Consider the following 107,960-nt stretch of genomic DNA (forward strand, 5'->3'; position numbering starts at 1 on the left):
TATGAGTAACTCGCTCATCTTCGGCACCATTTAGTCTAAGACCTGTTTCACTTGGAAGATCAATTGAAGCAGCGCAGCTCATGGAAGAACGTTTAGCTACACGTTCTTGCGGCGCCAAAGGGGACAGCTACTACAGGAAACCTCAGGCTGAACGGCCACATTAGTCAGTACCGAGCCGAAGCATCATTGGTTCGTCACTGCCGCATGACGATCCGCGATGTTCGGAAATCACGTTGAGGTGGGAACCTTCTCGAGCGGATTTCACTGGAAAGAGAAGCATGTACGTACTGCGCTTATTTATGTTGTAATCTAAATCTGGAAAGTCTCTTACCTCCGGGATATCCTTGTTTTCCAACGGACTTTACATAGTCCCTTTTCGGGTGTATTGGGTGACAACTAGAAGATACAAGGGTTCTTCTAGGATGTAAGCTGCAACAATATTCGCTTTCCTACGACGTCACTGGAACTGCCCATAGCCGGCAACCTCCGAATTAACAGGTCATTGGAAATAAGAAATTGACACCTGTCGCTGGAACGACGCGCATGGTTGCCATACCCCGTTCCTTTTGGGAGTTTTCCGCAACAGTAGCCGACCTGTTGTTTCCCCAATGGTTATCGACGCGCCTTTTGGCGCAAAAGGATCAGTATGCCCCTCACCCTTCATATGTCCGGTTTTGAGGGCTGGTACACTCGGATACAAGACGAATCGGCGGGACTCTCCATCATCTTAATTTTTTTGCTCTCTTGGAGACTCGACGCCATCAGCACTCCTGGGAAGCACTATTTCCATTTCTCAGTAACACCTGTTGGTGACTCGTCTACTATCGAGCCGGTCGAGTTCCACTTATTCCCTGATGACCTTCAACATATCGTGGACTCCCTGCCCGATTCAGAGACAGGTTTGCAACCATATACTTTGAACATACCTAATATCGGAAGCTTCACCGTGGAGCCAAAGACCCAACGTTATAATCTCACAGTCCCATGTGGAGAAAGCTCTTCCGAGCACTGGAAAAGTGTCCATAGACATAACCGATCGTGTTCCATTATCGCAAGAGCACCCTCTACTGAGTACTCCGCACAGCATGGCCCTTTTCAAGATTGGAAACTTTACTTCCATTGCATTGGGCAATTTTCTCAACCGGATCGAAGGCAAATTACGACGTGAAGCATATCGGCGCCGATGGGGCGGGATCAGAAGTCTTTGGAGGCACCGGGGTGGCACATATGGAAAAGAACTGGGGCGCATCGTTTCCAACTGGCTGGACATGGTATGTCGCTGCGCTATGCTTCGCCCGCTTCTCCAATTCGAGCTTTTTTTTGTTGTAGGTGTCAGGCATTTGGCGCATCTTCGCACGATCCCGCTCAGACACTCGGTGACCATCGAGACAATGCGACGAGAGATTGTGTTGCCATTGCGGGTGGTGTCCTCGCTTTGGGTCAAAAGGCATATCTCATCCATTACAAGGATTCAGGTGACGCTCGGCGCGATGAACGTTCGATCCATCCAAGTTATTCAGCGAAAGACCATGAAAGTACTGAAAAGTCTGATCCTAATGACAAGCAGCATATCAACTGGACCTTCCGCCCACTATGGACTCTGATTCTAGCACTTCCATATCCCGTTGGTATCCCACGATTCAAGATATCGCGGAAGAATCCAGTGGAAAAAAATCCCTCATTGTCCAATACCTTGACTCCTCTGCTGGCCGTGGATCAACCACCGTCAGCACATTGACGTTTAATTTCTCCATCCTCGGCCTCCCTGCACTATTACTCACGATCCCTTATGCCGTCATCCAGTTTTCTCCATTTGGATCCATGCATGAAACGTTCACATACGACGAACGCTCGGATTTGGACGATTGCAGCTTATCGCCACGACCCTTAACAGACGGATCCTAATCGATGCACAGTCAGAGTCGCGACCTACCACTCTCACTTCACAAGTACAGCCGAGATGGCTTGCGCTGCATTGCCCAATGCCTGGTGGGCATGCCATGCATGCGTACGAGACATTCACAGCGAGGGCAACGATAAGAGCCTACAGGCGCCAGTGGAGATTTGGCTGGCCACGATGGGTCGAAATCAGGAACGTCGAGTTTGAACACGTGGCATTGGAGTTTGGAGGATTGTATGCTGCGATAGCATGATCAGTGCCTCAATAAATCAAAGACGCCAATATGAGACGAGCTTATTATAACTTGCGGGAAAATTGTGCCCTTCCAGTTGCATATATTGGACCCTGGCTGCTCACCTTCTATAACTTTATTCTAAATCATGCAGATGTGTTATTCTGTATGCGGGGATCGGATGGAGTATATGGCTAATGGCCACCCCAGGCTGATGCTGGTACGTTGAGGATCCTGATGTGTCTGGTTCCGAACACAATAACCAGTTGGATAAAACGTTGCTCTTTCCTGGCATGCATGATTCTGGGATGAAGTCATCGAGAACTGCTACCGTGGGTGGAGGGTTTAAGGATACCTATCCCATTTCTTTGTGCAACGGACTTGGGATTAATCCGAATGCGGCACAAATTCTGCTGGCCACAGGTTTCAGCATGATCAAGCCGGGGTGGAACGAGGCACTCTTCGAGCCTCATAAGTTCATGGGCCAAGTTGGGATGGGTTTGCCCATACATTGGCTTTATTTAACGCGATGCAAAAAAATCGTTCACTTTTGTCCCGATATCTTGTAGCACTAAACGCTCGCACACCCGCATATCTATCATTTATACTACGTTGGTTCTTTGTCACATTATGGATGAACACCGGGTGAAACGGTGGAAATTGGCAAAAGAAATGCCGATTTTTTTAATACGTTCAAAGTGATCCGTTTCGGCCAAGCCTTTTAGCGGTGCAGGTTGGCTCAAATGAACAGATAGATATATACCTTCATTCTTCTGATGCGGAGTGAAAAGCGAATCAAGGAACTATGAAAAGCGCAAAAGCAAAAAGTCTGTGGTCATAAACGCTGGCGAGCATTCATGTTGTCCGACCCGGGACTAAACGACAGTGCAAGGAAGGAATGGTCATAGATCCGTTGAAGTCTCCGAGCCCGTATATATACACACTGCACCATAGGGAAAGGGAACCTCGTCTGAGGGAAGTCCAGAAAGATGGAAGGGCGGCCTAGCGAAACTTCGCCATTCCCCCTCTGATAGTGGATAGAACGCGGAAGGTAAATAAGAAGATATTGCAATTGACCACAAACATCCTAAAGGACTTGACTAAGATCAACAACAATTGGAGCTGTCTGTCGGCCTTGCAAGAGAATTCGAGTCCCATCTTTGCTGGACCGAGGGCTGTACAGACGGGTAGGATCAGATGGCACTTTATCACCATACGAAGCGCCTAGACGTTCGGCACCAGAAAAGAAAACTGGGTAATATTCCTTGGGAATAAGGAATTCAAATTTGCCATCGAAGTACAGTGGTAGGCCAGTGGGGTGCAGAGTAGTTCCGAACAGTGGGGTTCTGCCTGCAGCAGACGAATGGATGCCAAATCTCTGCCGCCAGTCCTGCCGCTCGTCCTCCTTTTGCAAGAGAACATAAAATGGGCACTTGATCCAGGATTCGTCCAAGTTATGCCCTGCGTGTGTTTTGGAATGATGTATATCTGCTACTTCACCTTCTGTCAAGGAAAGGGTAGGCTGAGTGAATACAGGATCAGGGATGCGATAAGAGCGGGCGAGGGGAACAGCAGGATTCATGATCCAAAACTTGATATCTGTCACACAATAACTCGCAATGAGCTCACCCGAACCCGTCGACCAGGTGAAAGCGCTGAGGCCATCGAAAGCGCCGATATAATGTGCTCCTGGAGAAAACCCAAGCGTGCGACGGTGAGGAGTAGCGAGCACAAGGTCATCTGGGTCATCTGGGCCATCTGGGTCAGATTTGATGGATGCAGAGGACAAAAGAGAAGACCCGGAGGCTAAGATAGGAGGATTGGATGTTGGAGTGAAACTATTGGAAGTAGGGGGTGCAAGGTGCTGCATGTGCGGGTCACCCGACATTGATATGAGAGTCATGCTGTCGTACCAAGAGCTATCAGTGTTCCGTGGAACCCGTATGATAAATAACCCATTATCTGATACTCGAGTTACAGCAGGAAGAGGATTGTTGGGAAGAGTACCGATATTAACGGGTGCCATATCGTGGCCAAGGATGGTGACATTCCCCTTATTGTCCTCGGCGGCAACTTGGTGGCTGCCATGGACAAATTCGATCCAGATTGGATGGTTGGGTGGATCAAGCTCGAATCGGGAAATTGTGCACTGATGGTCGATATCGGCAAGCTCGATGACACCGCTACCAAAACCAAGAGCTACATGGTGACCATCAAGGGAGAGCGCCGCGCATGTCACGATACCGTTACGAACATCACAGTCGTTGAATTGGGCATCATAATCATACCGACCACCAGCCTTCTTTGGCAAATTAGGTAGCTTCGCCTCCATGACCATTCGAGCACCGAGTAAATCCTCACTCAATGGGATTCTGTGCCCAGAAAACTCGCCGGAAATGGTGAAGATCCGGACAGGATCGGAGAGGTGGCCATACAGTTTATGAAAAGGTGATGAGGATGGGGCGAAAGGAAGGGTTGATCGATGGAGGTGCCATGGTTTCAAGGAAGCCACACCCACATGCTCCACAAGTTGCTTTTCTCGAGCTTCTCTCAAAAGTTTGAATGAATCGCAATTCTGTTAAAAAATGACATCACATTAAAATGACCACGACACAACGATTTTATTTACCTCGAATTCACCAAATCCATCAGGGAATCCCCTGTCGGATCTATCAGTTGATGCCAGGTGGATAAATGTAACCAAGTTTCGTGTGAGGAATGTATTAAACTCGTTCTGCAAATTGGACCCTTGTGCAAAGAGTTGTGAGGGGTCTAAGTGTTCTAATAAGTATTCACGAGCATATCGGAAATGATGAGCATATCGGAGGCGAAAAGGTCTGTGATTTTCTCTCGGAGGAAGAGTTCTCCATTTTCCCATATCTCCTAAAGGGAGAACAGTGGGCAACCCAAACACGTCTCGCTCACAACTATTATTGAAAAATCGGAGGAGTGGCAGTCCGATGAAATACTTGTTCGCATTCCTGATAAAGAATACTTCGTCATTTTCATCACCAATCGGATCCCCCGTTATAAACTCTTTCATCGTTGCATGATAGAATTTGACACTCTGGATATCCTCTGAGGGACTGTCTGGAGAACCTTCTGGAGGACTTTCCGAAGAACGTTCCAAGCCACTCTTTGAAGAAAGATCAACAATTGAGCGAATTGGATCCAATATGGCTAGGACCTCTTCCTCGGCAATTCCTGACAGCTGTGATATAAAAAACACACTTAGTGGCTCGAATGCCGCGTTGATTGTCGCAACCACTTGGCGGTACTTCTGGGCTGTATGTGTACGGACTCCAGATGAACCGACCATATAGGCACGGCGAAGTACACGCAGGTACTCCATGTTGACATCAACAGGGGCATCGATTAGATCACGAAAGTATTTGAACTCGGATCGGAGGGTTGCACCACGACAGGTTTGAAAGGAGACATCCCGGACTCGGATTGAGGCAATAATCGGCAATCCACGACACGCTGAGACAAATGCATCCAATTCTTCTTTTGATGGTTTCCAGGAAGAGTTATCGATGCAATCCCGAAGGCCTTCCTCCACCATGCGGTGGATAGTGTGGGACTTCTCTTCCTCAGTGACGATGTCCACATCTGCACATGGTATGGAAAGACCCCGAGCCCGAGCTCCTTCCCATGCCGACACAACGGATGACTCTGGCCGACAGCTGACCAACACGGCAAATGCGGCTGGCAGCTTATCAAGGATAAGTACTAGCTTCATCAAGGACTTGAGTTCCTCCTGAGCCCCACACTCGTCCAGTCCATCCAAGATGACGACGGGACGCTCCCCATGCAAAGATAAGAGTTTGTGTATGAGATCGACAATCAGAGATCCCATCTGCTCCTCCAGAGTGGAACCTCGGAGGTCCTTCCGTGCCGAGGACCGTCGAAGTTGACTGACAAGAAGACCTTCGTACTCGGCATTAAACAAGGCAAGCTGTCGTGCAAGAGTAGAGGGAAAGTGTTCAATCGAAGCAAGTCCTTCTCCCTTCCGATTTTTGTCCCAGAAGAAGGACGCCGCCAAGCGACCCTGTTTGTTAAGAGCCTCGGCAACACTCATCGATATAGCAGTCTTTCCAGTGCCTGGGGAGCCACAAAGCCAGACAAATCGGTGTTCCCGTTTCTCCAAATGATTGAGAATCGATTCCTGAATTCGGACACGGGTGTTTTCCACGCATTTCGACTTGCTTTTCACCGCAAAGTATTCTGCCTCTGCCTTGTAGAGTTTCGAGAGTTCGCCTAAAATATCATTAAATTCCAAGCAGTGAAATTGGGGGACAACAACGCACGGTCCACCGATGATTGAATTGTGTGGAGGAGATTCAGAGTTGTTGCAGTGGTCTATGGAGTAAACTCAGGCAAGTCATCGGGCAGTCTGAACACCAACAAAACGAACCGTAAAGCGGGAGACAGCATCACAGATACAGGACTTCACAGCGCTTATTTCCTGGGTTATCTCAGTCGCTAAAATTACCCTCTTGGCAAGCTTTTGACGTTTGAGTGCCTCGATTTGCTTTAATTGTTGTTCTAGGGCTCTGTGACCGAGGGTTAAGATTTGGGCGATGAATTGAATGCACATACAAGTTAAATCGATGAATCAGGTCACTTATTTCGAGAGGAACTTGGCCAGTCCACAACTGGAGAGGCCTAAAGATTGTTTCCTGGGCGTTTCGAACTTCATCGTCTAATCCCTTGAGATTCTCGTCATTGTTGTCGATCGTCTGCATGAAAACATGGAGGTTATTTCGTTAGATCGCAAAACCGCAACAACACCTGCGAACCTCGTAAACTTGGAGCCATGTTAGAAGTATACTTGGTATCTGATCGAGGTTTGGAATAGGGACGAACTTAAGGGCAGAGGCGGCAGTTTGGAGGACGAGCCTTGTGGCGGCGATGATTGTTTTCTTTCCGTCACCAGCAGGGACGGTCGGGGATGGCAGATCGGGCGCCGAGGGGTCAGATTGTCTGGGATCGGAGGGGTTCGGTTGGTCGATATGAGTGGGATCGGGGCTGGGACTTCTGCTCAACAGTTTAGCTATAGTGTGCCGAACAGACCACCGCTGCTTCCGGCCTCGAGAATTACCGCCAGTAGTAGTAAGATGCTCAAGACGGGGTCTATCAGATCCGCCGCAATCTGTGCTAGTTATTGCATCGCTTTCAGTTGGAGAAGTAGTGATCTGAAGGCTGGGAACAGAGGTCGAGGGTCGCGAAGGGCCACCGGGAGGCGCAGGAGAGGGTCCTCTGTTAGAAAACTTAACTCGATCAAACATCGTGTATCAGCAATCGCAGAGGGTGTTGTGGGCAGAGAGGAGAGTTGAGCCGAACACGACATATAAGGCAGTACTGTGCTAACCACTGCCAAATCAAGACAACCTATATTCAAGTACCCTTCTGTCGGCGATGGATTATAAACCAAAAGTATTAGGGCCGATAACAGATCGCAAAAAACCCACTTGTGTTTACTACGCCCCCTTGAGTATTTTGCAAGCGATTTTTGACATGGTCTTCGTTGTTGATAGTTATTTGGTTCGGACCACCAAACGCAGCCCCGTCCTGCCACAGCGAACTATCCTATATTCGAATTGATCGCACACACGAACATCAGAGTCTCGTCTGGTATCCACCTTGTCACCCCTCTCGGTTGTTTGCCTCCAGCAATATGCTTCAGACCGGTTACTTCTATTCCAATGCTCTGAGTCATACCAGAACAGCTCTAGATGACTTCCTAGTCCCTCGCATAGGGATCCAAGCTATCAATGGTAGACTTAAGTCTGAATGGATGTCTTTGTGTGACGCCGACACAAGCCTTGACGAAATTTCAGCAGCAATTACTTACCAGGCACCCACTATTTGTCGGCCAGTAATAGCACTGATGTGCAAAATATTTCAATCTTGCGCTTTAAGACTTTATTGCTGTTGGGCTTCTATCTGTAGTGTCCGCTTTTAACTTTAATTGGCGACCTCGCACCTATCCAAGTAGCGGAGGTATCCTATTTCGCTGTCGTTCTAAAACATGGAATACCTAGTCTTCCCGCAGAGATTTATACTTGAAATTTTCTGAGCGGAACCAGCAGGCCGTTCATCGTTGTCATCCCGTTTATTTGACCCTCTGTAAGGCCAAATGCCTTTCACCTTGCCGGCGACGTTCGATGCTCGGAATAGATTCAGACAGTAATAGAAAGTGTCAAACTCTCTCTCCCCCACCAGGATGGAAGCAGAGAGCGGGTTGGGGGAAAGAAGAGGTGACAAATCACCTTTTGAGCGTTGCGGGGACGCTTCCCAGTCGGTGGCTCTGAGGGAAGAAGCGGGAGAGCTAGTACTGACGGACCGTTTAGCGTGTTAAAGAGTAACAACCCGATGGAGCTATGTTGGCGGGTCACGCGGAGACGGTAGAATTCCATGAGCAGATCAGAAGAAACAGAGGGAGTCGATGAAGTACAATTTCTAGGGAGGGGGAGGGACTGACAAGAAGTCCATTTGGTGCGCTCGTGTGATTGCCGTCTGAGTATAGAGTCTGAGATCGAGATACTCTGTACGGATGGGACTTCGAAGTATTAACATCTTCCATTACTTAGTATCGTAGGAGCAATGTTTATCAATGGGCCATCGGTGGATGTTGGATGGGAGGACGCTTGGCTCAACTGATCCATGCAAGAAAATCTTGATGTGGATATATGATCCTTGTTCGGGGTGGTGGCGCTTCGCCGTTTGACTTCCAGAACTTAGAGGATGTTGTTCCCCCTTCACCTGCCGTTCACAACTAACTCGTCATTATTAATATTATAAAATGTCAAGTGCAATGATGTACAAATCGGAGGACAATGTATAACGCAGTGACAGAAAAACGCTCGAGCTAGGCGACTAATCAGTGGAGAAGAAGGAATCACAATGACCGCGACCCATCCTAAACGATTTGCTAATTTCGACGACAATTGGAGTCGTCATCCGATCTTGGAGCAGAAGTCGAGTCGCCCCCTTGCTCGACCAAAGGTGCTAGTGATTCGTGATTTGTAGCGGTCTTCGTGCGTGCTTGGTGGGAGGCCGTAAATTGGGATGCATCTGAGTCACGCATATATCCGGTTCAGAAAGGTGCATGTCTGCTGGATCACCAGGGAGGATTGGGTCGAGGGGATGCAGGAGCAGGGATGAGATATGAGCAAGTGGTGGGGATCTGTGAGATTCATGGATCGGAAACTGACATTCGTAACGCTGTAAGGCGCAATGAACTCGCCCGACTCGGTCGACTGAGTGAAAGCGCTGACTCCATCGAAAGTGCCAAAATACCATACTCCGGAAGGAAATCCAATGCGCACGACGACGAGGAATGGCTAGCAAAGGATTTGGGTGGAAGGATGGAGTGGAAGGGTCAGAAGGAGAGGGGAGGGGCTGAACGTGCGGGTCGTCGGTATAGGCGTCATGTTGCCGACATGTTGTCGTACCAAGGCCTCTGACATCAATGTAGGGGCCGTTGGGGAGAATATCAAGACTCATGGGGACGATACCATGGCTAAGGGTGACGACGACCGCGGACATCCTAGACGACTTTACTAATATCGACGACGATTGGAGCCGTCATCCGGCCTTGGAGTTCCATCCGTGCTGGATGGAAGGCGGTAAGAGAAACGGCGCTCGATTACCATACGAAGGCGCTCTCAGACGGTTGTCGCCACGCACCCTAAGATCACCGCGGCAGAGAATTCTATTCTGCAGTTGGACCATATTAGTAGCTCCTCACTCGTTTCCGGTGCACAATAGCGGGATTCTTCCGGCAACAGGTGAATAGACGCCAAGGTCTTCATGCATGCTTGACCTAGGACCCGTCTACTCTGCGTCCACTAATCCGGAATGATGCATGTCTTTCGCATGTCCTTGAGTGAGTCGGGTGGACACGGGATCAGGAATATATGAGATGTGGGCAAGGGGGTGGACTGTGGGATTCATAATCCAAGAACTGAATTTCGTAACACCATGACGCGCAACCAACTCTGTGAACCGCAAACGTGCGGCGATGAGGGTTGGACAACAAAGTATTTGAGCAGAAGGATGGAATAGAAGCGAGGGAAGGAGGGGAAGCGAGGGAGCTGAACGTGCGGGTCGTTTGAAGCCGATGTAAGCGTTATGTTGTCATACCAAAGCTTGCGTGGACCTCGTCCGACAAATGATCCATTATCCGACACTAAAGTATCAATATACGTAGGGAAGGGGCCATTAATATCGAGATTTACGGGGGTTCTACCATGGATAAGGACTGACGTTTTCCTCGTTATCCTCGGTAACGAGAGTTGCCCCCATGGGAAAATTCAATGGGGCAGGGTAGTTGTGTGCATCGAGCTGGAATCGGGAAATGGTGGGCTGACTCTGGTCGACGTCGATGAGCTCAATGATACCGTTACCAAAAATCGAGGGCTACATAGCGACCATCAATGGGGGAGAAGTGCCGCACATGTCACAACACCATTGCGAACATTGAGATCATTGAATTGGGCTTCGTAATTGGTCGCGTCACCGCCCCACCTGTCAACCTTCTTTGGCAACTTTGCTTCCATGACCGGTCAGACATTGAGTAAATTCTCACTCAACGGGATTCGCGTGTCCAGAATAATCGCCAGAAATGGCGAAGACCCGGACAGGATCAGAGAGATGACCCTACAGTTCGTAAAAAGCTGATGAGGATGGGGTGAAAGCAAACAACGGTTTGGTAGTTGAAGATGACTGTTCCGAAATTGGAATTATGCGCGATTCTTCTTTTGAGCTTCTCTTGGAGCTCGAATGAATTGCAATTCTATAAGAAAATGACATCAGCGTTAAAGCACTTATGCGCGATATCACCCACATGATGTAAATGAACGTTCGTCTCCTAAAATGGGAGTAGCGGGCATCCCAAATACATCTGCAGTCCCATTTGAAAAAGAATAGTACTCCGTCGTTTTCACAACCAATTGGATTCCCCGTTATGAATCCCTTCACCGCTGTGTGTGATAGGATGTGACGCACTTCGTGCTCACCGAAGAATTTCCTGGGGTTGAACGATCCGAGTGGCGATAGGACCTAATTGGTTCCCATGTTGCTAGGACCTAACTCCTCAGTTGTTCCTACGTTATTTCTTGTATAGCAATCCCTGCGCGCCGAAGCCATGGTTCTCACCGCAGCTTTCACACCCGGTGGAACTTCCTCCTGGACGTCCACTGTTCCTCCAACTCCTTTACTACCTTTATGGACCGCGTCTTCACGCCAATCCTCATTTGCGCCACCTCAGCTAGTACCCAAACCACTCTCCACCTCCGCATATACCAGGTGACACGAAGTCGCCAGTCCCCCAGCGGTCCAGTGGTGCAGATCTGATTGTTCTTGTGTGAGTCCCGAGCCAAGTGTCTCCACACTGAGCGCGAGGAGGCCTACGCAAAAGGACACGAGGTGTTCGAATTGGTGGTGGGGACGTCCCGCTTCCATGGCAGTGACGTAGAGGAGATCACGAGTCAGAGAGGAAAAGCATATTGTTTATAACGCCTTCGACGGATTTGAGATTTAAATAGCAGTTTAAGGGTCTTTTATGAAGGGTTGTAAACAACGGAAGGCTTACACACATGTCCAGAAGTCGCTTTTGGGACTTGACAGAGAGGAGGCAACCTTTCAGCAGATATTCGTACTGAAATTGGAAGGCGCCTCAATAAATCAGAGATGCCCACAGTGGGAAGTAACCCCGGCAGATGGTGTAGGGTTGCCCCGGTACCAGCCCTGCTAGGTAGCCCCATTACCATTTGACGGGGCCAACCATCAGATTTCGAGTGCCGGGACCTCCTATCAGATATGCGTAGTCTGACGGGGCCATCCTGACGGGGTACCCCGGAAATACTGACAGGGTGCCCTGGAAGTTATTGATAGGTAACCCCGCCTGTTTTAATAGTAAATCATAACTAATCAGGGCTAACAACTGCTGGTAGTGGGCAACGGCCACAAAGGGCCCATGTGAAATTTGCCGCATGCGCGCGACGCGTGACCCGCGTTCTCGTACATACAAAGGAAGAGCAGGAAAATTACTAGAACTGATGACAGCCACAACTGAAAGCGCTAACAACTAAAACAGCAAACAGAAGCTAATGTACAGAGGTGAAATACAATGAAGAGAAAGTGAACTACAATGAAGAGAAAGAGTAACAGACGATGTGAAAAAATTCGACAAGAAGAGATGGAGGAGGAAGAGATGGAGGAGTATCGGGGAGGAGGAGGGAGACAAGAAAATATAAGCTAGGGGCTGGAGCAGATGGGAATGTAGTCGAGAATCGCGGTATTGGCAGCAGCAAATCCGGGATAGAGTAATATGCAGGTGGCAGCAGCGGCAGCGGGTCAAAAGCGTGAGCCCGGAAAGGCAAGCGGCAAATTGGATCTCACTCACCAGGGGAGCGCGAGATACCAGGCGATAGGGAGAGGGGAAAAGGGATCCGTCAGGGCCCCTTTATAGGCACGACCTAGGTAGTATGAAACCTAAGGTAGTATGGAACCTCTCCTCAACAGCGAAAATTCAGTACGTACCTCCACTGAATGGTCCGCTTCGCGCATCTGCGCCGAAAACATTCAGCGTACGACTGAGGCAGCGTGATTTGACCCATTCAGGCTAAGTTGCGCGATAAATCATGGGAAAACCGCGATCGGTGAGAGAAGGCATGTGAATGCCAAAGCGGTCGCGACTGGGCGCAGTCAGGTTTCCCAGCCAGTGGCAAACAAGGGCGGAAACCTGAGGTCAGCTGGGGGCAGACTGCTAACCCGTGATTAGTCTCGTGAAATGAAGACATTAAACAACAACTAATCAGGGCTAACAACTGCTGGTAGTGGGCAACGGCCACAAAGGGCCCATGTGAAATTTGCCGCATGCGCGCGACGCGTGACCCGTGTCCTTTCAATCCAACGATGGTGGAGGTGAGGGCGGATGGTGGTGGAGGAGATGATGATGAAGCGCGTGCGTGAAAATCGAGTGAAGGCAGGTGGCCAGTTGATCAGAAGGCAGTGCCATCGAAGGCTGATACTCCCGTGAGAGTACCTTGGATTAAGATTGGGTTTTGCCGCACATAGATCAAGAAAGCATCCGAAGACCAGCGCCCGATGGCTTGGATGCGGGTCAATGGAGTTCCGGCCAGTGCCAACGCAGTGGCCCCACCCGATCGCAGCGAATGGCCACTAACATTGTCGTTAGGAAAGATCGATTGAAGGCGCAATATGAACCAAGAACGTGTTGGCACTGTTCCTTTGCTCGTCAGCCAAAGCTCAGGTAGGTGAGGAAACCGCTGATCGCGCGAAACCAAATACTTAGCGAACACCACTAACGGGTCCAATCGATTTCTACGGCTTTCCAACACGATCTGAGACCCTTCAAACAGACGATCCGCTTTGTGCATTGGTAACGTGAATGAGATGTGCGGGCGCGGGAGTTTGTTAAAATGAACACTGCGACGGGAAATGGTTTTTCGAAAATTGCGCAGCATGGAGGAATCGGGATCCACCAATTCTCCTAACCTCATCAAGCAATGCCAGCCCGTGAACACCATCGTGAGGAACAATATGTCGTCATGAGAAGGAGGGGTGGGCAAGCTACTTTGGATGCTAATGAGGTCCTCTTCTGTGAGGGCCCTCTTCCGTCTGGTGGGTGTATTGTGCAGTTTCATGCATCCGTTGAGGCAACGCGCGATAAAAGGAGAGTTTCTGATTGTTCGAACCTCAGGCCAGGAACCTTCCAACTCTGCACAAATGCCTGAAAGGTAAGACTTTACCGATGAAGGCTGGATATAATGGCACATATAGACAATGAAGAAACTCAGCGTGTTTTCAGTGGGCTTTATCGGAAATTCGTGGGTGTCGCAAAAAACGACATAAGACATGAAAGCAGAAGAGTAAGCCTTGCGAGTACTCCGTTCAAGGGAGGCACCTAAAGCACGAGCGCGCTCTCCCATCAGACGCTCCATCGACCATCTCTCACGGACAGGATGTGTGGTCGAGGAGCTCCCCTGGGAATTCATACCTTGACTGCCCCCGACATGTCCAGCGGAGGCGTGAAGTGTTTAATTAAGAGTCCAGGCATATGCGAACGTGCGATGGCGAAGGCCCGTCGTGAAAGTGCATCGGCAATGACGTTTTTCTTTCCGTCAATATGGAAGACGCGCAAGTCGATCTTTGACTCCAAGCGAATTTTGACCGCTGTCATAATGATCGGGTTGTACACTTCCAAGGCACGCAAAGTGTTGAAAATTGCGAAAGATGTGGTAGAATCAGTGTGAATTGCCAGGCGTTTTGGAGGGGGGTTAAGGGAGGCCGCCCATTCTAGAGCAGCAAGCACAGTGACCGCTTCGTTGAAGAAGATGTTGAATGTTCGCTCTTGATCAACAATGGGATCAGCAATATAGGCAGTTTTGTGGGCAGGGGAAAAGAAAGCCAAACCCATTGCCGAAGCGTCCCCCAAATCTGGAAGTCCGCATCTTCAGCGCCCCACTCCTCAGTGTCCAACATTCGGACCCCTCCAGAGATTCCACCTGATCTGCAAACCAAAGTAAGTCGTTCCTTGCGAGCTTGTTAATATAAATCAGTGCGCTCATAAATTTCCTGCCCGCGACCTTGTTATATGAGGAGTTCAGCGCTGGTTTGAGGAGTGGGAAAACATTGAGGGCCCAGTTCGCATATCCAAGGATTCGCAGCCAAGATCGGAGGGATTGTTGCCGCGGGGTAGGAGGATTGTTGACAAAGTCGCGAATTGCTGTCACCAGACTTGCCTTTGCGTCTCTTGGCATCCGAATGGTCATTGCTGGTAGATCAACTTCAAAACCAATGATTTCCAAGACTTCGCCATACTGTTGCTTATGGTCCTCATGAGGAACTCCGATGATGTCCAAAAGTCGGAGGAACTCGGCCTGAGGTGTAGGTATACTCCGGCTGTAAGGCGCGTAAAAAGTGAGCGAAGAGGAGAAACTGGCAGAGAAGGCATTGTCGACGTAGTGCAATAAATTCGTGATTCCTCTATCGTGAATTCCGATCCAGCAGACCAGGCCAAAGAACAAGCACCACAAACGTCCAGATGCGCGATTCCCGAACACGGCACACCTGTCCACATGATACTGTCCATCAATCAGTGTGGCCTGACGCACCTGCCAACGCGGGTGCATTGGAAGCCGTCGATAAGCCTGAGAAGCATCAGATTTCCACACATAGGAAGGTCTTTTACCACCATTGATTGCCATCTGTGCCCGGATGTTTGTTGCTAAATCTGTGAGGTTGTCAAGCTTAACGAAACCCCCCTCTGCTGGGATGAGAGAATTGAGGGACTTCGATCCTGCGCTATGGTCGTTCACTAATCGGAGCTTTGAAGATCCTTTCTTCGGGACGGTAAAGACTGGCTGTGCTGTCATTCCTGGTAAGAGAGAAGCGCCGAAAGACTCGGAGTACCGCCCCAATAGCATCTCAGCATCACGTTGTCGGCGAAGAAAATCGACTGATTCATCATCCAGGCTTGGTAAACCTGAAGGACGTGCAACGATACCCCAGGTTGCAACTTGGGATCGTCGGTATCTGCAAACGGCCAGAAACCATGGCGTAACCCATGGCACATCGAATCCACAAGTGCGCGGTTTGGATGATTCCTTAACAAGCTCTCGAAGGGGTCAGCATTTATTGGCGTGACAATTTTAAACAAGTGTGGGTGCTTAGCAATTGTCTGAGTAATATCCTTGTATTTGTAATCACTGTCAGGCACGCGTGGGATTGGGAGAGCGCTCTCGGTGTAAGTTGCTGATGGCGTACGTCCACAGTCATTGCGCCCAAAAATAAAGCGCATGTGTCGAGGTCGCCTACCCGCATGTTCCAGTAGTGGTTCGGTTTCTTCAGGCAGTCGTCTTTTGAGCCGAGTCTTTTGTACATTGGAAGCGTGGGTGATTCCCGTTGCAGTCCTGGCAGACGTGCCTGAATTTGCATGGGTTGAAAGAGCACCCCTTTTTTGTGTTGAATTCTCCACAGATAGGGATTGTACCCAGGCTTCTGCCTTGTTTACCTTTTCCCTTTCCTGGAGCAGAGTGTGCATTGTGTGCTGATCCTCCGCTGTTGAGATGTTTGAAAGCGATGTCACCAAAGAGGTGGATATCGGCGAAGCAGAGCTGGTGTCGTTCTTGGACAAACTTGCGGACAGCGGAGTCGTATCTGATGACGCCAAGGGTGTTGTTGCAGACATTAAACTTGTCCAGCATGTGTGCATAGTAGATGTCGAGTTCGTCCCATCGGTGTGGGTAGGCGTAGAGAAGTGCACACTTATATTTCTGGTAACCCAAAATCCATTCGCCTTCCGTCTGAATTTTCGCTTTCCCCTTGGAATGTCCTCTGTTAAGCGTGAGCTCGGCCCCACTTCCAAGGTCGATAGCCTCGTGATACTGGGGAGCGACGGCGTTGTGGTCTTCGACAATGGTGTTGAGGTCAATGTGTCTATCGCATACGAGGTCACGCCATTGGCTGTAGGGGAAGGGTGGTGAGCGTCCTCGTGCAAGGAGGCTCCGGACGGTGGCCTTAGCATCGAGGCTGTAGATATTGCGTAGCTGCAGGGTTTTCTGTGGGGTGGTGAGCAAGGAGTTAGTGTCCCAAGGTCTGTTACCTCCTGGGAGGTCCCAGTTCCAGGCAAAGCGGGGGTCGTGGTCGTCATCAACCTCTCGAAGCCGCTTCGCCCCTCCTCGTGCATCATCCCCGTCATCATCTCGCTGCCGCCGACCCCGTGAGACTGCATGGGTTCCCCCAGAAAGATCGGCTGTATCAACAACTCGGTCGAGGGGGCGATCGATTGGATTTGGCTGAGAGCTAACGGGTCCCCGATCAGGGAGTGCATGGCTCCAGGTTCCACGGACGATTGCCTCTTCTCTAGATTCAGCCATCTGGTCGAAACGGGCAACATACCGGTCGAAGAGTTCATTAGTTTGCTCTCGGGTAAGTTCTGTGGCGCCATCGAGGAGACGGCAGAGTCCTCGGCAGGCATCATACAAACTGATGGATCGATTGGAGTAGCCTGAGACAAGGTTGTCGAGTTGATCGAGAAGGAGGCCGTTGCCAGGTGCGGATGTAACCTGTTCAAGGTCGATCCCTCCAAAGACCGAGTCTCTAGTGGCTGCAGTTGTATCATGGGCCTCGGCTGAGACATGCTGCGAGTCTCGAGTATCTGCGGCGGCGTTTTGTGCGTCGGTTGAGACATGCTGCGACATACCAGTGATCACAAGATGTTCGAAGAGTACAGACAAGAAAATATAAGCTAGGGGCTGGAGCAGATGGGAATGTAGTCGAGAATCGCGGTATTGGCAGCAGCAAATCCGGGATAGAGTAATATGCAGGTGGCAGCAGCGGCAGCGGGTCAAAAGCGTGAGCCCGGAAAGGCAAGTGGCAAATTGGATCTCACTCACCAGGGGAGCGCGAGATACCAGGCGATAGGGAGAGGGGAAAAGGGATCCGTCAGGGCCCCTTTATAGGCACGACCTAGGTAGTATGAAACCTAAGGTAGTATGGAACCTCTCCTCAACAGCGAAAATTCAGTACGTACCTCCACTGAATGGTCCGCTTCGCGCATCTGCGCCGAAAACATTCAGCGTACGACTGAGGCAGCGTGATTTGACCTGTTCAGGCTAAGTTGCGCGATAAATCATGGGAAAACCGCGATCGGTGAGAGAAGGCATGTGAATGCCAAAGCGGTCGCGACTGGGTGCAGTCAGGTTTCCCAGCCAGTGGCAAACAAGGGCGGAAACCTGAGGTCAGCTGGGGGCAGACTGCTAACCCGTGATTAGTCTCGTGAAATGAAGACATTAAACAACAATATATTCATTTGGTATATAGCAATACACACATACACTGGCGCTTGTCATCGCGAGTGTCGGAGAAAATAATACCCCAAGGCTATACTGAGGGTGCAGAGAAAACCTCGCGCTAAACCTCGCGCTTGAACACACCTTTGCAGGGATAACCCCTCGGGGTCTGTGGGGCCGGCGTAGGTCCCAAGAGCATGTCGGTTTCGAAGATAGGATGACAATAATCAGTGGGGTAAATATGGCAGGTAGATCGCAAAGTAAATGATGAGGTGAATGGTGGGGTGAACGGTGGGGAACACATAGTTTGCTCATCTGTGAAACCCGACCCGCGGGGTTCCAGCACTCTTTGTACCTCACCAACGGGAGTTCGCCTTTTAGCCGCGGAGGAAGCTATTGTCTTCCAATTCCGGTCACTTTTGGGAAGTTTGATTGTTTCCTGGAGTAGAAAGTTAGCAAGGAAATGGGAAGGGGAGGAAAGTTAAGAGCGTAGTAGTAGGCACACTTTGTGGTTAGGCACCAGTGCAGGCTCTGCAACAGCACATTGGGCAATGCCATGATAACACATCTGGTCTGCGTCCTTCCATGTCGGTTGGCCCAAAATCTTGGCATCAATGAGTGAAGAACACGTCAAAATGCGTGGGAACGCGTCCAATTGTACAAGCCTGACTATTGGAATGGAAGCGTGCACGGTGCAACAGAGCATGGGCCCACAGTGTCGGACTCAAGAATTGAAGAGATGAATAGCAGACACAGATATGGCTCCCACCGAAGGGTGCAATGCAGGCTTGATCGCTGTCAGAGTCCGCGCGTCAGTTCGCGCGTAAGAATCTCCCTGGGAAACTAGTCGTTGTAAAAGCTGGGGGGCCAACCCAGCTGGCGATAAGGCCTTATATACATGAGTTCCGCAACTCACAAGAGCGCGGCTACATTGGGAACACATGGTAGCCGATAGAGAAGCGACATGAAATAGGAGAATAGATCATGCGGATAAGGGGGCGATAACGGGTGAGGGATGACGCGATAGCGGAAATAGCGCATTGAATACAGCCTGCGTTCTAACTACGGCAAATCACACGCAGATATCGGCTTACGGGTACTCAACCTATCCGGATAGGGGTCCGGGCCGGCCGGATAACCGTCCGTGCCCTGACAATCGCCAAGATCGGATGAGCTGATTGCGCAAGATCGCTCAACCTGGATTGGCAATAGTAAGCATTGAAGCACGTATTAGGATGCAGAAAACAGAGGGCCAGCCAAGAAAAACATGGCTGCGCATATTACGGATATCCAGCATTGATTGGATGAGTGTGGGGGGAACACAGAGATAAGAGAGATGACAGGTGAGACGAAGTTCCAAAAGTAAATGGCAACTCCTGAACCGACAAGGATGAGGAAAGGAACCCAAAACCGACATTAGCGCCCCGCGCTTCCACTCTTCCCAATGGTCTCCTTGCTCCCAACAATCACATGCCTACGGTAGCCCTGGTACTCCACTCGACTGAGCAGCATTTCGAAGAAAATGATAAGTATTTTAATGTGATGGTAAAACCCAGTACAATCTGACGGGGAACTTCCCACACCTGGACGGACTTGAAAAGGGAGGACATGGAACTCAGCGATGATGAGAATGAGGGATTGGAATCCTCTAAGTTAATGTGCGAAATTGTCTTTTGGTATCAATATGTAAGTCAGAATCCAGATGCTAGGTAGCCCCGGTACTACACACGACTGAGCATTTCCAAAAAGCTGATAGGGACTCCCGGCATTTTCGATTAGGTGATGGTACAACCCAGTACAATCTGATGGGGGGACTTCCCACAGTGTGCCACTATGGGATGAGCTTTATTTAGAGGCGATAGAATGGTATATGAGCGGAATCAGAAGTCTTCAACTCATCCTCGTTTGGGTAAGAGGAAAGCGGATTCGAGGGCTTGTGCGAATTTGGTCGAAGTCAAGTGTCAGTCGCGGACCTGGCGATCCGGTCATTGTTGACCACGATGTTTCTGAATTGAGATGACTGTAACAAGTCGCGCGCGGTCTCGGCAACATCTCGACACCCATCATCCACGACGGTTGATCGCTTGATTATAGGCCACATCTCCGTCGAGTTTGTGCTTGGTGCATCTTTTACATTAATGTGTCAGCCACACACTCGGCATTCCAGCACAAATTTAGGACGACGAAATTTATCTTAAAAGCGCTTGTTCCGAGGCCACAAGAGCCCCGCGCGCGCGCACTTTTCCGATTGCTAGCCAACAGCTAGCTCTGTGACAGGAACCAAATATAGAAGCACTGTGGTTATCAATCTTTCCCAACGGGCGTGGCCCTCGTCCGTGGGTTGGTTGATTATGTCCGTCCAAGAGAAAGGCATCGTTACTATTAAATATGGCAGTACGATAGACAGTCGATTGGCCATTCTCTAGATCCCGGACGTTGCAATGTTCTTGGCAATTTCTGGCAGCAGCGAAAACGGGCTCAAAAGTAGTGCATCCACATTTGGTGTGCAGTACCCAAGGCGAATCAGCCTTCAAGCGGGGCGAGAGGGCGTGGTCTCCTCTTACATCCCGCGGTCACGAGCCAGGGCGGTTCCTTCAACTCATGAGGTTAGTGATCTGCCAGAAGGGAATTGGGCATCGGGCAAGAACAGTCTCAGCGATGCGCGTGAGATTGTGCCTGCATGTTAGGCAGGTGAAAGTTGTGTTTAGGATGGTGGGTATATCCCCAGCATTACCCGCTGTGTAGGGTAACGACGACCCATCCGTGGTCAACACACTTGCAGGCGCGCTAGCTTCATTGGGTACCAATGATGTAAACAGTCCCGTTGGGAGCAACCGAAATACCGAGGGCGGTTAAAACGATATTGTCGCAGTAAAATGCAACTCCTAGAGCAATGTACTCAAAGCCGATTGGATGTGTCGGTCGAACGGTTGGAACCACAAAAGTTGAGGTGACATAATCGTGGCTAGTCTACAAGTGCAAGCGCACGGTCGAACGGTCAGAACTGAGCTGCGCATAGATGCGTACTCAAGCAAAATGCTTACATCGTCGAGAACTGCACCAACAAATGCAAGTCCAATGCTGTTATCATTCCTACGATCGAAGCCAGGCTTGGCTAGACGTTTGACCACCCAAGGGAAGTTGTGCAGGGCAGAACACGATGACGCACAGCCAACTCTGTAAGTCGGGAGAAAACCCAAACGTGCGGTGGCTAACAAAGGATTGAGCGGAAGGATGTAAGCGATGGAAGCGATGGAAGCGAGGGAGCAGAACCTGCGGGTCGTTTGAAGCCGATGTAAGCGTTGACGTTATGTTGTCACACCAAAGCTTGCGTGGAACCCGTCCGACAAATGATCCATTGTCCGACTGCACTAAAGTATCAATATACGTAGGGAAGGGGCGATTGATACCGAGATTTACGGGGGTGCTACCATGGCTAAGGACTGGCATTTTCCTCGTTATCCTCAGTAACGACAGTTGCTACCATGCATGGGAAAATTCAATGGGGCAGGGTAGTTGGGTGGATCGAGCTGGAATCGGGAAATGGTGCGTTGGTCGATGTCGATGAGCTCGATGATACCGTTACCAAAACCGAGGGCTACATAACGACCATAGGGGGAGAAGTGCCACTGTATGATGTCACAACACATTGAATTGGGCTTCGTAATTGGCCGCGTCACCATCCCATCTGTCAATCTTCTTTGGCAACTTTGCTTCCATGACCGTTCGGGCATTGAGTAAATTCTCACTCAACGGGATTTGCGTGTCCAGAATAATCACCAGAAATGGCGAGTACTCGGACAGGATCAGAGAGATGACCGTACAGTTCGTAAAAAGCTGATGAGGATGGGGTGAAAGCAAACAACGGTTTGGTAGTTGAAGATGACTGTTCCTAAATTGGAATTATGCGCGATTCATCTTGAGCTTCTCTCGGAGCTCGAATTAATTGCAATTCTATCAGAAAATGACATCAGCATCGTCTTATGCTGGATATCACCCACATGATGTTCATCTCCTAAAATGGGAGTAGCGGGCATCCCAAATTCTGGCTCATTATTGTTGACAACTCGATAGAACGGCAGTCCGAGGAAGTCGTTTTCACAACCAGTTGGATACCCTCAGCATTATGAATCCCTTCACCGCTGTGTGTGATAGAATGTGACGCACCTCGCGTTACTGTCCTCGAGTCTTTATAACCTTCGCTCAAGCGCTGATGCGGTATTTGCGGCAGCTGCTGCAAAGATCGTAGGGCGGCGTATAGCCAATTCACGAATTAGGTACTAACGGAGTGATTACTCGGAAATCAAGTATATCAGCGAACCCAGATATCTATCATATGTTTCCAAAGCCCTTTCCAGTCGGGCTTCCCAGTAGATTGTCCCTAGCGACGAGTTCTAGATTACCGCACCCACTTCGCAGTAACTGCGCACTCCGTGCTGCATAAACACAATTCGCGCAGCGCTTGCACTGGTTTACGTAACTAGTCGACCAGAGCAGTCGATCGGGGGAGGTAGGAGTCGAGATAACGTCAGTTCGGGCCCAGCCTGGCGGCAGTGACGCATAAACAGTCTTTTTAGTACCAAGATGGTATATCCACTGCACGACCAAAGGCAGTCAGTCAGACGATGGACTAGGCCAGTCGGAGTCGGAGCTACCTACCAAGGGTGTGAGCTAGTTTGTTCAAATTTGTGAAGCGAAGAATTGAACAGCAACAAGCCCACTGAAATTGTGGATCCTACAGAGGGTAGAGCCCAATACTAAAGGCGCAGGAAATAGAGCCTAGGAATGACCTGCTTGTCTTCGGCGCCTTTTATATAGTCTAACATCTTTGTTTCGCTGTTTCACTGAGGCGATCGGTTGGGAGCAAGCACAAGAACGTTTAGTTACGCGTTCTCACGGCGCTAAAGGGGCCAGCTACTACAGGAAACCCCCTGAATGGCCACATTAGTGGATCCCGTCGATGAGCCGAAGCGGTTGTGTCTTTCATCATTGGTTCGCCACTGGCATTTCACTCGCGCCATGTTCAATCGTGGCACGTACTGCATGACAATGCGCGATGTTTGGAGACCACATTGAGGCAGCTCCTTGAGACATCGGGCACTTAGCTAAGGCATTGGTATATGGCAAGAAGTTAGGGAACCTCCTCGAGTCCTTGACATGTTGGAAACCAAGCCCAAGAGCCATGTATATACGGTTGTTTGTGTCGTAGTCTAAATTTGAGAAGTCTCTTACGGATATTCAACGGATTCTACATAGCCAAGTGCCCCTCCTGGATGTACTGGGTGACAAGTAAAAGATACAAGGGTTCTTCTAGGATGTGAGCCGTGCCCATAGCTGGCAACCTCCGAATGAATTGGCAGGTGGTTGCACAATGGAAATAGGAAATTGACACCTGTCGCTGAACGACTCGCATGGTTGTCGTACCCCGTTCCTTTTGAGAGCTTTCCGCAACAGCAGCCGACCTATTGTTTCCGCGATGGTTATCGACGCGCCTTTTGGCGCAAAAGGATCAGTATGTCCCTCACCCTTCGTATGTCGGTTTCGAGGGCTGGTATACTAGGATACAAGACGAATCGGCGGGACTCTCCATCATCCTGATTTTTTGCTCTCTTGGAGACTCGACGCCATCAGGTACTCCTCGGAAGCACTATTTCCATTTCTCAGTAACGCCTATTGGTGACTCGTCTACTATCGAGCCGGTCGAGTTCCACTTATTCCCTGATGACCTTCAACATATCGTGGACTCCCTGCCCGATCCAGAGACAGGTTTGCAATCATATACTTTGAACATACCTAATATTGGAAGCTTCACTGTGGAGCCAAAGACCCAACGTTATAATCTCACCGTCCCATGTGGAGAAAGCTCTTCCGAGCACTGGAAAGTGTCCATAAACATAACGGATCGTGTTCCATTATCGCAGGAGCACCCTCTACTGAGTACTCCGCACAGCATGACCCTTTCAAGACTGGAAACTTTACTTCCATTGCATTGGGCAATTTTCTCAACCGGATCAAAGGCAGATTACGACGTGAAGCATATCGGCACCGATGGGGTGGCACATATGGAAAAGAACTGGGGCGCATTGTTTCCAACTGGCTGGACATGGCACGTCGCTACGTTGTGCTTCACCACCCTCTTCTCAATTCGAGCTTTTTTTTGTGTTGTAGGTGTCAGGCATTTGGCGCATCCTCGCACGATCCCACGCAGACATTCGGTGACCATCGAGACAATGCGACGAGAGATTGTGTTGCCATTGCGGGTGGTGTCCTCGCTTTGGGTCAAAAGGCATATCTCATCCATTACAAGGATTCAGGCGACGCCTGGCGCCCTCGTTATGAACGTTCGATACATCCAAGTTATTCAGCGAAAGATCATGAAAGTACTGAAAATTCTGGTCCTAATGACAAGCAGCATATCAACTGGACCTTCCGCCCACTATGGACTCTGATTCTAGCACTCCCGTATCCCGTTGGTATCCCACGATTCAAGATATCGCGGAAGGATCCAATGGCAAAAAAGCCCTCATTGTTCAATACTTTTGACTCCTCTGCTGGCCGTGGGTCAACATTGACGTTTAATTTCTCCGTCTTCGGCCTCCCTGCGTTATCCCTCATGATCCTTTATGCCGTCATCCAGTTCTCCCCGTTTGGATCCATGCATGAAACGTTCACATACGATGAACGCTCAGGATTCGGACGATTGCAGCTTAGCGCCGCAACCCTTAACAGACGGATCCTAATCGATGCACAGTCAGAGTCGCGACCTGCCACTCTCAATTCACAAGTACAGCCTAGGTGGCTTGCGCTGCATTGCCCGATGCCTGGTGGGCATGCCACACGTGAGTACGAGTCATTCACAGCAAGGGCAACGATAAGAGCCTACAGGCGCCAGTGGAGATTTGGCTGGCCACGATGGGTCGAAATCAGGAACGTCGAGTTTGAACACGCGGCATTGGAGTTTGGAGGATTGTATGCTGCGATAGCATGATCAGCGCCTCAATAAATCAAAGACGCCAATATGAGACGAGTTTATTATGACTTGCGGAAAACTGTGCCCTTCCAGTTGCATATATTGGACCCTGGCTGCTCACCTTCTATAACTTTATTCTAAATTGTGCAGATGTGTTATTCCGTATGCGGGGGTCGGATGGAGTATATGGCTCAATGGCCACCCCAGGTTGATGCTGATACATCGAGATCACAATAAACAGTTGGATAAAACGTTGCTCTTTCCTGGCGTGCATGATTCTGGGATGAAGTCATCGAGAACTGCTACCGTGGGTGGAGGGTTTAAGGATACTTATCTGCGCACTGGTCTTGGGATTAATCTGGATGCGACACAAATTCTGCAGCTTTCGCTGGCCACAGGTTTCAGCGCGATCAAGCCGAGGTGGAATGAGGTACTCTTCGAGCCTCATAAGTCCATGGGCTAAGTAAGGATGGGGTTGCCCATACATTGGCTTTATTTACGCGATGTAAAAAAATCGTCCACTTTTGTCCTTATATCTTGTAGCACTAAACGCTCATACACCCGCATATCTAGCATTTATACAACGTTGGTTCTTTGTCACATTATGGATGAACGCCGGGCAAAACGGTGGAAATTGGCAAAAGAAATACCGATTTTTTTAATACGTTCAAAGTGATCCGTTTCGGCCAAGCCTTTTAGCGGTGCAGGTTGGCTCAAATGGACAGATAGATAGATACCTTCATTCTTCTGATGCAGAGTGAAAGTGAATTAAGGAACTATGGAAAGCGCGAAATCAAAAAGTCTATGATTGCAAACGCTGATGAGCATTCATGTTGTCCAACCCGGGACTAAACGACAGTGCAAGGAAGGAATGGTCATAGATCCGTTGAAGTCTCCAAGCCCGTATTTATACACACTGCACCATAGGGAAAGGGAACCTCGTCCGAGGGAAGTCCAGAAAGATGGAAGGGCGACCTAGCGAAACTTCGCAATTCCCCCTCTGATAGTGGACAGAACACGGAAGGTAAATAGGAAGATATTGCAATTGACCACAAATATCCTAAAGGACCTGACTAAGATCAACGACAATTGGAGCTGTCTGTCGGCCTTGGGAGAGAATTCGAGTCCCATCTTTGCTGGACCGAGGGCTGTACAGATAGGTAGGATCAGATGGCACTCGTTCACCATACCAAACGCCTGAACCTTCGGCACCAGAAAAGACAACTGGGCAATACTCCTTGGGAATAATGAATTCTAATTTGCCATCGAAGAACACTGGTAGCCCAGCGGGGCCAACAGTTCCGAAAAGCGGGGTTCTTCCGGCAGCGGATGAATGGACTTCAAACCTCCTATCCCCACGTTGCAAGACAACATAAAATGGGCACTTGATCCAGGATTCGTCCAAGTTATGCCCTGCGTGTGTTTTGGGATGATGTATATCTGCTGCTTCACCTTCTGTCAAGGAAAGGGTAGGCTGAGTGGATACAGGATCAGGGATGCGATAAGAGCGGGCGAGGGGAACAGCAGGATTCATGATCCAAAATTCGAAATCTGTCACACGATAACTCGCAATGAGCTCACCCGAACCTGTCGACCAGGTGAAAGCACTGAGGCCATCGAAAGCGCCGATATAATGTGCTCCCGGAGAAAACCCAAGCGTGCGACGGTGAGGAATCACTGGGGATGCAGAGGACCTAGTAGAAGACTTGGAGGCTAAGATAGGAGGGTTGGAAGTTGGAGTGAAATTATTGGAAGAAGGAGGTGCAAGGTGCTGCATGTGCAGGTCACCCGAAATGGATATGAGAGTCATGCTGTCGTACCAAGATCTATCAGTGTTCTGTGGAACCCGTATGATAAATAATCCATTATCTGATACTCGAGTTACAGCAGGAAGAGGATTGTTGGGAAGAGTACCAATATTAACAGGGGCCATATCGTGGCTAAGGATGGTGACGTTCCCCTCATTGTCCTCGACAGCAACTCGGTGGCTGCCATGGACAAATTCGATCCAGACTGGATGGTTGGATCGATCGAGCTGGAATCGGGAAATCGTGCACTGATGGTCAATATTGGCAAGCTCGATGACACCGCTACCAAAACCAAGAGCTACATGGTGACCATCAAGGGAGAGCGCCGCACATGTCACGATACCGTTACGAACATCACGGTCATTGAATTGGGCATCATAATCAATCTCAACATCCTCACTGTCCTTTGGCAAATTAGGTAGCTTCGCCTCCATGACCATTCGAGCATTGAGTAGATCCTCACTCAATGGGATTCTGTGCCCGGAAAACTCGCCGGAAATGGTGAAGATCCGGACGGGATCAGAGAGGTGGCCATACAGTTTGTACAAGGGTGATGAGGATGGGGTGAAAGGAAGGGTTACTCGATAGAGGTGCCATGGTGCCAGGGAAGTCACATTCATATACTTCACAAATTGCTTTTCTCGAGCTTCTCTTAAAAGTTTGAATGAATCGTGTTAGAACTTGCGGATTCGGACGACTCCGGAGTGGAATCGGAGACTTAGCATGGAAGGACCTTGGCCTCAGCGACTCAGGTGGAGCGCTGTGCCATTGCTGGTTGTCCTGGGGGTCCCTAATTTCGGATCTAGCAGAGGGAAAGTCTCTTGGGGGAATTCATGTCGATTTTGGACTGAAACCAAGACGAGTATGTACAAGCGCCGATATATATAATGGAAGGGCAAAAGCACAAAGAGAACAAAGGGTGACCGAATCGGAACGAAGACGTCTGAACGGGAACAAAGGGTAGAGGGAGCGGAGCGGTGACGAAGGTCATAGGGCAAGACCTGTGATACGTCCGAAAGGAGGTAGAGAGGGCGAGGCCCAGAGGGGCAGGAGGATGAGGGGAAGTGGGGATGATGACTAACTGGCTAGAATAGAAAGAAGCAGTAGTCCAAATAGGGATGAAGGGAAAACGCGAGAAATACATTACAGGCGGCGAGAGCGCCGAAGGCGGTCTGCGAAGCTCGGGGGTTGCAGAGCTTACGGAGGTTACGGAGGCGGGGTTGGAAGTCCGAGGAATATTGGCAATGGTGTTTACGTAGTATGAGGTCACCAATGCAATGGACTAAGGCCGAGGTGGAGTCAAAGTCCGAGGTAGGGACTATGACGGAGGCTCGGAGTAAGGTACGAGCGGTGTCCGAGTGCGAAGTACGGAACAACGGTAGAAGGTCGTAACTTGGCGGAAGGGTGGCGGAGGAGTAACGGAGGGAGGAGAGAGTGGCGGAAAGGAGAGTAGTCAGGTCCGAAGGTGAGTATCGGAGCGGATGGGGGAAGCGTAGGAGGATAACGGGAGGGTGGAGGTGTTGTGAAGGGGGAGCAGAGTAGTAGGAGGGTGGTGAGAGGTAAGGAGGAGGTGTGTTGCCAGGACCGAGGGTGAGTATCGGAACGGCAGCGGTAGGTTATAACTCCGGAGGTGAAGAGGGTGGAGGTCCGGAAGTCGGGTCGGGGTCGGGTATGCACGGATATGACAAATCGCAATTCTGTTAAAAATGACATCATATTGAAATAATCGCGACACAACAATTTTAGTTACCTTGAATTCATCAAATCCATCAGGGAATCTCTTGTAATGTTCATTGAGCGGCGCCAGGTGGATAAATGTAACCAAGTTTTGTGTGAGGAATGTATTAAACTCGTTCTGCAAATTGGACCCTTGTGCAAAGAGTTGTGAGGGGTCTAAGTGGTCTAATAAGTAATGACGAGCATATCGGAGATGATGAGCATATCGGTAGCGAAAAGGGAAGTTGCTTTCTCTATTAGGAAGATTGCTCCATTTCCCCTCTTCTCCTAAAGGGAGAACAGTGGGCAACCCAAACACATCCTGCTCGCAACTATTATTGAAAAATCGGAGGAGTGGCAGTCCGAAGAAATACTTATTTGCATCCCTGATAAAGAATACTTTGTCATTTTCATCACCAATCGGATCCCCCGTTATAAACTCTTTCATCGTTGCATGATAGAATTTGACACTCTGGATTTCCTCTGAGGGACTGTCTGGAGGACTTTCCGAAGAACGTTCCAAGCCACTCTTTGAAGAAAGATCAACAATTGAGCGAATTGGATCCAATATGGCTAGGACCTCTTCCTCGGCAATTCCTGACAGCTGCGATATAAAAAACACACTTAGTGACTCGAATGCCGCGTTGATTGTCGCAACCACTTGGCGGTACTTCTTGGCTGTATGTGCACGGACTCCAGATGAACCGACTATATAGGCACGGCGAAGTACACGCAGGTACTCCTTATTGATGTCTTCAGGGGCATCGATCAAATCACGAAAGTATTCGAACTCGGATCGAAGGGTTGCACCACGACAGGTTTGAAAGGAGACATCCCGGACTCGGATTGAGGCGATAATCGGCAATCCACGACATGCTGAGACAAACGCATCCACTTCTTCTTTTGATGGTTTCCAGGAAGAGTCATCGATGCAATCCCGAAGGCCTTCCTCCACCATGCGGTGAATAGTGTGGAACTTCTCTTTCTCCGCGACAATGTCCACGTCTTCACAAGGTATGACAAGACCTTGAGCTCGAGCTCTAACCCAAGCCGACACAACGGATGACTCTGGCCGACAGCTGACCAACACAGCAAATGCGGCAGGCAGCTCATCAAGGATAAGTACTAGCTTCATTAAGGACTTAAGTTCCTCCTGAGCCCCACACTCGTCCAGTCCATCCAAGATGATGACGGGACGCTCCCCACGCAAAGATGGGAGTTTGTGTATGAGATCGACAATCAGAGATCCCATCTGCTCCTCCAGTCGGAGGTCCTTCAGTGCCGGGGACTGTCGAAGTTGACTGACAAGAAGACCTTCATACTCAGCGTTAAACAAGGCAAGCTGACGTGCGAGAGTAGAGGGAAAGTGTTCAATCGAAGCAAGTCCTTCTCCCTGACGATTTTTGTCCCAGAAGAAAGATGCTGCCAAGCGACCCTGCTTGTTAAGAGCCGAGGCAACACTCATTGATATAGCGGTCTTTCCGGTGCCCGGAGGGCCACGAAGCCAGACAAACCGGTGCTTCCGGTTCTCCAAATGATCGAGTATTGATTCCTGGATCTGGACACGCGTACTTTCCAGGCAATCCGACTTGCTTTTCACGGCAGAATACCCCGCATTTGCTTTGTGGAGTTTTGAGAGTTCATCTGAAATGTTCATTAAATTCCAAACGGTGAAATCAATGGAGAACAACAAACAGTCCACCGATAACCGAATTGTGTGGAGGAGATTTAGAGTTGTCGCAGCAGTCTATGGAGAACCCACCAGTCAATCTTCTAATGGCCTGAATGTAGACGAGACGAACCGAAAAGCGGGAGATAGCATCACGGATGCACGACTGTACGGCGCTTATTTCCTGGGTTATCTCAGTCGCTAAAATTACCCTCTTGGCAAGCTTTTGACGTTTGAGTGCCTCGATTTGCTTTAATTGTTGTTTTAGAGCTCTGTGACCGAGGGTTAAGATTTGGGCGAGAGAACGATGAATTGAATGCACATACAAGTTAAATCGTTCAATCAGATCACTTATTTCGAGAGGAACTTGGCCAGTCCACAACTGGAGAGGCCTAAAGATCGTTTCGTGAGCCTTTCGAACCTCATCGTCCAATCCCTTGAGATTTTCGTCATTGTTGTCAATCGTCTGCATGAAGACATGGAGGTTATTTCATTAGATCGCAAAATCGCAACAACACCTGCGAACCTCGTAAACTTGGAGCCATGCCAGGAGTATACTTGGTATCTGATCGAGGTTTGGGATAGGGACGAACTTAAGGGCAGAGGCGGCGGTTTGAAGGATGAGCTTTGTGGCGGCGATGATTGTTTTCTTTCCGTCACCAGCAGGGACAGCCGAAGATGACGGCGTCCGATCTATCGAAAATGGGGTATCTAAGTCCACACCTGTGCGTTTTGGGGGTGTCTCAATGTTGCCATGGATGATGTGCTCGTGGGGCATCATGTGAGGGATATCAATGGCCCCCGAAGGGAGAACGGGAGATGACGATCGATTAGAGGGTGGTGGGTCGGGCGTAGAGGGGGAAGATTGTCTGTGATCGGAGGGCTTCGATTGGTCGATATGATTGGGATCGGGACTGGGACTTCCGCTCAACAGCTTAGCTAGAGTGTGCCGAACAAACCACCGCTTCCGGCCTCGAGAACTACCGCCAGATGCAGTAAGAGGCTTAAGACGGGATCTATCAGATCCACCGCAATCTGTGCTAGTCGTTGCATCGCTTTCAGTGGGAGAAGTAGTGATCTGAAGGCTGGGAACAGAGGTCGAGGGTTGCGAAGGGCCACCGGGAGGTGCAGGAGAATGTCCTCTGTTAGAAAACTTAAATCGATCAAACATCGTGTATCAGCAATCGCAGAGGGTGTTGTGGGCAGAGAGGAGAGTTGAACCGCACACGACATATAAGGCAGTACTGTCCTCACCACTGCCAAATCAGGATAACAAATATTCAAGTACCCTTCTGTCAGCGATGGAATGTTAACTACGCTACCTAGGGCCGATAACGAAATCCAAAAAACCCACTTGTGTTTACTACGCTCCCTTGAGTATTTTGTAAGCGATTTTTTGACATAGTCTCCTTCGTTGATAGTTATTTGGTTCGGACCAAGCAAACTATCCGATACACGAATATTCAAACTGATTGCAAACTGATTGCACACAAACATCAGAGTCTAGCTCGTCCACCTTGTCACCCCCCGGTGATTCCCTCTCCACTGCCATCTAGCAATACGCTTCAGCCCGGTTGCTTCGATTCCAATGTTCTGAGTCATACCAGAACAGCTCCAGATGACTTCCCTGCTCCTCGTATAGGGATAGATAGGGATCCAAGCCATTGATGGTGGGCTGAGTCTGACTGGATGGCTTTGTGTAATGCCGACACAAACTTAGATGAAAATTTAGCAGCAATCACTTGCCAGGCGAGGTATCCACTATTTGTCGGCCAGTAATAGCACTGATGCGCAAAATATTTCAATCTTGCGCTTTAAGACTTTATTGCTGCTGGGATTCTATCTGTAGTATCCGCTTCTAACTTTAATTGGCGACCTCGCACCTATCCAAGTAGCGGAGGTATTCTGTTTCGCTGTCGTTCTAAAACATGAATTTACCTAGTCCTCCCCCACATATCAAGTGCTACTATCCTTGAGGATCGATGGGTGGGTGGAAGATGTTAATATTTGGAGTGATGACGAAGTTCCATCCGTACAGAGTATCTCGATCTCAGGCTCTATACAGACGGCAATCACACGAGCGCACCACAATAGACTTTTTGTTAGTCCCTCCCCCTCCCCTCCCCAGAAATTGTACTTCATCGATTCCCTCTGTTTTCTTCTGCTCATGTCACTCCGCCGTCTCCGCGTTAACGCGTCAATATAGCTCCATCAGGTTGTTACTTTAAAACGGTCCGTCCATCCTTTCCCATCACTAGCTCTCCCGCTTCTTCCCTCAGAGCCACCGACTGGAAAGCGTCCCCGCAATGCTCAACAGGTGATTTTTCTCCTCTTCTTTTCCGCCAACCCACTCTGTGCTTCCAATCTGGTGGGGGAGAGAGAGTTTGACACTTTCTATTACTGTTTGAATTTATCCAGAGCATCGAACATCGCCGGCAAGGTTGAAAGGCATTTGACCTTACAGAGGGTCAAATAATCGGGATGACAGCGATGAATCTGCTGGTTCCGCTCAGAAAATTTCGGGTATAAGTCTTCATGCCAAACGAAAGATAATCTGTTCGGAATGCGTGCCCGCAAGCACCCTCAGTCCTCAAAAGTGACAATTATCTCTGCCAGTATCGTAGGAGCAATGTTTATTAATGGGGGCCATAGGTGGATGTCGGATGGGGATTCCATGAGTTGCTGGGAGGACGCCTGGCTCATCTGATCCATGCAAGAAAATCTTGATGTAGATATATGATCCTTGTTCGGGGTGGTGGCGCTTCGCCGTTTGACTTCAGAGCAAGAGGATGTTGTTCCCCCTTCACCTGTCGTTCACAACTAACTGGTTATTATAAAATGTCAAGCGCAAATGATGTACAAATCGGAGGACAATGTATAACGCAGTGACAGAAAAACGCTCGAGCTAGGCGACTAATCAGTGGAGAAGAAGGAATCGCAATGACCGTGACCCATCCTAAACGACTTGCTAATTTCGACGACAATTGGAGTCGTCATCCAATCTTGGAGCAGAAGTCGAGTCGCCCCCTTGCTCGACCAAAGGTGCTAGTGATTCGTGATGTGTAGCGGTCTTCGTGCGTGCTTGGTGGGAGGCCGTAAATTGGGACGCATCTGAGTCACGCATATATCCGGTTCGGAGAGGTGTATGTCTACGGGATCACCAGGGAGGATTGGGTCGAGGGGATACAGGAGCAGGGATGAGATATGAGCAAGTGGTAGGGACCTGTGAGATTCATAAATCAAGAACTGACATTCGTAACGCTGTAAGGGGCAATGAACTCGCCCGACTCGGTCGACTAAGTGAAAGCGCTGACTCCATCGAAATACCATACTCCGGAAGGAAACCCAGGCGCGCGACGACGAGGAATGGCTAGCAAAGGATTCGGGTGGAAGGATGGAGTGGAAGGGTCGGAAGGAGAGGGGGGTCGTCGGAATAGGCGTCACGTTGCCGGCATGTTGTCATACCAAGGCCTCTGACAATGTCCCAGCACGAGTGGGCCGTTGGGGGGAGTACCAAGACTCACGGGGAGGATACCATGGCTAAGGGTGACGACGACTGCGGACATCCTAGACGACTTTACTAATATCGACGACAATTGGAGCCGTCATCCGGCCTTGGAGTTCCATCCTTGCTGGATGGAAGCGGTAAGAGATTCGTAGCATCAAACGGCGCTTCATTACCATACCAAGCTCTCAGACGGTTGTTGTCACGCACCCTAAGATCACCGCGGAAGAGAATTCTGTTCTGCAGTTGGACCATATTAGTAGCTCACTCACGTTTCCGGTGCACAATAGCGGGATTCTTCCGGCAACAGGGAATAGACGCCAAGATCTTCATGCATGCCCAACCCGTCTACTTTACATCCACTAATTCGGAATGATGCGCGTGTCCTTCAGTGAGTCGGGTGGACACGGGACCAGGAATATATGAGATGTGAGCAAGGGGTTGGACTGTGGGATTCATAATCCAAGAACTGAATTTCGTAACACGATGACGCGCAATCAACTCTGTAAACCAGGAGAAAACCTAGATGTGCGGCGATGAGGGCTGGGTAACAAAGGATTTGAGCGGAAGGATGGAAGGGAAGCGAGGTGTGGGTCGTTTGAAGCCGATGTACGCGTTATGTTGTCACACCAAGGCTTGAACTCGTCCGACAAATGATCCATTATCCGACACTAAAGTACCAGTATACGTAGGGAAGGGGCCATTAATACCGAGATTTGCGGGGGTCCTACCATGGCTATGGACTGGCATTCTCCTCGTTTTCTTCGGTAACGACAGTTGCTGCCATGGATCGAGCTGGAATCGGGAAATAGTGCGTTGGTTGATGCCGGTGAGGTCGATGATACCGTCACCAAAACCGAGGGCTACATGACGACCATCGGGGGAGAAGCGCCGCACATGAATGATGTCACAACACTGTTGCGATGATTGAATTGGGCTTCGTAATTGGTCGCGTCACCATCCCATCTGTCAACCTTCTTTGGCAACTTTGCTTCCATGACCGTTCGGGCATTGAGTAAATTCTCACTCAACGAGATTTGCGTGTCCAGAACAATCGCCAGAAATGGCGAAGACCCGGACAGGATCAGAGATGATCGTACAGTTCGTAAAAAGGTGACGAGGATGGGGTGAAAGCAAACAACAGTTCGGTAGTTGAAGATGACTGTTCCGAAATTGGAATTATGCGCGATTCTTCTTTTGAGCTTCTCTCGGAGCTCGAATGAATCGCAATTCTATCAGAAAATGACATCAGCATCGTTAAAGGACTTATGTGTGATATCACCCACATGATGTAAATGAACGAAATTCCCGTTCATCTCCTAAAATGGGAGTAGCAGGCATCCCAAATACATCTGGCTCATTATTGTTGAGAACCCGAAGGAGCGGCAGTCCGAGGAAGTCGTTTTCGCAACCAGTTGGATACCCTGAACGTTATCAATCCCTTCACCGCTGTGTGTGATAGAATGTGACACACTTCGCGTCACTGTCCTCGAGGCTTTATAACCTTCGCTCAAGCGCTGATGGAGTGCTTGCGGCAGCTATTGCAAAGATCATAGGGCAGCGTATAGCCAATTCACGAATTAGGTACTAACGGAGTGATTACCCAGCAATCAAGTATATCAGCGAACCCAGATATCTATCACATGTTTCTAATGGTGCTCGCAAATTCGAACTCATCATGAATCCAATCTATGCCTTGCCTAATACACACCATGAGCGGCGCCAAAGCCCTTTCCAGTCGGGTTTCCAAGTGGATCGTCCCTAGCGACGAGTTGTCGATTTCAGATTACCGCACCCACTAAGCTTCGCAGTGACTGCGCGCTTCATGCTGCGTAAACACAATTCGCGGGGCGCTTGCACTGGTTTACGTAACTAGTTGACCAAAGCAGTGGATCGGGGGAGGTAGGAGTCGAGATAGCATCAGTTCGGGAGGTGTCAAACCCCCGGCCCCAAACCTGGCGGCAGTGACGTGTAAACAGCCTTTTGTCCAGAATTTTGGTACCAAGATGGTATATTCACTGCACGACCAAAGGCAGTCGGTCAGACAATGGACTAGGCCAGTCGGAGTCGGAGCTACCTACCAACGGTGTGAGCCAGTTTGTTCAAATTTATGAAGCGAAGAATTGGACAGCAACGAGCCCACTGAAATTGTGGATCCTAGGAAGGGTAGAGCCCAATACTAAAGGCGCAGGAAATAGAGCCTAGGAATGACCCGCTTGTCTTCGGCGCCTTTTAGTCTAACATCTCTGTTTCGCTGTTTCACTTGAGTGATTGGTTGGAGCAAGCGCAAGCCCATGAAAGAACGTTTAGCCAAGCGTTCTTGTGACGCTAAAGGGGCCAGCTACTACAGGAAACCCCCCTGAATGGCCACATTAGTGGATCCCGTTGATGAGCCGAAGCAGTTGTGTCTCTCATCATTGGTTCGCCACTGGCATTTCACTCGCGCCACGATCAATCGTGGTACATACCGCATGACGACCCGCGATGTTCGGAAATCACATTGAGGCAGCTCCTTGAGACATCGGGCACTTAGCTAAAGCATTAGTATATGGCGAGAAGTTAGGGAACCTCCTCGAGCCCTTGACATGTTGGACAAGAGCCATGTATGTACGGTTGTTTGTGTCGTAGTCTAAATCTGAGAAGTCTCTATATATATCCAACGGATTTTACACAGCCAAGTGCCCCTCCTCGGATATACTGAAGAAGATACAAGGGTTCTTCTAGGATGTAAGCCGTGCCCATAGCTGGCAACCTCCGAATGAATTGGCAGGTGGTTGCGCAATGGAAATAGGAAATTGACACCTGTCGCTGAACGACTTACATGGTTGCCGTACCCCGTTCCTTTTGAGAGCTTTCCGCAACAGCAGCCGACCTATTGTTTCCGCGATGGTTATCGATGCGCCTTTTGGCGCAAAAGGATCAGTATGCCCCTCACCCTTCGTATGTCGGTTTCGAGGGCTGGTATACTCGGATACAAGACGAATCAGCGGGACTCTCCATCATTCTGATTTTTTGCTCTCTTGGAGACTCGACGCCATCAGGTACTCCTCGGAAGCACTATTTCCATTTCTCAGTAATGTCTATTGGTGACTCGTCTACTATCGAGCCGGCCGAGTTCCACTTGTTTCCTGATGAGCTTCAACATATCGTGGACTCCCCGCCCGATCCAGAGACAGGTTTGCAACCATATACTTTGAACATACCTCATTGGAAGCTTCGCCGTGGAGCCAAAGACCCAACGGTGTAATCTCACCGTCCCCTGTAGAGAAAGCTCTTCCGAGCACTGGAAAGTGTCCATAGACATAACCGATCGTGTTCCATTATCGCAGGAGCACCCTCTACTGAGTACTCCGCACAGCATGGCCCTTTCAAGATTGGAAACTTTACTTCCATTGCATTGGGCAATTTTCTCAACCGGATCGAAGGCAAATTACGACGTGAAGCATATCGGCGCCGATGGGGTGGGATTGGAAGTCTTTGGAGGCACTGGGGTGGCACATATGAAAAAGAACTGGGGCGCATCATTTCCAACTGGCTGGACATGGCACGTCGCTACACTGCACTTCACCCACTTCTCAATTCGAGCTTTTTTTTATGTTGTAGGTGTCAAGCATTTGGCGCATCTTCGCACGACCCCGCGCAGACATTCGGTGACCATCGAGACAATGCGACGAGAGATTGTGCTGCCATTGCGGGCGGTGTTCTCGCTTTGGGTCAAAAGGCATATCTCATCCATTACAAGGATTCAGGCAACGCCTGGCGCCCTCGTCGCGAACGTTCGATACATCCAAGGTATCCAGCGAAAGATCATGAAAGTACTGAACATTCTGATCCTAATGACAAGCAACGTATCAACTGGACCTCCCGCCCATTATGGACTCTGATTCTAGCACTCCCATATCCCGCTGGTATCCCACGATTCAAGGTATCGCGGAAGAATCCATTGAAAAAGCCCTTATCATCTAATACCTTTAACTCCTCTGCTGGCCGTGGGCCAACCGCCGTCAGCACATTGACGTTTAATTTTTCCATCCTCGGCCTCCCTGCACTGTCCCTCATGATCCCTTATGCCGTCATCCAGTTTTCCCCATTTGGATCCATGCATGAAACGTTCACATACGATGAACGCTCAGGATTCGGACGATTGCAGCTTACCGCCGCGACCCTTAACAGACGGATCCTAATCGATGTACGGTCAGAGTCGCCGCCTGCCACTCTCAATTCACAAGTACAGCCGAGATGGCTTGCACTCCATTGCCCGATGCCTGGTGGGCATGCCACACGTGCGTACGAGTCATTCACAGCAAGGGCAACGATAAGAGCCTACAGGCGCCAGTGGAGATCTGGCTGGCCACGATGGGTCGAAATCAGGAACGTCGAGTTTGAACACGCGGCATTGGAGTTTGGAGGATTGTATGCTGCGATAGCATGATCAGCGCCTCAATAAATCAAAGACGCCAATATGAGACGAGTTTATTATAACTTGCAGGAAAACTGTGCCCTTCCAGTTGCATATATTGGACCCTGGCTGCTCACCTTCTATAACTTTATTCCAAACTGTGCAGATGTGTTATTCTGTACGTAGGGCTTGCGGGGATCGGGTGGAGTATATGGATCAATGGCCACCCCAGGCTGATGCTGGTACGTCGAGGAACCTGATGTGTTTGGTTCCGAACACAATAACCAGTTGGATAAAATGTTGCTCTTTTCTGGCGTGCATGATTCTGGGATGAAGTCATCGAGAACTGCTACCGTGGGTGGAGGGTTTAAGGATACCTATCCCATTCCTTTGCGCACTGGTCTTGGGATTAACGACACAAATTCTGCAGCTTTCGCTGCCACACGTTTCGGTGCGATCAAGCCAGGGTGGAACGAGGCAATCCTCATAAGTTCATGGGAAGTTGGGATGGGGTTGCCCATACGTTGACTTTATTTAACGCGATGCAAAAAAATCGTTCACCTTTGTCCCGATTAGTATCTTGTAGCACTAAACGCTCGCACACCCGCATATCTATCATTTATACAACATTGGTTCTTTGTCACATTATGGATGAACGCCGGGTGAAACGGTGGAAATTGGCAAAAGAAATACCGATTTTTTTGATACGTTCAAAGTGATCCGTTTCGGCCAAGCCTTTTAGCGGTGCAGGTTGGCTTAAATGGACAGATAGATATATATACCTTCATTCTTCTGATGCGGAGTGAAAGTGAATCAAGGAAGTATGGAAAGCGCAAAATTAAAAAGTCTGTGGTCGCAAACGCTGATGAGCATTCATGTTGTCCAGCCTGGGGGTAAACAACAGTGCAAGGAAGGGATGGTCATAGATCCGTTGAAGTCTCCAAGCCCGTATTTATACACACTGCACCATAGGGAAAAGGAACCTCGTCCGAGGGAAGTCCAGAAAGATGGAAGGGCGGCCTAGCGAAGCTTCGCGATTCCCCCTCTGATAGTGGATAGAACGCGCAAGGTAAATAAGAATATATTGCAATCGATCACAAACATCCTAAAGGACCTGACTAAGATCAACGACAATTGGAGCTGTCTGTTGGCCTTGCAAGAGAATTCGAGTCCCATCTTTGCTGGACCGAGGGCTGTACAGATAGGTAGGATCAGATGGCACTTGATCACCATACCAAGCGCCTAGACCTCCGGCACCAGAAAAGACAACTAGGCGATACTCGGGAATAGAGAATTCAAGTTCGCCATCGAAGTACACTTCTACCCCATCCTCGCCGATACCAATTCCGAAAAGTGGGGTTCTTCCGGCTGCGGATGAATGGATTCCATACACCACCCGTATGTAAATGGTGTTCTCCTTGGTCAAGATAACATAAAATGGGCACTTGATCCAGGATTCGTCCAAGTTATGCCCTGCGTGTGTTTCAGAATGATGTACATCTGCTGCTTCACCTTCTGTCAAGGAAAGGGTAGGCTGAGTGGATACAGGATCAGGAATGCGATAAGAGTGGGCGAGGGGAACAGCAGGATTCATGATCCAAAGCTCGAAATCTGTCACATGATAACTCGCAATGAGCTCACCCGAACCTGTCGACCAGGTGAAAGCACTGAGGCCATCAAAAGCGCCGAGATAATGTGCTCCCGGAGAAAACCCAAGCGTGCGACGGTGAGGGATCACTGGGGATGCAGAGGGCCTAGTAGGAGGGTTGGAAGTTGGAGTGAAACTATTGGAAGTAGGGGGTGCAAGGTGCTGCATGTGCGGGTCACCTGAAATGGATATGAGGGTCATGCTGTCGTACCAAGAACTATCAGCGTTCCGTGGAACCCGTACGATAAATAATCCATTATCTGATACTCGAGTTACAGCAGGAAGAGGATTGTTGGGAAGAGTACCGATATTAATGGAAGTCATATCGTGGCTAAGGATGGTGACGTTCCCCTGATTGTCCTCAGCAGCAACTCGGTGGCTGCCATGGACAAATTCGATCCAGACTGGATGGTTGGGTGGATCAAGCTGGAATCGGGAAATTGTGTGCTGATGGTCGATATCAGCGAGTTCGATGACACCGCTACCAAAACCAAGAGCTACATGGTGACCATCAAGGGAGAGCGCCGCGCATGTCACAATACCATTACGAAAATCAGGGTCGTTGAATTGGGCGTCATAATCAGCCACAATACCCTTACCATATACCTTCTTTGGCAAATTAGGTAGCTTCGCCTCCATGACCATTCGAGCATTGAGTAAATCCTCACTCAATGGGATTTTGTGCCCAGAAAACTCGCCGGAAATGGTGAAGATCCGGATGGGATCGGAGAGGTGGCCATACAGTTTGTGAAAAGGTGATGAGGATGGGGTGAAAGGAAGGGTTACTCAATAGAGGTTCCATGGTTCCAAGACAAGATACACCATAGATTGCATTTCACGTGCTTCGTTCAAAAGTTTGAATGAATCGCAATTCTGTTAAAAATGACATCATATTAAAATAATCACAACGCATTAATTTTATTTACCTTGAATCCATCAAATCCATCAGGGAATCCCTTCCCAAGTTCATCAAGGTGCATAAATGTAACCAAGTTTCGTGTGAGGAATGTATTAAACTCGTTCTGCAAATTGGACCCTTGTGCAAAGAGTTGTGAGGGGTCCAAGTGTTCTAATAAGTATTCACGAGTATATCGGAGATGATGAGGGAGGTGACGTTTCCTCTTCCGAAAATCGCCCCATTTCTGTTTATCTCCTAAAGGGAGAACAGTGGGCAACTCAAACACATTCCGTTCACAACTATTATTGAAAAATTGGAGGAGTGGTAGTCCGATGAAATACTTATTCGCATCTCTGATAAAGAATACTTTGTCATTTTCATTACCAATCGGATCCCCCGTTATGAACTCTTTCATCGTTGCATGATAGAATTTGACACTCTGGATTTCCTCTGAGGAACTTTCTGGAGGACTTTCTGCAAGACTTTCCGAAGAAGGTTCCAAGCCAATCTTTGAAGAAAGATCAACAATTGAGCTAATTGGATCCAATATGGCTAGGACCTCTTCCTCGGCAATTCCTGACAGCTGCGATATAAAAAACACACTTAGTGGCTCGAATGCCGCATTGATTATGGCAACCACTTGGCGGTACTTCTTGGCTGTATGTTTACGGACTCCAGATGAACCGACTATGTAGGCACGGCGAAGTACACGCAGGTACTCCTTGTTGATGTCTTCAGGGGCATCGATCAAATCACGAAAGTATTCGAACTCGGATCGAAGGGTTGCACCACGACAGGTTTGAAAGGAGACATCCCGGACTCGGATTGAGGCGATAATCGGCAATCCACGACATGCTGAGACAAACGCATCCACTTCTTCTTTTGATGGTTTCCAGGAAGAGTTGTCGATGCAATCCCGAAGGCCTTCCTCCACCATGCGGTGGATAGTGTGGAAGTTCTCTTCCTCAGCGACAATGTCCATGTCTTCACAGGGTATGACAAGACCCTGAGCTCGAGCTCTAACCCAAGCCGACACAACAGATGACTCTGGCCGACAGCTGACCAACACGGCAAATGCGGCAGGCAGCTCATCAAGGATAAGTACTAGCTTCATTAAAGACCTAAGTTCCTCCTGAGCTCCACACTCGTCCAGTCCATCCAAGATGATGACAGGACGCTCCCCACGCAAAGATAAGAGTTTGTGTATGAGATCGACAATCAGAGATCCCATCTGCTCCTCCAGTCGGAGGTCCTTCAGTGCCGGGGACTGTCGAAGTTGACTGACAAGAAGACCTTCGTACTCGGCATTAAACAAGGCAAGCTGGCGTGCAAGAGTAGAGGGAAAGTGTTCAATCGAAGCAAGTCCTTCTCCCTGACGATTCTTGTCCCAGAAGAAAGATGCTGCCAAGCGACCCTGCTTGTTAAGAGCCGAGGCAACACTCATCGATATAGCAGTCTTTCCCGTACCTGGAGAGCCACGAAGCCAGACAAATCGGTGCTTCCGGTTCTCCAAATGATCGAGTATCGATTTCTGGATCTGGACACGCGTACTTTTCAGGCACTCCGACTTGCTTTTCACGGCAAGATATCCCGCATTTGCTTTGTGGAGTTTTGAGAGTTCATCTGAAATGTTCATTAAATTCCAAACGGTGAAATCAATGGAGAACAACAAACAGTCCACCGATAACCGAATTGTGTGAAGGAGATTTAGAGTTGTCGCAGCAGTCTATGGAGAACCCACCAGTCAATCTTCTAATGGCCTGAATGTAGACGAGACGAACCGAAAAGCGGGAGATAGCATCACGAATGCACGACTGTACGGCGCTTATTTCCTGGGTTATCTCAGTCACTAAAATTACCCTCTTGGAAAGCTTTTGATGTTTGAGTGCCTCTATTTGCTTTAATTGTTGTTTTAGGGCTCTGTGACCGAGGGTTAAGATTTGGGCGAGAGAACAATGAAGTGAATGCACATACAGTTAAATCGTTGAATCAGATCACTTATTTCGAGAGGAACTTGGCCAGTCCACAACTGGAGAGGCCTAAAGATCGTTTCATGAGCCTTTCGAACCTCATCGTCCAATCCCTTGAGATTTTCGTCATTGTTGTCAATCGTCTGCATGAAGACATGGAGGTTATTTCATTAGATCGCAAAATCGCAACAACACCTGCGAACCTCGTAAACTTGGAGCCATGCCAGGAGTATACTTGGTATCTGATCGAGGTTTGGGATAGGGACGAACTTAAGGGCAGAGGCGGCGGTTTGAAGAATGAGCTTTGTGGCGGCGATGATTGTTTTCTTTCCGTCACCAGCAGGGACAGCCGAAGATGACGGCGTCCGATCTATCGAGGATGGGGCATCTAAGTCCACACCTGTGCGTTTTGGGGGTGTCTCAATGTTGCCATGGATGATGTGCTCGTGGGGCATCATGTGAGGGATATCAATGGCCCCCGAAGGGAGAACGGGAGATGACGATCGATTAGAGGGTGGTGGGTCGGGCGTAGAGGGGGAAGATTGTCTGTGATCGGAGGGCTTCGATTGGTCGATATGATTGGGATCGGGACTGGGACTTCTGCTCAACAGCTTAGCTAGAGTGTGCCGAACAAACCACCGCTTCCGGCCTCGAGAACTACCGCCAGTTGTAGTAAGAGGCTTAAGACGGGGTCTATCAGATCCACTGCGATCTGTGCTAGTTGTTGCAACGCTTTCAGTGGGAGGAGTAGTGATCTGAAGGCTGGGAACAGAGGTCGAGGGTCGCGAAGAGCCACCGGGAGGCGCAGGAGAGTGTCCTCTGTTAGAAAACTTAAGTCGATCAAACATCGTGTATCAGCAATCGCAGAGGGCGTTGTGGGCAGAGAGGAGAGAGTTGAACCGCCCTCAACCACACATCGACATATAAGGCAGTACTGTCCTAACCACTGCCAATGCAGGACAACAAATATTGAAATACCCTTCTGTCGGCGATGGAATGTTAACTACGCTACCTGGGGCCGATAGCGAAAACCAAAAAAACCACTTGTGTTTACTACGTTCCCTACTACGTTCCCTTGTAAGTAATTTTTTAACATTGTCGCTGTCGTTGATAGTTATTTGGTTCGGACCACACGCAGCCTTGTGTTGCCTGCCACAGCGAACTGTCCTATACGCGAATATTAAACTGATTGCACACACAAACATCAGGGTCTCGTCTGTTGTCCACCTTGTCAGTTGTTCCCTCTCCGCTGCCATCTAGCAATATGCTTCAGCCCGGTTGCTTCGATTCCAATGCTCTGAGTCATCCCCAAACAGCACTAGATGACTTCCCAGCTCCTCGTATAGGGATCCAAGCCATTGATGGTGGGCTGTGTCTGACTGGATGGCTTTGTGTTAATGGCGACACAAACCTAGACGAAATTTCAGCAGCAATTACTTACCAGGCGAGGCATCCACTATTTTTGTCGGCCCACTGACCAGTAATAGAACTGATGCAAAAAATATCAATATTCCAATCTTGCGCTATTACTGTTGGATTCCTTTCTGCGGTGTCCGCTTCCCTCAACTCTAATTGGTGGCCTCGCACCTCCGGGTATCCAAGTAGCGGAGGTATCCTATTTCGCTGTCGTTCTAACACATGAATTTACCTAGTCTTCCCCACATATCAAGTGCTACTATCCTTGAGAATGGGTGTTAATACTTGGAGTGATGACGAAGTCCCATCCGTACAGAGTATCTCAATCAGGCTCTATACTCTCAGACGGCAATCATTTCTTCTGCTCATGTCACTCCACCATCCGCGTGATGCGCCAACATAGCTCCACCGGGTTGTTACTCTTCAACACGCTAAGCGATCCGTCCATCCCTTCACGTCAGTACTAGCTCTCCCGCTTCTTCCCTCAGAGCCACCGACTGGAAAGCGTCGCCCCAATGCTCGAAAGGTGATTTGTCTCCTCTTCTTTCGCCAACCGGCTCTGCTTCCAACCTGGTGGGGGAGAGAGGTTTGACACTTTCTATTACTGTCTGAATCTATCCAGAGCATCGAACATCGCCGGCAAGGTTGAGAGGCATTTGGCCTTACAGAGGGTCAAGTAAAGGGGATGGGAATGCGGCTCCTCGGACTCGCAAGCACCCTCAGTGACAATATCTCTGCCAGTATCGTAGGAGCAATGGGCCGTAGGTGGATGTCGGATGGGGATTCCATGAGTGCAGCAACCAATGCCGGAAGTATGCTTGGCTCAACTAATCCAGGCAAGTGGATATATGATCCTTGTTCGGGGGTGGTGGCGCTTCGCCATTCGACTTCAGAGCAAGAGGATGTTGTTTCCCCCTTCACCTGCCATTCACAACTAACTCGTTATCATTAATATTATAAAATGTCAAGCGCAATGATGTACAAATCAGAGGACAATGTATAACGCAGTGACAGAAAAACGCTCGAACTAGGCGACTAACAAGTGGAGAAGAAAGAATCGCAATGACCCCCGACCCATCCTGAACAACTTGCTAATTTCGACGCCAATTGGAGTCGTCGTCCGGGAGCAGAAGTCGAGTCGCATCCTTGCTCGACCGGAGGTGATAAAGATTCGTGATTCATAGCATCAAACAGCACTCGATCACCACATGAGGCTCCTAGATGATTGACGCAACCCGGTACCGCATGGAGACAATGGATTCTGTTCTGCCGTCAAACCATGTTTCCTATCCAGAGCAATAGGGTTCTCCCTGCAACAGACGAATTAACGCCGAGGTCTTCGTGCATGCTTGGTGGGAAGCCGTAAATCGGGATGCATCTGAGTCACGCATCCGGTTCAGAAAGGTGCATGTCTGCTGGATCACCAGGGAGGATTGGGTCGAGGGGATACAGGAGCAGGGATGAGATATGAGCAAGTGGTGGGGATCTGTGAGATTCATGGATCGGAAACTGACATTCGTAACGCTGTAAGGCGCAACGAACTCGCCCGACTCGGTCGACTGAGTGAAAGCGCTGACTCCATCGAAAGTACCAAAATACCATGCTCCGGAAGGGAACCCAATGCGCGCGACAACGAGGAATGGCTAGCAAAGGATTTGGGTGGAAGGATGGAGTGGAAGGGTCAGAAGGAGAGGGAAAACGTGCGGGTCGTCGCCATGTTGCCGACCTGTTGTCGTACCAAGGCCTCTGTGTCAGGGACTCGTCCGGGGTCGAGGGGTCCGGGTATAGCGTCCGGGACCGAGAGCCTGGCGGGGGCGGATCGGGCGTGCGTACTGACAGGCCCGATGTGGGACAGTGGTCCCTGGCCACTTAGACTGAAGTGGAAGGTTGGTATTATCATTAAAGGAGAGATATTGTACTGCTTACCTGAAGTGGAAGGTTGAGAAGAAGGCTACTTCTTCGGTTCCCACTTCAGGTTCGTTTATATACATGCGGCTTGGATCACATGATGGGTGCCACGTCACCCTCGCACACAGCCGTAACCACCCGGGTGTCTCCGTGGGAGATCCCGAGGGTATCCGGTGCAGGCGCGCGTGCTGGGCACAGCGGGAGGTCGCCCGAGGTGCCCGGGCCGGGTACATGGTGGGCGCGCTGCAGATGGGTCAATTGTACAATGATACAGAGAAAGTCGTCCATGTGGAATAAAGGGAGAATAAAGAAGGAGTAAGATAAGGAGGAACTGAGGAGGGGAGGATGAGGGGAGAAGAAGGAAAAGGGGGAGGAGGTAAGGAAGGGTGGGCCAGCGGGTACCGGGCCAGGTTGGGCCGGGTGGAGCCGGGTCAGGCGGGTGTGCCCTGACATCACCCCCCCTTAAGCCGCTTCGCCTTGAAGCGGCCAGGTGGTTCTCCCTTTCTCTCCCTGGGGCTTGGGGGTGCGTCCTGTGAAATTCTTCGATTCGGTCGGGGGCGTGGGTTAGGTGGTCCCGCTGGAGCCATTGGTTTTCAGAGTTCGGCCAGCCAGTGAACTTTACCAGATACCAGAGTTTCCGGCGTAGCCACTTAGAGTTCAGTATCTTCTCGACCTCATACTCTTCCTCTCCTTCTACCAGTTCCGGGCCTGGGCATGGGTCAGCAGGTCTCTCTGCGATACCGTCCAGGAGGTGTGGCCTGACGTTCGTCACGGACACAACTGGGTGGATTCCCTTCTGTCGGGCGGTGAGCTGGAGCTTAACGGCGGCCGGGGAGATGACTTGAGTGATCTTAAAGGGGCCAAGCCACTTGTGGTCCAGTTTCTTAGTCGGACGGTCGGTTGTGTAGTTGTAGGCATTGAGCCAGACTTGGTCACCCTCTCGATACTTAGGGGCCGGGTCACGGTCCCGGTCGTAATATCGTGCCATCTCGTCCGCTGCGTGCTCTAGGGCTGCCTTTGCCTCCTCTTGCATTTTCATCATCCTTGACGAGAATGCATCGGCGGCTTCCACCTCGGATGTGCGCGTGGGTTCTGTCCCCATCCTGGGGTGTTGGCCGGTGTCGAGTTCGAAGGGGGTTCGGTGAGTGGAGGAGTGAACGCGGTTGTTGTAGGAGAATTCTGCTAGCGGGAGCCAATCTGCCCAGTCGTCTTGGCGGTGGTTGACGAACACCCGGAGGTAGGCCTCGATCTCTTGGTTGACCCGTTCCGTCTGTCCATCCGTCTGAGGGTGGTAGGGCATTGAAGGGGTCAGCTTGACACCTAGGAGGTCTGCGAGCTCCTTCGAGAAGCGGGAGACAAAGGCGCTCCCTCTATCGCTGAGGATCTCTTCCGGGAGCCCATGGTGTCTCCAGACATGCTCTAAGAAGAGTCGTGCGATACCCTCTGAGTCCACAGTCGTCACGGTGGGGACCGCGTGGATGCGTTTGGACAGCCGGTCCACTACAACCAGGATGGCATTATATCCTCTGGACTCTGGGAGCTCCCCTATCATGTCCACTGAGATGACCTGCCAACGATGGGTGGGGATCTTATTTGGGGTAAGTTTCCCAACCTTTCGTGAGGGGAAGGGTTTGACGCGATTGCAGGTGTCGCATCTGCGTACATATCGCCCGACATACTCAGCCATCCGGGGCCACCAGTAGTCATGGGAGACGAGTTCCAGGGTTTTCCATCGCCCTGGGTGCCCCGTCGCCCGTGAGTCGTGGTGTAGCTGTACCAGATCATGGCGGAGCTGGGGATCTTTTGGGACATACACCCTTCCCCGGTATAGGATCAGGTCACCCTGCTTCTCCCATTCATCCGACCTTAACGTCCCTTCACCCAGTTCTCGCATGGCCTTCACTACCTTCTCGTCATGATCCCTTGCCTCACGTATCCTGTTGTAGTACATCTACCTCTTGTTTGATTTCCTTTTTTCTTTTCCTTTTATGTGTCACATGACTGCAGAGATGAACTCTATCTGTTTCTACTCTTGTATAAACATTACAGTTCATCTCAGGCAAGTCTCTCCTGTACTTATCTGTTTCTACTCTTGTATAAACATTACAGTTCATCTCAGAGGTGCCATAACCTGAGTTACAACAGGTTATGAGCCCAGAATACTGAAGGGGCTTTCGCAAATTTTGTTTTGAGGTCAAGTTTTCATCCAGCACTTCATATCTTCTTCCCCTGGTTGAAAACACACTCTATAACTGCTCTAAACAACCCCTGGAACCCCCTCTCAGCTGATATCTGCTATTGCGCCTCGAGATCTGCTTCAATCGACGCGAAACTTTTGCCACGTCGTCACTTCTTGTCGAACTCGACGCTCTCCGATTTTCGCGCCGATCGAATCACGGACTCCGCTGATATTTAACGAACGATTCTATCATCTTGCAACTGCTCTAGCTCCTCTGTTCTTCGACGGATCGCTCTGAAATTGATATTCGACGTACTTCGTATATTAATCTCGCGTTCCTCGCATTTTCGCGCCGATCGAATCACTCGTTCACCCGAAAAACGACCTTTAAAAATCGTACAGTTTTTGAAAGGGCTATAGCATCTCAGAAACTGTGCCAATCGCCTCGAAAGTGACATACGATATACTTCGTTTGCGGATCTACTATCCCTCCAACTTTCGTGCCGATCGCGCCATTCCTTTATCTGGAATAAGGCAAACATATTTGAGCACAAAATTGACTCTATCGCCTCAACGTGCCATTGAATCTCTTCGAAACTTTGCGACTACGTAGCTCTCTTGACGCTCCATCATTCCTCCGAGTTTCATGTCAATCGCATCACTGGCTCCCACTTTATCACTACATTTTTCCATGTTGTCCCAACACCCAGCACCCTTCCTCATCACACTACTGGCTGCAGGGATGGCTTGCCATTCTGTATGCAACATACTTTCTATGTTGCTCTCATTCCTATCCCACTTGCATGCCAAATTCACCACTTTCTTCTGTGACCATCAACACACTGGTTATACCTTTGAGGAATTTGCTGGCAATACTACTGCTAGGACACTCTCCACTGCTGCCTGCCCAGGTCCAGATGTTTGGATTGCAGACACTGGTGCTACATCCCATATGACTCCAAATCGCCACTGGTTCTTGGAGTACAACCCTTGCAAGATCCCAGTTCGTCTTGCTGACAACAATGTGATCTATGCTGCTGGTGTGGGATCAATTGTGTTTACTCCAATGAAAAATGGACAGCCCCTACGTCAACTTGTGATCACCAATGTCCTCCATGTCCCCCTCCTTGCCAACAACCTTCTCTCTGTCCTTGCTCTTACTCGTAAGAAGGACTTTGAAGTGCACATCAAGAAATCAACTATGACCTTCACCTTGAACTCCCAGTTGATCTTTCAAGCATTGGTTGGTGATGACAACTGTGCTTTGTTGGATGGATCTACAGTTGTTCAAGCCTCTGCTCTCAAGGTCTCTTCTTCACTGTCCCCTGAACTCTGGCATCGTCGTTTTTGCCACATTGGACAAGATCGTTGGAAGCAGTTGATTTCTGGAAAACTTGTGAGGGATCTTCTTGTTCATAATTCACCTCCCTCCACTCCTTTCCCCCAACTCTGTGAACCTTGCTTAGCTGGCAAACAACATCGCTCCTCATTTCCTCATGCTGCCTCTAATCGGAGAAGTCAACCACTGGAACTTGTGCACTCAGACCTTCATGGTCCAGTCTCAGTCCAGACTCCACAGGGGTGCAGGTATTGGATAAGCTTTGTTGATGACTATTCTCGATATAGAATTGTCTACTTGCTGCACAAGAAGTCAGATGCATTTCTGGCTTTCAAGGAGTTCAAGGCCTTTGCTGAGAAACAGACTGGTTTCCCACTTAAGGCACTCAGGGATGACAAAGGGGGGGAGTACATGAGCAAGGAGATGGATGATTTTCTTAAAACCCATGGAATTGCAAGGGAGCATACCACCACAGCCACCCCTCAGCAGAATGGAGTTGCTGAAAGGTCTAATCGAATATTTGATGAGGGGATCACTTCTTTGTTGAATGAGGCTCACCTTCCTGGTTCTTTCTGGGGAGATGCATTGGGAGCCTTCATCCATGTCCTGAATCGTTCTCCATCTTCAGCTGTCAAGGGGGTAACACCATATGAGGCCTGGTTTAAACACAAGCCCTCAGTCTCACATCTTCGTGTCTTTGGCTGCCAAGCTTATGCCCATGTGCAGAAAAACAAACGTAAAAGCTTTGAATCCAAGACCCAGAGATGCATCTTCATTGGTTACCCCTCAGACTTTAAAGGCTGGAAACTCTATGATCCATCCACTCAGAAAACTCTTATTTCAAGGGATGTGATCTTTGATGAACAGACAATGCCTGGAACCAAATCCACCCTTTCTGATACCTCCTATCACCCTCTACCCTTGAACCAAGTGCCAGAGTCAGGGGGAGACAAGTCAACTGCCAATCACTTCACTCCCTTCCTTGATGACATTTCCAACACATTGACTTCTGCCACTGATTCAAATCCACTGCCTTACCATCCTCCTTATCCCTCTCCTTCTCCCACTCCCACTCCCAATCCTTCATCTCCATCACCTCCTCCTCCTGGTGCTCCATCTTCCTCATCTGGCCCTACCAATCTTCGCAGGACTACTCGCTCCAATGCTGGCAAGCCACCTGGTGAGTGGTGGAAGGTTAAGCTTCCTCCACCTGCCAGCAAATGGGAAGCCAGAGAGCCTACACCTGATGTTGAATCCCACTCTGAATCTGAGGATCTCAATGAGGAATCAGAGGATGAACTTGCAATGTCAGTTGGCTTGGCCAAGTACCAGTCCAAGGTGTTGTCAATGGAAGCAATGGTAGAATGGGCTTTTAGGACTTCTCCAGCTGAGCCTAGGTCAATGAAGGAGGCTCAGAAAAGAGATGATTGGGACTTATGGTATGAGGCTGCCCTGAAGGAGTACACTCAAATGTTGTCACACAACACTTGGGAGTTGGTTCCCCTGCCAAAGGGAAGGAAACCTGTTGGGTCTAAGTGGGTCTTCAAGATCAAGGAGAATGCAGATGGTTCTATTGAGAGGTATAAGGCTAGGATTGTTGCCCAAGGATTCTCCCAAAAACCCCATCTTGATTACACTGAAACATTTGCCCCAGTCACCAAATTTGCTTCCCTCAGAACCATCCTTGCCATTGCTGCCATAGAAGACTTGGAACTCCACCACATGGATGTGTCTTCAGCCTTTCTCAATGGTGACCTCCAAGAAGACATCTATATGGTCCAGCCTGAAGGATTTGTGGAGCCAGGCAAGGAACACATGGTATGCCACTTGAAGAAGTCACTCTATGGTCTCAAGCAAAGTCCTAGGCAATGGTACCAGAAGTTGCATGAAACTTTCTTGGATTTGGGATTCAAAAGATGTCCAAGTGATAATTCTATCTGGGTTTGGGCCAAGGATAAGGTCAAGGTTATCATTCCTGTCTATGTTGATGATCTCACACTTGCATGCAATAACTTGGATGCTCTCACTGAGCTCAAGTCCAAATTGCAATCCAAGTTTGAAATGAGAGATCTGGGGGAGCTCAAGTACATTCTAGGCCTTGAAGTTCATAGGAATCGCCCTAGCTGCAAGATCTGGCTCTCCCAACACAAACATACCCTTGACATCCTCCATCGCTTCCATCATGAACACTCTAGGCCAGTTTCTACCCCTCTTGACCCTTCCATTTCCCTTTCCAAAGTTGAATCCATGTCCCAAGAGGAGAAGGAGTATATGGCTGGTGTACCATACTTGAGTGCTGTTGGAAGCCTCATGTATTTGGCTATTGGGACAAGGCCTGACATTGCTTATGCAGTTGGGCTGCTAAGTCGCTTCAACTCTTGTCCAGCCAAGGTCCACTGGAAGGCCATCCAAAGGGTATTCCAATATCTCAAAGGTAGTTCAGATTTCTGCCTTGAGTTTGGTCCATCCACTGTAGGGGGAGTCAGCCTCTCAGTGTTTTCTGACTCTGACTATGCTGGTGACACTGAGAAAGCAAGATCCACATCTGGCTATGCCTCCTTTATTGGGGCTTCTTGTGTCAACTGGTCAAGTCGTCGTCAGGATGTTGTGGCTAAGTCCACCACAGAGGCAGAGTTAATTGCTGCCAACTCTGGAGCCTCTGATGGGACTTGGTTGACTCACCTACTGGAGGAACTTGGATTCCCTCAAGCCTCACCATTCCCCCTTCAAATTGACAACCAATCATCCATCAAGGTGGCTAAGAATCCAGAGCATCATGGGAAGATGAAGCATCTGGACACAAAATATTATTGGATCAGAGACCAGGTGGATTTGGGGAAGTTGAGGATAGAATGGGTACCATCCAGCAGTAATTGTGCTGATATCCTGACCAAGGCTCTCAGTAAAGATCTCCATCAAGACCAATGCCAATTACTAGGGCTTAGAAGACAAGAGCTAGGTTGAGGGGGAGTGTTGTAGTACATCTACCTCTTGTTTGATTTCCTTTTTTCTTTTCCTTTTATGTGTCACATGACTGCAGAGATGAACTCTATCTGTTTCTACTCTTGTATAAACATTACAGTTCATCTCAGAGGTGCCATAACCTGAGTTACAACATATCCTTCCCAGAATACCTGCCTCTTCACCTTCTACCGAAACTGCCTCTGTCGCACGGGCTTCGAACCAGGCAGGTTGGAGAAGAGTTAGCCCCTCGTTGTCGTCTCTCCCCTTTGGGTGGTCGGCACGACGGGAGAGTGCGTCCAGCTTCCCCATGAGCTTCCCAGGACGGTGGACGAGGGTGAAGTGGAAGCGGGAGAGGAAGAGGGTCCATCTGGCTTGGCGTCGATTCAGCCTTTGGGCCGTCTGGAAATAGCTCAGGTTGCGGTGATCGGTGTAGATCTCAACCCTCTCTTCAACGCCTTCTAGGAAGTGCCGCCACTCTTCAAGGGCTCTGTCAGGGCACACCCGCCTGACCCGGTTCCACCCGGGCCCACCTGGGCCCACCTCACCCGCTCACCCGCTTCCCGCTACCCATCCTTCCTCCCTCTTCCCTCTTTTCTCTTCCTCCTTTATTTCACTCTCCCTTTCTGTTTATTCTTTCTATTTACACGGACCACCTTCCCTTGTATCATTGTACTGTTGACCCGTCCGGCTCGGACACCCCGGGCGACCTCCCGCTACGCCCAGCATGCGCGGACGCCCTCGGGATCCCCCGCGGGATACCCGGATGGCTGTGGCCCTCTCCGCAGATGATGTGGCACCTGTCACGTGACCCAAGCCGCATGTACATAAATGTACCTGAAGTGGGAACTGAAGAAGTAACCTTCTTCTCACGTTTTCCACTTCAGGTAAGTAGTGTAGTTCCTCCTTTTAATAACAATTCACGTTTTCCACTTCAGTCTAAGTGGCCAGGGACTATAGTCCCAGATCGGGCCCGTCAGTACGCGCGCCCGCTTCGTCCCCCGAGAGGGTCCCTCTGCTGGGCGCTACAGCCGGGCCCCCTCCACCCCGGACGCGTCCCTGACAGCAGAAGAAGGTTTCAACCTCGTCTCCCCCGCCTCCCCTATCTCCCCTGCCTCCCCAGCCATGGTGTCAGAAGAGCAGTATGAGGAGCTGCTAGCTCGCTTCCAAGAGCTCCAAGCCATTGTGGAGAACCAGGCCCGCAACCATCCCCCACCCCCACCTGCTCCAGCACCCGCTCCCGCGCCAGCCCCTGCACCCGCTCCCGTGCCCAGACCCAAACCACCCAAGGTCGCCCCCCCCACTCCCTTCTCAGGAGCCAGCGAGGACCTGGACCGCTTCAAGGCCGAGTGCGGGATTTACTTCCACGTTCGCGCGGCTGAATTCCCCACCGCCCTCTCCCAAATTCTTTTCGTGCTGTCCTACATGAAAGGAGGACCTGCAGGGGCATGGGCAACGCAACGCACGATCACGTTGCTGACGGCCGGATCCCCCTCCCTCACCATGGACGAGTTCAACACCGAACTCGACGCCATGTTCCAGGACCCGAACCGGGAGGCCACGGCCAGACAGAAGCTGGCAGCCATCCGACAGGGGAGCGACTCTGTGGACAAGGTCATCCAAGAGTTCGAGATACTGGGGCCCGCCTCGAGGCTGGGCGATGTGGGACTGGTTGACCGCTTCGAGCAGGCCATTAACTCCCGCCTCCGGGAGAGCATATACCGGCTCCGCCCCATGCCCACTACTTGGGCAGAGTGGAAACGCGAGGCCACCCTCCTAGACAACCAGTGGCGACGCTTCCAAGCCACCCAACCACGTGCGTTTCCACCTAAACCCCCGCTCCCGTTAACCCGACCCCTGCCGACCGTGACCCCACCTCACGCACGACCCACACCCACGCCCCCTCGACTCGCACCCGCTCCTCCACCTCCTACCCCAGCAGCCCGCCCCACAACGGGAGCGGGCCCACAGCCAATGGATCTCGACCGCTCGAGAACTGACCAGAGGCGGTGCTACAACTGTAACACCCTGGGGCACATCCAGCGAGACTGCCCACACCCCAAGGTCTGCCGGGCACGACGCCTCCACCCTGAAGACCTTCGGGTGCTGATGGAAGGGCTGAAAAGGCAGTTGACTGAAGGACCAGAGGCAGAGGAAGCAGAGCCGGAAACAGAGACTCAGGGGGATTTTCAGGAAGGCGACCGGTGAGGGATGCGTCCCGGCCGCCCGTAGAGGATAGCTCGTGTAAATACCGCAGTGTGCGTAAGGCAGCGCCAATGCCAAAACTTCACCGAGTTATCGCAAAGAAAAAGAGGAAAACCGCATCCTCAACCCGTGAGAGTAGAAGGACCACAGAGGGAATGCCCGAAGTGGCAGTATCCCCGCCTGCTATCTACGTTCTTTCCAAGCAATCCCCCCGGTCCCTTAACCTCACGGTCAAACTGACCACCCTAACCTCACTCGCGTCAGTGTCTGTATCGGCCCTCCTGGACTCAGGAGCCACCGGGAACTTCGTGAGCCCCGAGTTCGTCCGGAAGCACAAGCTTGAGACAACCCCACTCCCGCAACCTATCCCCGTCTGTAACGTCGACGGGACCCCGAACGAGAATGGAGCCATAACTGAGGAGCTGGAAGCCCTCCTGACGTTCGGGCGGCACACAGAGCGAGCCCGCTTCGCGGTCGCAAACCTCGGGCGGCAATCCCTCATCATTGGTCACTCGTGGCTGCTACACCACAACCCAGAGGTGGACTGGGCACGGCAGAAGGTCGTCATGTCTCGCTGCCCGTCCTCCTGCAGACAGCCACAAGCACGAGAGGACCAAGACCCTGCCCTAGAGCCGGGGGATGGGATCTACGCTGCAATCATCCCCCCAGGCTGGGGACACGACCTAAGAGCCACCACGACCCCCTCTCAGTGGATGGCCCAGGAGGCCCGCGACCCGGGCGCAGAACCCGCATCGTTTGAGACGCTAGTGCCAGAGCACTACCAAGACTTCCGGGACGTGTTCTCGAAGGAAGCTTTCAACCAGCTTCCCCCCGGAAGCCCTGGGACCACGCCATAGACCTGGCACCAGACGCCAAGCTGCCCAGGGGAAAGACCTTCCCCCTCTCGCGGCCGGAACAGAAAGAGCTGGACGAGTTCCTGCACGAGAACTTGCAGAACGGGCGCATACGACCGTCCAAGTCCCCAATGGGGGCACCAGTCTTCTTTGTCAAAAAGAAAGACGGGTCACTACGCCTAGTACAGGACTACCGGAAGCTGAACGAGATTACCGTAAAGAACTCGTACCCACTCCCGCTGATCTCAGACGTCCTCGCCCGCCTCCGGAGCGCTAAGTACTTCTCCGCCCTGGACCTACGCTGGGGGTTCAACAACGTCCGGATCAAGGATGGAGACGAGTGGAAGGCAGCGTTCGCAACCAACCGAGGGTTGTTCGAGCCCATGGTAATGTTCTTCGGGCTGTGTAACTCCCCCGCGACCTTCCAAACGATGATGAACGATATCCTCAGGGACTTCATCGACCGGGAGGTCGTCATTTGCTACATGGACGATATCCTCATCTTCACGGCTACCCTAGAGGAGCACCGGAAGGTCGTCCGAGAGGTCCTGGAAACGCTACGGAAGAGGAGGCTATTCCTGAAGCCGGAGAAGTGCAAATTCGAGCGGACCTGGATCGAGTACCTCGGCCTCGTCATCTCGGAGGGTAGCGTTGCGATGGACCCTGTAAAGGTCCGTGGAGTCCTTGACTGGCCCACCCCAACCAAGGTGAAGGAGGTGCAGTCCTTCCTGGGGTTCGTAAATTTCTACCGCCGGTTCATCAAGGACTTCTCTGAAAAGGCACGCCCGCTCCACAAGCTGACCCGGAAGACCCAGGCTTGGAACTGGGGCACGGACGAAGACAATGCCTTCCACGCCCTTAAGGAAGCTGTCACCACTGCCCCAGTCCTCTCCTTCCCCACTGACTCGGGCCGTTTCAGGCTCGAGTGTGACGCCTCCAACTTCGCAACCGGTGCGGTCCTCTCCCAGCTCCAACCCGATGGGGAGTTCCACCCGGTGGCGTTCATGTCCAAGAGCTTCACGGATGTGGAGCGTAACTACGAGGTGTACGACAAGGAGATGCTCGCGATCGTCCAGGCTCTCGAAGAGTGGCGACACTTCCTAGAAGGTGCAGAGGAGAAAGTCGAGGTCTATACCGACCACCGTAACCTGGGGTACTTCCGGATGGCCCAGAGGCTGAATCGACGCCAGGCTAGGTGGTCCCTCTTCCTCTCTCGCTTCCACTTTACCCTTGTCCACCGTCCCGGGAAGCTCATGGGAAAACTGGACGCACTCTCCCGTCGTGCTGACCACCCGAAAGGGAAGGACGACAACGAAGGGCTAACCCTCCTCCAACCAGCCTGGTTTGAGGCTCGTGCAACAGAGGGAATCTCGGTAGAAGGAGAGGAGGTAGGAATTCTAGAGCGGATACGCAAAGCAAAGGACCACGACGAGAAGGTGGTAAAGGCAATGCGAGAGCTGGGAGAAGGGACGCTAAGGTCGGACGAATGGGAGAGGCAGGGTGAACTAGTTCTGTACCGGGGGAGGGTGTACGTCCCTAAAGACCCCCAACTCCGCCATGATCTTGTGCGGCTACACCACGATGCGCAGGCGATGGGACACCCAGGGCGATGGAAAACCCTGGAACTTGTCTCCCGCGACTACTGGTGGCCCCGGATGGCAGAGTATGTCGGGCGGTACGTACGCGGGTGCGACACCTGCAACCACGTCAAATCTTTCCCCTCACGAAAAGTTGGGAAGCTCACCCCAAACAAGGTCCCCACCCGCCGCTGGCAAGTGATCTCAGTAGATATGGTGGGAGAGCTCCCAGAGTCCAAAGGCTATAATGCCATCTTGGTGGTAGTAGACCGCCTGTCCAAGCGTATCCACGCGGTCCCCACCGTGACGACCGTAGACTCGGAGGGTATCGCACGGCTCTTTCTAGAGCACGTCTGGAGGCACCACGGGCTCCCAGAGGAGATCCTCAGCGACAGAGGGAGCGCCTTCGTCTCCCGCTTCTCGAAAGAGCTCGCGGACCTTCTAGGCGTCAAACTGACCCCTTCGACGCCCTACCACCCCCAGACGGACGGACAGACTGAGCGGGTCAACCAAGAGATCGAAGCTTATCTCCGGGTGTTCGTCAACCACCGACAAGACGACTGGGCCGATTGGCTTCCGCTGGCGGAATTCTCCTACAACAACCGCATCCACTCATCCACCCACCGAACCCCTTTCGAACTTGACACCGGCCAACACCCCAGGATGGGGACAGAGCCCACACGCACGTCCGAGGTGGAGGCTGCTGACGCATTCTCATCGAGAATGATGAAAATGCAAGAGGAGGCGAAGGCCGCACTGGAACACGCAGCGGACGAGATGGCCCGTTACTACGACCGAGACCGCGAAACAGCCCCAAAGTACCAAGAAGGCGACCGAGTCTGGCTCAGCGCGCAAAACTACATGACTGACCGCCCAACCAAAAAGTTGGACCACAAATGGCTCGGCCCCTTCAAAATCGTCAAAGTCGTCTCCCCTGCTGCCGTCAAACTCCAACTCACCGCACGCCAGAAAGGAATCCACCCGGTTGTATCCGTAACGAACGTCAGACCACACCGCCCGGACGATATCCCAGAACGACCCACTGACCCCCGCCCAGGTCCGGAACTTGTAGACGGAGAAGAAGAGTACGAGGTAGAGAAGGTATTGGACTCTAAGTGGCTACGCCGGAAACTCTGGTATCTGGTAAAGTTCATTGGTTGGCCAAGCTCAGAGAACCAATGGCTCCAACGGGACCACTTAGCCCATGCCCCTGACCGGATCGAGGAATTCCACAGGACGCACCCCCAAGCCCCAGGGAGAGAAAGAGAGAACCATCTGGCCGCTTCGAGGTGAAGCGGCTTAAGGAGGGGGTGATGTCAGGGCACACCCGCCTGACCCGGTTCCACCCGGGCCCACCTGGGCCCACCTCACCCGCTCACCCGCTTCCCGCTACCCATCCTTCCTCCCTCTTCCCCTTTCCTCCCTCTTCCCTCTTTTCTCTTCCTCCTTTATTTCACTCTCCCTTTCTGTTTATTCTTTCTATTTACACGGACCACCTTCCCTTGTATCATTGTACTGTTGACCCGTCCGGCTCGGACACCCCGGGCGACCTCCCGCTACGCCCAGCATGCGTGGAGGCCCTCGGGATCCCCCGCGGGGATACCCGGATGGCTGTGGCCCTCTCCGCAGATGACGTGGCACCCGTCACGTGACCCAAGCCGCATGTACATAAATGTACCTGAAGTGGGAACTGAAGAAGTAACCTTCTTCTCACGTTTTCCACTTCAGGTAAGTAGTGTAGTTCCTCCTTTTAATAACAATTCACGTTTTCCACTTCAGTCTAAGTGGCCAGGGACTATAGTCCCAGATCGGGCCCGTCAGTACGCGCGCCCGCTTCGTCCCCCGAGAGGGTCCCTCTGCCGGGCGCTACAGCCGGGCCCCCTCCACCCTGGACGCGTCCCTGACAGGCTCGGACGATCGCCAGCATTTCCTTGTCGTACACTTCGTAGTTGCGTTCTACGTCCGTGAAGCTTTTGGACATGAACGCTACCGGGTGGAACTCCCCATCTGTCAGGGCACACCCGCCTGACCCGGGTCCACCCGGACCCACCCGGCCACACCACACCCGCTCCCCGCTGTCCAACCCTCTCCCTCCTCCTTCCTCTGTCTCTCCTCCCCTTTTCCTTTTCTCTCTTTCTTCCCCTTTTCTTTATCTCATTCCTCTCATCTTCCTTTTCTTGTTTATTTCCTTCTATCTACACGGACCACCTTCCTCTGTATCAATGTACTATTGACCCGTCCGGCCCACACACCCTGGATGGCTCCCCGCTGTGCCCAACACGCGCGCATGCAGCGGACGCTCTCGGGATCCCCCACGGGGATACCCGGATGCCTGCGGCTGCCTCCGAGGGTGACGTGGCACTCGTCATGTGACTCAAGCTGCATGTACATAAATGTACCTGAAGTGGGAACCGAAGAAGTAACCTTCTTCTCACATTCTCCACTTCAGTCTAAGTGGCCAGGGACTGCTGTCCCTCCCCGGACCCGCCAGCACGCGCGCCCAGTTTGCACCCCGTGAGGGCCCTTCTGCCGGGCGATACATCCGGACCCCCTCTACCCCGGACGTGTCCCTGACACCATCCGACTGGAGCTGGGAGAGGACTGCACCGGTTGCGAAGTTCGAAGCGTCGCATTCGAGCTTGAAGCGGCCGGAGTCTGAAGGGAAGGAGAGGACGGGTGCAGTGGTGACGGCTTCTTTAAGGGCTAGGAAGGCACCGTCCTCATCCGGGCCCCAGTTCCAGGCTTGGGTTTTCCGGGTCAGCTTGTGGAGGGGGCGCGCTTTCTCTGAGAAGTCCTTGATGAACCGGCGATAGAAGTTCACGAACCCTAGGAAGGACTGCACCTCCTTCACTTTGGTTGGGACCGGCCAGTCAAGAACTCCACGGACTTTCACAGGATCCATCGCCACGTTGCCCTCCGAGATGACGAGGCCCAAGTACTCAATCCGTGTCCGCTCAAATTTACATTTTTCGGGCTTCAGGAAGAGCTTCCTCCTTCGCAGCGTCTCCAGGACCTCCCGTACTACCCTCTGGTGTTCCTCTAGGGTCGCGGTGAAGATGAGGATGTCGTCCATGTAGCAAATGACGACTTCCCGGTCGATGAAATCCCGAAGGATGTCGTTCATCATGGTCTGGAAGGTCGCGGGGGAGTTGCACAGGCCGAAAAACATCACCATGGGTTCAAATAACCCCCGGTTGGTCGCGAACGCTGCCTTCCACTCGTCCCCATCTTTGATCCGGACGTTGTTGAACCCCCAACGTAGGTCTAGGGCCGAGAAGTACTTGGCGTTGCGAAGGCGGGCGAGAATGTCTGAGATGAGGGGGAGCGGGTACGAGTTCTTGACCGTGATTTCGTTCAGTTTCCGATAGTCTTGGACCAAGCGCAACGACCCGTCCTTCTTCTTGACAAAGAAGACTGGCGCCCCCATTGGGGATTTGGACGGGCGTATACGCCCGTTCTGCAGGTTTTCCCGTAAGAACTCGTCCAGTTCTTTCTGCTCGGGTCGCGAGAGAGGGAAGGTCTTTCCTCTGGGTAGCTTCGCGTCTGGCACCAGGTCTATGGCGTGGTCCCAGGGCTTCCGGGGGGTAGCTGGTCAAAGGCTTCCTTAGAGAACACGTCCCGGAAGTCCTGGTAGTGCTCTGGTACCAACATCTCAAAGGGCACGGGCTCTGCCCCCAGGTCGTGGGCCTCCTGGGCCATCCGCTGGGATGGCGTCGTGGTTGCTCTCAGGTCATGTCCCCACCCTGGGGGGAGGATCGCAGCGTAGATCCCGTCCCCGGGCTCTACCGTGAGGTCTTGGTCGTCTCCCACTCGCGACCCCCTGCAGGAGGATGGGCAGCGGGACATGACGACCTTCTGTCATGCCCAGTCCACCTCTGGGTTGTGATGCAGCAACCACGAGTGCCCTATGATGAGGGATTGGCGTCCCAGGTTTGCAACTGCAAAGCGGGCCCGTTCTGTATGTCGTCCGAACGTCAGGAGGGCTTCCAGTTCTTCCGTTATGGCCCCATTCTCGTTCGGGGTGCCATCGACATTGCGGACGGGTATGGGTTGTGGGAGTGGGGTGGTCTCGAGCCTGTGCTTCCGGACGAACTCAGGGCTTACGAAGTTCCCGGTGGCCCCTGAATCCAGGAGGGCTGACACTGATACGGGGGCGAGAGAGGTCAGGGTGGTCAACGTCACCGTGAGGTTGAGTGACCTGGGGGATTGTTTGGAAAGGACGTAAATGGCGGGTGGAGACACCGCTACTTCGGGTGTTAGCTCTGGGCGTCTCTCACTTCTGTGGGTAGAGGATGCGCTTTTCCTCTTTTTCTTTGCGATAACTCGATGGAATTTCTGCAGTGGCGTTGACTCGCGCACGTTGCGGTATTTACACGGGTTATCTTCTACAGGCAGCCGGGGCGCATCCCTCACCGGTCGCCTTCCTGAAAATCCTCTTCCTGGGGGTCTGGCCCCGTCTCTCCCTCTTCTGCCTCTGGTCCCTCACCCAATTGCCTCTTCAGCCCTTCCATCAACACTCGTAGGTCCTCCGGATGCAGGCGTCGGACTCGGTGGACCTTAGGGTGCGGGCACTCTCGTGCGACATGGCCTGGGGCGTTGCAATTGTAGCACAACCCCTTCCGTCTTTGGTCAGTCCTCGATCGGTCGAGGTCCATTGGCTGTGGACCTGTTCCTGGTGTGGGACGGGTTGCGGGGGTTGGGGGTGCGGGTGCGGGCGTAGGTCGTGAAGTGGTGGGTGTGGGCCGCGCGTAGGGGGGGGTGGTGGCTAGAGGGGGTCTGGTTGGTGGGAGTGGGGGTCTAGGTGGGGGTGCTCGTGGTTGGGTGGCCTGGAAACGTCGCCACTGGTTGTCGAGGAGGGTGGCCTCGCGTTTCCATTCAGCCCAGGTGGTGGGCATAGGGCAGAGACGGTAAATGCTCTCGCGGAGCCGGGCATTGATCGCTTGCTCGAAGCGGTCGACCAGCCCTACGTCACCCAGTCTTGAGGCAGGCCCTAATATTTCGAACTCCTGGATGACCTTGTCCACGGAGTCGCTCCCCTGTCGGATGGCCGCCAGCTTCTGCCGGGCGGTGGCTTCCCGATTTGGGTCCTGGAACATGTCGTCGAGTTCCGTGTTGAACTCGTCCATGGTGAGTGCCGGAGACCCTGCGGTCAACAGCGAGATCGTGCGTTGCGTTGCCCATGCTCCTGCCGGCCCTCCCTTCATGTAGGACAACACGAAGAGAATCTGGGAGAGGGCGGTGGGGAACTCAGACGCGCGGACGTGGAAGTAGATTCCACATTCGGCTTTGAAACGGTCCAGGTCCTCACTGGCTCCCGAGAAGGGCATGGGGGGGCGACCTTAGGTGGTTTGGGTCTGGGGGCGGGTGTGGGAGCGGGTGCGGGGGTAGGCGCGGGTGCAGGCGCGGGAGCAGGTGGGGGATGGTTAAGGACTTGGTTCTCCACAATAGCCTGCAGTTCCTGGAACCGGGCTAGGAGGTCGTCGTACTGTTCTTCCGTCACCATGGCAGGAGAGGCAGGGGAGGCGGGGGAGATGAAGTTGAAGCCTTCTTCTGCTGTCAGGGACTCGTCCGGGGTCGAGGGGGTCCGGGTATAGCGTCCGGGACCGAGAGCCTGGCGGGGGGCGGATCGGGCGTGCGTACTGACAGGCCCGATGTGGGACAGTGGTCCCTGGCCACTTAGACTGAAGTGGAAGGTTGAGAAGAAGGCTACTTCTTCGGTTCCCACTTCAGGTTCGTTTATATACATGCGGCTTGGATCACATGACGGGTGCCACGTCACCCTCGCACACAGCCGTAACCACCCGGGTGTCTCCGTGGGAGATCCCGAGGGTATCCGGTGCAGGTGCGCATGCTGGGCACAGTGGGAGGTCGCCCGAGGTGCCCGGGCCGGGTACATGGTGGGCGCGCTGCAGATGGGTCAATTGTACAATGATACAGAGAAAGTCGTCCATGTGGAATAAAGGGAGAATAAAGAAGGAGTAAGATAAGGAGGAACTGAGGAGGGGAGGATGAGGGAGAAGAAGGAAAAGGGGGAGGAGGTAAGGAAGGGTGGGCCAGCGGGGTACCGGGCCAGGTTGGGCCGGGTGGAGCCGGGTCAGGCGGGTGTGCCCTGACACTCTGACATCAATGTTCCGGCACGAAGGCATCCTAGACGACTTTATTAATATCGACGACAATGGAGCCGTCAAACGACGCTCGATTACCATACCAAGCTCTCAGACGGTTGTCGCCACGCACCCTAAGATCACCGCGGCACAGAATTCTGTTCTGGAGTTGGACCATATCAGTGGATCCTCACTCACGTTTCCGGTGCACAATAGCGGGATTCTTCCGGGAACAGGTGAATAGACGCCGAGGTCCTCATGTATGTTTGACCTATTCTGCGTCCACTAATTCGGAATTAATGATGCATGTCTTTCGCATGTCCTTCAGTGAGTCGGGTGGACACGGGATCAGGAATATATGAGATGTGAGCAAGGGGTTGGACTGGGGGATTCATAATCCAAAAACTGAATTTCGTAACACGATGACGCACAACCAACTCTGTGAACCGCAAACGTGCGGCGATGAGGGTTGGCCAACAGGGGATGTGAGCGGAAGGATGGAATAGAAGGGAGGGAAGGAGGGGAAGCGAGGGAGCTGAACGTGCAAATCGTTTGAAGCCGATGTGAGCGTTATGTCGTCACACCAAGGCTTGCGTGGAACTCGTCCCACAAGTGATCCATTATCCGACACTAAAGTATCAATATACGTAGGGAAGGGGCCATTGATACCGAGATTTGCGGGGTCCTACCATGGCCAAGGACTGGTGTTTTCCTCGTTATCCTCAGTAACGACAGTTGCTGCCACGGGCAAATTCAATGGGGCAGAGTAGTTGGGTGGATCGAGCTGGAATCGGGAAATAGTGCGTTGGTCAATGTCGGTTACCAAAATCGAGGGCTACATGACGACCATCGGGGGAGAAGTGCCGCACATGTATGATGTCACAACACTGTTGCGATGATTGAATTAGGCTTCGTAATTGGCCGCGTCACCAACCCATCTGTCAACCTTCTTTGGCAACTTTGCTTCCATGACTGTTCGAGCATTGAGTAAATTCTCACTCAACGGGATTTGCGTGTCTAGAATAATCGCCAGAAATGGCGAAGACTCGAACAGGATCAGAGAGATGACCGTACAGTTCGTAAAAAGGTGATGAGGATGGGGTGAAAGCAAACAACGGCTCGGTAGTTGAAGATGACTATTCCGAAATCGGAATTATGCGCGATTCTTCTCAAGCTTCTCTTGGAGCTCGAATGAATCGCAATTCTAACAGAAAATGACATCAGCATCGTTAAAGTACTTATGCACGATATCACCCACATGATGTTCATGAACGTTCATCTCCTGAAATGGGAGTAGCGGGCATCCCAAATACATCTGGCTCATTATTCTTGACAACCCGAACGAGCGGCAGTCCGAGGAAGTCGTTTTCACAACCAGTTGGATACCCTGAACGTTATGAATCCCTTCACCGCTGTGTGTGATAGAATGTGACGCACTTCGCGTCACTGTCCTCGAGTCTTTATAACCTTCGCTCAAGCGCTGATGCAGTGCTTGCGGCAGCTATTGCAAAGATCATAGGGCAGTGTATAGCCAATTCACGAATTAGGTACTAACGGAGTGATTACTCGGCAATCAAGTATATCAACGAACCCAGATATCTATCATATGTTTCCAATGGCGCTCGCAAATTCGAACCTATCCTGAATCCAATATATGGATTGCCTAATACACACCGTGAGCGGCGCAAAAGCCCTTTCCAGTCGGGCTTCCAAGTGGATCGTCCCTAGCGACGAGTTGTCGATTCTAGATTACCACACCCACTAAGCTTCGCAGTAACTGTGCGCTCCATGCTGCTTAAACACAATTCGCGCGGCGCTTGCACTGGTTTACGAAACTAGTCGACCAGCGCAGTAGATCGGGGGGGGGGGGGGGGTAGGAGTCGAGATAGCATCAGTTCGGGAGGTGTCAAACCCCCGGCCCCAAACCTGGCGGCAGTGACGTGTAAACAGCCTTTTGTCCAGAATTTTAGTACCAAGATGGTATATTCACTGCACGACCAAAGGCAGTCGGTCAGACAATGGACTAGGCCAGTCGGAGTCGGAGCTACCTACCAACGGTGTGAGCCAGTTTCCTCAAATTTATGAAGCGAAGAATTGGACAGCAACGAGCCCACTGAAATTGTGGGTCCTACAAGGGTAGAGCCCGATACTAAAGGCGCAGGAAATAGTGCCTAGGAATGGCCCGCTTGTCTTCGGCGCCTTTTAGTCTAACATCTCTGTTTCGCTGTTTCACTCAGGCGATCGGCTGGAGCAAGCGCAAGCCCAGGAAAGAACGTTTAGCCAAGCGTTCTTGTGACGCTAAAGGGGCCAGCTACTACAGGAAACCCCCCTGAATGGCCACATTAGTTGGTCCCGTTGACGTTGATGAGCCGAAGCGGTTGTGTCTCTCATCATTGGTTCGCCACTGGCATTTCACTCGCGCCACGTTCGATCGTGGCACATACCGCATGACGACCCGTGATGTTCGGAAATCACATTGAGGTAGCTCCTTGAGACATCGAGCACTTAGCTAAGGCATTGGTATATGGCGAGAAGTTAGGGAACCTCCTCGAGCGCTTGACATGTTGGAAACCAAGCTCAAGAGCCATGTATGTACGGTTGTTTGTGTCGTAGCCTAAATCTGAAAAGTCTCTTACGGATATTCAACGGATTTTACATAGCCAAGTGCCCCTCCTCGGATGTACTGGGTGACAAGTAAAAGATACAAGGGTTCTTCTAGGATGTGAGCCGTGCCCATAGCTGGCAACCTCCGAATGAATTGGCAGGTGGTTGCGCAATAGAAATAGGAAATTGACACCTGTCGCTGAACGACTCGCATGGTTGCCGTACCCCGTTCCTTTTGAGAGCTTTCCGCAACAACAGCCGACCTATTGTTTCCGCGATGGTTATCGACGTGCCTCTTGGCGCACAAGGATCAGTATGCCCTGCACCCTTCGTATGTCGGTTTCGAGGGCTGGTATACTCGGATACAAGACGAATCGGCGGGACTTTCCATCATCCTGATTTTTTGCTCTCTTGGAAGACTCGACGCCATCAGGCACTCCTAGGAAGCACTATTTCCATTTCTCAGTAACGCCCATTGGTGACTCGTCTACTATCGAGCCGGTCGAGTTCCACTTATTTCCTGATGACCTTCAACATATCGTGGACTCCCCGCCCGATTCAGAGACAGGTTTGCAACCATATACTTTGAACATACCTAATATTGGAAGCTTCACCGTGGAGCCAAAGACCCAACGTTATAATCTCACCGTCCCATGTGGAGAAAGCTCTTCCGAGCACTGGAAAGTGTCCATAAACATAACGGATCGTGTTCCATTATCGCAGGAGCACCCTCTACTGAGTACTCCGCACAGCATGACCCTTTCAAGACTGGAAACTTTACTTCCATTGCATTGGGCAATTTTCTCAACCGGATCAAAGGCAGATTACGACGTGAAGCATATCGGCACCGATGGGGTGGCACATATGGAAAAGAACTGGGGCGCATTGTTTCCAACTGGCTGGACATGGCACGTCGCTACGTTGTGCTTCACTACCCTCTTCTCAATTCGAGCTTTTTTTTGTGTTGTAGGTGTCAGGCATTTGGCGCATCCTCGCACGATCCCACGCAGACATTCGGTGACCATCGAGACAATGCGACGAGAGATTGTGTTGCCATTGTGGGTGGTGTCTTCGCTTTGGGTCAAAAGGCATATCTCATCCATTACAAGGATTCAGGCGACGCCTGGCGCCCTCGTTATGAACGTTCGATACATCCAAGTTATTCAGCGAAAGATCATGAAAGTACTGAAAATTCTGGTCCTAATGACAAGCAGCATATCAACTGGACCTTCCGCCCACTATGGACTCTGATTCTAGCACTCCCGTATCCCGTTGGTATCCCACGATTCAAGATATCGCGGAAGGATCCAATGGCAAAAAAGCCCTCATTGTTCAATACTTTTGACTCCTCTGCTGGCCGTGGGTCAACATTGACGTTTAATTTCTCCGTCTTCGGCCTCCCTGCGTTATCCCTCATGATCCTTTATGCCGTCATCCAGTTCTCCCCGTTTGGATCCATGCATGAAACGTTCACATACGATGAACGCTCAGGATTCGGACGATTGCAGCTTAGCGCCGCAACCCTTAACAGACGGATCCTAATCGATGCACAGTCAGAGTCGCGACCTGCCACTCTCAATTCACAAGTACAGCCTAGGTGGCTTGCGCTGCATTGCCCGATGCCTGGTGGGCATGCCACATGTGAGTACGAGTCATTCACAGCAAGGGCAACGATAAGAGCCTACAGGCGCCAGTGGAGATTTGGCTGGCCACGATGGGTCGAAATCAGGAACGTCGAGTTTGAACACGCGGCATTGGAGTTTGGAGGATTGTATGCTGCGATAGCATGATCAGCGCCTCAATAAATCAAAGACGCCAATATGAGACGAGTTTATTATAACTTGCGGAAAACTGTGCCCTTCCAGTTGCATATATTGGACCCTGGCTGCTCACCTTCTATAACTTTATTCTAAATTGTGCAGATGTGTTATTCTGTATGCGGGGGTCGGATGGAGTATATGGCTCAATGGCCACCCCAGGTTGATGCTGATACGTCGAGATCACAATAAACAGTTGGATAAAACGTTGCTCTTTCCTGGCGTGCATGATTCTGGGATGAAGTCATCGAGGACTGCTACCGTGGGTGGAGGGTTTAAGGATACTTATCTGCGCACTGGTCTTGGGATTAATCTGGATGCGACACAAATTCTGCAGCTTTCGCTGGCCACAGGTTTCAGCGCGATCAAGCCGAGGTGGAATGAGGTACTCTTCGAGCCTCATAAGTCCATGGGCTAAGTAAGGATGGGGTTGCCCATACATTGGCTTTATTTACGCGATGTAAAAAAATCGTCCACTTTTGTCCTTATATCTTGTAGCACTAAACGCTCATACACCCGCATATCTAGCATTTATACAACGTTGGTTCTTTGTCACATTATGGATGAACGCCGGGCGAAATGGTGGAAATTGGCAAAAGAAATACCGATTTTTTTAATACGTTCAAAGTGATCCGTTTCGGCCAAGCCTTTTAGCGGTGCAGGTTGGCTCAAATGGACAGATAGATATATACCTTCATTCTTCTGATGCGGAGTGAAGGAACTATGGAAAGCGCAAAATCAAAAAGTCTGTGGTCGTAAACGCTGGTGAGCATTCATGTTGTCCGACCCGGGACTAAACGACAGTGCAAGGAAGGAATGGTCATAGATCCGTTGAAGTCTCCAAGCCCGTATTTATACACACTGCACCATAGGGAAAGGGAACCTCGTCCGAGGGAAGTCCAGAAAGATGGAAGGGCGACCTAGCGAAACTTCGCAATTCCCCCTCTGATAGTGGACAGAACACGGAAGGTAAATAGGAAGATATTGCAATTGACCACAAATATCCTAAAGGACCTGACTAAGATCAACGACAATTGGAGCTGTCTGTCGGCCTTGGGAGAGAATTCGAGTCCCATCTTTGCTGGACCGAGGGCTGTACAGATAGGTAGGATCAGATGGCACTCGTTCACCATACCAAACGCCTGAACCTTCGGCACCAGAAAAGACAACTGGGCGATACTCCTTGGGAATAATGAATTCTAATTTGCCATCGAAGAACACTGGTAGCCCAGCGGGGCCAACAGTTCCGAAAAGCGGGGTTCTTCCGGCAGCGGATGAATGGACTTCAAACCTCCTATCCCCACGTTGCAAGACAACATAAAATGGGCACTTGATCCAGGATTCGTCCAAGTTATGCCCTGCGTGTGTTTTGGGATGATGTATATCTGCTGCTTCACCTTCTGTCAAGGAAAGGGTAGGCTGAGTGGATACAGGATCAGGGATGCGATAAGAGCGGGCGAGGGGAACAGCAGGATTCATGATCCAAAATTCGAAATCTGTCACACGATAACTCGCAATGAGCTCACCCGAACCTGTCGACCAGGTGAAAGCACTGAGGCCATCGAAAGCGCCGATATAATGTGCTCCCGGAGAAAACCCAAGCGTGCGACGGTGAGGAATCACTGGGGATGCAGAGGACCTAGTAGAAGACTTGGAGGCTAAGATAGGAGGGTTGGAAGTTGGAGTGAAATTATTGGAAGAAGGAGGTGCAAGGTGCTGCATGTGCGGGTCACCCGAAATGGATATGAGAGTCATGCTGTCGTACCAAGAGCTATCAGTGTTCTGTGGAACCCGTATGATAAATAATCCATTATCTGATACTCGAGTTACAGCAGGAAGAGGATTGTTGGGAAGAGTACCAATATTAACAGGGGCCATATCATGGCTAAGGATGGTGACGTTCCCCTCATTGTCCTCGACAGCAACTCGGTGGCTGCCATGGACAAATTCGATCCAGACTGGATGGTTGGGTGGATCGAGCTGGAATCGGGAAATTGTGTGCTGATGGTCGATATCGGCAAGCTCGATGACACCACTACCAAAACCAAGAGCTACATGGCCACCATCAAGGGAGAGTGCCGCACATGTCACGATACCGTTACGAACATCTGGGTCATTGAATTGGGCATCATAAACACCCCGACTATCAGCCTTCTTCGGCAGATTATGCAGCTTCGCCTCCATGACCATTCGAGCATTGAGTAAATCCTCACTCAATGGGATTCTGTACCCGGTAAACTCGCCAGAAATGGTGAAGATCCAGACGGGATCGGAGAGGTGGCCATACAATTTGTGAAAAGGTGATGAGGATGGGGTGAAAGGAAGGGTCGATCGATGGAGGTGCCATGGTTCCAAGGCAGCTGAAATACTCAGATACGACACAAATTGCTTTCCTTGAGCTTCTCTCAAAAGTTTGAATGAATCGCAATCCTGTTAAAAATGACGTCATATCAAAATAATCGTGACACAACAATTTTATTTACCTTGAATTCATCAAATCCACGAGGGAATCCCTTGCGCTGTTCATCATAGGACGCCAGGTGGACATATGTAACCAAGTTTCGCGTGAGAAATATATTAAACTCGTTCTGCAAACTGGACTCTAGTGCAAAGAGTTGTGAGGGGTCTAAGTGTTCTAATAAGTATTCACGAGCATATCGGAGATGATGAGCATATCGGAGACGATAAGGGGGAAAACGTTCTCTCTTAGGAAGATTGCTCCATTTCCCCTCATCTCCTAAAGGGAGAACAGTGGGCAACCCAAACACATCCTGCTCGCAACTATTATTGAAAAATCGGAGGAGTGGCAGTCCGAGGAAATACTTATTAGCATCCCTGATAAAGAATACTTTGTCATTCTCGTTACCAATCGGATTCCCCATTATAAACTCTTTCATCGTTGCATGATAGAATTTGATACCCTGCATGTCCTTTGAGAAACTTTCCAAGCCATTTGTCAAAGAAAGGTCAACAATTGAGCGAATTGGATCTAATATGGCTAAGACCTCTTCCTCGGCAATTCCTAATAGCTGTGACATGGAAAACACACTCAGTGGCTCAAACGCCACATTGATTGTGGCAACCACTTGGCGATAGTTCTCCGCTATATGTGGAGGAACTCCAGATGAGTCAAATGTATAGGCACGGCGAAGTATGCGCAGGTACTCCAAATTGACGTCAACAGGGGCATCGATGAGGTCACGGAAGTATTTGAACTCGGATCGAAGGGTTGCACCACGACGAGTTTGAATACTGACATCCCGGACTCGGATTGAGGCGATAATTGGCAATCCACGACAGGCTGTGGAAAATATATCGATATCCTTTGTTGACGGTTTCCAGAAAGACTTATTGACACAACTCCGGAGGCCTTGCTCCACCATGCGGCGGATAGTATGGAACTTCTCTTCCTCAGGGACGATGTCCACATCTGCACACGGTATGGCAAGACCCTGAGCCCGAGCTCCTTCCCATGCCGATACAACGGATGACTCCGGCCGACAGCTGACCAACACGGCAAATGTGGCTGGCAGCTCATCGAGGATAAGTACTAGATTCATTAAGGACTCAAGTTCCTCCTGAGCCCCACACTCGTCCAATCCATCCAAGATGATGACGGAACGCTCCCCACGCAAAGATAAGAGTTTGTGTATGAGATCGACAATCAGAGATCCCATCTGCTCCTCCAGTCGGAGGTCCTTCAGTGCCGGGGACTGTCGAAGTTGACTGACAAGAAGACCTTCATACTCGGCATTAAACAAGGCAAGCTGACGTGCGAGAGTGGAGGGAAAGTGTTCAATCGAAGCAAGTCCTTCTCCCTGACGATTTTTGTCCCAGAAGAAAGATGCCGCCAAGCGACCCTGTTTGTTAAGAGCCGAGGCAACACTCATCGATATAGCAGTCTTTCCCGTACCCGGAGAGCCGCGAAGCCAGACAAATCGGTGCTTCCGGTTCTCCAAATGATCGAGTATCGATTTCTGTATCTGGACACGCGTACTTTCCAGGCACTCCGACTTGCTTTTCACGGCAAGATATCCCGCATTTGCTTTGTGGAGTTTTGAGAGTTCATCTGAAATGTTCATTAAATTCCAAACGGTGAAATCAATGGAGAACAACAAACAGTCCACCGATACCCGAATTGTGTGAAGGAGACTTAGAGTTGTCGCAGCAGCCTATGGAGAATCGCCCGGTCAATCTTCTAATGGCTTGAACGTAGACGAGACGAACCGAAAAGTGGGAGATAGCATCACGGATGCACGACTGTACGGCGCTTATTTCTTGCGTTATCTCAGTCGCTAAAATTACCCTCTTGGCAAGCTTTTGACGTTTGAGTGCCTCTATTTCCTTTAATTGTTGTTTTAGAGCTCTGTGACCGAGGGTCAAGATTTGGGCGAGAGAACAATGAATGAATGCACATACGAGTTAAATCGTTCAATCAGTTCACTTATTTCGAGAGGAACTTGGCCAGTCCACAACTGGACTGGCCTGAAAATCGTTTCATGAGCCTTTCGAACTTCATCGTCTAATCCCTTGAGATTTTCGTCGTTGTCGTCGATGGTCTGCATGAAAACATGGAGGTTATATCATTAAATCGCAAAATTGCAACAACACCTGCGAACCTCGTAAACTTGGAGCCATTTCAGAAGTATATTTGGTATCTGATCGACGTTTGGAATAGGGGCGAACTTAAGGGCAGAGGCGGCAGTTTGAAGGACGAGCTTTGTGGCGGCGATGATTGTTTTCTTTCCGTCACCAGCAGGGACAGCTGAAGATGACGGTGTCCGATCTGTTGACGATGAGGCATCTAAGTTCACGCCTGTGCGTCCTGGTGGTGGGTGGGGTGTCTCAGTGTTGCTATGGATGATGGGCCCGTGGGGCATCATGTGAGGGATATCGATGGCCCCCCAAGGAGAACGGGAGATGGCGATAGACTAGGGGGTGGTGGGTCAGGCGTAGAAGGGGGAGATTGTCTGTGATCGGAGGGCTTCGATTGGTCGATATCAGTGGGATCGGGACCGGGATTTCTGCTCAACAGCTTAGCTATAGTGTGCCGAATAGGCCACCGCTGCTTCCGGCCTCGAGAACTACCGCCGGTAGTAGTCAGAGGCTTAAGACCGGATCTATCAGATCCACCGCGATCTGTGCTAGTTGTTGCAACGCTTTCAGTGGGAGAAGTAGTGATCTGAAGGCTAGGAACAGAGGTCGAGGGTCGCGAAGAGCCACCGGGAGGCGCAGGAGAGTGTCCTCTGTTAGAAAACTTAAATCGATCAAACATCGTGTATCAGCAATCACAGAGAGTGTTGTGGGCGGAGACGAGAGTGTTGAACCGCCCTCAACCACACATCGACATATAAGGCAGTACTGTCCTAACCACTGCCAATGCAGGACAACAAATATTGAAATACCCTTCTGTCGGCGATGGAATGTTAACTACGCTACCTGGGGCCGATAGCGAAAACCAAAAAAACCACTTGTGTTTACTACGTTCCCTACTACGTTCCCTTGTAAGTAATTTTTTAACATTGTCGCTGTCGTTGATAGTTATTTGGTTCGGACCACACGCAGCCTTGTGTTGCCTGCCACAGCGAACTGTCCTATACGCGAATATTAAACTGATTGCACACACAAACATCAGGGTCTCGTCTGTTGTCCACCTTGTCAGTTGTTCCCTCTCCGCTGCCATCTAGCAATATGCTTCAGCCCGGTTGCTTCGATTCCAATGCTCTGAGTCATCCCCAAACAGCACTAGATGACTTCCCAGCTCCTCGTATAGGGATCCAAGCCATTGATGGTGGGCTGTGTCTGACTGGATGGCTTTGTGTTAATGGCGACACAAACCTAGACGAAATTTCAGCAGCAATTACTTACCAGGCGAGGCATCCACTATTTTTGTCGGCCCACTGACCAGTAATAGAACTGATGCAAAAAATATCAATATTCCAATCTTGCGCTATTACTGTTGGATTCCTTTCTGCGGTGTCCGCTTCCCTCAACTCTAATTGGTGGCCTCGCACCTCCGGGTATCCAAGTAGCGGAGGTATCCTATTTCGCTGTCGTTCTAACACATGAATTTACCTAGTCTTCCCCACATATCAAGTGCTACTATCCTTGAGAATGGGTGTTAATACTTGGAGTGATGACGAAGTCCCATCCGTACAGAGTATCTCAATCAGGCTCTATACTCTCAGACGGCAATCATTTCTTCTGCTCATGTCACTCCACCGTCCGCGTGATGCGCCAACATAGCTCCACCGGGTTGTTACTCTTTAACACGCTAAGCGATCCGTTCATCCCTTCACGTCAGTACTAGCTCTCCCGCTTCTTCCCTCAGAGCCACCGACTGGAAAGCGTCGCCCCAATGCTCGAAAGGTGATTTGTCTCCTCTTCTTTCGCCAACCGGCTCTGCTTCCAACCTGGTGGGGGAGAGAGGTTTGACACTTTCTATTACTGTCTGAATCTATCCAGAGCATCGAACATCGCCGGCAAGGTTGAGAGGCATTTGGCCTTACAGAGGGTCAAATAAAGGGGATGGGAATGCGGCTCCTCGGACTCGCAAGCACCCTCAGTGACAATATCTCTGCCAGTATCGTAGGAGCAATGGGCCGTAGGTGGATGTCGGATGGGGATTCCATGAGTGCAGCAACCAATGCCGGAAGTACGCTTGGCTCAACTAATCCAGGCAAGTGGATATATGATCCTTGTTCGGGGTGGTGGCGCTTCGCCATTCGACTTCAGAGCAAGAGGATGTTGTTTCCCCCTTCACCTGCCATTCACAACTAACTCGTTATCATTAATATTATAAAATGTCAAGCGCAATGATGTACAAATCAGAGGACAATGTATAACGTAGTGACAGAAAAACGCTCGAACTAGGCGACTAACAAGTGGAGAAGAAAGAATCGCAATGACCCCCGACCCATCCTAAACGACTTGCTAATTTTGACGACAATTGGAGTCGTCATCCGGTCTTTGAGAAGTCGACTCGCCCCCTTGCTCGACCAAAAGTGCTAGTGATTTAGCATCAAACAACACTTGATCACCATACGAGGCACCTGGATGGTTGATGTAACCCATCCTGAAGTTAACCGGCGGGTACGGCATGGAGACAGTGGACTCTGTTCTGCCGTCAAACCATATTGGTGCCCCCTCGCTTATGTTTCCCATCCAGAGCAATGGGGATTCTCCCTGCAACAGACGAATTGACGCCGAGGTCTTCGTGCGTGCTTGGTGGGAGGCCGCAAATGGGATGCATCCGAGTCACGCATATATCCGGTTCAGAAAGGTGCATGTCTGCCGGATCACCAGGGACGAGGGATACGGGAGCAGGGATGAGATATGAGCAAGTAGTAGATTCATAAATCAAGAACTGACATTCGTAACGCTGTAAGGCACCTCGCCCGACTCGGTCGACTGAGTGAAAGCGTTGACACCATCGAAAGTGCCAAAATACCATGCTCCGGAAGGGAACCCAGGCGGGCGACGACGAGGAATTGCTAGCAAAGGATTTGGGTGGAAGGATGGAGTGGAAGGGTCAGAAGGAGAGGGGAAACGTGCGGGTCATCGGTATAGGCGTCATGTTGCCGACATGTTGTCGTACCAAGGCCTCTGACATCAATGTTCCGGCACGAAGGGGCCGTTGGGGAGAGTATCAAGACTCACGGGGACGATACCATGGCTAAGGGTGACAACGACCTAGATGACTTTACTGATATCGACAACAATTGGAGCCGTCATCCGGCCTTGCAGTTCCATCCTTGCTGGATGGAAGGCGGTAGAGATTCATAGCATCAAACGGCGCTCGATTACCACACCAAGCTCTCAGACGGTTGTCGCCACGCACCCTAAGACCATCGCGGCACAGAAGTCTGTTCTGCAGTTGGACCATATCAGTGGCTCCTCACTCACGTTTCCAGTGCACAATAGCGGGATTCTTCCGGGAATAGGTGAATAGACGTCGGGTCATGTATGCTTGACCTACTCTGCGTCCACTAATTCGGATTGATGTGTGTCTGTCGCAATGTCTTTCAGTGAGACACGGGATCAGGAATATATGAGACATGAGCAAGGGGTTGGACTGTGGGATTCATAATCCAAGAGTTGGATTTCGTCATACCAAGGCTTGCGTGGAACTCGTCCGACAAATGATCCATTATCCGACACTAAAGTATCAATATACGTAGGGAAGGGGCCATTGATATCAAGATTTACGGGGGTTCTACCATGGATAAGGACTGACGTTTTCCTCGTTTTCCTCGGTAACGAGAGTTGCCCCCATGGGAAAATTCAATGGGGCGGGGTAGTTGTGTGGATCGGGCTGGAATCGGGAAATGGTGGGCTGACTCTGGTCGACGTCGATGAGCTCAATGATACCGTTACCAAACATCAGGGCTACATAGCGACCATCAATGGGGGAGAAGTGCCGCACATGTCACAACACCATTGCGAACATCGGGATCATTGAATAACTGGTGATCGCCGCCTGACGCGGCAGAACCCGCCACTCTTTTCACTCGCTAAGATATGTATTTGGATGCGTACAACAGAGACAATTCAGGGGCAAAATGGATGTTTCTCAAATGGTTTTTCACCGTTGTCAACGTGGAATACAGCATTACAGACACAAAGGATGTCACGATCAGAGGGGCAGAGAAATATGCGGCTGGGATGAGGGCAATGTGGCAGTCGCTGAGGAAGGAAGCCACCCATCTGACTGTAGGATTTTTATCGGGCAAAGTGTTGAGCAGATGTGGGTGCGAGACAAGATCAAAGAAACCTGTTATGTCAAAAGCGAGTGAAGTAGCTGTAAGTTTCATCTCGTGGATGGCTGAGAGGGTGTTGTCTTCTGCAGATCGATCTCCCTCTCATTCCTCCGAATTGGGTGACCGGAAGGAGTTCATGTTGGCTGGCATAGTATGAAAGCCGGATAGCAACGATGGACCTCTAGGAGCTGTATAGGTCTGTAGGAGCGGGGGTGAGTGTAGTCTGCCTTATTAGGTTTATGCAGTCGTGGAATGGAGCAGGGTGGTAGCCAACTTGGATGGCTGCTTGGACAATAGGCGTGATTTCCTTGTCTGCGACACTCCAGGCTATTTTGTAAGCTGTCCCACAGAGTTCGCTGGGTACAGGGACATTGAATGACGCTGCCTTCAATAAGGCACGCACCTTTCGTGACGGAGTACCATGTGATGGCGGTATGTTTATGATCGAGGTTGACAGCCGGAGGGTTGGGGGACGAGGGAGAAGGTGGCTGCGGAAGGTTTGACTTGTTCATCCCTGTTGTCATCTTGCATTTCTGGGCTCGGAGACATTGGTGAAGAACTCCTTTCTGCAAAGGCAATCGGATGCGTCGTTGTATGTTGATTGAAGGTGGGTGCGACTGTCGTCTGTTGCCAGCAGGGGGATCGGGTCAGGGCTGCCCCGATTGGGGGTTTGTGTTCATTTCCTGGTGTCTGTCTGGAGCTACGGTTCATAGCCGTTGGTTATCGCGAGGTTGAAGGGCAGTTAACGAGTCTGAGAGGGTGTAGAGCGTGGTTTTTCAAAACGCGTTCGATTGTGATGGTGGCAGCTGTGAAAGATGGAGATGGGAGTTGAAAGGGCACGTGAATCGGAAGGGGCCCTTGACACCAGGTTGCACAACTACTTACAAACCAAATGCGGGAACTTAGCTTGATTTTGGAATACAAGTGATGGACCCTGGGTTAGCCAGGTAATTTGCTAATTTGCAATAATAGAGGACCTCTTGCACGGGCATTCAGTTCACGCATTCAAGACCCGCTACAGAGTAGTGGGAATTGGGCTTCGTAATTGGTCGCGTCACCGCCCCATCTGTCAACCTTCTTTGGCAACTTTGCTTCCATGACCGTTCGGGCATTGAGTCAATTCTCACTCAACGGGATTTGCATGTCCAGAATAATCGCCAGAAGTGGCGAAGACCCGGACAGGATCAGAGATGACCGTACAGTTCGTAAAAAGCTGATGAGGATGGGGTGAAAGCAAACAACGGTTTGGTAGTTGAAGATGACTGTTCCGAAATTGGAATTATGCGCGATTCTTCCATTGAGCTTCTCTCGTAGCTCGAATGAACTGCAATTCTAACAGAAAATGACATCAGCATCGTTAAAGCACTTATGCTGGATATCACCCACATGATGTAAATGAACGTTCGTCTCCTAAAATGAGAGTAGTGGGCATCCCAAATACATCTGGCTCATTATTGTTGACAACTCGAAGGAACGGCAGTCCGAGGAAGTCATTTTCACAACCAGTTGGATACCCTGAGCATTATGAATCCCTTCACCGCTGCGTGTGATAGAATGTGACGCACCTCGCGTTACTGTCCTCGAGTCTTTATAACCTTCGCTCAAGCGCTGATGCGGTGTTTGCGGCAGCTGTTGCAGAGATCGCAGGGCGGCGTATAGCCAATTCACGAATAAGGTACTAACGGAAGTGATTACTCGGCAATCAAGTATATCAGCGAACCCAGATATCTATCATATGTTTCCAAAGCCCTTTCCAGTCGGGCTTCCAAGTGGATTGTCCCTGGCGATAAGTTCTAGATTACCGCACCCACTTTGCAGTAACTGTGCACTCCATGCTGCGTAAACACAATTCGCGCGGCGCTTGCACTGATTTACGTAACTAGTCAACCAGAGCAGTTGATCGGGGGAGGTAGGAGTCGAGATAACGTCAGTTCGGGCCCCGGCCCCCAGCGTGGCAGCAGTGACGCATAGACAGCCTTTTTAGTACCGAGATGGTATATTCACTGCACGACCAAAGGCAGTCGGTCAGACAATGGAATAGGCCAGTCGGAGTCGGAGCTACGTACCAAGGGTGTGAGCCAGTTTGTTCAAATTTATGAAGCAAAGAATTGGACAGCAACGAGCCCACTGAAATTGTGGATCCTACGAAGGGTAGAGCCCAATACTAAAGGCGCAGGAAATAGCGCCTAGAAATGGCCCGCTTGTCTTTGATGCCTTTTAGTCTAACGTTTTTGTTTCGCTGTTCACTGAGCGATCGGTTGGAGCAAGCGCAAGTGGATGAAAGCACGTTTAGCTACGCGTTCTTGCGGCACTAAAGGGGCCAACTACTACATGAACCCCCCCTGAATGGCCACATTAGTTGATCCCGTTGATGAGCCGAAGCGGTTGTGTCTCTCACCATTGGTTCGCCACTGGCATTTCACTCGCGCCACGTTCAATCGTGGCACATATCGCATGATGACCCGCGATGTTCGGAAATCACATTGAGGCAGCTCCTTGAGACATCGGGCACTTAGCTAAAGCATTGGTATATGGCAAGAAGTTAGGGAACGTCCTTGACATGTTGGAAACCAAGCTCAAGAGCCGTGTATGTACGGTTGTTTGTGTCGTAGTCTAAATCTGAGAAGTCTCTATATCCCACGGATTTTACATCCCTCCTCGGATGTACTGTAGAAGATACAAGGGTTCTTCTAGGATGTAAGCCGTGCCCATAGCTGGCAACCTCCGAATGAATTGGCAGGTGGTTGCACAATGGAAATAGGAAATTGGCACCTGTCGCTGAACGACTCGCATGGTTGCCGTACCCCGTTCTTTTTGGGGATTTTCTGCAACAGCAGCCGACCTATTGTTTCCGCGATGGTTATCGACGCGCCTTTTGGTGCAAAAGGATCAGTATGCCCCTCACCCTTCGTATGTCGGTTTCGAGGGCTGGTATACTCGGATACAAGACGAATCGGCGGGACTCTCCATCATCCTGATTTTTTGCTCTCTTGGAGACTCGACGCCATCAGGTACTCCTCGGAAGCACTATTTCCATTTCTCAGTAACACCTATTGGTGACTCGTCTACTATCGAGCCGCTCGAGTTCCACTTATTTCCTGATGAGCTTCAACATATCGTGGACTCCCCGCCCGATTCAGAGACAGGTTTGCAACCATATACTTTGAACATACCTAATATTGGAAGCTTCACTGTGGAGCCAAAGACCCAACGTTATAATCTCACCGTCCCATGCGGAGAAAGCTCTTCCGAGCACTGGAAAGTGTCCATAGACATAACGGATTGTGTTCCATTATCGCAGGAGCACCCTCTACTGAGTACTCCGCACAGCATGGCCCTTTCAAGATTGGAAACTTTACTTCCATTGCATTGGGCAATTTTCTCAACCGGATCGAAGGCAAATTATGACGTGAAGCATATCGACACCGATGGGGTGGGATTAGAAGTCTTTGGAGGCACAGGGGTGGCACATATGGAAAAGAACTGGGGCGCATCATTTCCTACTGGCTGGACATGGTATGTCGCTACGCTATGCTTCACCCTCTTCTCAATTCGAGCCTTTTATGTTGTAGGTATCAGGCATTCGGTGACCATCGAGACAATGCAACGAGAGATTGTGTTGCCATTGCAGGTGGTGTCTTCGCTTTGGGTCAAAAGGCATATCTCATCCATTACAAGGGTTCAGGCGACGCTTGGCGCCCTCGTCGCGAACGTTCGATACATCCAAGTTATTCAGCGAAGGATCATGAAAGTACTGAACATTCTGATCTTAATGACAAGCAACATATCAACTGGACCTTCCGCCCACTATGGACTCTGATTCTAGCACTCCCATATCCAGTTGGTATCCCACGATTCAAGATATCGCGGAAGAATCTAGTGGCAAAAAAGCCCTCATTGTCCAATACCTTTGACTCCTCTGCTAGCCGTGGGCCAACCGCCGTCAGCACATTGACGTTTAATTTTTCCGTCCTCGGCCTCCCTGCGCTATCCCTCATGATCCCTTATGCCGTCATCCAGTTCTCCCCATTTGGATCCATGCATGAAACGTTCACCTACGACGAACGCTCAGGATTCGGACGATTGCAGCTTACCGCCGCAACCCTTAACAGATGGATCCTAGTCGATGCACAGTCAGAGTCGCGACCTGCCACTCTCACTTCACAAGTACAGCCGAGATGGCTTGTGCTGCATTGCCCAATGCCTGGTGGGCATGCCACACATGCATACGAGACATTCACAGCAAGGGCAACGATAAGAGCCTACAGGCGCCAGTGGAGATTTGGCTGGCCACGATGGGTCGAAATCAGGCACGTCGAGTTGAACACACGGCATTGGAGTTTGGAGGATTGTATGCTGCGATAGCATGATCAGCACCTCAATAAATCAGAGACGCCAATATGGGATGAGCTTATAACTTGCGGGAAAACTGTGCCCTTCCAGTTGCATATATTGGACCCTGGCTGCTCACCTTCTATAACTTTATTCTAAATTGTGCAGATGTGTTATTCTGTATGCGGGGGTCAGATGGAGTATATGGCTCAATGACCACCCCTGGCTGATGCTGGTACGTTGATGTGTCAGGTTCTGAACACAATAAACAGTTGGATAAAAAGTCGCTCTTTCCTGGCAAGCATGATTCTGGGATGAAGTCACCGAGAACTGCTACCGAGTGGGAGGGCTTAAGGATACCTATCCCATTTCTTTGTGCATTGGTCTTGGGACTGATCCGAATGCAGCACAAATCCTGCAGCTTTTGCTGGCCACAGGTTTCGGTGCAATCAAGCCGGGGTGGAACGAGGTACTCTTCGAGTCTCATAAGTCCATGGGCTAAGTTGGGACGGATTTGCCCATACATTGGCTTTATTTAACGCGATGCGAAAAAATCGTTCACCTTTGTCCCGATTAGTATCTTGTAGCACTAAACGCTCGCACACGCGCATATCTATCATTTATACAACGTTGGTTCTTTGTCACATTATGGATGAACACCGGGTGAAACGGTGGAAATTGGCAAAAGAAATACCGATTTTTTTAATACGTTCAAGGTGATCCACTTCGGTCAAGCCTTTTAGCGGTGCAGGTTGGCTCAAATGGACAGATAGATATATACCTTCATTCTTCTGATGCGGAGTGAAAAGCGAATCAAGGAACTATGGAAAGCGCAAAAGCAAAAAGTCTGTGGTCATAAATGCTGGCGAGCATTCATGTTGTCCGACCCGGGACTAAACGACAGTGCAAGGAAGGAATGGTCATAGATCCGTTGAAGTTTCCGAGCCCGTATTCCCACTGTACCATAGGGAAAGGGAACCTCGTCCGAGGGAAGTCCAGAAAGCTGAAAGGGCGACCTAGCGAAACTTCGCAATTCCCCCTCTGATAGTGGACAGAACGCGGAAGGTAAATAGGAAGATATTGCAATTGACCACAAATATCCTAAAGGACCTGACTAAGATCAACGACAATTGGAGCTGTCTGTTGGCCTTGGGAGAGAATTCGAGTCCCATCTTTGCTGGACCGAGGGCTGTACAGATAGGTAGGATCAGATGGCACTCGTTCACCATACCAAACGCCTGAACCTTCGGCACCAGAAAAGACAACTGGGCGATACTCCTTGGGAATAATGAATTCTAATTTGCCATCGAAGAACACTGGTAGCCCAGCGGGGCCAACAGTTCCGAAAAGCGGGGTTCTTCCGGCAGCGGATGAATGGACTTCAAACCTCCTACCCCCACGTTGCAAGACAACATAAAATGGGCACTTGATCCAGGATTCGTCCAAGTTATGCCCTGCATGTGTTTTGGGATGATGTATATCTGCTGCTTCACCTTCTGTCAAGGAAAGGGTAGGCTGAGTGGATACAGGATCAGGGGTGCGATAAGAGCGGGCGAGGGGAATAGCAGGATTCATGATCCAAAATTCGAAATCTGTCACACGATAACTCGCAATGAGCTCACCCAAACCTGTCGACCAGGTGAAAGCACTGAGGCCATCGAAAGCGCCGATATAATGTGCTCCCGGAGAAAACCCAAGCGTGCGATGGTGAGGAATCACTGGGGATGCAGAGGACCTAGTAGAAGACTTGGAGGCTAAGATAGGAGGGTTGGAAGTTGGAGTGAAATTATTGGAAGAAGGAGGTGCAAGGTGCTGCATGTGTGGGTCACCCGAAATGGATATGAGAGTCATGCTGTCGTACCAAGAGCTATCAGTGTTCTGTGGAACCCGTATGATAAATAATCCATTATCTGATACTCGAGTTACAGCAGGAAGAGGATTGTTGGGAAGAGTACCAATATTAACAGGGGCCATATCGTGGCTAAGGATGGTGACGTTCCCCTCATTGTCCTCGACAGCAACTCGGTGGCTGCCATGGACAAATTCGATCCAGACTGGATGGTTGGGTGGATCGAGCTGGAATCGGGAAATTGTGTGCTGATGGTCGATATCGGCAAGCTCGATGACACCGCTACCAAAACCAAGAGCTACATGGCCACCATCAAGGGAGAGCGCCGCACATGTCACGATACCGTTACGAACATCAGGGTCATTGAATTGGGCATCATAAACACCCCGACTATCAGCCTTCTTCGGCAGATTATGCAGCTTCGCCTCCATGACCATTCGAGCATTGAGTAAATCCTCACTCAATGGGATTCTGTGCCCGGTAAACTCGCCGGAAATGGTGAAGATCCGGACAGGATCAGAAAGGTGGCCATACAGTTTGTGAAAAGGTGATGAGGATGGGGTGAAAGGAAGGGTCGATCGATGGAGGTGCCATGGTTCCAAGGCAGCTGCAATGCTCAGATACGACACAAATTGCTTTCCTTGAGCTTCTCTCAAAAGTTTGAATGAATCGCAATTCTGTTAAAAATGATGTCATATCAAAATAATCGTGACACAACAATTTTATTTACCTTGAATTCATCAAATCCACGAGGGAATCCCTTGCGCTGTTCATCATAGGACGCCAGGTGGACATATGTAACCAAGTTTTGCGTGAGAAATATATTAAACTCGTTCTGCAAATTGGACTCTAGTGCAAAGAGTTGTGAGGGGTCTAAGTGTTCTAATAAGTATTCATGAGCATATCGGAGATGATGAGCATATCGAAGACGATAAGGGCTCTGATGCTCTCTCTCAGGAAGATTGCTCCATTTCCCCTCTTCTCCTAAAGGGAGAACAGTGGGCAACCCAAACACATCCTGCTCGCAACTATTATTGAAAAATCGGAGGAGTGGTAGTCCGAAGAAATACTTATTCACGTTCTTGATAAAGAATACTTTGTCGTTTTCATCACCAATCGGATCCCCCGTTATAAACTCTTTCATCGTTGCATGATAGAATTTGATGCCCTGCATGTCATTCGAGGAACTTTCCAAGCCACCGTCCGAGCCACCGTCCAAACCACTGTCCAAGCTATTTGTCGAAGAAAGGTCAACAATTGAGCGAATTGGATCCAATATGGCTAAGACCTCTTCCTCGGCAATTCCTAATAGCTGTGACATGGAAAACACACTCAGTGGCTCAAATGCCACATTGATTGTGGCAACCACTTGGCGATAGTTCTCCGCTATATGTGGAGGAACTCCAGATGAGTCAAATATATAGGCACGGCGAAGTATGCGCAGGTACTCCAAATTGACATCAGCAGGGGCATCGATGAGGTCACGGAAGTATTTGAACTCGGATCGAAGGGTTGTACCACGACGAGTTCGAATACTGACATCCCGGACTCGGATTGAGGCGATAATGGGCAATCCATGACAGGCTGTGGAAAATATATCGATATCCTTTGTTGACGGTTTCCAGAAAGACTTATTGACACAACTCCGGAGGCCTTGCTCCACCATGCGGTGGACAGTATGGAACTTCTCTTCCTCAGCGACGATGTCCACATCTGCACATGGTATGGCAAGACCCTGAGCCCGAGCTCTTTCCCATGCCGATACAATGGATGACTCCGGCCAACAGCTGACCAACATGGCAAATGTGGCTGGCAGCTCATCGAGGACAAGTACTAGATTCATTAAGGACTCAAGTTCCTCCTGAGCCCCACACTCGTCCAAACCATCCAAGATGATGACGGGACGCTCCCCATGCAAAGGAAAGAGCTTGTGTATGAGATCGACAATCAAAGATCCCATCTGCTCCTCTAGTCGGAGGTCTTCCAGTGCCGGGGACTGTCGAAGTTGACTAACAAGAAGACCTTCATACTCGGCGTTAAACAACGCAAGCTGACGTGCGAGAGTGGAGGGAAAGTGTTCAATTGAAGCAAGTCCTTCTCCCTGACGATTTTTGTCCCAGAAGAAAGATGCCGCCAAGCGACCCTGCTTGTTAAGAGCCGAGGCAACACTCATTGATATAGCAGTCTTTCCCGTACCCGGAGAGCCGCGAAGCCAGACAAATCGGTGCTTCCGATTCTCCAAATGATCGAGTATCGATTTCTGGATCTGGACATGCGTACTTTTCAGGCACTCCAACTTGCTTTTCATGGCAAGATATCCCGCATTTGCTTTGTGGAGTTTTGAGAGTTCATCTGAAATGTTCATTAAATTCCAAACGGTGAAATCAATGGAGAACAACAAACAGTCCACCGACAACCGAATCGTGTGAAGGAGATTCAGAGTTGTCGCAGCAGTCTATGGAGAATCCCCCAGTCAATCTTCTAATGGCCTGAATGTAGACGAGACGAACCGAAAAGCGGGAGATAGCATCACGGATGCACGACTGTACGGTGCTTATTTCCTGGGTTATTTCAGTCGCTAAAATTACCCTCTTGGCAAGCTTTTGACGTTTGAGTGCCTCGATTTGCTTTAATTGTTGTTTTAGAGCTCTGTGACCGAGGGTTAAGATTTGGGCGAGAGAATGATGAATTGAATGCACATACAAGTTAAATTGTTGAATCAGATCACTTATTTCGAGAGGAACTTGGCCAGTCCACAACTGGAGAGGCCTGAAAATCGTTTCGTGAGCCTTTCGAACTTCATTGTCTAATCCCTTGAGATTTTCGTCGTTGTCGTCGATCGTCTGCAGGAAACCATGGAGGTCATTTCATTAGATTGCAAAATCACAACACCTGCGAACCTCGTAAACTTGGAGCCACGTCAAAAGTATACTTGGTATCTGGTCGAGGTTTGGAATAGGGACGAACTTAAGGGCAGAGGCGGCGGTTTGAAGGACGAGCCTTGTGGCGGCGATGATTGTTTTCTTTCCGTCACCAGCAGGGACGGTTGGGGATGGCAGATCGGGCACCGAGGGGTCAGATTGTATGGGATCGGGGGAGTTCGATTGGTCGATATGAGTGGGATCGGGGCTGGGATTTCTGTTGAACAGCTGATCTATAGCGTGCCGAACAGACCACCGCTGCTTCTGGCCTCGAGAACTACCACCAGTAGTAGTAAGAGGCTCAAGACGGGATCTATCAAATCCACCGCAATCTGTGCTAGTTGTTGGATCGCTTTCAGTGGGAGAAGTAGTGATCTGGGGGCTGGGAACGGATGTCGAGGGTCGCGAAGGGCTACCGGGAGGTGCAGGAGAATGTCCTCTCTTAGAAAACTTAAATCGATCAAACATCGTGTATCAGCAATCGCAGAGGGTGTTGTGGGCAGAGAGGAGAGTTGAGCCGAACACGACATATAAGGCAGTACTTTGCTAACCACTGCCAAATCAGGACAACATATATTCAAGTACCCTTCTGTCGGGGATGGATTGTAAATCAAAAGTATTAGGGCCAATAACAGATCGCAAAAAACCCACTTGTGTTTACTACGCCCCCTTGAGTATTTTGCAAGCGATTTTTTGACATGGTCTCCGTTGTTGATAGTTATTTGGTTCGGACCACCAAACGCAGCTGCCACAGCGAACTATCCTATATTCGAATTGCGAACATCAGAGTCTCGTCTGGTATCCACCTTGTCACCCCTCTCGGTTATTTGCCTCCAGCGATATGCTTCAGCCTGGTTACTTCTATTCCAATGCTCTGAGTCATACCAGAACAGCTCTAGATGACTTCCTAGCCCCTCGTATAGGGATCCAAGCTATCAATGGTGGACTTATGTAACTCTGAATGGATGTCTTTGTGTGACGCCGACACAAGCTTTGATGAAATTTCAGCAGCAATTACTTACCAGGCATCCACTATTTGTCGGCCAGTAATAGCACTGATGTGCAAAATATTTCAATCTTGCGCTTTAAGACTTTATTGCTGTTGGGCTTCTATCTGTAGTGTCCGCTTTTAACTTTAATTGGCGACCTCACACCTATCCAAGTAGCGGAGGTATTCTATTTCGCTGTCGTTCTAAAACATGGAATACCTAGTCTTCCCACAGAGATATTGTCACTTTTGAGGACTGAGGGTGCTTGCGAGCACGATTCTGAACAGATTGCCTTTCGTTTCCCATGAAGATTTATACTTGAAATTTTCTGAGTGGAACCAGCAGGCCGTTCATCCCGTTTATTTGACCCTCTGTAAGGCCAAATGCCTTTCACCTTGCCGGCGACGTTCGATGCTCGGAATAGATTCAGACAGTAATAGAAAGTGTCAACTCTCTCTCCCCCACCAGGATGGAAGCAGAGAGCGGGTTGGGGGAAAGAAGAGGTGACAAATCACCTTTTGAACGTTGCGGGGATGCTTCCCAGTCGGTCGCTCTGAGGGAAGAAGCGGGAGAGCTAGTACTGATGGACCGTTTAGCGTGTTAAAGAGTAACAACCCGATGGAGCTATGTTGGCGGGTCACGCGGAGACGGTGGAATTCCATGAGCAGATCAGAAGAAACAGAGGGAATCGATGAAGTGCAATTTCTAGGGAGGGGGAGGGACTAACAAGAAGTCCATTGTGGTGTGCTCGTGTGATTGCTGTCTGAGAGTATAGAGTCTGAGATCGAGATACTCTGTACAGATGGGACTTCGAAGTATTAACATCTTCCATTACTTAGTATCGTAGGAGCAATGTTTATCAATGGGCCATAGGTGGATGTTGGATGGGAGGACGCTTGGCTCAACTGATCCATGCAAGAAAATCTTGATGTGGATATATGACCCTTGTTCGGGGTGTGTTTGACTTCCAGAACTAGAGGATGTTGTTCCCCCTTCACCTGCCATACTCATTATTATTGATATTATAAAATGTCAAGTGCAATGACATACAAATCGGAGGACAATGTATAACGCGGTGACAGAAAAACGCTCGAGCTAGGCGACTAATCAGTGGAGAAGAATGAATCGCAATGACCGCGACCCATCCTAAACGACTTGCCAATTTCGACGACAATTGGAGTCGCCATCCAATCTTGGAGCAGAAGTCGAGTCGCCCCCTTGCTCGACCAAAGGTGCTAGTGATTCGTGATTTGTAGCGGCCTTCGTGCGTGCTTGGTGGGAGGCTGTAAATTGGGACGCATCTGAGTCACGCATATATCCGGTTCGGAGAGGTGTATGTCTACGGGATCACCAGGGAGAATTGGGTCAAGGAATACGGGAGCAGGGATGAGATATGAGCAAGTGGTGGGGACCTGTGAGATTCATAAATCAAGAACTGACATTCGTAACGCTGTAAGGGGCAATGAACTCGCCCGACTCGGTCGACTAAGTGAAAGCGCTGACTCCATCGGAATACCATACTCCGGAAGGAAACCCAGGCGCGCGATGACGAGGAATGGCTAGCAAAGGATTCGGGTGGAAGGATGGAGTGGAAGGGTCGGAAGGAGAGGGGGGTCATCAGTATAGGCGTCACGTTGCCGGCATGTTGTCATACCAAGGCCTCTGACAATGTCCCAGCACGAGTGGGCCGTTGGGGGGAGTACCAAGACTCACGGGGAGGATACCATGGCTAAGGGTGACGACGACTGCGGACATCCTAGACGACTTTACTAATATCGACGACAATTGGAGCTGTCATCCAGCCTTGGAGTTCCATCCTTGCTGGATGGAAGCGGTAAGAGATTCGTAGCATCAAACGGCGCTTCATTACCATACCAAGCTCTCAGATGGTTGTTGTCATGCACCCTAAGATCACCGCAGAAGAGGATTCTGTTCTGCAGTTGGACCATATTAGTAGCTCACTCACGTTTCCAGTGCACAATAGCGGGATTCTTCCGGCAACAGGTGAATAGACGCCAAGATCTTCATGCATGCCCAACCCGTCTACTTTACATCCACTAATTCGGAATGATGCGCATGTCCTTCAGTGAGTCGGGTGGACATGGGACCAGGAATATATGAGATGTGAGCAAGGGGTTGGACTGTGGGATTCATAATCCAAAAACTGAATTTCGTAACACGATGATGCGCAACCAACTCTGTAAACCAGGAGAAAACCTAGATGTGTGGCGATGAGGGCTGGGTAACAAAGGATTTAAGCAGAAGGATGGAAGGGAAGCGATGGAAGGAGGGGAAGCGAGGTGTGGGTCGTTTGAAGCCGATGTACGCGTTATGTTGTCACACCAAGGCTTGAACTCGTCCAACAAATGATCCATTATCCGACACTAAAGTACCAGTATACGTAGGGAAGGGGCCATTAATACCGAGATTTGCGGGGGTCCTACCATGGCTATGGACTGGCATTCTCCTCGTTTTCCTCGGTAACGACAGTTGCTGCCATGGATTGAGGTGGAATCGGGAAATAGTGCATTGGTTGATGCCGGTGAGGTCAATGATACCGTCACCAAAACCGAGGGCTACATGACGACCATCGGGGGAGAAGCACCGCACATGAATGATGTCACAACACTGTTGCGATGATTGAATTGGGCTTCGTAATTGGCCGCCCTCACCATCCCATCTGTCAACCTTCTTTGGCAACTTTGCTTCCATGACTGTTCGGGCATTGAGTAAATTCTCACTCAACGAGATTTGCGTGTCCAGAATAATCACCAGAAATGGCGAAGACGCGGACAGGATCAGAGATGATCGTACGGTTCGTAAAAAGGTGACGAGGATGGGGTGAAAGCAAACAACAGTTCGGTAGTTGAAGATGACTGTTCCGAAATTGGAATTATGCGCGATTCTTCTTTTGAGCTTCTCTCGGAGCTCGAATGAATCGCAATTCCATCAGAAAATGACATCAGCATCGTTAAAGGACCTATGTGTGATATCACCCACATGATGTAAATGAACGAAACTCCCGTTCATCTCCTACAATGGGAGTAGCAGGCATCCCAAATGCGTCTATCTGACTCATTGATGAGAGCCCGAAGGAGCGGCAGTCCGAGGAAGTCGTTTTCACAACCAGATACCCTGAACGTTATGAATCCCTTCACCGCTGTGTGTGATAGGATGTGACGCATTTCGCGTTACTGTCCTCGAGTCTTTATAACCTTCGCTCAAGGATCGTAGGGTGGCGTATTGCCAATTCACGAATTAGTTAGTAACGGAGTGATTACTCGGCAATCAAGTATGTAAGCGGACCCAGATATCTATCATATGTTTCTAATGGCGCTCGCAAATTCGAACCCATCATGAATCCAATCTGTGCCTTGCCTAATACACACCATGAGCGGCGCCAAAGCCCTTTCCAGTCGGGCTTCCAAGTGAATCGTCCCTAGCGACGAGTTGTCGATTTCAGATTACCGCACCCACTAAGCTTCGCAGTGACTGCGCTCTCCATGCTGCGTAAACACAATTCGCAGGGCACTTGCACTGGTTTACGTAACTAGTTGACCAAAGCAGTGGATCAGGAGAGGTAGGAGTTGAGATAGCATCAGTTTGGGAGGTGCCAAACCCCCGGCCCCAAACCTGGCGGCAGTGACGCGTAAACAGCCTTTTGTCCAGAATTTTAGTACCAAGATGGTATATTCACTGCACAACCAAAGGCAGTCGGTCAGACAATGGACTAGGCCAGTCGGAGCTACCTGCCAACGGTGTGAGCCAGTTTGTTCAAATTTATGAAGCGAAGAATTGGACAGCAACGAGCCCACTGAAATTGTGGATCCTAGGAAGGGTAGAGCCCAATACTAAAGGCGCAGGAAATAGAGCCTAGGAATGACCCGCTTGTCTTCGGCGCCTTTTAGTCTAACATCTCTGTTTTGCTGTTTCACTCAGGCGATCGGCTGGAGCAAGCGCAAGCCCATGAAAGAACGTTTGGCCAAGCGTTCTTGTGACGCTAAAGGGGCCAGCTACTACAGGAAACCCCCCTGAATGGCCACATTAGTTGGTTCCGTTGATGAGCCGAAGCAGTTGTGTCTCTCATCATTGGTTCGCCACTGGCATTTCACTCATGCCACGTCCAATTATGGCACATACCGCATGATGACCTGCGATGTTCAGAAATCACATTGAGGCAGCTCCTTGAGACATCGGGCACTTAGCTAAGGCATTGGTATATGGCAAGAAGTTAGGGAACCTCCTCGAGCCCTTGACATGTTGGAAACCAAGCTCAAGAGCCATGTATGTACGGTTGTTTGTGTTGTAGTCTAAATCTGAGAAATCTCTTACCTCCAGGATATCCAACGGATTTTACATAGCCAAGTGCCCCTCCTCGGATGTACTGGGTGCCATAGCTGGCAACCTCCGAATGAATTGGCAGGTGATGGAAATAGGAAATTGACACCTGTCGCCGAACGACTCACATGGTTGCCGTACCCCATTCCTTTTGGGAGTTTTCCCCTCACCCTTCATATGTCGGTTTCGAGGGCTGGTATACTCGAATACAAGACTAATCGGCGGGACTCTCCATCATCCTGATTTTTTGCTCTCTTGGAGACTCGATGCCATCAAACACTCCTAGGAAGCACTATTTCCATTTCTCAGTAACGCCTATTGGTGACTCGTCTACTATCGAGCCGGTCGAGTTCCACTTATTTCCTGATGACCTTCAACATATCGTGGACTCCCCGCCCGATTCAGAGACAGATTTGCAACCATATACTTTGAACATACCTAATATTGGAAGCTCCACCGTGGAGCCAAAGACCCAACGTTATAATCTCACCGTCCCATGTGGAGAAAGCTCTTCCGAGCACTGGAAAGTGTCCATAGACATAACGGATCGCGTTCCATTATCGCAGGAGCACGCTCTACTGAGTACTCCGCACAGCATGGCCCTTTCAAGATTGGAAACTTTACTTCCATTGCATTGGGCAATTTTCTCAACCGGATCGAAGGCAAATTATGACGTGAAGCATATGGGCGCCAATGGGGTGGGATTAGAAGTCTTTGGAGGCACAGGGGTGGCACATATGGAAAAGAACTGGGGCGCATCATTTCCTACTGGCTGGACATGGTATGTCGCTACGCTGTGCTTCACGCTCTTCTCAATTCGAGCCTTTTATGTTGTAGGTGTCAGGCATTCGGTGACCATCGAGACAATGCGGCGAGAGATTGTGTTGCCATTGTGGGTGGTGTCCTCGCTTTGGGTCAAAAGGCATATCTCATCCATTACAAGGATTCAGGCGACGCCTGGCGCCCTCGTCGCAAACGTTCGATACATCCAAGTTATCCAGCGAAAGATCCTGAAAGCACTGAAAATTCTGATCCTAATGACAAGCAACATATCAACTGGACCTTCCGCCCATTATGGACTCTGATTCTAGCACTCCCGTATCCTGCTGGTATCCCACGATTCAAGATATCGCGGAAGAATCCAGTGGCAAAAAAGCCCTCATTGTCCAATACCTTCGACCCTCTGCTGGCCATGGGCCAACCGCCGTCAGTGCATTGACGTTTAATTTCTCTGTCCTCGGCCTCCCTGCGCTATCCCTCATGATCCCTTATGCCGTCATCCAGTTCTCCCCATTTGGATCCATGCATGAAACGTTCACCTACGACGAACGCTCATGATTCGGACGATTGCAGCTTACCGCTGCAACCCTTAACAGACGGATCCTAATCGATGCACAGTCAGAGTCACGACCTACCACTCTCAATTCACAAGAACAGCCAATATGGCTTGCGCTGCATTGCTCAATGCCTGGTGGGCATGCCACACGTGCGTACAAGACATTCACAGCAAGGGCAATGATAAGAGCCTACAGGCGCCAGTGGAGATTTGGCTGGCCACGATGGGTCGAAATCAGGAACGTTGAGTTTGAACACGCGGCATTGGAGTTTGGAGGATTGTATGCTGCGATAGCATGATCAGCGCCTCAATAAATCAAAGACGCCAATATGAGACGAGTTTATTATAACTTGCGGGAAAACTGTGCCCTTCCAGTTGCATATTGGACCCTGGCCGCCCACCTTCTATAACTTTATTCTAAATTGTGCAGATATGTTATTCTGTACGTAGGGCTTGCGGGGATCGGGTGGAGTATATGGATCAATGGCCACCCCAGGCTGATGCTGGTACGTCGAGCATCCTGATGTGTCTGGTTCCGAACACAATAAACAGTTGGATAAAATGTTGCTCTTTCCTGGCGTGCATGATTCTGGGATGAAGTCATCGAGAACCGCTACTGGGTGGGAGGGGTTAAGGATACCTATCCCATTTCTTTGTGCAATGGACTTGGGATTAATCTGAATGCGGCACAGATTCTGCAGCTTTCGCTGGCCCCAGGTTTCAGCGTGATCAAGCCGGGGTGGAACGAGGTACTCTTCGAGTCTCATAAGTTCATGGACTAAGTTGGGATGGATTTGCCCATACATTGGCTTTATTTAACGTGATGCAAAAAAATCGTTCACTTTTGTCCCGATATCTTGTAGCACTAAACGCTCGCACACCCACATATCTATCATTTATACTACATTGGTTCTTTGTCACATTATGAATGAACGCCGGGGGAAACAGTGGATATTGGCAAAAGAAATACCGATTTTTCAATACGTCCAAAGTGATCCGCTTCGGCCAAGCCTTTTAGCGGTGCAGGTTGGCTCAAATGGACAGCTAGATACCTTCATTCTTCTGATGAGCATTGATGTTGTCCGACCCGGGACTAAACGACAGTGCAAGGAAGGAATGGCCATGGATTCATTGAAGTCTCTGAGCCCGTATTTATACACACTGCACCATAGGGAAAGGGAACCTCGTCTGAGGGAAGTCCAGAAGGATGGAAGGGCGACCTGGCGAAACTTCGCGATTCCCCCTCTGATAGTGGACAGAATGCGCAAGGTAAATAGAAGATATTGCAACTGACCACAAATATCCTAAAGGACTTGACTAAGATCAACAACAATTGGAGCTGTCTGTCGGCCTTGCAAGAGAATTCGAGTCCCATCTTTGCTGGACCGAGGGCTGTACAGCAAGGTAGGATCGGGTGGCACTTGATCACCATACCAAGCGCCTGAACCTTCGGCACCAGAAAAGAAAACTGGGCGATACTCCTTGGGAATAATAAATTCTAATTTGCCATCGAAGAACACTGGCAGCCCACTGGAGTTGATACCAATAACAGTTCCGAACAGTGGGGTTTTTCCGGCAGCAGATGAATGGCTCCGCCATCTCCTACCCCTGTCCTCCTTGCTTTGCAAGAGAACATAAAATGGGCACTTGATCCAGGATTCGTCCAAGTTATGCCCTGCGGATGTTTTGGAATGATGTATATCTGCTGCTTCACCTTCTGTCAAGGAAAGGGTAGGCTGAGTGGATACAGGATCCGGGATGCGATAAGAGCGGGCGAGGGGAACAGCAGGATTCATGATCCAACAATCGAAATCCATCACACAATAACTTGCAATGAGCTCACCTGAACCTGTCGACCAGGTGAAAGCGCTGAGGCCATCGAAAGCGCCGATATAACGTGCAGCCAGAGAAAACCCAAGCGTGCGACGGTGAGGAATAGCGAGCACTGGGAACGCAGAGGACCTGGTAGTAGACTTGAGGGCTAAGATATGGTTGGAAGTTAGAGTGAAATTATCGGAAGAAGGGGGTGCAAGGTGCTGCATGTGCCGGTCACCTGAAATGGATATGAGGGTCATGCTGTTGTACCAAGAACTATCAGCATTCCGTGGGACCCGTATGATAAATAATCCATTATCTGATACTTGAGTTACAGCAGGAAGAGGATGGTTGGGAAGAGTACCAATATTAATGGAAGTCATATCATGGCTAAGGATGGTAACATTCCCCTTATTGTCCTCAGCAGCAACTCGGTGGCTGCCATGGACAAATTCAATCCAGATTGGATGGTTGGGTGGATCGAGCTGGGATCGGGAAACCGTGCACTGATGGTCGATATCAGTGAGTTCGATGACACCACTACCAAAACCAAGAGCCACATGGTGACCATCAAGGGAGAGCGCCGTGCATGTCACGATACCGTTACGAACACCACGATTGTTGAATTGGGCATCATAATCATCCCGACTATCAGCCTTCTTTGGCAAATTAGGTAGCTTTGCCTCCATGACCATTCGAGCATTGAGCAAATCATCACTCAATGGGATTCTGTGCCCGGAAAACTCGCTGGAAATGGTGAAGATTCGGATGGGATCGGAGAGATGGCCATACAGTTTGTACAAAGGTGATGAGGATGGGGTGAAAGGAAGGGTTGATCGATAGAGGTCCCATGGTTCATATGAAGTTGCACCCAGAGACTCCATACATTGCTTTTCTCGAGCTTCTTTCAAAAGTTTGAATGAATCACAATTCTGTTAAAAATGACATCATATTAAAATAATCGCGACACAACGATTTTATTTACCTTGAATTCATCAAATCCATCAGGGAATCCCTTGTACTGTTCACCGATTGGTGCCAAGTGCATAAATGTAACCAAGTTTTGTGTGAGGAATGTATTAAACTCGTTCTGCAAATTGGACCCTTGTGCAAAGAGTTGTGAGGGTTCTAAGTGTCTTAATAAGTATCAACGAGCATATTGGTCATGACGAGCATATCGGAGAAGATAAGGGTGATAATGTTCTCTCTTGGGAAGATTGCTCCATCTCTCCTCATCTCCTAAAGGGGGAACAGTGGGAAACCCAAACACATCCTGCTCACAACTATTATTGAAAAATCGGAGGAGTGGCAGTCCGAGGAAATACTGATTCGCATCCGTGATAAAGAATACTTTGTCGTTTTCATCACCAATCGGATCCCCCATTATAAACTCTTTCATTGTTGCATGATAGAATTTGACACCCTGGACTTCCTCCGAGGAACTTTCTGGAGGACTTTCTGGAAGACTTTCCGAAGAATGTTCCAAGTCAAGCTTTGAAGGAAGATCAACAATTGAGCGAATTGGATCCAATATGGCTAGGACCTCTTCCTCGGCAATTCCTGATAGCTGCGATATAAAAAACACACTTAGTGGTTCGAATGCCGCGTTGATTGTCGCAACCACTTGACGGTACTTCTTGGCTGTATGTTTACGGACTCCAGATGAGCCAACCATATAGGCACGGCGAAGTACACGCAAGTACTCCTTATTGATGTCTTCAGGGGCATCGATCAAATCACGAAAGTATTCAAACTCAGATCGAAGGGTTGCACCACGACAGGTTTGAAAGGAGACATCCCGGACTCGGATTGAGGCGATAATCGGCAATCCACGACATGCTGAGACAAACGCATCCACTTCTTCTTTTGATGGTTTCCAGGAAGAGTTGTCGATGCAATCCTGAAGGCCTTCCTCCACCATGCGGTGGATAGTATGAAAGTTCTCTTCCTCAGCGACAGTGTCCATGTCTTCACAGGGTATGACAAGACCCTGAGCTCGAGCTCTAACCCAAGCCGACACAACAGATGACTCCGGCCGACAGCTGACCAACACAGCAAATGCGGGAGGCAGTTCATCAAGGATAAGTACTAGCTTCATTAAGGACCTAAGTTCCTCCTGAGCCCCACACTCGTCCAGTCCATCCAAGATGATGACGGGACGCTCCCAGCGCAAAGATAAGAGTTTGTGCATGAGATCGACAACCAGAGATCCCATCTGCTCCTCCAGAGTGGAACCTCGGAGGTCCTTCAGTGCCGAGGACCGTCGAAGTTGACTGACAAGAAGACCTTCGTACTCGGCATTAAACAAGGCAAGCTGACGTGCAAGAGTAGAGGGAAAGTGTTCAATCGAAGCAAGTCCTTCTCCCTTCCGATTTTTGTCCCAGAAGAAGGACGCCGCCAAGCGACCCTGTTTGTTAAGAGCCGAGGCAACACTCATCGATATAGCAGTCTTTCCAGTGCCTGGGGAGCCACGAAGCCAGACAAATCGGTGTTCCCGTTTCTCCAAATGATTGAAAATCGATTCCTGAATCCGGACACGGGTGTTTTCCGCGCATTTCGACTTGCTTTTCACCGCAAAGTATTCTGCCTCTGCTTTGTAGAGTTTCGAGAGTTCGCCTAAAATATCATTAAATTTCAAGCAGTGAAACTGGGGAACAACAACGCACGGTCCACCGATGACTGAATTGTGTGGAGGAGATTCAGAGTTGTCGCAGTGGTCTATGGGGTAAACTCAAATCAGTCATCAGGCAGTCTGAACACCAACAAAACGAACCGTAAAGCGGGAGACAGCATCACAGATACAGGACTTCACAGCGCTTATTTCCTGGGTTATCTCAGTCGCTAAAATTACCCTCTTGGAAAGCTTTTGACGTTTGAGTGCCTCAATTTGCTTTAATTGTTGTTTTAGAGCTCTGTGACCGAGGATCGAGATTTGGGCGAGAGAACGATGAAGTGAATGCACATACAAGTTAAATCGTTGAATCAGATCACTTATTTCGAGAGGAACTTGGCCAGTCCACAACTGGAGAGGCCTAAAAATCGTTTCGTGAGCCTTTCGAACTTCATCGTCTAATCCCTTGAGATTTTCGTCATTGTTGTCAATCGTCTGCATGAAAACATGGAGGTTATATCATTAGATCGCAAAATCGCAACAACACCTGCGAACCTCGTAAACTTGGAGCCATGTGAGGAGAATACGTGGTATCTGATCGAGATTTGGAATAGGGGCGAACTTAAGAGCAGAGGCAGCAGTTTGGAGGACGAGCCTTGTGGCGGCGATGATTGTTTTCTTTCCTTCACCAGCAGGGACGGTTGGGGATGGCAGATCGGGTGCCGAGGGGTCAGATTGCCTGGGATCGGAGGAGTTCGATTGGTCGGGATCGGGACTGGGCAATAGCTTAGCTATAGTGTGCCGAACAGACCACCGCTGCTTCCGGCCTCGAGAACTACCGCCAGTTGTAGTAAGAGGCTTAAGACTGGGTCTATCAGATCCACCGCGATCTGTGCTAGTTGTTTCATCGCTTTCAGTTGGAGAAGTAGTGATCTGAATGCTGGGAACAGAGATCGAGGGTCGCGAAGGGCCACCGGGAGGCGCAGGAGAGTGTCTTCTGTTAGAAAACTTAAGTCGATCAAACATCGTGTATCAGCAATCGCAGAGGGTGTTGTGGGCAGAGAGGAGAGAGTTGAACCGCCCTCGACCACACATCGACATATAAGGCAGTACTGTCCTAACCACTGCCAACGCAGGACAACAAATATTGAAATACCCTTCTGTCGGCGATGGAATGTTAACTACGCTACCTGGGGCCGATAGCGAAATTCAAAAAAAAACACTTGTGTTTACTACGCTCCCTTGTAAGTGATTGTTTGACATTGGTCGCTGTCGTTGATAGTTATTTGGTTCGGACCACCAAACGCAGCCTTGTGTTTCCTGCCAGTCCTATACGCGAATATTAAACTGATTGCACACACAAACATCAGGGTCTCGTCTGTTGTCCACCTTGTCAGTTGTTCCCTCTCCACTGCCATCTAGCAATACGCTTCAGCCCGGTTGCTTCGATTCCAATGCTCTGAGTCATCCCAGAACAGCTCTAGATCACTTCCCAGCTCCTCGTATAGGGATCCAAGCCATTGATGGTGGGCTGTGTCTGACTGGATGGCTTTGTGTTAATGGCGACACAAACCTAGACGAAATTTCAGCAGCAATTACTTACCAGGCGAGGCATCCACTATTTTTGTCGGCCCACTGACCAGTAATAGAACTGATGCAAAAAATATCAATATTCCAATCTTGCGCTATTACTGTTGGATTCCTTTCTGCGGTGTCCGCTTCCCTCAACTCTAATTGGTGGCCTCGCACCTCCGGGTATCCAAGTAGCGGAGGTATCCTATTTCGCTGTCGTTCCAAAACATGAATTTTCCCCACATATCAAGTGCTACTATCCTTGAGAATGGGTGTTAATGCTTCGAGTGATGACGAAGTCCTATCCGTACAGAGTATCTCAATCAGGCTCTATACTCAGACGGCAATCGTTGTGCTCATGTCACTCCCCCGTTCGCGTGATGCGCCAACATAGCTCCACCGGATTGTTACTCTTTAACACGCCAAGCGATCCGTCCATCCCTTCCCGTCAGTACTAGCTCTCCCACTTCTTCCCTCAGAGCCACCGACTGGAAAGCGTCCCCGCAATGCTCAACAGGTGATTTGTCTCCTCTTCTTTTCCGCCAACCCACTCTCTGCTTCCAATCTGGTGGGGGAGAGAGAGTTTGACACTTTCTATTACTGTTTGAATTTATCCAGAGCATCGAACATCGCCGGCAAGGTTGAAAGGCATTTGGCCTTACAGAGGGTCAAATAAACGGGATGACAGCGATGAATCTGCTGGTTCCGCTCAGAAACTTTCGGGTATAGGTCTTCATGCCACCAAATGAAAGATAATCTGTTCGGAATGCGTGCCCGCAAGCACCCTCAGTCCTCAAAAGTGACAATTATCTCTGCCAGTATCGTAGGAGCAATGTTTATTAATAGGGGCCATAGGTGGATGTCAGATGGGGATTCCATGAGGACGCCTGGCTCATCTGATCCATGCAAGAAAATCTTGATGTAGATATATGATCCTTGTTCGGGGTGGTGGCGCTTCGCTGTTTGACTTCAGAGCTAGAGGATGTTATTCCCCCCTTCACGTGCCGTTCGCAACTAACTCGTTATTATAAAATGTCAAGCGCAAATGATGTACAAATCGGAGGACAATGTATAACGCAGGGACAGAAAAACGCTCAAGCTAGGCAACTAACAAGTGGAGAAGAAGGAATCGCAATGACCCGCGACCCATCCTAAACGACTTGCTAATTTCGACGACAATTGGAGTCGTCATCCGGTCTTTGAGAAGTCGACTCGCCCCCTTGCTCGACCAAAGGTGCTAGTGATTTAGCATCAAACAGCACTTGATCACCATACAAGGCACCTGGATGGTTGATGTAACCCATCCTGAAGTTAACCGGCGGCGGGTACGGCATGGAGACAGTGGACTTTGTTCTGCCATCAAACCATATTGGTGCCCCCTCGCTTATGTTTCCCATCCAGAGCAATGGGGATTCTCCCTGCAACAGACGAATTGACGCCGAGGTCTTCGTGCGTGCTTGGTGGGAGGCCGCAAATGGGATGCATCCGAGTCACGCATATATCCGGTTCAGAAAGGTGCATGTCTGCTGGATCACCAGGGACGAGGGATACGAGAGCAGGGATGAGATATGAGCAAGTGGTGGGGACCTGTGAGATTCACAAACCAAGAACTGACATTCGTAACGCTGTAAGCCACAATGAACTCGCCCGACTCGGTCGACTGAGTGAATGCGTTGACGCCATCGAAAGTGCCAAAATGCCATGCTCCGGAAGGAAACCCGATGCGCGCGACAACGAGGAATGGCTAGCAAAGGATTTGGGTGGAAGGATGGAGTGGAAGGGTCAGAAGGAGAGGGAAAACGTGCGGATCGTCGGTATGGGCGTCATGTTGCCGACATGTTGTCGTACCAAGGCCTCTGACATCAATGTTCCGGCACGAAGGGGCCGTTGGGGAGAATATCAAGATCCACGGGGACGATACCATGGCTAAGGGTGGCAACGACCGCAGACATCCTAGACGACTTTACTAATATCGGAGCCGTCATCCGGCCTTGGAGTACCGTCCTTGCTGGATGGAAGGTGGTAGAGATCCGTAGCATCAAACAGCGCTCGGTTGCCGTGCCAAGCTCTCAGACGGTTGTCGCCACGCACCCTAAGATCACCGCGGAAGAGAATTCTGTTCTGCAGTTGGCTGGACCATATTAGTAGCTCCTCACTCATGTTTCTGGTTAACAATAGCGGGACTCCTCCGGGAACAGGTGAATAGACGCCGAGGTCTTCATGCATGCTTGATCTACTCTGCGTCCACTAATTCGGATTGATGCATGTCTCTCGCATGTCCTTCAGTGAGTCGCGTGGACACGGGATCAGGAATATATGAGATATGAGCAAGGGATGGACGGTGGGATTCATAATCCAAGAATTGGATTTCGTAACACGATGACGCGCAATCAACTCTGTAAGGGAGAAAACCCAAACGTGCGGCGGCTAACAAAGGATTTGAGGGGAAGCAATGGAAGGAGGGGAAGCGAGGAGCTGAACGTGCGGGTTGTTTGAAGCCGATGTAAGCGTTATGTTGTCATACCAAGGCTGGCGTGGAACTCGTCTGACAAATGATCCATAATCCGACACTAAAGTACCAGTATACGTAGGGAAGGGGCCATTGATGCCGAGATTTACGGGGGTCCTACCATGGCTGAGGACTGGCGTTTTCCTCGTTATCCTCGGCAACGACAGTTGCTGCCATGGGCAAATTCAATGGGGCAGGGTAGTTGGGCGGATCAAGCTGGAATCGGGAAATAGTGCGTTGGTCGATGTCGGTTACCAAAATCGCCAGAAATGGCGAAGAGCTGGACAGGATCAGAGAGATGACCGTACAGTTCGTAAAAAGGTGACGAGGATGGGGTGAAAGCAAACAACGGTTTGGTAGTTGAAGATGACTGTTCCGAAATTGGAAATATTATGCGCGATTCTTCTTTTGAGCTTCTCTCGGAGCTCGAATGAATTGCAATTCTATCAGAAAATGACATCAGCATCGGTAAAGCACTTATGCTGGATATCACCCACATCATGTAAATCAACGTTCATCTCCTAAAATGGGAGTAGCGGGCATCCTAAATACATCTGGCTCATTATTGTTGACAACTCGAAGGAGCGGCAGTCCCAGGAAATACCATTTGAAAAAGAGTCGTTTTCACAACCAGTTGGATCCCCTGTTATGAATCCCTTCACCGCTGTGATGGATGTGACGCACTTCGCGTTCACCGAAGAATTTCCTGGGGTTGAAGTGGCGATAGGTGAGCTAATTGGTTCCCATGTCACTAGGACCTAACTCCTCAGTTATTCCTACATTATTTCATATATAGCAATCCCTGCGCGCCGAAGCCATGGTTCTCACCGCAGCTTTCACACCCGGTGGAACTTCCTCCTGGACGTCCACTGTTCCTCCGACTCCTTGACTACCTTTATGGACCGCGTCTTCACGCCAATCCTCATTTGCGCCACCTCAGTACCCAAACCACTCTCCACCTCCGCAAATACCAGGTGACACGAAGTCGCCAGTCCCCCAGCGGCCCAGTGGTGCAGATCTGATTGTTCTTGTGTCAGTCCCGAGCCAAGTGTCTCCACACTGAGCGCGAGGAGGCCTACGCAAAAGCACGCGAGGTGTTCGAATTGGTGGTGGGGACGTCCCGCTTCCATGGCAGTGACGTAGAGGAGATCACGAGTCGGAGAGAGGAAAAGCATATTGTTTATAACGCCTTCGACGGATTTGAGATTTAAATAGCAGTTAAAGGGTCTTTTATGAAGGGTTGTAATCAACGGAAGGCTTACACACATGTCCAGAAGTCGCTTTTGGGACTTGACAGAGAGGAGGCAACCTTTCAGCAGATATTCGTACTGAAATTGGAAGGCACCCCAATAAATCAGAGATGCCACTATGGGATGAGCATGAGGTATTATCTTTATTGAGAGGCGATAGAATGGTATGTGAGCGGAACCAGAAGTCTTCAATTCATCCTCGTTTGGGTAAGAGGAAAGCGGATTCGAGGGCTTGTGCGAATTTGGTCGAAGTCAAGTGTCAGTCGGACCTGGCGATCCGGTCATTGTTGACCACGATGTTTCTGAATTGAGATGACTGTAACAAGTCGCGCGCGGTCTCGGCAACATCTCGACACCCATCATCCACGACGGTTGATCGCTTGATTATAGGCCACATCTCCGTCGAGTTTGTGCCTGGTGCATCTTTTACATTAATGTGTCAGCCACACACTCGGCATTCCAGCACAAATTTAGGACGACGAAATTTATCTTAAAAGCGCTTGTTCCGAGGCCACAAGAGCCGCGCGCGCGCGCGCACTTTGCCGATTGCTAGCCAACAGCTAGCTCTGTGACAGGAACCAAATATAGAAGCACTGTGGTTATCAATCTTTCCCAACGGGCGTGGCCCTCGTCCGTGGGTTGGTTGATTATGTCTGTCCAAGAGAAAGGCATCGTTACTATTAAATATGGCAGTACGATAGACAGTCGATTGGCCATTCTCTAGATCCCGACGTTGCAATAAATTATGTTCTTGACAATTTCTGGCAGCAGCGGTTGCTTACGAAAACGGGCTCAAAAGTAGTGCATCCACTTTTGGTGTGCAGCACCTCAAGGCGAATCAGCCTTCAAGCGGGGCGAGAGGGCGTGGTCTCCTCTTACATCCCGCGGTCACGAGCCAGGGCGGTTCCTTCAACTCATGAGGTTAGTGATCTGCCAGAAGGGAATTGGGCATCGGGCAAGAACAGTCTCAGCAATGCGCGTGAGATTGTGCCTGCATGTTAGACAGGTGAAAGTTGTGTTTAGGATGGTGGGTATATCCCCAGCATTACCCGCTGTGCAGGGTAACGACGACCTATCCGTGGTCAACACACTTGCAGGCGCGCCAGCTTCATTGGGTACCAATGATGTAAACAGTCCCGTTGGGAGCAACCGAAATACCGAGGGCGGTTAAAACGTTATTGTCGCAGTAAAAGGCAACTCCTAGAGCAATGTACTCAAAGCCGATTGGATGTGTCGGTCGAACGGTTGGAACCACAAAAGTTGAGGTGACATAATCGTGGCTAGTCTACAAGTGCAAGCGCACAGTCGAACGGTCAGAACTGAGCTGCGCATAGATGCGTACTCAAGCAAAATGCTTACATCGTCGAGAACTGCACCAACAAACGCAAGTCCAATGCTGTTATCATTCCTACGATCGAGGCCAGGCTTGGCTAGACGTTTGACCACCCGGGGGAAGTTGTGCAGGGCAGAACACGATGACGCACAACCAACTCTGTAAGCCGGGAGAAAACCCAAACGTGCGGTGGCTAACAAAGGATTTGAGCGGAAGGATGTAAGCGATGGAAGCGATGGAAGGAGGGGGAGCGAGGGAGCAGAACCTGCGGGTCGTTTGAAGCCGATGTAAGCGTTAACGTTATGTTGTCACACCAAGACCAAGGCTTGCGTGGAACTCGTCCGACAAATGATCCATTATCCGACTGCACTGAAGTATCAATATACGTAGGGAAGGAGCGATTGATACCGAGATTTACGGGGGGTGCTACCATGGCTAAGGACTGGTATTTTCCTCGTTATCCTCAGTAACGACAGTTGCTGCCATGCATGGGAAAATTCAATGGGGCAGGGTAGTTGGGTGGATCAAGCTGGAATCGGGAAATGGTGCGTTGGTCGATGTCGATGAGCTCGATGATACCGTTACCAAAAACCGAGGGCTACATAACGACCATAGGGGGAGAAGTGCCACACATGTATGATGTCACAACACTGTTGCGATGATCGAGTTGGGCTTCGTAATTGGCCGCGTCACCATCCCATGTGTCAATCTTCTTTGGCAACTTTGCTTCCATGACCGTTCGGGAATTGAGTAAATTCTCACTCAACGGTGTCCAGAATAATCGCCAGAAATGGCGAAGACCCGGACAGGATCAGAGAGATGACCGTACAGTTCGTAAAAAGCTGATGAGGATGGGGTGAAAGCAAACAACGGTTCAGTAGTTGAAGATGACTACTCCGAAATTGGAATTATGCGCGATTCTTCTTGAGCTTCTCTCGGAGCTCGAATGAATTGCAATTCTATAAGAAAATGACATCAGCATCGTTAAAGCACTTATACCGGATATCACCCACATGATGTAAATGAACGTTCGTCTCCTAAAATGGGAGTAGCGGGCATCCCAAATACATCTGACTCATTATTGTTGACAACTCGAAGGAACGGCAGTCTGAGGAAGCCGTTTTCACAACCAGTTGGATACCCTGAGCATTATGAATCCCTTCACCGCTGTGTGTGATAGAATGTGACGCACTTCGCGTTACTGTCCTCGAGTCTTTATAACCTTCGCTCAAGCGCTGATGCGGTGTTTGCGGCAGCTGTTACAAAGATAATAGGGCGGCGTATAGCCAATTCACGAATTAGATACTAACGGAGTGATTACTTGGCAATCGAGTACATCAGCGAACCCAGATATCTATCATGTGTTTCCAAAGTCCTTTCCAGTCGGGCTTCCAAGTGGATTGTCCCTAGCGACGAGTTCTAGATTACCGCACCCACTTCACAGTAACTGCGCACTCCATGCTGCGCAAACATAATTCGCGCGGCGCTTGCACTGGTTTACGTAACTAGTCAACCAGAGCAGTTGATCGGGGGAGGTAGGAGTCGAGATAACGTCAGTTTGGGCCCCGACCCCCAGCCTGGCGGCAGTGACGCATAAACAGCCTTTTTAGTACCAAGATGGTATATTCACTGCACGACCAAAGGCAGTCGGTCAGACAATGGACTAGGCCAGTCGGAGTCGGAGCTACCTGCCAACGGTGTGAGCCAGTTTGTTCAAATTTATGGAGCGAAGAATTGGACAGCAACGAGACCCACTGAAATTGTGGATCCTACGAAGGGTAGAGCCCGATACTAAAGGCGCAGGAAATAGAGCCTAGGAATGACCTGCTTGTCTTCGGCGCCTTTTATATAGTCTAACATCTTTGTTTCGCTGGTTCACTCAGGCGATCGGTTGGGAGCAAGCGCAAGCCCATGAAAGAACGTTTAGTTACGCGTTCTCACGGCGCTAAAGGGGCCAGCTACTACATGAACCCCCCTGAATGGCCACATTAGTTGATCCCGTTGATGAGCCGAAGCGGTTGTGTCTCTCATCATTGGTTCGCCATTGGCATTTCACTCGCGCCACGTTCAATCGTGGCACGTACCGCATGACGACCCGCGATGTTCGGAAATCACATTGAGGCAGCTCCTTGAGACATCGGGCACTTAGCTAAAGCATTGGTATATGGTGAGAAGTTACGGAACCTCCTCGAGCCCTTGACATGTTGGAAACCAAGCTCAAGAGCCATGTATGTACGGTTGTTTGTGTCGTAGTCTAAATCTGAGAAGTCTCTATATCCAACGGATTTTACATAGCCAAGTGCCCCTCCTCGGATGTACTGAAGAAGATACAAGGGTCCTTCTAGGATGAGAAAACCTACAAAACCCCTCTGAGATTAGCGCAAAAGGAAATATACACGTGATCATGGCCGAACAAAAAAATGAAGGGAATTGATTTAGAAACCAGCCAACGACCATTGCCTACATGTGACGTTATTAAGTAATAAATATTCATTGCGTGTGGTCTCATCGTCCCCTCCCTGTTATTCCCCAACCCAACCCGATTACCAAACTAAAATTATTAATTACCATTACAGCGCTTGTGTATTGTAGAACGTGCTCGGAATAGGGTTTGTTTAGTGCAATTAGTGTAGCATTGCTTATCGGTGTTATATATACATTAAAGTCATCCTCGTGCAATAACTGTGGCAAAAAAAAATCCACCAAGAATGAATCGAACATGCACAAGCAGGGGGGAGACAGGGTCATAAACAGCGCTATAATCCACTAGACCAAGTAGACCTCACATGGATCTGGTCCTAAAAGTAATATATAAAGTGTTAATTTCAGCCATGGATCCGGGGTTGATCACGAAGTCAAAAGCCACCCCATGTACATTTTTCATGACATTGATCACCCCTTGGAATTGAAGTTTTTCATCTTAAATGTTTTCTCAGGGAGAACAAAAGAAGCACCATACAGGACTCGAACCAAGATCCATCCTGACGCAGGATTGAAGAGAATCCAGCACCAGCCACTAAGTCAAATCACCATTGCTAGGGTCTCGACCAAACCATATATATGTACAGTTAAGCTGGCCTCACAATTCCCTCGCCCCCCTTCATCCACTATTTTTTTCTTACTGCATACAACTTTCTGTTCCCTTCTGTTAAATGCCCCACAGTTATGAAGGCGCCTGGGCCCCTGCCTGTGCGTCTTCACGCTTGCATCCTATTCATTTCCTTCATTGTAATTGGCAGATTTAAAAAAAATATCATCATTTTCATATTTGTGTAAATTCATCAAACACGTGATTTTTTGCGCTCATCTCAGAGGGGTTTTGTAGGTTCACTTTCTAGGATGTAAGCCGTGCCCATAGCTGGCAACCTCCGAATGAATTGGCAGGTGGTTGCGCAATGAAAATAGGAAATTGACACCTGTCGCTGAACGATGTCAGAGACGGGATTATTGTCAGAGGCTGGGATATTGTCGGTGTCGGAGATTGTGGCAGAGGTCTGTTGGAGCGCGCACGCGCGGATATGCGGGCGGAAATATGCGGCGCGTCCGGAAGCGCTGTTCAAGGTTAGCAGAGTGGGATCGCGGCCTCAGCGACTCAGGTGGAGCGCTGTGCCCTGAGCTTGACGTTTGGGGGAGATCCCGTATTTACAAACTGACACTTACAGCGGACTTCAAACCAGACTTGTGGGCGGAGCGGACCTGTAGGAGGAGCGCGGACTCCGCAAGCACGGACTCAGAGGGGGGAAGCCCCCTTTGCAGAAGGAGAGACTCAGACCAGACAGGGGGGGTACTCTAGTTGATTTCAGACTGGGGTCCCCGAAAGTATTTACAAGGTATATAAATAGGCAAGAGGGAATATAGAAAGGCCGGTCAGTCCGGCGCGGTCCGGCGCGGAGATAAGCGGGAATTGTCAAACTAAATAAGGACAAGAGCCCGGGAACTGGAAAGGAGGAACAGATCACTAAACAATAAGTGGCAAGGGTTATTGATGAATAACTGAATGAGATCAATAACCTAGTGCCAATAAAGAGGGGATCAAATGCCGATATTGGCAGGGAAGCAAACAATAAATGGCACTCGGCAAGGAATGAATGATAAGCTGCCAAGTGACAAATGGCCAGAGGAAAAGCAGAGGTCAGCGCGCGGCGCCGATACAAGTCCGCAAATAAGCGGGGTCGGTGCGGTGCCGACACAAGTCCGCGAACAGAAGTTGATCTGCCAGCACTGTCACACAAGGACAGCATGAAGGCCAACAGAGGTACAGAGGGGAGTGGGAGTGTTGACCTGACCAGAGGTGTCAAGGGCAACCAGAAGTGGCCAGAAGGTGCAGAGATGGGCAGAGGGTGCGGAGTGGGCAGAGGGTGCGGAGTGGACGGAAGCGGGGCATGGCTGTGACCACATAGCGGGAAGCGATGAGTGTGGTTCAGATGGAGACAAGGCAGGCGTGACTGAATGCCGGGAGCGCCAAGGGCTCAGGAACTGGAGGTAAGGTTGGAATACCGGCAGGGTCTAGGTTCTGATTCTTGGCCAAGTCTCACGCAGTAAGGCAGGGGGCCAGACATGGGGTTGGGGGCTGGTTAGGATGGGTTTCGGGTCGGCGGATTCGCCTATCGGCATTGGTTCGCCGCTGACGGAGCCCCGGGATTTGTCGGTCGTGACAGTATCCCCCTCTTAGGGCCTGAACCCTTGAAGGCCAAGACCCAAGAGGCTCAGCTGATGTATGGATGTGTCTGGCTGCTAATCGGATTACCACTGCGATGGTGCACATGGTTGCATTCGGAAGGTTGGAAGCGGATGCCCAAATTCGGAAGAGGTTGGTCGGAGAGCGGGAAGGTGATGGCCA

At 50.2% G+C, this 107,960-nt stretch overlaps 37 protein-coding genes across 37 annotated transcripts; 11 read left to right on the forward strand and 26 right to left on the reverse strand.

Moving 5' to 3' along the window:
- Positions 1 to 398: 398 nt before the first annotated feature.
- EI90DRAFT_3058778 (uncharacterized protein) lies at positions 399 to 2,301 on the forward strand. The gene is made up of 6 exons (XM_039060392.1): positions 399 to 430; positions 504 to 1,071; positions 1,101 to 1,271; positions 1,330 to 1,628; positions 1,658 to 1,832; positions 1,895 to 2,301. The coding sequence occupies exons 2-6, from the start codon at positions 647 to 649 to the stop codon at positions 2,151 to 2,153; spliced, it is 1,329 nt and encodes a 442-aa protein (XP_038915600.1). The 5' UTR covers positions 399 to 430; positions 504 to 646; the 3' UTR covers positions 2,154 to 2,301.
- Positions 2,302 to 2,745: 444 nt separating this feature from the next.
- Positions 2,746 to 4,470, reverse strand: EI90DRAFT_3058785 (uncharacterized protein; the record flags this gene model as incomplete). Its single annotated transcript, XM_039060393.1, has 1 exon — positions 2,746 to 4,470. The coding sequence occupies one exon, from the start codon at positions 4,468 to 4,470 to the stop codon at positions 3,220 to 3,222; it is 1,251 nt and encodes a 416-aa protein (XP_038915601.1). The 3' UTR covers positions 2,746 to 3,219.
- Positions 4,471 to 6,042: 1,572 nt separating this feature from the next.
- Positions 6,043 to 6,336, reverse strand: EI90DRAFT_2851375 (uncharacterized protein; the record flags this gene model as incomplete). The annotated part of the gene is made up of 1 exon (XM_039053749.1): positions 6,043 to 6,336. A coding segment is annotated over one exon (294 nt), but the record flags the coding sequence as incomplete, so codon positions are not given.
- A 50-nt stretch (positions 6,337 to 6,386) lies between these two features.
- On the reverse strand, positions 6,387 to 7,676 carry EI90DRAFT_1087982 (uncharacterized protein). Its single transcript, XM_039051464.1, has 4 exons — positions 7,607 to 7,676; positions 6,935 to 7,544; positions 6,443 to 6,874; positions 6,387 to 6,392 (listed from the first exon to the last, which is right to left on the reverse strand). Exons 2-3 carry the CDS (start codon positions 7,421 to 7,423, stop codon positions 6,611 to 6,613), a joined length of 753 nt encoding a protein of 250 aa, XP_038915603.1. The 5' UTR covers positions 7,424 to 7,544; positions 7,607 to 7,676; the 3' UTR covers positions 6,387 to 6,392; positions 6,443 to 6,610.
- Positions 7,677 to 9,221: 1,545 nt separating this feature from the next.
- EI90DRAFT_3058802 (uncharacterized protein) lies at positions 9,222 to 9,793 on the reverse strand (the record flags this gene model as incomplete). Its single annotated transcript, XM_039060394.1, has 3 exons — positions 9,222 to 9,324; positions 9,385 to 9,639; positions 9,702 to 9,793. Coding segments are annotated over 3 exons (450 nt in total), but the record flags the coding sequence as incomplete, so codon positions are not given.
- A 592-nt stretch (positions 9,794 to 10,385) lies between these two features.
- On the reverse strand, positions 10,386 to 10,699 carry EI90DRAFT_3123912 (uncharacterized protein; the record flags this gene model as incomplete). The annotated part of the gene is made up of 2 exons (XM_039063654.1): positions 10,386 to 10,559; positions 10,619 to 10,699. 2 exons carry the CDS (start codon positions 10,697 to 10,699, stop codon positions 10,386 to 10,388), a joined length of 255 nt encoding a protein of 84 aa, XP_038915605.1.
- A 627-nt stretch (positions 10,700 to 11,326) lies between these two features.
- On the reverse strand, positions 11,327 to 11,792 carry EI90DRAFT_3058806 (uncharacterized protein; the record flags this gene model as incomplete). Its single annotated transcript, XM_039060395.1, has 2 exons — positions 11,738 to 11,792; positions 11,327 to 11,660 (listed from the first exon to the last, which is right to left on the reverse strand). A coding segment is annotated over exon 2 (194 nt), but the record flags the coding sequence as incomplete, so codon positions are not given.
- Positions 11,793 to 20,752: 8,960 nt separating this feature from the next.
- Positions 20,753 to 22,157, reverse strand: EI90DRAFT_3289621 (uncharacterized protein; the record flags this gene model as incomplete). Its single annotated transcript, XM_039067179.1, is given in 7 exon segments — positions 20,753 to 20,929; positions 21,004 to 21,074; positions 21,129 to 21,232; positions 21,282 to 21,402; positions 21,444 to 21,588; positions 21,608 to 21,796; positions 21,961 to 22,157. 7 exon segments carry the CDS (start codon positions 21,994 to 21,996, stop codon positions 20,753 to 20,755), a joined length of 843 nt encoding a protein of 280 aa, XP_038915607.1. The 5' UTR covers positions 21,997 to 22,157.
- A 1,073-nt stretch (positions 22,158 to 23,230) lies between these two features.
- On the forward strand, positions 23,231 to 25,262 carry EI90DRAFT_3058825 (uncharacterized protein). The gene is given in 4 exon segments (XM_039060396.1): positions 23,231 to 23,283; positions 23,296 to 23,379; positions 23,401 to 24,065; positions 24,128 to 25,262. The coding sequence occupies 3 exon segments, from the start codon at positions 23,371 to 23,373 to the stop codon at positions 24,945 to 24,947; spliced, it is 1,494 nt and encodes a 497-aa protein (XP_038915608.1). The 5' UTR covers positions 23,231 to 23,283; positions 23,296 to 23,370; the 3' UTR covers positions 24,948 to 25,262.
- A 254-nt stretch (positions 25,263 to 25,516) lies between these two features.
- Positions 25,517 to 27,214, reverse strand: EI90DRAFT_3058827 (uncharacterized protein). The gene is made up of 2 exons (XM_039060397.1): positions 26,649 to 27,214; positions 25,517 to 26,267 (listed from the first exon to the last, which is right to left on the reverse strand). The coding sequence occupies exons 1-2, from the start codon at positions 27,175 to 27,177 to the stop codon at positions 25,990 to 25,992; spliced, it is 807 nt and encodes a 268-aa protein (XP_038915609.1). The 5' UTR covers positions 27,178 to 27,214; the 3' UTR covers positions 25,517 to 25,989.
- Positions 27,215 to 29,729: 2,515 nt separating this feature from the next.
- Positions 29,730 to 30,110, reverse strand: EI90DRAFT_2921312 (uncharacterized protein; the record flags this gene model as incomplete). Its single annotated transcript, XM_039054772.1, has 1 exon — positions 29,730 to 30,110. A coding segment is annotated over one exon (381 nt), but the record flags the coding sequence as incomplete, so codon positions are not given.
- A 165-nt stretch (positions 30,111 to 30,275) lies between these two features.
- On the reverse strand, positions 30,276 to 31,552 carry EI90DRAFT_1088934 (uncharacterized protein). Its single transcript, XM_039051466.1, has 4 exons — positions 31,477 to 31,552; positions 30,645 to 31,414; positions 30,449 to 30,588; positions 30,276 to 30,394 (listed from the first exon to the last, which is right to left on the reverse strand). Exons 2-3 carry the CDS (start codon positions 31,291 to 31,293, stop codon positions 30,581 to 30,583), a joined length of 657 nt encoding a protein of 218 aa, XP_038915611.1. The 5' UTR covers positions 31,294 to 31,414; positions 31,477 to 31,552; the 3' UTR covers positions 30,276 to 30,394; positions 30,449 to 30,580.
- Positions 31,553 to 33,167: 1,615 nt separating this feature from the next.
- EI90DRAFT_3016576 (uncharacterized protein) lies at positions 33,168 to 35,454 on the reverse strand (the record flags this gene model as incomplete). Its single annotated transcript, XM_039057009.1, has 11 exons — positions 33,168 to 33,345; positions 33,374 to 33,492; positions 33,647 to 33,689; positions 33,838 to 33,867; positions 33,900 to 34,013; positions 34,316 to 34,490; positions 34,544 to 34,859; positions 34,978 to 35,051; positions 35,102 to 35,165; positions 35,339 to 35,388; positions 35,427 to 35,454. 11 exons carry the CDS (start codon positions 35,452 to 35,454, stop codon positions 33,168 to 33,170), a joined length of 1,191 nt encoding a protein of 396 aa, XP_038915612.1.
- Positions 35,455 to 36,278: 824 nt separating this feature from the next.
- EI90DRAFT_3058867 (uncharacterized protein) lies at positions 36,279 to 38,439 on the forward strand. Its single transcript, XM_039060398.1, is given in 6 exon segments — positions 36,279 to 36,298; positions 36,310 to 36,457; positions 36,479 to 36,848; positions 36,895 to 37,171; positions 37,231 to 38,114; positions 38,127 to 38,439. 4 exon segments carry the CDS (start codon positions 36,449 to 36,451, stop codon positions 38,057 to 38,059), a joined length of 1,485 nt encoding a protein of 494 aa, XP_038915613.1. The 5' UTR covers positions 36,279 to 36,298; positions 36,310 to 36,448; the 3' UTR covers positions 38,060 to 38,114; positions 38,127 to 38,439.
- A 217-nt stretch (positions 38,440 to 38,656) lies between these two features.
- EI90DRAFT_3058879 (uncharacterized protein) lies at positions 38,657 to 40,356 on the reverse strand. Its single transcript, XM_039060399.1, has one exon. The coding sequence runs from the start codon at positions 40,317 to 40,319 to the stop codon at positions 39,132 to 39,134; it is 1,188 nt and encodes a 395-aa protein (XP_038915614.1). The 5' UTR covers positions 40,320 to 40,356; the 3' UTR covers positions 38,657 to 39,131.
- A 400-nt stretch (positions 40,357 to 40,756) lies between these two features.
- On the reverse strand, positions 40,757 to 41,803 carry EI90DRAFT_3058890 (uncharacterized protein; the record flags this gene model as incomplete). The annotated part of the gene is made up of 1 exon (XM_039060400.1): positions 40,757 to 41,803. A coding segment is annotated over one exon (1,047 nt), but the record flags the coding sequence as incomplete, so codon positions are not given.
- Positions 41,804 to 41,827: 24 nt separating this feature from the next.
- Positions 41,828 to 42,208, reverse strand: EI90DRAFT_2921278 (uncharacterized protein; the record flags this gene model as incomplete). The annotated part of the gene is made up of 1 exon (XM_039054771.1): positions 41,828 to 42,208. A coding segment is annotated over one exon (381 nt), but the record flags the coding sequence as incomplete, so codon positions are not given.
- Positions 42,209 to 42,251: 43 nt separating this feature from the next.
- On the reverse strand, positions 42,252 to 43,601 carry EI90DRAFT_1088824 (uncharacterized protein). The gene is made up of 5 exons (XM_039051465.1): positions 43,555 to 43,601; positions 42,746 to 43,488; positions 42,547 to 42,685; positions 42,354 to 42,492; positions 42,252 to 42,298 (listed from the first exon to the last, which is right to left on the reverse strand). Coding segments are annotated over exons 2-4 (786 nt in total). The 5' UTR covers positions 43,391 to 43,488; positions 43,555 to 43,601; the 3' UTR covers positions 42,252 to 42,298; positions 42,354 to 42,490.
- Positions 43,602 to 65,641: 22,040 nt separating this feature from the next.
- Positions 65,642 to 65,964, reverse strand: EI90DRAFT_1089274 (uncharacterized protein). The gene has a single exon (XM_039051467.1). It carries the CDS (start codon positions 65,901 to 65,903, stop codon positions 65,718 to 65,720), a length of 186 nt encoding a protein of 61 aa, XP_038915618.1. The 5' UTR covers positions 65,904 to 65,964; the 3' UTR covers positions 65,642 to 65,717.
- Positions 65,760 to 67,794, forward strand: EI90DRAFT_3058913 (uncharacterized protein). The gene is given in 5 exon segments (XM_039060401.1): positions 65,760 to 65,814; positions 65,827 to 65,910; positions 65,932 to 66,028; positions 66,108 to 66,597; positions 66,660 to 67,794. The coding sequence occupies 4 exon segments, from the start codon at positions 65,902 to 65,904 to the stop codon at positions 67,477 to 67,479; spliced, it is 1,416 nt and encodes a 471-aa protein (XP_038915619.1). The 5' UTR covers positions 65,760 to 65,814; positions 65,827 to 65,901; the 3' UTR covers positions 67,480 to 67,794.
- Positions 67,795 to 68,806: 1,012 nt separating this feature from the next.
- Positions 68,807 to 69,304, forward strand: EI90DRAFT_3058919 (uncharacterized protein). Its single transcript, XM_039060402.1, has one exon. The coding sequence runs from the start codon at positions 68,860 to 68,862 to the stop codon at positions 69,166 to 69,168; it is 309 nt and encodes a 102-aa protein (XP_038915620.1). The 5' UTR covers positions 68,807 to 68,859; the 3' UTR covers positions 69,169 to 69,304.
- Positions 69,305 to 71,207: 1,903 nt separating this feature from the next.
- On the reverse strand, positions 71,208 to 71,588 carry EI90DRAFT_2921215 (uncharacterized protein; the record flags this gene model as incomplete). Its single annotated transcript, XM_039054769.1, has 1 exon — positions 71,208 to 71,588. A coding segment is annotated over one exon (381 nt), but the record flags the coding sequence as incomplete, so codon positions are not given.
- Positions 71,484 to 72,613, reverse strand: EI90DRAFT_1089784 (uncharacterized protein). The gene is made up of 4 exons (XM_039051469.1): positions 72,126 to 72,613; positions 71,926 to 72,065; positions 71,627 to 71,872; positions 71,484 to 71,575 (listed from the first exon to the last, which is right to left on the reverse strand). Exons 1-4 carry the CDS (start codon positions 72,387 to 72,389, stop codon positions 71,572 to 71,574), a joined length of 654 nt encoding a protein of 217 aa, XP_038915622.1. The 5' UTR covers positions 72,390 to 72,613; the 3' UTR covers positions 71,484 to 71,571.
- A 530-nt stretch (positions 72,614 to 73,143) lies between these two features.
- EI90DRAFT_1089373 (uncharacterized protein) lies at positions 73,144 to 73,845 on the forward strand. Its single transcript, XM_039051468.1, has 3 exons — positions 73,144 to 73,163; positions 73,280 to 73,543; positions 73,604 to 73,845. Exons 2-3 carry the CDS (start codon positions 73,426 to 73,428, stop codon positions 73,750 to 73,752), a joined length of 267 nt encoding a protein of 88 aa, XP_038915623.1. The 5' UTR covers positions 73,144 to 73,163; positions 73,280 to 73,425; the 3' UTR covers positions 73,753 to 73,845.
- Positions 73,846 to 74,203: 358 nt separating this feature from the next.
- On the reverse strand, positions 74,204 to 75,199 carry EI90DRAFT_3058933 (uncharacterized protein). Its single transcript, XM_039060403.1, has 2 exons — positions 74,768 to 75,199; positions 74,204 to 74,718 (listed from the first exon to the last, which is right to left on the reverse strand). The coding sequence occupies exons 1-2, from the start codon at positions 74,957 to 74,959 to the stop codon at positions 74,440 to 74,442; spliced, it is 471 nt and encodes a 156-aa protein (XP_038915624.1). The 5' UTR covers positions 74,960 to 75,199; the 3' UTR covers positions 74,204 to 74,439.
- On the forward strand, positions 75,103 to 75,867 carry EI90DRAFT_3058939 (uncharacterized protein). The gene has a single exon (XM_039060404.1). It carries the CDS (start codon positions 75,203 to 75,205, stop codon positions 75,455 to 75,457), a length of 255 nt encoding a protein of 84 aa, XP_038915625.1. The 5' UTR covers positions 75,103 to 75,202; the 3' UTR covers positions 75,458 to 75,867.
- Positions 75,868 to 78,926: 3,059 nt separating this feature from the next.
- On the forward strand, positions 78,927 to 80,875 carry EI90DRAFT_3154787 (uncharacterized protein). Its single transcript, XM_039065950.1, has 2 exons — positions 78,927 to 79,781; positions 79,838 to 80,875. The coding sequence occupies exons 1-2, from the start codon at positions 79,057 to 79,059 to the stop codon at positions 80,628 to 80,630; spliced, it is 1,518 nt and encodes a 505-aa protein (XP_038915626.1). The 5' UTR covers positions 78,927 to 79,056; the 3' UTR covers positions 80,631 to 80,875.
- A 1,118-nt stretch (positions 80,876 to 81,993) lies between these two features.
- Positions 81,994 to 82,491, forward strand: EI90DRAFT_3058970 (uncharacterized protein). The gene has a single exon (XM_039060405.1). The coding sequence runs from the start codon at positions 82,047 to 82,049 to the stop codon at positions 82,353 to 82,355; it is 309 nt and encodes a 102-aa protein (XP_038915627.1). The 5' UTR covers positions 81,994 to 82,046; the 3' UTR covers positions 82,356 to 82,491.
- Positions 82,492 to 84,430: 1,939 nt separating this feature from the next.
- Positions 84,431 to 84,754, reverse strand: EI90DRAFT_3200945 (uncharacterized protein; the record flags this gene model as incomplete). Its single annotated transcript, XM_039066420.1, has 1 exon — positions 84,431 to 84,754. A coding segment is annotated over one exon (324 nt), but the record flags the coding sequence as incomplete, so codon positions are not given.
- A 395-nt stretch (positions 84,755 to 85,149) lies between these two features.
- EI90DRAFT_1089935 (uncharacterized protein) lies at positions 85,150 to 86,134 on the forward strand. The gene is made up of 2 exons (XM_039051470.1): positions 85,150 to 85,938; positions 86,019 to 86,134. The coding sequence occupies exon 1, from the start codon at positions 85,302 to 85,304 to the stop codon at positions 85,881 to 85,883; it is 582 nt and encodes a 193-aa protein (XP_038915629.1). The 5' UTR covers positions 85,150 to 85,301; the 3' UTR covers positions 85,884 to 85,938; positions 86,019 to 86,134.
- Positions 86,135 to 88,546: 2,412 nt separating this feature from the next.
- Positions 88,547 to 89,561, reverse strand: EI90DRAFT_1089961 (uncharacterized protein). Its single transcript, XM_039051471.1, has 3 exons — positions 89,538 to 89,561; positions 89,357 to 89,422; positions 88,547 to 89,302 (listed from the first exon to the last, which is right to left on the reverse strand). Exons 2-3 carry the CDS (start codon positions 89,384 to 89,386, stop codon positions 88,694 to 88,696), a joined length of 639 nt encoding a protein of 212 aa, XP_038915630.1. The 5' UTR covers positions 89,387 to 89,422; positions 89,538 to 89,561; the 3' UTR covers positions 88,547 to 88,693.
- A 1,296-nt stretch (positions 89,562 to 90,857) lies between these two features.
- On the forward strand, positions 90,858 to 92,647 carry EI90DRAFT_3058992 (uncharacterized protein). The gene is made up of 4 exons (XM_039060406.1): positions 90,858 to 91,475; positions 91,532 to 91,904; positions 92,048 to 92,549; positions 92,571 to 92,647. Exons 1-3 carry the CDS (start codon positions 91,291 to 91,293, stop codon positions 92,327 to 92,329), a joined length of 840 nt encoding a protein of 279 aa, XP_038915631.1. The 5' UTR covers positions 90,858 to 91,290; the 3' UTR covers positions 92,330 to 92,549; positions 92,571 to 92,647.
- A 2,093-nt stretch (positions 92,648 to 94,740) lies between these two features.
- On the reverse strand, positions 94,741 to 96,087 carry EI90DRAFT_3059007 (uncharacterized protein). Its single transcript, XM_039060407.1, has 2 exons — positions 94,998 to 96,087; positions 94,741 to 94,973 (listed from the first exon to the last, which is right to left on the reverse strand). Exons 1-2 carry the CDS (start codon positions 96,058 to 96,060, stop codon positions 94,798 to 94,800), a joined length of 1,239 nt encoding a protein of 412 aa, XP_038915632.1. The 5' UTR covers positions 96,061 to 96,087; the 3' UTR covers positions 94,741 to 94,797.
- A 6-nt stretch (positions 96,088 to 96,093) lies between these two features.
- EI90DRAFT_2852006 (uncharacterized protein) lies at positions 96,094 to 96,405 on the reverse strand (the record flags this gene model as incomplete). Its single annotated transcript, XM_039053750.1, has 1 exon — positions 96,094 to 96,405. A coding segment is annotated over one exon (312 nt), but the record flags the coding sequence as incomplete, so codon positions are not given.
- Positions 96,406 to 96,529: 124 nt separating this feature from the next.
- Positions 96,530 to 97,585, reverse strand: EI90DRAFT_1089992 (uncharacterized protein). Its single transcript, XM_039051472.1, has 4 exons — positions 97,012 to 97,585; positions 96,812 to 96,951; positions 96,619 to 96,735; positions 96,530 to 96,563 (listed from the first exon to the last, which is right to left on the reverse strand). Exons 1-3 carry the CDS (start codon positions 97,480 to 97,482, stop codon positions 96,693 to 96,695), a joined length of 654 nt encoding a protein of 217 aa, XP_038915634.1. The 5' UTR covers positions 97,483 to 97,585; the 3' UTR covers positions 96,530 to 96,563; positions 96,619 to 96,692.
- A 3,069-nt stretch (positions 97,586 to 100,654) lies between these two features.
- On the reverse strand, positions 100,655 to 101,039 carry EI90DRAFT_3123934 (uncharacterized protein; the record flags this gene model as incomplete). Its single annotated transcript, XM_039063655.1, has 3 exons — positions 100,655 to 100,817; positions 100,846 to 100,980; positions 101,035 to 101,039. The coding sequence occupies 3 exons, from the start codon at positions 101,037 to 101,039 to the stop codon at positions 100,655 to 100,657; spliced, it is 303 nt and encodes a 100-aa protein (XP_038915635.1).
- Positions 101,040 to 101,394: 355 nt separating this feature from the next.
- Positions 101,395 to 101,858, reverse strand: EI90DRAFT_3059033 (uncharacterized protein; the record flags this gene model as incomplete). Its single annotated transcript, XM_039060408.1, has 2 exons — positions 101,804 to 101,858; positions 101,395 to 101,726 (listed from the first exon to the last, which is right to left on the reverse strand). A coding segment is annotated over exon 2 (194 nt), but the record flags the coding sequence as incomplete, so codon positions are not given.
- Positions 101,859 to 107,960: the final 6,102 nt, after the last annotated feature.

This window comes from Cantharellus anzutake, assembly GCF_015039405.1.
Source record: "Cantharellus anzutake strain C23 chromosome Unknown EI90scaffold_25, whole genome shotgun sequence".
Classification (NCBI taxonomy): Eukaryota; Fungi; Basidiomycota; class Agaricomycetes; order Cantharellales; family Hydnaceae; genus Cantharellus; species Cantharellus anzutake.

What these genes read in the sequence shown, in the direction of transcription:
- EI90DRAFT_3058778 (XM_039060392.1), top strand. Translation starts at nt 647, where the DNA reads ATGCCCCTCACCCTTCATATGTCCGGTTTTGAGGGCTGGTACACTCGG. An exon ending in TTTCCAACTGGCTGGACATG is followed by an intron (nt 1,272 to 1,329) that starts GTATGTCGCTGC and finishes TTTTTGTTGTAG; the next exon opens with GTGTCAGGCATTTGGCGCAT. An exon ending in TTTGGATCCATGCATGAAAC is followed by an intron (nt 1,833 to 1,894) that starts GTTCACATACGA and finishes GACCCTTAACAG; the next exon opens with ACGGATCCTAATCGATGCAC.
- EI90DRAFT_1087982 (XM_039051464.1), bottom strand. Translation starts at nt 7,423, where the DNA reads ATGTTTGATCGAGTTAAGTTTTCTAACAGAGGACCCTCTCCTGCGCCT. An exon ending in CATGGCTCCAAGTTTACGAG is followed by an intron (nt 6,875 to 6,934) that starts GTTCGCAGGTGT and finishes GTTTTCATGCAG; the next exon opens with ACGATCGACAACAATGACGA.
- EI90DRAFT_3058825 (XM_039060396.1), top strand. An exon ending in TTTCCAACTGGCTGGACATG is followed by an intron (nt 24,066 to 24,127) that starts GCACGTCGCTAC and finishes TTTGTGTTGTAG; the next exon opens with GTGTCAGGCATTTGGCGCAT.
- EI90DRAFT_3058827 (XM_039060397.1), bottom strand. Translation starts at nt 27,177, where the DNA reads ATGGTCATGGAGGCGAAGCTACCTAATTTGCCAAAGGACAGTGAGGAT. An exon ending in TCCAACTTCCAACCCTCCTA is followed by an intron (nt 26,268 to 26,648) that starts TCTTAGCCTCCA and finishes GGAGGTTTGAAG; the next exon opens with TCCATTCATCCGCTGCCGGA.
- EI90DRAFT_1088934 (XM_039051466.1), bottom strand. Translation starts at nt 31,293, where the DNA reads ATGTTTGATCGATTTAAGTTTTCTAACAGAGGACATTCTCCTGCACCT.
- EI90DRAFT_3058867 (XM_039060398.1), top strand. An exon ending in ACCTCATTGGAAGCTTCGCC is followed by an intron (nt 36,849 to 36,894) that starts GTGGAGCCAAAG and finishes TCCCCTGTAGAG; the next exon opens with AAAGCTCTTCCGAGCACTGG. An exon ending in TTTCCAACTGGCTGGACATG is followed by an intron (nt 37,172 to 37,230) that starts GCACGTCGCTAC and finishes TTTATGTTGTAG; the next exon opens with GTGTCAAGCATTTGGCGCAT.
- EI90DRAFT_3058879 (XM_039060399.1), bottom strand. Translation starts at nt 40,319, where the DNA reads ATGGTCATGGAGGCGAAGCTACCTAATTTGCCAAAGAAGGTATATGGT.
- EI90DRAFT_1088824 (XM_039051465.1), bottom strand. Translation starts at nt 43,390, where the DNA reads ATGTTTGATCGACTTAAGTTTTCTAACAGAGGACACTCTCCTGCGCCT. An exon ending in CATGGCTCCAAGTTTACGAG is followed by an intron (nt 42,686 to 42,745) that starts GTTCGCAGGTGT and finishes GTCTTCATGCAG; the next exon opens with ACGATTGACAACAATGACGA.
- EI90DRAFT_3058913 (XM_039060401.1), top strand. An exon ending in CCTGCACCCTTCGTATGTCG is followed by an intron (nt 66,029 to 66,107) that starts GTTTCGAGGGCT and finishes CTCTCTTGGAAG; the next exon opens with ACTCGACGCCATCAGGCACT. An exon ending in TTTCCAACTGGCTGGACATG is followed by an intron (nt 66,598 to 66,659) that starts GCACGTCGCTAC and finishes TTTGTGTTGTAG; the next exon opens with GTGTCAGGCATTTGGCGCAT.
- EI90DRAFT_1089274 (XM_039051467.1), bottom strand. Translation starts at nt 65,903, where the DNA reads ATGCGAGTCGTTCAGCGACAGGTGTCAATTTCCTATTTCTATTGCGCA.
- EI90DRAFT_3058919 (XM_039060402.1), top strand. Translation starts at nt 68,860, where the DNA reads ATGCCCTGCGTGTGTTTTGGGATGATGTATATCTGCTGCTTCACCTTC.
- EI90DRAFT_1089784 (XM_039051469.1), bottom strand. Translation starts at nt 72,389, where the DNA reads ATGATGCCCCACGGGCCCATCATCCATAGCAACACTGAGACACCCCAC. An exon ending in AATGGCTCCAAGTTTACGAG is followed by an intron (nt 72,066 to 72,125) that starts GTTCGCAGGTGT and finishes GTTTTCATGCAG; the next exon opens with ACCATCGACGACAACGACGA. An exon ending in CTGATTGAACGATTTAACTC is followed by an intron (nt 71,873 to 71,925) that starts GTATGTGCATTC and finishes CCTCGGTCACAG; the next exon opens with AGCTCTAAAACAACAATTAA.
- EI90DRAFT_1089373 (XM_039051468.1), top strand. Translation starts at nt 73,426, where the DNA reads ATGCAAAAAATATCAATATTCCAATCTTGCGCTATTACTGTTGGATTC. An exon ending in CGGGTATCCAAGTAGCGGAG is followed by an intron (nt 73,544 to 73,603) that starts GTATCCTATTTC and finishes CCACATATCAAG; the next exon opens with TGCTACTATCCTTGAGAATG.
- EI90DRAFT_3058933 (XM_039060403.1), bottom strand. Translation starts at nt 74,959, where the DNA reads ATGGTATTTTGGCACTTTCGATGGTGTCAACGCTTTCACTCAGTCGAC. An exon ending in TTTCTGAACCGGATATATGC is followed by an intron (nt 74,719 to 74,767) that starts GTGACTCGGATG and finishes GCACGCACGAAG; the next exon opens with ACCTCGGCGTCAATTCGTCT.
- EI90DRAFT_3058939 (XM_039060404.1), top strand. Translation starts at nt 75,203, where the DNA reads ATGACTTTACTGATATCGACAACAATTGGAGCCGTCATCCGGCCTTGC.
- EI90DRAFT_3154787 (XM_039065950.1), top strand. Translation starts at nt 79,057, where the DNA reads ATGGTTGCCGTACCCCGTTCTTTTTGGGGATTTTCTGCAACAGCAGCC. An exon ending in TTTCCTACTGGCTGGACATG is followed by an intron (nt 79,782 to 79,837) that starts GTATGTCGCTAC and finishes TTTATGTTGTAG; the next exon opens with GTATCAGGCATTCGGTGACC.
- EI90DRAFT_3058970 (XM_039060405.1), top strand. Translation starts at nt 82,047, where the DNA reads ATGCCCTGCATGTGTTTTGGGATGATGTATATCTGCTGCTTCACCTTC.
- EI90DRAFT_1089935 (XM_039051470.1), top strand. Translation starts at nt 85,302, where the DNA reads ATGGAGGTCATTTCATTAGATTGCAAAATCACAACACCTGCGAACCTC.
- EI90DRAFT_1089961 (XM_039051471.1), bottom strand. Translation starts at nt 89,386, where the DNA reads ATGAACGGGAGTTTCGTTCATTTACATCAT. An exon ending in GTTTCGTTCATTTACATCAT is followed by an intron (nt 89,303 to 89,356) that starts GTGGGTGATATC and finishes ATTTTCTGATGG; the next exon opens with AATTGCGATTCATTCGAGCT.
- EI90DRAFT_3058992 (XM_039060406.1), top strand. Translation starts at nt 91,291, where the DNA reads ATGGCCCTTTCAAGATTGGAAACTTTACTTCCATTGCATTGGGCAATT. An exon ending in TTTCCTACTGGCTGGACATG is followed by an intron (nt 91,476 to 91,531) that starts GTATGTCGCTAC and finishes TTTATGTTGTAG; the next exon opens with GTGTCAGGCATTCGGTGACC. An exon ending in CCATGGGCCAACCGCCGTCA is followed by an intron (nt 91,905 to 92,047) that starts GTGCATTGACGT and finishes GGACGATTGCAG; the next exon opens with CTTACCGCTGCAACCCTTAA.
- EI90DRAFT_3059007 (XM_039060407.1), bottom strand. Translation starts at nt 96,060, where the DNA reads ATGGGATCTCTGGTTGTCGATCTCATGCACAAACTCTTATCTTTGCGC. An exon ending in TCGTCATGACCAATATGCTC is followed by an intron (nt 94,974 to 94,997) that starts GTTGATACTTAT and finishes TAAGACACTTAG; the next exon opens with AACCCTCACAACTCTTTGCA.
- EI90DRAFT_1089992 (XM_039051472.1), bottom strand. Translation starts at nt 97,482, where the DNA reads ATGTTTGATCGACTTAAGTTTTCTAACAGAAGACACTCTCCTGCGCCT. An exon ending in CATGGCTCCAAGTTTACGAG is followed by an intron (nt 96,952 to 97,011) that starts GTTCGCAGGTGT and finishes GTTTTCATGCAG; the next exon opens with ACGATTGACAACAATGACGA. An exon ending in CTGATTCAACGATTTAACTT is followed by an intron (nt 96,736 to 96,811) that starts GTATGTGCATTC and finishes CAACAATTAAAG; the next exon opens with CAAATTGAGGCACTCAAACG.